We start from the raw sequence: 144,179 nt of genomic DNA, 5'->3' as shown, positions 1-144,179 counted from the left end.
GGTTGGTTTTGTGTTCACTATTCAGCTTTGTCTCTCAGTAAATGGAACTACTGATAAACCAATTTCCCTGGTCCCTTGAGGTTCTGTTTAAAGAGAGTCCACTGTATTAAGATTATTAACGAGAGTCCACTGTACTTGCTATCAAATCTGAGCAACATAGCAGTGTGCAAAATTATTCACACTATGCATGTAAGTGTACAACTTATTAAACTTTACAATTTTTTTTCTTTGGCACAAAAATGCTTGAGCATCTATATCTGTTCATCCCAGTTATGAGGCAATGACATAAAAAAGATTTCAAGCAAATAAAAATGGCGACTAGACACATTTTGTGGAACCTATCTTGCACTCTTAAAAGAAATTCACATTTTTGAGGATCATTTCGCAGTGTATATAACATGCAAAATATGAGTTAGTAGTGGATTGCAAACTCTGCATTGTTAGCACAATTTTCTTCGTAAAGAAAGATACAAAATCTCTTGTTCAACTTAAAATGTGAATTGTGTTCATACTCGTTCTTCCCTCTCCCTTCTTTTTGAAGGCTAATGAAGGAAACAAAGAGCAAATATATGCCAAAGACAAATCGATGTAACATAATTTATTGTAAACGTGTGCATTTCCTATTTGTGTTAATAGTACCTCGCGACATTCTTGAAGTGGTCAACTTTGTCCTGCATTTCCCTTCGAACATCTTCAACATGGGCAGACCAAAGGCTGCGCAGCTTCTCGGATGTCACTCTGGCTTCTTCCCATGACCATCTGTAGCTTGGCAGTGCATGCTCAAGCGTGAAGGGACCATACTGTGTCAGCTCCATGTGTGTCACATGCGCACAGCTACCCAATGCTGTAAACAGCAGACAATAAGAAAAAACAAAAGTCCCATTTTCGCACGACAGGCGAAGCATTGATTGCAATAGCAAATTGACAGCTATACAAAGTAAGGTTAGTAGTTTTATCAGGAGCATAAACTGCTGAAAAAATTCGCTTACTAACTAAATTAACAAGCAAGCTGTCACGCACGCAGAGGCAAACCCGAAAACATCTCAATTGATGACGCGGGCACTCGCTGTCAGAACACTAGCGTGATGAAGAGCGTCAGCAGTGGCGAGCGAATTCCCTTTCATGCTGTCTCTCACTTCAATAAGAACTACGCGCGCAAGAACACAGTGCACACGAAGCCATCTCAGGCCACCTAGCCTTTGAACCCATCGCAGATTGCCTCCAAGACAGGGTGCGGGCAGCGGCGCATTCTGGACCAGGACGAATTTTTCTTGAACTATGAAGCTTTGTTTCTGAGAAACCCATGTGGGTTTCCTTTGTAGCTTCGTGCTACATACGAGTGGATGTCAATTTTTCCTTTAAACAGGAGATGTGCACTCACTCGCCCCCTAGTAGCGCGCGCATCAAGCCACCATTTTTCTTGGCTAAAGGCTGTTTCACATGGTGCGATTTTCACTCAGCGACACAACGATTTCCACCGCTCCGCGACTGCCACAATCGTTGTAGCTCTCCGCGATTGGGTTCTGCCAAGCTGGTCACACCGTCGCGGAGTTGCAGCAATTGGCCTGATTTTATCAAAATTGGGCTTTTCTGCTGATTTTTATTTTACGACATGTTGCGCCGGCATCTCCAAAGTTGAAAACTAAGCAATTGTAAATGTAGAACGCTATTAACAACAACAAAGTATACAGCTTATTTTATTTTTAAGTAAGTAACAACATTCAAACGTGTTTCCATATTATTTTATTGTAACAGTAGAGGCGTGAATAGATTGAGAGCTAAATTCAATTTTGGGCGTCGCTCTGACGTAAACCGTGCTGTCGCCGACGCTTGTGAAAGCTTGCAGCAAAAATCGCTCAGCGACGTGCACGGCAGCAACAAATTTTTTCACTCGTGTCGCTGCATGTGAAACAGCCCTCGCAAGTTTTCTCTCACACCTACAGCATACAGCGTGTGGCTGCGATGTTATCGCACTTGGACTTCATACGGAACCTCACAGCGACGCCAATGACGATGGCGAAAATTCGCCTGGTGCGTCCATGTAATTGCTAACGCAATAAAAAAAAGCATTAACCCTCTACATTCAGATTTAAACAGACATGGATGTTAAGATAAGCTGTATTAGTAAGCTTCATTTCTAGAATACAGAAAATCTCACTACATTATTGTGCGTGGAGGCTAGGCCAGAAAATACACAGAAAAGAAAGATGAGTGACAATGCCCCCTTCAAGTTCCTGCACCACCTTCTTGCAACGTCACATTTTTCATATCATCTACAATTTAGCTAAGTTTTTATAGGCACATACGGATTATATTGAAGTCTAAAGAAACCAGTGACTTAACCTATGATGTCTATAGAACTTTTTTATGTGCTAGAACAGCTCAAATACAAGAAAACGTATTGATGTATTCCTATAGGGCTTCAGAGAGGAATTACATTTTGTTCATTATATTCATTATTTATATTTAGTTATATTGTGTTTTATCACAAGGAGGCTCAACTGTATAAAGAGAATGCAGAGCACACACCTTTTCCCAAGTTGTGCACAAATACTCGAGGTGAAAAGCCCGGCCCACAGACTATTTCTGGAAAAGAGAGAGGGAGGAAGAGAGTAGTGAGATACATGAAAAAATTTACTTTTTCAAGCAATCACGTTTACGCACATATTTCAGCAATATGAATGCTACTACTGAAGTAGCTAAGAAATTGTTGGACACTTAAATGGTACGCTTGAAATAAGCATAGTTTGTAATCAGCAGGATTAACTGCCCTGCAACCTATTTCAGCCAAGATGTAAAAACATTCTTGAACATAAAACACAAGAGACAACAGGTGGTGGCTTTTAGCAACACACCATCAGCGGCAGAAGCTGTCAGTAAGTGCACGTACGTACAAATTAGTAGCTAAGTCACTTATCTAATTGGCAAGTTTATGGCTAAAATTCTAGTTGTGGAATTGAAGCCCCACCACTCAAGGCATGTTCATTTACTATGAATCTTGGTACTAGTGCCAGTTTCAAGATGTTTATTCATCAAAAACACACTAGCATCCTGCATTGCACCATGCTGAAGTAGAACATGAGGAAGACATTTGGGAAAAAAATTATGTGATATTATAACATATCACACTGCTCAATTTAGGGATGGGTATCTCCAGACTTGTGTTTAGTCTTACCAAGAAAAAAATGATGCCTTGAATATTGGCTGTCTTAAACTTTACAACTTCCAATTGGCGTAAAATTATTTATTAAAATGTTATTAAATAGGCAACATAATAATTAGTTATCAAATTAAGCCAAATTATGCTGGAATCTTGTGTTCACAATAGCAAATTTTCTGTTGCTTAAAAAAATTGGCTTTTTTATCAATTGTAGTTGGCCAAGATGACAAAGGACAGATCTAGTGGGAACGGGGGGGAGCAAGAAGAAGTAGAAAAAAGAGATTGTGCTTTGGTTCTGTGCACGCTTGTCATGGAATGTTAGATTGGCACAGCCTATGACAGAAGCCTCTATTATGTGATTAACGGTGAGTATAGCCAGAGACGCACACCGTCAGTCGTATTTTTCAACTTGTCAAGTGGATGAAGACATCAAGTATAATTTACCCGAAAGCATCACGACTCCCAAGCTTCGTGAGTTTGTCGCCCAAAAGGCTGGGAAGACGCTGCAGGAGACTGATGTTCAAGCATCAGTGAAGGTAAGAATGAACCATTCCGAATTTCAAGAACACATCATGATGCCTCTGGTGCAGCTGACGGCAAGAACTTCACCGAGCAAGACCGACTCTTCCATGGACTCATGCCTGCTAGAAATGCTTCGCCTGCAGCAGCAACACGCCGAGCGACAGCAGCAACTCATGGAAAATCTTCCGACTGTTATTCAAGCCCAACAACAACAAAACAAGCAGATGGTAAAGCCCGACATCTTTGATGGAGAGAGCTCAAGCCCAGAGGCTTGGATACAGTTCTACGAACAAGCGAGTGAGGAGAACTCCTGGGACAAACCCTGCGATCGCATCAGGAACATGCATCAGTTTCTTAGCGGACTTGCCAAGAAGTGGTATGACATCCATTACTCTGGACATATGACGGATATATGAAAACAGTGGAGAACGAGCTTTTTGGCAGTTTTTGACGAAAACACTGTTGAAATGAGGGACCGAGCTATTTTTATATCGCTCTGGAAAGCTCCAAGAATATTTTTACGAGAAAAGGCGGCTTCTTCACACGGCAAATGCATAACTACTGGAGTCTGCAGTAGTGCCACTGTTTTTTCGTGGCTTAACCAAGTAACTTCAGAGGCAGGTGCAAGTAAAGTCGCCTAAAACTATCAAGGAACTGTTGGGATGTTTCAGAAACATCTGCACCAATTTTGCACCACAAAATGTGCGTTGGACAGATCAGACTTTTGAAGGGCACCATACAGGTCTCGCAAGCTCGAAAATCCCCACGGCAGAAATCGAGTTGTCAACTTAATGTCTACTACCAGCAATGACACAGAACCTGTCGCCTCTCATTCAGAGAGGCGACTCTTGCTATCGCTATTACTCTTGCTATTGCAGTGCGGTGCCATTTATCGAGGTGTTTCACATCACAAGAAAGCAGCACGTGCAGCAGGTCTTAAAATGAGTTAGTGAGCTGGCCAAATGCCCAGATCGCGATGAACTGCATTTACCAGCCATGATTTATCTACAACAGTACTTAAAATGCAGCGAACATTAGTGCTTGAAGGAGAATGCCACTCTTTTGCAGCTTGGGCAATGCTCTAGCTACCCATGTGGCAGCAGTTAAAACATTTACAGTGCTGCGTTCGTGACTGAGTGTCACTTTACATTTTAATGCGATTGGCATTCTTTGGGAACTTCACCCAGTTTGTGGTATGTCTGTCTGTCTGTCTGTGTCTGTCCTCGGCTATACTTCTTTCACGCCAACTTGGGTCACCGGGTAGCCCTTGGTATAATGGGTAGAGCATCATGCTGCTGTGCTCGGGGAACCAAGTTCTAAACCAACTGTGGGATCCACCTGTGTCACTAGGCATGTGACACTGGGCATATGCCGCTCTTCAATGAACCTCTTTCACACCAACTTGGATCACTGGATGTGTTGCCCAGTCGGTATGTGCAGCTCTTCATATTAATCGGCACAACATATAAAACATACCACCAATTGCACACCCATCATAAGATAGGTTGATAATCACAGATAGGTTGCTAATCGCCAATCATTTCAAAGATAGATGCGCCCCCAATTTTTATGTATATCAACAGTTCAGCAGAAAGCTTTTAAAATCTTTGAAGTCTTTAAAGGAGAAAAGAAATGGCCAACACTTAAAGGTTCTTGAAACATCAATATACAAATAATTCAGGTATTTCTTGGTGAGGAAATGCTCAACTACTGATATGCACACAGTTTTCACACTAACACAGCTGGCAAAGTACCTTGAAGCCAGAGTATCAAACCAAAATTACCAAATTATGAAGTAATCATCATGAAGTAATCATCATGAAGTAACCAAATTATGAAGTAATCAACGAAGAGCTAGAATCATTTTTTTTTAAACATCAATTTCTACCGTCGTTCCACACCAGGCCTATTCATGATAACTGGGCCGTGTTCAGAGATATATTATGCGCATTGGTTGACCAGCACATTCCTCTAATCACCCAATAACAAAAGATAAAAACAAACCGTGGTTCACTAAGTCCCTTCACCTACTCAGAAACAAAAAGAAACGTTCATACAGAACTGCAAAACGAACTGGCACCACGTCAACTTGGGAAAGGTATCTATCTCAACAGTGTAAACTCCTACTGCTCCGCTTTAAGTTTAGCCAGAAATTCCCATTTTCCCATGACCTTCCTTCACTACTCCAGTCTAATCTTAGAAAGTTCTGGAAAATTCTATCTCCTGAACGCCATACTAATGACATTCAGTTACACAATGAAAACACCCCTATTCCTAACAGTGAGTGTGCACAAGTTTTCAATAACTTCTTTTCGTCCGTATTCACGAAAGAAAATATCACTATTTCGCCCATTGTTACAGACCTAGATTACCGATACATGGAATCTATTGACATTACTAGTGATGGTATTGCTCAGCTCATAAATAACTTGAAAGTTTCGTCCTCAGCAGGTATGGACAATATTAATTCTAAGTTACTAAAGAACACAGTCTCAGTATCTATTAAGTTTTTATTCCATATTTTCCATCAATCTTTAATGACCGGCCAGATTCCCGAAGATTAGAAAATCGCCAGTCATACCCATATTCGAAGACGATAACAAAAACTTGGCTGAAAACTTCCGACCGATATCGCTGACGTGCATATGTTGTAAAATGCTGGAACACATTATTGCATCTCCTGTTTACCATCACCTAGAATCAAACACCTTCTTTTTTCATAATCAGCATGGTTTCAGGAGAGGTTTGTCGTGCGAAACGCAATTGCTTGAATTTAAGACAGATCTACATTTTAACACGGACTCAAACCTTCAAACTGACTGCGTCTTTCTAGATTTTTCTAAAGCCTTTGACCATGTAACCCATTATCACCTGTTTTTGAAACTATCATCATTAAAACTTGACTCACTAACTTTATCCTGGCTTCGAAATTTTCTTTCAAACTGGCAGCAGTTCACTTTCACTAACAGCTTCTCCCTCGCCCCTTTCTGATGTTTCTTCCGGTGTACCACAAGGAAGCGTTCTTGGTCCCTTACTCTTCCTAATCTACATTAATGACATACCCAATGTCTTATCATCATGCATGCGCATATTTGCTGACGATTGCATTATCTATCGTGCCATTAACAGCTATGATGACCACCAAATCCTCCAAAATGATCTTAACCAAATCGCTAATTGGTGTGACACCTGGCTAATGACTCTAAATTCATCTAAATGTAATGTCCTTCAGCCGCAAATGATCAAACTCAGACTATTCTTACTGGATTAAAAATGTCAGATTATCTCGGGCCTCACCATTAAAATATCTAGGCCGTAAATCTGTCAGCAAACCTCTCCTGGGCTTCTCGCATTACCACCGTCTGCGCCAGTGCTTCTCGATCACTGGGTTACCTGTGCCGGAACCCCCCCCCCCCCCCCTTCTAAGCTCCCCTACACTTATCTGTAAACTGGCATTTCAAACTTTCATTCGTCCACGGCTTGAGTTCGCTCCTCCGGTCTGGTCTCCACATCAAAATTAGATTCCGGCAATTAACATGCTGGAATCAGTCCAAGATAGAGCCGCACGGTTCATTTCCCGGAATTATGACTACCATTCTAGTGTAACTGAAATAAAGCTTCATCTTTTACTTCAGCTGCTAAGAAATGCCGTGACATAGCCCCTGTTGTCATTATTTCATAAGCATGCCTACCACACTAACAAATGCTCCCTACGCCTGGAAACTTCATCTCACACGTCACACCGATTACACAATCATCTTAGCTTCACACACATCTACGGTAAAACTGAAGCATTCAACTCGTGTGCAATTCCATGCGCGATTCGTCTCTGGAACAGCCTCCCCAATAACATTGTTGAGGAAATTGACCGCGATAAATTCGAACACTCGCTCCACTCACTTATCCCTTATTAATCATACTCACTGTTTGGTCTTCTTTTCCTACTATTTTCGTTCATTGTCGTACAATTGTTTACAAACTTATCGAGCTGTTTCTATTGTTATAATACACAGCTGCATGTTAAAATTTTTCTTATTTTTAAGCTGTGCACCTGGCTGCAGTTGTTTTTCGACCTTGATGTTGTTGCGAGTTTGTCACTTCATGTGTCTGTGTACTAAGTTCTATGCCCCCCTTACTCAATGCCTCATGCCTTGTAAGGTATTTTACTAATAAATACAAATAAAATAAACAGAAAACTGAAGAAAAAAAAATAGTGAACTAGGACAGAACCAGAACATAATTTTTTTTTCTTCTCTGGAATGAGCAAAGCGCACTTGCACACTTTGCTCAGACTTTGCCAACTTAGAACACATGCTCTGGTGGTGCCCCGCTTTACGGGGTGACGAAGACGTTACGTCGTCTAAGTGGAAGGCTGCTCTATGCAGTCCGGATTTTGAAGCACAACTATGGGCAGTCCAACGGGCCTGCGACGTGGCGGAGAGGCTAGGCCTTTCTGTCCCGACATGGGAACGGCCCGCTACGGGCTAGTGCACCTTCCGAAGGACCTCAATAAAGTTTTTCCATTCTATTCCATTCCATTCTCTGGAATGAAACTTACAAAAAAAAAGTTTCGGTTCACTTCAACCACCTTCTCAAGAACTTTTCATCCGTGCACTAACTGCACGTGTCACTCAACTATGCTACATCATTTGTAAGTGCAAACCAACTTGCACCATTGAGTATACACAAAGAGAACCACAGATGTGTTGTATGAAATAAATTTATGCCACTTTCCTTTAATTACTCTTGGGTTATGCAAGCAAATATAAACATATTAAAACCAGTTCGGACCATTATTTCACCACTTTGGAGTTGAACCAAAACTAAACAGTTTTCACTGAACTGGAAGAAAAATATTTTGGTTAAACACTCTGCTTTAAACCTTTTTATTCCACAACAGTTATGTAATAATGGAATGCAATGTTGTAAAAGATACAAAGACATGATTCGCACAACATCTGATAACTTTCTTGATCAAACTTATTAATTTGACAAATAGCAAATCTAACATTCTGATAAATCCAATGCACTGAACATTGCACATTTGAAGTATTGCATTATAAAGTATGAATGCTTTTTGCATCTGTAATTTTACGTTTACAATAAATTGGTTTTATACGGTATAAGCCTCAAGCATTGTTTATCAAATGAGGTTATTTTTTCTTGTGTTGCTGCCTCAAATTAATGTACTTTTGCAGGGAGGACAAGGCTACCACATGGCAGGGGTACAATGGAGGAATTTTTTTTTTCCGATTTAAAAATGAAATTCTGGCATTTCACATGCAAGAAACACTCTGATTATGGGGCATGCTGTAGTGGGGGACTCTGGATTAATTTTGACCACCTAGAGTTATTTAATGTGCACCCTATGCAAAATAGTTCACAAGCATTCTTGCATTCTGTCCTTATCGGGATGCGGTCGCCGAGACAGGGACCAAACCTCATGTTCACTATAGCAACATCATAGCCTCTGAACACCGCAATGTGTGTTTTTTTTTTTTTTTGTACTGCAGCATACTTTACGGCACTAATGATAATGATACACTAATTATGTAAATAAGGCCATGTTTCACCTACATAAAGCATTGCATAATCTTAAAAGGCAGCAAGAAAACAGTGTTGCAACTCTGTTTTCTGTTCCTAACAAACTTGCAAGAATATTCTCGAAATGTGCAAGAACTAAAGTAACAGGTGATGTGACAAAACAATGCAGTCGTTTATGCAAGACTGATTAGCGTAAAAATTCTAATTTTATTCTCACATGGCATTTTATTCTACATCAGGCTAAGTAACATCACATAAATTTTGGCATATGGAACAGCTAAAGACAATGAATGCACTTGGAAGTAGCAATAAGAAAGCAACGTAGGAAATGGAAAAATTTAGAAATGAGAAAAACATGTCTAAGAGTGAGACCAATATATTTTTGCATCATAGATAAATTACCTTCTCGATTGCTGTTTAGAGCATTTTGACAATATGTTCCCCATGCATGTGTTATTGCAGTCACACACAAGCTGGCATCAAACTATTCAATCAATGTTGGCAATAGTAGTACATGTCTTCTGCATGCCTTTGTCACTGCAATATCACAAGTTTCTTCTATAAATATGTCAAATTAACCCAAACTTTAAGAATGACTCATGTTCAGTGTCAAAGTTTTAAGATTTCAAAAATTAACACAATTTCTCACTTTCTCTTGTTCGATGAATGTGTTTTTTAAATCAAAGCTTGTCATTTTTTTCCATGGACTATTTTCTCCAAATAAAAAAGTGTGAATTACTCGTGGCTATCATTTACTTCAGCGTCGAGTAATTTTCGTGGTATCTTTAGCTAGGTGATGTGTTATAGGCCCTGTTTGAATTCTTTTATTAGTGTAGTATTTCTGCTGTGCTTAAAAGGTCACGAAGATAAGGTTGAAGTACTGCGATCATGACAGATATGCAACTGTAAGAGTGCTGGCCATGCAACTTCGTGAAATCACTCATTTCTGTGCTGAATTTGTACTCCTCATGTATTAAACAACATTGAGCTTACAAGACTTCCCACTGTGATCATCTACAGTTAAACCTGGATATAACGAAATTGACAAATTCCCGAAAAACTTCGTTAAAAGAGGATTTCGTTATATGCAGGTTCGGCACGAAAATTCGAAAAATAAACGTTTACCGTATTTACTCGATTCTAACGCGCCCTCAATTGTAACGCGCACCCGTTTTCCGTTTTCGTCGAAGCACTCATCCTCGGAATGTCACCAGGTCCATGACGCGTTGTGGCCCTAAAATTGGTTTTGGCTCATAGATATTCCGTATATAAGGGTACGGCCACGCTAGCGGCGAAAAACGCGCGCGTCATGCAGCGAGCGGCAAGTTGCCGCGCGTCAGCGCCTTGCCGCAAGGCCACCGTGGCACGCGCGTCTCGCCGCGCGGCAGCGCGATAATATCTCCCGCGCTCTCCGAACGTGCGAGCAACACCGCGAGCGCTCGTTGTTTCATGCGTGAGACGACGATCGTCGATTGCAAACCCGGCGCGGACCGGCGGCGTTCCGGTTGTGATGGCTCCGTGACGTCACCCTCGTCGCTCTTGATTGGTTCTTCATCTCGCGGCACGCGGCATTTGCCGCAGAACCCATTTCGCGCGGCACGCCGCAAGACCCCCGATTCCTGCCGCTATTGCCGCGCGCGGCATGACGCGTTGCCGCGCGTTTCTGACGCGCGTTTTTGCTGCGTGTTTTTGCCGCTAGAGTGGCCAGCGTGGCCGTACCCTAATGTGCGAGTGAAAACGTGCGAGGGGAGCCGACGACCGCGTCTAAATCTCGCGCGCGCAAGAAAAGCAGGGAGGAAGCGCGCCTTCTTCCGTTGCGCTCGAGGCACCGGCGAGGGAGCGAGGGGGAGGGGGGAGGGATAGCGGGGCGGCGCGCGGTCGCGCAGGCCGTATCTTGAAAGCGATCTGCGTTGGGGCAGAGTCTAGCAGTGTAGGTGCGTCGGCGGCTCGTAGCTTTCTGCGTGCTGTGTGTTCTCAACGCTCAGTTTGCGTTGAAGCGATAGACAACAGCACGAAGGTCACTTCGCTCGCTTCTCCAGCGGCGCTTTCACACGCTGCCAGCGTTTGACAACGCGCGTCCGCGCTCATCGAGTCTGATGTGCCACAGCGTGTACCAGCGCGTCGGCAACATCAGCTGGAAAAGGAGAGAGTGCCGCTTGGCGGGGTAGGCCAGCTGCAGCAAGCGGCAGGATCAGGTTTGAATGAAGGGAGGGGAAAGGTCACGCCCGCGGCGGCAAGATCGCCGGGTCGAGGGATGCAGGCCCGCCTCGCACACACGCACACGTGCGCTCGCTTCGCATTCCATCGCGGCGGAGAAGGTGCTTCCGGTTGCTGCTCGCGAAAAAATGACAAAATTTGGGGCGAAATCTCTAGGTGGTCGGAGGGGGAAATTCGTTATATCGAGGGGGTCTCCCGCTGCCACTTCGTTACGTAGAGGTCTCAAATACATGTGCTTCTATGGAGTAACGGCGGGGAATTGAAAAACTTCGTTATATCCAGGAATTCGTTATATGGAGGTTCGTTATAAGCAGGTTTAACTGTACCTCTTTGTTCTTTCCTGTTCCAATTTGACTAGCAATACTGACATTACTTTCTGTTAAAGCTGAATTAAAAAAAAAAATAACGAGAAATCAGCACATTACTTACGTTGCTTTTAGGTTCTAGCTGAAAAGTTCTAGCTATAAAAATACTGAAGCCTAGTTTTATTAGTTTCAATTACGGATACACCTGCAATGATCCTTGCCAAATTAGGCCAGCATAAAGCCTTTCTTTAGTAGTTCTTGGCTTTAGGTGCTTTGTAAGTACTCCATTATAAAAGGATGGCAACAGCCTTCAAAAATTTTGCTCAGCCATGGGAATGTTACAACATCCCAAAAGTGTATGAGCTCACACATGAATCCACTCCGGTTTACATATCTTTTCAAGTGCTGTTTTCATATCCTCGCTTGACGCCATACCCTGCTTCCTGTTTACATTAATAATATGGTGCCGCAGCTCCATGCTTATTTGTTTCACATGCGCTGAGGAATGCATGAAAGAATTACCTAGTGAAAAGTGAGGCAGACTGAGTGCAGAACAGCTGATGCTATGACAAATGGCCAGATGTTCCATGATGGCAACATGGTTTCGTCCGGCCTCTTTTGCTGACTGAAGCAAAGGCCCATCATAAGGGCTGACTGCCTGTTTGATTTGGCCAAGGAACTGTGGGAACATCTGCATCAACCTTTCTTCTGTGATGTGATCTGTAACAGAGTTTTAGCAGCAACATTCAAATGTAACTCAAGAGGCACATTCCCATGACATTCACTGCAATACACATGTACGCAAAACACATCTACGCACATGTGCACAGGTGGCACAAAAGTGAACAGAGGGTGAATGTGTGGTATGCAAGCCAGGAACCGCAACCTGTTTGCATGCAACAGTAGAAGTGCCACCATTTCACATAAGCACATCCCACTTCCGTTCTGCTAGATAGCAAACAAATGCTGTTAGGCTATGTTTAATTTTCGTGCCATAGGTACAGCCTGTGCAAGTTTTCCCACCAATGCCCAGCACTTGCAATGAAAGCCAATGCTATCAATGTGCATTTGCTAGGGCTTTTGCTAGCAATTGCTTTTGCTAGGGCATTTGCTAGGGAATGACATAAAGCAGCTAAAATAGCTATAAAATGCCCATGGGCACAAGATTAAAAGAAGAAAGTGCCAAGGGTTTGAAAAGTTGAAGACACCTTCTCAAGCAAAACTGTGGGCACCCAACTGCACACACAGTAATATTTGGCTCAGAATAAGAGGAAGCTTTAGCTCGGGGCCAACTTCAATCCACCTACTGAAATAGATGTAAAATGCAGAAATGCATTTTTGAAGCAACCCGTGGACTGGTTTGAATGAAATTTGCTACATTGAGAGAGAAAGTTAAATTCTAGTGACTGCAGGAAACAGAATTTTGATTTAGGCCTTAACATTTTGCACAATAATTTCCAAAGATCAGTAAGTAAAAAAAAAATAGAAGCACCAAGTTTACAAATCCGTAACTCTACACCAAGAACAGATATTGCAGTTCTGTAAACTGCATTCATTAGAGTATCTAAAGCAAGCAAAATAAACATGAATTCTGTAAAAGTCCTACTCGCATATTAGTGGGCATATTTGAGAGCAGTTTATAGTATATTAATATTGTCCAGTTTAGATGTATTATTAGGTGCAGTTTACAGAATTGTGATATAATTTTGCAGCGCAGATCTTAGGCGCCCGTTCCTGCGGCGAGCATCGGGGGCGTAATCGAGTGAATGAGCACAGTGAAAGATGAAAGCGAACGCGGATAGCAGCGTCGGGGAATGAAAGACGCGAGGAAGAAAGCGAAGAGGAGGGTGCAGCAGAACCATGAGGCGGAAAGTGAAGGAGGCTATGGCGAAAGCGCGAGAAGAAATGCGCAGTGCGGCAATGATGGCTATAAGATGGCACCAGCTAGAGTAGCGTGCATCGCCTAGTAGATTTGTCAGCGGCGGCTGCTGTGAATCGTGCCCACGCATCACCCTCATGCTGGCTCTCGCGATTTCCAGATTAGCGAGGCAGTCGCGCCACACTTCGCTCCGTTTGCAACGTGCCGCACAAGACAGATTCTCTGCACCAGCCAATATATCGCGAAACGAAAACACGTATACAGCTACGCTCAAATTTTGCATTAGGGAGCATCGCAATCGTTGGTGAATTTTTACAGCGAAGCTGTTTATGGCTAGGTTCAGTGCATTTTTCTTCTGTGTCAACAAATACTCAGGTCCCGTGCGAACGCGCACGTGCCACTGCTCACGCGTTCGTCGTCTTCCACAGCTGGCTCGTCGGCGTCTCTCAGATATGCATTTTGTGTAAATTAGTTATCAATAGGCACTCTTTTCAAGATCAGTAGACTCCCAGATAGATAATAAAGGTTTCTCAAAGATTTTCCACTGTGCAACTCACGTCAGCCATGTCTAGATTTGCACCGCCCTCTCTTTGTCGGCGTTCCAAGCGCTTGTGTATCTAGTATCCTTTTCTTCCACTCTCCCATGATGGCGGTGCTGTCGAAACGTCACGCGTGTCTAGTTTCCTCCGGCTCCTCGAGGCGGCGGTCCCGTCGCCCACGCGAATGTATACATTAAAAAAAAAACAGAAAAGTTGACATTCTCCATTTTGAATTTCACTTCTCTTCTGTTGTCGTAATGGGGTGGCCACTTATAGTCGGGACTCCCAAAGAGCAACGTGCCTACGTACTAAACAGCTTCGCTGGTCATCCACCTTCACAGAGTGGAATAGCTCATGATTTTTTTTCATTAATGAATGACAGAGTTGTAAACATGTTAATTATGTTTTATGAAATTTAGCAATTTTCAACAACTTTTATAAGAACATCAATGGCCTAAATAAGAAGTCTGCTCCCTACAGTCACTATACTTTAACTTTTTCTTCCAAATCTAACAAACATCATGAAATCCAGTGCAGTGGTTGCTGAGAAAATATTTCTTCGTTTCTTTGAGTTGAGATAGGAGCCTCCAAGCTAAAGCTTCCTCTTAATGTATTGACTAGTGACGAAAGAAATTTTTTTACCATGTTCAGAAAGTGTTGCAAGGCCCCTTACGAAAGCTAGGTAACCTTCTATTTGTAGGAATAAATTAGTTGCAACATGTAACAGCAATGCTATACCGCTAGAAAAGCAGACATCCAAGCCGCAAAGAATCAACTTCCTGAAAAGGAAACTGCGTTTTCTTTTCAGACCATGCGTATATGCTTTTGGACATTGGCTTTTATCCTTCTGATGTTAGACTAAGAGCAACAAGCAAAAACATTCTGCCTTAAATTTATGTGAGGTACTTGCAGCACCACATTATTAACAGTTAGGTCATATTGATGCCACCAGTTTTCAAGAAAATGATTCTACAACACCAGTGAAGTGCAGTGCAAATGCCACATGATTATGATGCAATGCAGGTTGGAAAATCAACAAAACAAACTGCCACATGATGTTAAACCTTTAACTGTGTGTTTAAGTAAACAAAGAAGGTTTTTACATTAACAAATCTGATAGTCACTACGTACACATACACGGACATGCTGCTCTGTACATGTACCTGCGCCGTTCGATGAAACATTTTAGGTTTCTAACAGATCTGCTGAGCATAAGAACTGACCATAACAATATTGTATCATCGGGTTTCAGGGGGTCTGAGGAGGATATACCATCTCTGTAGAGATAGAAAGCCCAAAGTGTAAGGGTCATCAGCTTGGTTGTTGAAAATGTTTCAGTATTGTGTCCCATTTCATACACATTATATTCATCATGACAATTTGTTCTACATGAGAAACAACACCAAACAATTTCTTACCATATGGAGCTGTCCCAACAACATCTCCCAGAGAATTATAAGTGCTCGTTTCAATACCAAAGCATCCCTTCATGACAAACTTCTGAAAATTGAAACAATGAACATAAGCCAAAAGTTGAATTTGGCCACAATGATATACACTATACAGTATGCCACTAACTTCAAGACAGGCATCAAAGTCTTGTGCCTAGACAAGTTTCTTTCTTGACATGTTCTCTGCCTTCTAGGTCAGTGATTCACGTCAGTATTACTGCTGGCTGGCAGGAAGTATGCTAGTACCTCGTGTAGTGCACAAGTGATATCTTTGCAAACAACCAACACAGATGAACATTTCTTGTTGCATATGACTGTACATAACATGAGCCAGAGAATGTGGGAAGCAGTGTTATTACAAGCTGAAGGGTGCTGACGGACTAGCACACAAAATTTAAATAATATGCCCCTGACACACGGGTGAACGAAAGTCCTTTGAAGTAAACCCCTTCCCATTTAAACAGTGGTTAAAGTGAAAGCCATTGAATATCGAGCATTCTATAATAATTCTAGTGCCGCCTTGTGATCGTCTCGGTCTCCTTTCTTGGTCCTCGTGTTCTCTGGTGCCGTTTGCTGCTGAGGGACATGTTGTATAGGAGAAAAAAAGTGGGACTTATGTGTTTTACTATATTTTCCTCAAGTGGGACAAGTTTTTCATTGTTGCCCACTTCTAGCTCATCATGGCAGCGTGTAAAATTATTAGAAGCAGCCTGCGTACACTAGTCAGGGGCAGATCAAGGGTAGCCTGAAGAGGGTGGGGGCACCTCTGGATCTGCCAGTGACAGTAGTACATTATAGAAGCAATAAATGCATTGTCAAATGCTTCTATTTAGTTTATTAAGCACCCTATGTACCAACATTGTCATTCAGAGCTGCTCATTATCATAAAAGTTATCAAAAAAAAAAAAAGAACACGTCACAGCACTGTGATGTGTGGGTGAGGCTAATAAATGGTTAATCTGCTATCGCTAGGAACGGTTATGGCAAATTGCGATGACTAAGGCCACAAAAAATTAAGAAAGTACACAGCTGTCATGAATGTCCAAGTATTTTAAATGAACAGATATAGGAGAAGATAGGCTTCAACTTTGCTTTTACCATTACTCCAGTGCAAGAAATAAATTTTGCTCAAGAAAGACTTCACTTATTTTTGTCGTGACTTGAAATAACAAAACACCATGGAAAAGGAACAAAACAGTCTATGCAAGTGCTCTGCCTTTTAGGTGAATATAAAATTTAACAAAAAAAGAGTACAGAAACGTAGCCACAGTCATAGTCATTATATTTCATTGCTACAGCACAGTGAACTTGCTCTGAAAGATGGGACCAATATGTCCCACCGTCCATCAAAGAGCTAAACAATTCCAGGAGAAAATAAATATATTTCAAGATACTATTTAAGATCAATGCCGTTATGAGCATGGCGTTCCATTTTTGTGTTCTAGGGAATAAGCAACAACACATGAAGTACCAGCGTTATAGGGACAATTAATCAACTGGTCAAAAACTTCAAATGAAAAATGCTATCTCTATGTGAAACAGATGGCAGTCTACTTCTCCCGATGTTTGGCAATATGAGTCATCGCTGTGTATATGGATACAGACAGCGCTGACTTTCAAATGATTTTATTTACAGAAAGAACATTTATGCAGGACTACAATGAAAATGACATTTTTTTTTTTTTTTTTACAGAATAAACCAGGCAAAAAATATCAATGTAATTTCTTCTTTAGTGTTATCCGGCCAAATGCATGATATTGAATGAGATCTCAGTTTAGCTTAAAATTTCTTCTACCTACCGCATGTCTTAGACCAAGCCACCATTCCCTCTTTCCAGTGTCACACTCTTTTTAAAGACCAAATGCAATAAAATTCTAGACTACATAAAAGGTCTCATTTCAGATAGTGTAGACATAAACTAGCCTCCATGTTTGAAATATGAATGGATGAGTCACGAAATGTTTCCAAAAACGTTTGACACTGAAAATGTGAAAAATGCCGCCATTACCCCCAAACCAAAAATAAATCACAATCTAAAATGTTGAGAACCACTACAGCTCCTCTGCATAATGTCCATGATTATGCGGCACCTGCGGCAAGCTGGAAATCTCGAAACCAATGTGCTGGGTTTTGTCTCATCCCTTAACCATCAGATGCACCATCTGCTTAGTGCTAGTTAAAGTTTCTTAATAAGAAAATTAAACTATTACCAGCCCTACAGCTCTGACAAGATTGCTTCAATAGTATATACTACTCATTTACGACCAATTTAGCAAAACTGAAATTCTGTTGTAGTTGGGCCTTTAAGCTTTGCAACGCAAGGACGCGAAACTGTTACAACATGTATCCTCCAAACAGAAGCAAATACCAATTACATAATGTATTACAAATGAGAGCATGACCACAGAATAAAGCATATTATGGCATATGATGAGCAAAAAAAGAAAAAAATTGACAACTGTGCAATTATTTATAGAATGCAAAGATGACAATTCGCTTACAATTTACATTCACTACTGAGCACGATACACTCACCCTGTTGGAAAGTCGCAGCCACCGTAATACAGTTTTGCTTGATCCCACAGAGTAACCTAGAATCAGACGTACCCAACTTTATTTTGCTTCATAAAATTTTAACAGTCTGTGTGACATGATGTCAGGCTAGGTGGTGAGCTTTATTACCAAGTGCAGACTGACCTACACAAACATGCACAGATAAAAGAGCACTTAGTTGTGTCTGTTATCCATCATGCTGATTCAACTGCGCTCAACATTCTCCATAATGAAGTTTTCAACCTTTCATGGAGAATACTGTTATCGTATTATTGTGTACCACATACAGACACAAAAATCGCAACGGGCACTACAAAACTCTCCAGGGGCATGAATGTGCGTATCATAATGATAAATGGTGTTTATGGCGTGCCAAAGACTATGACGGCCATAGAGCACAAAAGCAATACGTAGGTCACCAGCAAAATGTGATCTGAGTGCCTATCAGCAAAAGCAGATGATGTACAGTGATGAAAAATGTGCAGCACTTCAATGCAATGGTACCGAGTAAAAAAAGAATTTGTAACTGATCATGACACAAGGCACTGAAAACCAGAGGTTTCTGCGAGTGAGTGGCCCTATTCATATTTGGACAGGATTACTGCGGTTACACGTGTATCAAAGACACTCACCAATCACACCTCTTGCAGAAGCCTCCAAATGCCCAATCGGAGCAACGTTAATGCCATAGGTCTGAAGTCGAATGTCCAACTCTAAAAAGAAATGGAACGTGTGCTTGAGCTCCTAACACATGATCATTAACAAGATACTGCCTTAAACACCAAACATGACTGCAGGTACTTCAACTAAGGTTGGCAGTCGCTGCAATAACATGTACATTTGATTAATCCTACACGACATAAACTAATAAACTACATAAATTAGTATCCTGCCAGTTTTCTGCCATCATTGTGCTCAAGCATGCGCCCAGCACCTCCTACAGTAAGCTTACACCATCTTTTCAGCAAGTGCACCAAGTACCAAGAACTACTAAAAGGGCAATAAAGTGCTATAGAGATGCAGATGAGTAACACGAGAACAAGGTGAGAGCAGGAGCCAACGTTTCGACAAGTGGACTTGTCTTCTTCAAGGCGACATATGCAGAGATGCAGGCAACACAGGAGACAAACATAGCTCCACAAATTGATGCTTTGTGCACCAGCCAGTGTACAACCTGCCTTCTTATTCTAAGATCACATTTAGCAGACAAGATTGCACTTGCAACTGCTTTATTCTAGGTCAAATTTTAGAAAAAAAATTAAAATTCTTGGGCTGCATCGTTAAAGCACTTGGGACTATTGTTTGCCTAGTTTCTCCGGATTGTTAATTACTTACAGGCAGCAAAACCAGTCCACTTCTCTCCAATAGCTTGCTCCTCTGAATGCGAGGTGTGCATACAAAGGTGGAATTTAAAAAAAAATTTTATGAAAAAAAAGTTTTTTCAGGGCAGACTGAGTAAGCAAAAATGTAGTGTTTCATTGAACTATACGAATTTAAAAATATGATCTTACTGTAAAATTTGACCAAAATCAAGACCACCAGCAAGTGAACCTTTTTTTTTTCCTTTTTAACATATTCCTCATTAATTACGGAAACAGCTCAAGCGTTCCTTACAACCGTGAAATTTTGAGCTCAAATACCCACCGCCCTTAATCTGATTTATGCCTGCATGAGGGCAACTAACATATGCAGTAATTACAGAAACACTAAATTCTATACCTTTGCAAGAGGCACAAAAGTAGCAGCACATTAATAAAAGGTCAACAGTCACATGGTAAAGGCAAGCAAAGGGTAACAGTCTTTCGCAGAGGAGGAGTGTTCTTGAGATCTTTAATCTTCACAAAACAGAGGTGCAAGTATGCTGGGTTCTAACTGTTAGCTTCTTTTGGATTATTTTAGTTACTTTCATATGCTTCATTACTGAAACTAAAAATTCATATTTTCTCAGCACTTTCGTTTTAATAACAGCAACTTTGATTTATTCAATAACTAGCTACTCATTAACCACCATTCAGTAGAACTACCACGCACCAACTTTTGCGGTAGTTTGCCGCCGTGGCTGTTCACACAAGTTTTCAACTACGCAGTTCCTCACACAACTGATTTATGTTCAGTACCATGGTTGAACACCAGCTGCAGCTTCTCAGTAATGTCCTTTAAATCTTCACCCTTCTCCTTCAGCACAGGGAATACCGCACGCAAAATCTTTCTAGTGTCTTTCGCTATCAGACGTTTACTAACAAGAGACGTCGCGCTCATTTTAAAACTACCTAGGCAACCGGAGGGGGACGACACAAAACACACAGTGTACTGCAGTAGAGCATTAACCAGCTGGCATAGAATCTCTGGCTCTGGCATAGAATCGCATCCATATCCATATTTCATGATGATGATGTTACCGCTGCCCGTTGAAGGGAGCGATCGCACGATAAGAAAGAAAAAAGTCAGAAAAGTCGAAGTTCTCCGAAAAAACGGTCGCACACTGTCTAAATCACTGTCCCTTCTGCCAATATGAGTTTGTCCCGCTACCATTGCTCCAGACGTCCAGACGTCGCTTCGTTGTTTCAGCCGCCCCGACTGCTCTTTGCGTCTTTGTCAGCCCCAGTGCCATCGCCAACAGCTCAACTAGAATGTCGGCGCGGTGGTCTCAAAAAGGTGTTAAAAAAACTTTTTTTTAAACAAACTTTTTTTTAAACCTCCTTGGGTGGGCTGACTCCGTCTGAGGTGCGCTCGCGCTTTCTTTATGCTTAGGTTAGGCCGATGTGGGCACAGTGGAGCACAACGTTGTTCTGACAACGTGCTGCAGAATATCTTCTTCACTGCCACACCTAGGGCAGCTGGAGTCCAACTCTGGCGAGTACTTCGCTCTAAAAAACCCTGGTGCGGAGCACGCTACTTTCACTGCTGTTGTTGTAGAGAGCTCCCTTGGAGGGTGTCTTGGAGCGGTGCGGCACCAGCAATGACTTGCATTCCGCATCTTTCCGCCACCTATCAACCTTTCTCACCTGTATCCATACTCGACACCAGGCAACGTGTGCTAAATTGGCTTAACAAAATGCCATCAGCAGCTGCGTACTACGCAAATGGCTCAACTTCACAACAAAGCTGACATCCTCCAGCGATGTCCTCGTGCGCCCCTGAAGGCCGTGCTTTTGTCGAACTGCGGTCTCAAAAACAATCGTCCATGGCCAAAAGTGGCCAAAAGGACCAGTGGCATCATGACCGCCATTTTGTAGCGATGCCTTTAGCTGGATTCTGTGCCCACTGATCTGTACTATAGTTTACTATAATTACTATAGTGTACTATAGTAATTATAGTGGAGATCAGTGTCTGTGCCACTCTTATCATCCACCAGGAGCGTAGCCAGGGGGGGGGACCCCACTTACACAACCTTTGTTTTCGTCGCTTCGCGCTGACATAATTCAGGAAACCGGTGCTACTACCACAATTTCATTCCTGGGCGCTTTCGTTTGGGTTGGTAATTTACAGCGAATCATGTCTGCATGTGGAAAAAACTGTCACGGTGTTTGTCAAGGCTTTGACACTCTGTGAAGTTTTGGGCTAAAATGTGACGGCCGCATTCTGAAGCAACAAATGCGCAACAAATGCGGCAGCCGCATTTTAGATGATTTTTTCGCCATGGCAAAGCGGAAACGCTGCGGAAAGTCGTTCTGCTTCACTGGAAGCTACACTAGCATGCAAACAACCAACCGGTCGTAAAATTGAACATGGCACCAAAAGTGTAGGCTGTAATGCTGATCGACGCGATCAAGAACCAGCCCTTGCTCTACGACAAGAGTGGTACTAAAACGTACTGTCAGCAATACTCGCGATTGTATTCAACGTCGCGCGACCGGTGGGGCGGCAACGAAGCCTTGGCGTGACCCAACTTCTCGCGCTTTTGCAAAGCCAGGCGAACCCATCACCGCCGTTTCCGAGGTGTCCGCGTCTTCCGTTTATTCATTGACCATTTCTAGAAAACAAGTAGGTAGAAGTATAAAAGCCATTTCTTCTTCCACTTCCATGGCAGACAATAGTTAGGCAGATTCTTCGTTGGCGCTCCATAATTCTCCTCGCACGTGTACGGTATGTTGCAGAAGTCGCGGCGTGCTTTTCTCGTCGCGACGATAGATTGGGAGCGTACTGCGTAGGTCTCACGTAGGACGCGCATGCTTTGGCGAGCCCCAACACAAGGGCCAGCCCGGGTTTTAGCTGTGGTGTTCCCGTTGCCCCTTTGGTGTCCTGGAGGCGGCGCCGACAATACGAAATGATGAAATGTTATTACAACTTGTAAATAAAAGCTATTAAAGAAATATTATCACGCCTAGGCACCAACCTGTGACTCAGCGCTACCGCGCCCGTGTGCGGAGAATTACGGAACGCCAACGAGGAATTTACCGAAGGTCGCAGATGACACGCGAAGTTGCGTAAAATTATCACTTTTGATGACGGTACTTGGGTCAAAGAATGAACATACCGCTCGAAATAATGCGATAATGAGCGCCCCCACGCCGACAAACGTACGCAGACGAGATGGATCTGGACGAAAACGTTTGGCAGCGGCGGCCGCGACGGTAGCAAAACAAATGTGAACAACTTGGACAGGCGCGGAAAGAAATTTCCGGCCGCTTTGGCCTTTCCGCCCGCTTGCCGCTTCCCAAGTGTGAACGTAGGCTTAGTCTGCGCGAGAAACGTCTCTTGTTTGCGATTGCGCCCCTACGGAAGGCTGGTAATTACTGTTGTGTTGTTGAATCCCAAACCAGCAATTACGGAAGGCTGGTAGTTGCTGTTTTGTTGTGGAATCCCAAACCAGCAATGTACACACGAAGGGGTTGATGACAGCAGTGAAATTCCACCGACTCGCCACAGAATGCACGAAACAGACATCTGACAAGCATGAATTACTGCTGTGCGCAGTACAGCGTAAGTAAACTCTTGTTGCAGGCGCTGACAGTTCTCGTCGGAGTTCACGCGTCCTGATAAATTGATTATGTGCACTATGCACTGAACAATACCGGAGTTCATTCCTGCATCACTAGTACAGCAATCAGTCGAGATTCTGTGAGGTACAAGGCCGCTTCCTGTTTGCACCGGCGTAAGTGAAGCAGAAATGAGTTGCACGCACTACTTAAAATGCGTACACATGCCATATCTATGCTGTGCGGTGAAATATTCTGTACAATTCTGAATCTGTTGACGTAAAGGCAAATGACGGCTGCACGCTTGCACACAGCGGAAGACACAGCGGCCCATGCACTTGCCGCAAGAAATGCAACCCTCTCGTATGAGGGAGCAGGGCGATGAAAGCTTCGAAAAAAAAAAAAAAAATCCTTACGCGTTTTTGCGCGTATTTAAGTTTTCTAGCGCAAAGACGCAGCGAACAAGCTATTGCTATGGGAGTAGGTATAGCCTGGTCACATGTGCATTTTCACGCGTATAGCCGTCCTTGACTTGTGAAACGCACTTCGCCCCGACGAGGACGACGCCATCTATGCTTAACGGAAATTTACAATTAATGATGTCTTCTCCGATCGCACGGGTCGTCTCAATGATGCGTTTTCGAAGACTGGTCCATTCAGTGGCGCGATGAGAGACCGTTGCTCCAAACGCCCACTCTACCTGTCGTACTTACTGTATTTACTGAGCTTACTTTACTTTTTACTTAATTTCTTCACAAGCACACGCACACGCGAGGGGGGGGGGGGGGGGGGCGGTCCTATATAGTCTGCTTAAACTACCGATATTTATTATCGATCACGTGACCTAGAGAAAAGCGGAAGCTTGCCCCCCCCCCCCCCCCCCCCCCCCCCGAAAAAAAAAAGTTTGTCGCAGTTTCACCTAAAAGGCGAAGCATCAATTGCGATAGCAAATTTGTAGAGAGCTATACGGAGTAATGATATTAGCTTTATCAGCTGTTTAAACTTGGACATGCAGCAGCACTGGCAACACGCAGAACTGTTGTCGACGCCGTCGGCGTTTTGCCCGCGTTCGCTCAAAATGCGTGCGGCGTTGGTGACTGTTGCCGGAGCCTGTGATATAAATAGGCACTTGGTGCCGCAGCTAAACGTCGCCTCCCTTCCCTCCCCCTCCCCCACGGCCTCTCGCGCGTCGGAAGAAGGCGCGTTTGCTCTACATATATGGTGATTGTAAAGGAGGAAAGAGACGCCTACTTCTGCAGCCCTTAAGAGAGCACGGCGCAGAACGCGCGTTTGTTCTCCGCCGTGCGTTCACTCCCCGTGAAAGCGCGCGCCCCTCGCGCCCTTTCACTCGCACATACAGCGTTCGGCGGCGCGCGGCGACGATTTTATCTCCATTGACGTCATACGGAACCTCACGGCGACGGCGACGGCAGAAATCTGCTTTTGAGTGTCCATGTAATTGCTATCGCAATAAAATTTCTGGCTACGCCCCTGTCATCCACTGTCCACGGCCGGCTGATCCGGTTGATAACGCGGGCAGTACGTCGCTGAGGCATCGCTACAAAATCGCGGCCTTTTTCTTGACAGGCTGTTTGCAACCGCATTACAAAAGCCAAAAGTCTGTGTCCCTGCATGAAATTATTATTGCGATAGCAATTATATGGACACTTCAACCGGATTCCTGCCGTCGCCGTGAGGTTCCGTATAGATAAAATCTTCGCCGCGCGCCGTATGCCCGAGCGGAAGCGTGCGGGGACGGGGACGCGCGTTATCACGGAGAGCGAACGCACTCAATCTCCCACGCGCAAGCAAGGAAGCGGGAAGCCGGCGCCGGAGAGAGCGGGAGGGGGGGGGGGGGCGCAATTTTACTCTGCCAACAACCGCGCTCGTCGCTCGCCCGCACCGTTTCTTATCTCCACACGGCTCTGACCTTTATGCGCTGTGCATTCGCTCAGTTTCCGTTGAAGCGATAGACCGCACGTACCTTCGCCCGCTGCGGCGTATGCGCTTGCTGCCAGCGTTTTGACAGTCGTTAATTGTCTGCAGTCATTCAGTGTGATCTATTCGTGTTTGTTTGTGCGCGCTCACACCACGCTTGTTCATTCAGTTAGTAATAGTCGGGCCACATTTTCCAACGCACGCTACACATGCAATGCTGCCTGGATCGGCAGTGCAGCGCTACAGGTGTGTCCCTTCGCACGCGCTGCCCACGGGAAGCGCTTCTCATCAACACCACCGTTTCACACGCGCCTTCTCGTGGTCATTGAGTCTCTCTTCATGTCGGTCTACTTACACCGCAGCACACCTGCTTACTTAATCAGCTCATGTTTACTACAATTCGTATTGCTACCAAAGCCGCTCACCTTACTTTGTATGACATTGCTGTGTTGCTATCGCATTCATTGCTTCGCCCTTAGGGCGAAACTGTGACATTTTTGATGTCATACTGTAACATCCTTGATACGCCAACCGTAGAGAAATGCGCAGCGTTTACGCGTATCAACCTACCCCCTACACAACGCGACAAGTGACGCGTCGCATCGCATTTCTAGCGCACCTAGGAACGCTGGCGCGTTGCCCTGAGGACGAGAGATGGCTTCCGCCGTGTGCTCTAGCTAGGTGGTTTGAACTTTGAAGTGTGTAACAATTGAGGGGCCCTTTTTCTGCAACGATGTCACCTTTTGACATAATTTTGACAAACGTTGGGTGTTACTAGAATGGACACGAAAAGTTGCATCTATATATCCTATCTTGGTGCCTTCAACTTTTCGCAGGAAGCTCACATGCCATGATTTTGCCTGTTTGTTGTTGCCAAGGGCCGTATTCGAGGACGATCACTTTCAAAGATACTTTCATTTTCATTATATTTCGTGAAAGTATAGCACAGCATGTCAACGGGCAACAGCATACTGCGCCAAGAATGCTGTCGCTCATAGATTCTGACGAGTCTTGAGCTAGTCAAGTGAAATCTCTCAAAAGTGAAGGTATTATATCCTCAGTATTCCTGAACGTGACCATCCGACAATATGGCAGCTGTTTCTCTTTTCTACTGGCTATGGTGCCATTATTGCCACATTTGAAACCAAGGCTGGTATTTTGTAGCGATGCCTTTCCGATGCTAATGCCTTTTCGCGCTTGGTCAGTGGTCAAAGCGACAGTCCGCTCGCGTTATCAATGGAATCAGCCGGCCGTGAGCAGTGGATGATAAGACTAGTATAGAATAAAGCATAACGCATCGCTACAAAATACCGGCCCAAAAGTGAGTGACAGTGGCTGTTTTGAACAGTACAAACAAGTACCAACTTAACACTGAGAAAAGCAGTAGCGCACCCAGCATCTCTGCCAGGGGGGCGGGGGGGTTGACAGTTTGCCAATACCATCTAAACAGCACTAATTTCGATTTCTTCACGGAAAATTGTAAAAAAAAAAATGCGCTTTTTGCGAGTGTGCAGACGATTGCGCGTCTTACATCTTAGTTGCAGTACTCAAATGCGTAAGGAAAGAAAAGGGGTTAAACAAAAGGCGGGGTTAAGTCGGCCTCAGGGGGGGGTTACAACCCCCGAATCCCCCCCCGTCGGTGCGCCACTGGAGAAAAGACAGCATTAGTGCTCATTAAGTGGAGCGCCATGGCAAAAAGCACTACTGGGTACACTGGCGCGTCCATCATTTTCTTTTCTTTTTTTACTTTTCTCATGCTGCTGCTCACCACCACTGATGCAGATGCTCTGTTTGTCTGACAATCGATAATATTCTCGATAATATTCTCGATCGGGGAGCTCACTGCCCGATTGGACTCAGCAATGTGTGCCAGAAAGATAGTTTGTGGCCACCTGTCCCAAAAAGTTTGAAATAAGATAAAAGTTTGTAATCTCTGCAAAGATAACAAAGTTTACAAATCATCAGGAAAGCACTAAAAGTAGACAAGTAGTCAGTGCCAATGTAATACTATGGCATAATGCTTCTTCACAGTAGCACATTTTTCACACTTATACAACAATCTTAAAAGCCTAAAAGAAAAAAAAAGGTTGCATAATGCACACAAACTTATCCGGATTATTAGTGACATGTGCAGAGTTTAACCAGTCATCGGGGAATTGCCTCTGTGCGATAATTCAGTCACCACCAGTGTCTTGATGTCTTTTCCAAAGCTAACATAACACATACTTTGATATCAGTGGTGTGACAAATTATCTCTTTGTGCCAACCCAAAGGAGCTGAAGAAGCCCTGGAAGCCACTGGTGATGTGTCCTTTTGGATGTTTAATGCATCTGGGTACATGTGTTCGTACACACCTAAGAAAAGTATGTGAAGTATGCCAATTGAATTGGTCGTAATTCAGACGCACTAACAGAAATTGACAAGTGCACTTGAAAGTTTACAATGTCAAGTTAGGACTGCACTCCTCACTCCGGCTTTGTCATAGAATACTTAGGTAGTCTGTATACTTTTACTATTGGGAGTACATGCAGTTAGGTGCAACAGCGCTCAGCGTAACATAGGTCGAGTGTCTGCGACTACGAACAGACACTGCGATGTGGCGCCACATCCATGACATAAGTTTAAGAACTCTGTACATCTTCTGCATTTGTTGTCTTCTGTACTCAAGTGTCTCTCCAGCAGAGTGACTATGACAGTCATCAAATAGCACAACCAGGAAGCAAACAACCAGATGGCAGTTAAGTTTAATTGAACCAACAATTGAGCCAAATACAATGTATTTTTTGGCAAAGGACTCCTCCTCATCGTGGTTTTATTACACAATCGTTTGAGCATAATTTATGTGCGACAGCCTATATTGTAGGAATCTGTTTTAAAGGCACACTCTAATATTAAATAAAGAGGGGATGGAATCAGAAACTTCTGTAGCTAAAGCTGAATGCAGCTGAAACCGTGCGGTTTCTACCGATGTGTTAGACCACTAGGATCGACCAACGAAAACGGTTACACACGAAAAATTGTGGTTAGTTCCCAAAGAAAGCTAAACGTTTTAATATGCTAATCTCATTGTTAGTAGAGGATTAATATACCAAAAAAGACATGGAAACAAAAGGTGGATGCCAATACTACCTTGATAGACATTCCCTCATCACCACCCCGAAATGTTAGGGATCGTGATAGTGTCCGCATGGGGCTACAGTTTTTATCAACAGAGGAGTACTTTGGATTCATAAGTAAGGAAAGACATTAGACGTAACAATTTTCGAAAGCTTACCTTCACAAAAAGCATAAAATGCTACACGAAATTGCAGAAGTATGTCCTTGAAAATGCTGTAGAATTGGTGATGTCACATCGACATCACAGGCAAGAAATCAAAAATGAAAGTGTAGTTTCTAGCTTTTCCACTTGTAATATACTTGCAACCAAAGAAATACACAAAATTTCGAAACGGTAGTCTCAACTGATACAATGTTTATCTCAAGTGTCCCCTCAACAAATGTAAGTTCTTATGCTGATGCAGTGCATAGTTAATTTCACTGAGATTCATGCATTTCATGAACACGGCATTGCCATGGCTCACCAAGTCCCACGTTCCAAACCATGGTCAGTGTACTTTCAACATTTATTAACTGTGCATTGTAACACAAATATTTCGTATATTGTATCCTTGTCTCCGCAACAAAATCTATTGGTGCTGTGCCAAGGAAAAGCTGTTGCAGTGCAAGTTTGTCATACATCTTAATGTGCAGACGAGTAGTGGTGACTCAAGCTGCAACAGGGCTCCTGAAGCATCTTCTGCAGTTGGTGTGTTTATGCCTTGTCAAATCCTTGTTGCGACAATGGTCTTGATGGCAGCCTTGATGGAATGAGGTAGCATACGAGGGTTTATTGGCCGGTTGCCTGCACTTAAGCTCACATACTGCACGTCGCCTGCACTTGCCAAAGGTTGGTTGCAAGATGGAACAGCCTAAGCCTGGAAAAGCACAGGCTACCACTCCCAGGGCTAATCTTGTACACTTTTACAAACCCCAAGAAAGTGGAAGAGAGGATGACGCTGCGATAATTTAATTGGCAAAGTACCACACACGTAATGTGGGTTCAACTCACACCTGCAGCAAGTTATCCTTTCTTCACTTTTCCTTTACCTTATTATATTTTAATTTCAACCTTTCAGTTAAACAATTTTCAGTACGCTTTCTCTGGCTTCACGCCACTTTGCATGGTTGTCACTAGCAAAAAAAAATCAAGCCATTCAGATCTGCTTGTTCTCACTCAGAAGTGAAGTAGTAGTCTTATTCTTATCTTAAAAATGCTTAAAGCAGAAAAGCCTGCAGTAATTTCTCAGATGGAAAATAATATGCAATATGGCCAATAGACATTATGCAAACCTCCACCCACAGGCTTCTCTGCACAACTAAAATGCCACCTCTAAGATGGCAGGTTTTGTGAAGGCAGAAGACCAGACCTCATGAGATGAGAATAATGACAGGAGAGCACCCACCATGTGAGAATGAAAACTGTGAGGCCGAAATGACATAGAAAACATAGCTGTGGCTCTTGGCAGCCTCGTGTGGCTGATGCACAGTTGTGACAGCAAGACCTTTGCAGAATGGCAGCATGTTGCATCAATTTCTGTTTCCTTCGTTTCCTTTCAGTTTCCACTTCGCTTTTGAAAACAGAATCCACTCATGTCTCGTTGATTGCTTGCAGTTTCAAAATGACCAGTGCTTGGAACCGGGCGTCATTCCAAAAGCTACGACGACACATTTCAGTCCTAAGATGAACATTGTTAATGGATATTTGGAGCTAGGTGCGGGAAAGTGTCAGGAACAAAAATGAAGATACCGAAAATTCATTTTTGGACTGAAGTGGCGTCGACTTGTAACTGCCAACACTAGCTTTGGTGCTGTTGAATCTTGTGTGTTTTGTAGGTCAAGTCTACATACAGGGTGTCCCAGCTAACGTTAGCCAAGCTCTTAAAAATAAAATACAGGATATACGAGGACGCAACCAATGGTATTCCATCAGCAGTGACGTACACCACCAGGAGGATGTTTTTTTTTTCATAATTGAACTATCGATAATTAGATATAAATTAACAAACTTACTAATTACTAAACTTACCACTAATTACAAACTTACTAATTACACCCGATTCAGTTGTTTTCAGTGTGGTATGTCTTGCATAATTATTTTTTCCAGGTTATAAAGAAAACGCATGAATTGTAAAAATAGCCATATGACTATGCATCCGCGTGCCCCCACACCAGCGGTCCCCAGGCGTAACTTGGAAAAAATCACTCAGGTTTCACGTGGCCATGTGAAAGTCGCTAGGCATCGGTATCTGCTTTGGTCACTGTGAGCTGCGAGCTGCCTTTTCCGCGTGAAGCCCGAAGCCAATGCAGTGCACAACGGCATTGAGAAGGAGGACAAAGGCATTGAGCACAGTTAATTATTCTGAGCAATGCTTGGGACCGCTGGTGTCGTGGCGCGCAATAATGCGGCCATTTTCATATTTCGCACATTTTCTTTATTACACGGAAAAAATAATTACGCGAGACATAGCACACTGAAAACAACTAAACTAGGTGTTTTAAAACACAATTACCTTTCTATCGAAATTCGTGCCCCCGATTAAGTAATTAAAAAGTTTGGTAATTCATCTAATTATCGATAGTTCAACTATGAAAAAAATTCTCCTGATGCGGTAAATCACTACTGACAGAATATCACTGGTTGCGTCCTCATATATTATATATTTTATTTTTAAGAGCTCGGCTACCGTTAGCTGGGACACTCTGTATAACAAACAGCTGATATAACGATAACTTTTCTCAGAACTATTGGATTGTTTATAAACAGATTCTATATCTATATCACTATATTCTATATCACTCGTACGTCCTATGCTTGAATATGCCTTTATTGTTTGGTGTCCTTGTAAGCAATATGACAATTATGAAATTGAATCAGTGCAAAAAAATAAATAAGAAGGCAAGTCTATTTTACATGTAGCTGATATGATCGTCGTTCCTCGCAGTCCCCTGTATAACCATGCTAGGGTGGTGGCTTGGGCGAGATGGTGGTGCATCACGCTTGTAAAAGATCATGCACTATGTTATTTAAAGTTTAAACCTTGATAGGAAGCTTTAGTTCGGGGGCTCCCATCTAAATACATGGAAAAGAAGAAATAGTTTTTCTTGGCAACCGCTGCACCAAGTTTGATGAAGCTTGTTGCATTTAAAAGAAAAAGTCAAACTCTAGTGACTGTTGGTAGTGAATTCTTGATCTAGGCCATCAATTTTTCAACTAAACTTGTTGAAAACCGCAAATTTTCAGTAAACAACACTATGAGGTTTACAACTCTGTAACTCGGCAATGAAAAACTATACGACAATACTGTAAATTGCATCTAATAGTACATCTAAAGCAGACAAATCGGATGTGCAATACATGGCTCTCAAAGACACAACTAATATGCAAGTAGGACAAAGCAAAACTCTTGTAAACAATGTAACAAATTCATGTAAGATATAATTTGATATTTCAAGTTTGTCCACCTCGAATGTCCTAACACATGCAGTTTACAGAACTGCGATATCTGTTCTTGGTGCAGAGCTATGAATTTGTAAACTTTGTGCTTCTATTTTTTCAAACATACCAGTTTTTGAAAATTTCTTTTAAGAAATTCAGGCCTTAAATCAAAATTCAGGTTTCAACAGTCACAAGAACTTGGCTTTCTCTCTCAAATGCATCAAATTTAATTGAAATCAGCCCAGTGGTTATCTCAGAAAAACGTTTCTGCATTTTACATGCATTTGAATAGGCAGCATCAGAGTTGGGCCCAAGCTAAAGCTTCTTCTTAACTCAATCTCCTCTCATTGTGATGTCAAATCATTTGAGTTTCTGTATTTGATTTCAAACTCTTCTTATCGCTCATCTAATCCCTCCTATTTAACTTCTGCCAATCAAACTATGACTTGCCAATACTATGAATTGACCTAGTAGTACTTCAGTGAATAGCCTGTGCTGAAGCAGTTTCTTCATCTTCAATAAGCTACAAGTACGGTATGAATTTGTGTTTACCTTGGAAATCACGGGGCTTTATTAGACAAGTGAAGCATCACAATTCACTTTTGACATGTCAAACTTTATGGTTTGCCTAAAGATGACAATTCCCTTCACAGGTACCATGTCCTGCACTCTAGGGATTACCGACTACAGCATCTGCATGTAACCTGTGGTTTTTGTTAAGCTATAGTATTAACAACTACAAATTGTAGACATGGGTTATTTATTAACATATTGTTCACAAGGCTCTGGTCAACAGCAACCAAAGCGGAAGCAATGGGCTAAAAAAAAAAAAAAAACACAACAAAAAAGCACACAGGGACACATGGAAATAAAAGTGCTATTTTTAATATTACCATGCTCCTTTGAACATAAGTACAATAACGCCTGCGTACATAGTACAAGAGTCTAGTTGATGAGGAAGACGACATTATGATGGTGTCAGTGCAGGAAATGAAAGATTTTTTCAAGCATGCACCTGAAATAAGAGCACTGCAAAGTGATCATTTTGCATATATGAGATCCCAAATTCTATTTCCAAGACACTGTTTTTCGCTTGTAATGATTTCCTCAGCCAGTTCTCAACCATTACAAAGGCTGTTGTGGCCAGCTACAGCAACAATTCACCCACCAAATAGCTCACATGACTTGTCTAACGAATGCTGACATCCCCATCTCCAAGCTAAACCCAGATGTAGGCATAAGAGGCGCAAGCACACCATCAGGCAACAACATTACGCAGAAGCACTGTGCAAGATATACAAATAAATAGGCCCTTTTAAAAAGAGGGCAGTTTGTTCTGAAAATAAGAAGAAAAAAGAGCAAGGGGAGAGGGTTATAAGGGAAAGACAGATGAGTGCAACGTTTTTCGGGACGCTGGTGAAAGTGCCAAAAAAGGCTCCCTTCTGCATGCGAACGCCATTAAGAACAACACAGATCAAGACAATGATAAAAAAAAAATCTAATCAAAAACAGAGTGTAAAGATAGAAAATATAAACAGCAGGCTCTTAGTATATCGCAAAGTAAACTCCAAAATAAATACACAACTCCTTTAAAATGACACATTCATGAGAACAAAGCTACAGCGTCAAAATCTTGTGGCACACCATTGCATGTTGCTATAAACCCTTAGCCTGACGACACAGTTGCACTGATATGTCCCCTGTAATAAAACATTGTGCGGACAGGGCCAATCAATAAGACTGGAAGGCGAGAACCGAAAACTAAAACCGGGCTAGAAAGCAAGTAGCACCTAGAGATCCATTCTGTGTCCATCTCTTCACCCTGCCAGAATCTATGCTCAAACACCTTCCCAACACACTGGGCAGGAAGCAGAGAGTGCTTGTTCTGGCTGCCCTCCTGCCCAGCAAGGTGATGTGTCCTGCTCTACAGTGGCCAAACTAGCTACAACACGCACAATCTCGCAATGTGTACGTCACAAGTGTGTGAAGGCATTTGCAAAAAAATTGGGCTGTTTGTTATGGCTGCAGGAACTGCCCCAAACAATGGTCTGCTGATGTGCAGGGTTGCTGAATTCAAATTTCAAATAACATGGTCTGGAAAATGTGCACATATAGTAATCAATGGCCCCAGACCCAGACACACTGAAATCAATGGCAAAGACCAACTGTGTGATTTCATATGAAATACACAATGATGTGGACTACAAGTTGACTTTTTGTGCTAAAGTCAACAGTTTTTGACAAAAGAAAGTTTCACGTATGAAGGCGCTGAAGAGATAAAGACAAGGGCACCGCCATCTTGGGCTGTTACACAAACAATTTTGCAGTTTTGTGCACAGTGACGTCAAATTGACATGGTCACGGAACACCAAACCCATATGCACAAAACCATTTTTATGCATGCAAAGTGTTTGATTGTTACAGATAGAAAATGGCAACACTAGCAGCTCAAGATGGCAGTATTGTAATGCTTCTATGAGAGAGTCAATAATTTCTGCAAGTTCTCTGCACATTGTATCAGCCGTTCATGACCCCCGAATGTTAAAAGGCCCGTAAATGCTTTTGCCATGTGTTATCCAACCTCACAGTAGTTAGTGCCATAAAAATACTATGGCACTATGACTCTACATAATTGTGCTCACTGAAACACTTCTATACTGGGCAATTTAAGCCACTTGGCCAACGGTTGATGAGAAAGAAGATGGGTGCTATGGTAAGAAGCACACATGATACAGTGGAACCTTAATTATACTATAACTATAAAATTTAAGGTTCAATAAAGTTGAATCTTGCTGAAACATATACTCATTTAATACAATTAGCAACTCAGCCAAATAAAAAATAATTTAAATTTTTGCTACATTGATGACCAAAGATATTTTAGTGAAATTGAATAAATTAATTCTTAGTCGTAGTTTTCATTTAACAAAGTCTTTGAGCATTTTGCATTGCACATGAAAGAGGATCCGTGCTAAAAGCAATGAAGGGGAGGGTAACTGAGACAGACCTCATCGTTTACACGTACCTTTCCATGTACAAATGCTGTCTGCAGTTGTGGGAAAGCAGCTGTCAAGCGAAACATTGTACTGCTTCATCTGTTGTCCCGGTACAATGTCCACATAAAACACATTCTTTCCCATCCTACTATCAAGCCCATCAGCGACATGGGAATGGCAAAAGTAGGATCTATGTCGCGTAACAATGTTTAAGCCTAATCATCAAAAACAAAGAGACATAAAAACAAAAAAAAAGGACAAATAAAAACAAGTCGCTTTTTTTCTGGGCCACAAGCCCAGTGAGAAACAGCTTTGGATGGCTGCCAGTACAGTTATTAGATGTGACGGTGTGTGTACTGGGACAGGATACGGTGCGTAAGCGCATATATAATTAAGGAACACGGTACTATGTCAAGTCACAGTGACCCCTTTTTACTACTATAATGCTTCACTGCACAACACGCCTGCATGACGGCAAAGCTCACCTAAGGAAACAGGACATTATACAATGCATATTTGACCTTTGCCTCGCGCATACTGCTCAACACGTCTCAATCATAAGCCGAGTTAGGCCTACACTGCATAAACACAATTGGCTTGGATTTGAATCTACCTATCACATATTGGCAATTACGATGCGGCTGTGCTGCATGACAGGTTATGTACATGCACAAGGAGGAGGGCGCCTGGAGGTGGAGAGGAGGAGCGCGCGGCGGAGGGGAGGAGAGTAGGCAGATGGTGTGCTTGGTTTTCCTCTTATAGCAGTTGTTACGGAGTCTGCGCGCTATGGATGTACCGGTTCATCTGACGATCGAGAGGCTGAGCGAGAAGGACGGAGCAGCAACACAAGCGGCGCAAGGCCAAGCACGAGTCAACCGGCCCCAACCGAAGTCGTCGGCAAGCGCCGGGCACAAGCTGAACAAGACCGGCCAAAGGCGCGGGTTAGGCGTACCCAGGAGACTCCCGAAGAACGTGCTAGGCAGCTTGCGCCAATGCGGATGTGTCAGACAAGACAGCATAGCTTAGAAACTCCGGGACAGCACTCATAGCTTTGCGCATAACCTGTGTTCTCGAAGTGAAACGTCACTATTTTTTTTTCTTAAGTTTTTTTTTGTGGCGGGATTGGGGCAATTTTTTCGGGAGATTTGTGGCCTTCTCCATACGATCAGGAGTATCGGTTGGAATCCGAGAGTCTCTTGGACAAATCGGGAGAGTTGGCAGGTATACATTATGTGTATCGAACAATGTAAATAAGCCTTTCAAACGAACTCCACGCTCCTTCATAGTTTACTTTGCTTATATAGTGAATATTCTATATTCAAAGGTCATTTTTCTCAAATAGTCTCATTCAATTCAATTAGGAAATGCTGCTATTTGATTATGCCTAATAACCCTTTCAGTGTCAGGTTTTTTTGGAGGTGATGCACCCCCAATAATAGTTTTTTTTTCTCGGATATTATAAAATGAACACAACGGTTCAATTTTGGTTGTGCAGAAGTTAAAAAATGAAACGCATAATGGCAAATGTACTCTTGGTATGGTTCTCACATTCCTTTCTGACAAAAAGAATGTCAAAAGGAAACGTGGCGAGACAGAAACGCGGGAACACACCGGTACGTCAGTGACACTGAAAGGAATAATCACATATGGTGAATGTAAAATTTACCATATATACCATTTGAATCTAGCGACATGCACACTTGTAAATGTGGTGTCATTTATGCACTGCAAGTTTAGTAATAAAATGAACAAATTGTGAACGTAAAACACTTAAGGGGGGACATGGATTCCGGGGAAAATATTTGAGCGATAGCTTTACTACTCCAGGTACAAACCCAGAAAACACCTGGTTCTGTAAATCTGACCTTCAAGCTCAGCCAAGGTCAAACTGGGACTTAGCCTGCCACTACCAGCGGCTGCTGCGTAGCCGGTGCTCTTCATCTTCGACAGCTTTGCACCGAGTCAAACCGAACCAACTGTTTGTCGCAACTGCGGCCGCTATTGACGCGATTATGAACGGCGACTTTGCCGTGCTTAAGCCACGCGGCCGAAGCACGCACCGAGTCAGAACGAAACTACCGTTCGCTGCAACAACTGCAGACGAAATCGCGGTCGCTATCTATGCGATCATGGATGGCCACTATGCAGCATTTTAGGCACGTGGCTGACATGCGTATTGAGTCAAAACAAAACTTCTTTTTGCCGCAACCACTGTGGAAGAACCGCGCCAGCTATCGACGCGATCATTGATGGCGAATATGAAATCCCGCGGCCAACGCGTTCTTATGCGCGGCGGTAAACGCAATAAAAGCACAAATAGGCATGAAGCGTTCCGTCGTTGCTGTCATTCACGTACGATTTCCGCTGATGACTATGGCGATGCAGAATCTGCCGCTTCGTTTCAGTTGTACTCTAGCGCCATTTCTGCTCTTTTGCATCGCACATTTCCGGCTCTTTAATACAAAAATGTATAGACTTCGAGATTTATGGTTGATGTATGGCAGCCACGACGTGAAGCATAGCCTTCGAGATGTGTACCGGCCGTCCGTGGCTTCTGGCTGCCTATTCGGGCGCGCCGGATAATTCGAAAATATCGAATACCTGAATTCGAATCGAAGCGAATAACGAATATAGAATAATTCTATCGAATATTCGACAATACCGAATATTTGTCGATCCCTAGTTAAAAGATTTTTGATTGCGATTAAGGAGGTCGGTTGCAAAAAATGTACTGCAGCGAGAGGTAAAGTAAGCAGGTATGTTTCTGAATGTCCAAAGAGGGCAACTTGGCATTTTAATGTTTGTATCTATGTTTTAGACGAAGTTACGAAATTCTAAAGTTGCAACAGGTGGGAATTTTTATTGGCAATTTCTACAAGATTTAAAAATGTTGCCATACCCTAAAACACTATATCAGAGTGGTTCTGCACTCTAAGACTCTCGAAGCTTTCAAGGAGGCCAAAAAAAAAAAAAAAAAAATGAAAGAGGAGAAATAAATGAGTAGTAGAGCAACAGTGCTGCTCCCAAAATTTGTGACTTGGAAAAATAACTTTTCAAGAAAAATGCGATACCATTAAGAGTGCGAAATTGTCCATTTCAAGCTACAAAGCCTTGTAGCTTTCTTCTGAAGCAGCATTGAAGGATCGTTTTTGACAGAAAAGCAAGCTGGAAAGATGCTCTTTCAAACGAGACCAAGATGGCCTGGCTCTGATAAGTGGTTTTGGAATGGCAAATGGCACAAAATAGGCAATTTTCAGTGCTTTCATGGGCAAAACTGAGAATTTTGAGGTATAAATACAACGTTTTCTGACTCCACATGCTGTTTCAAGCTAGTTTTCTGCCAGCAGGTGCGCTATGATATGTCGAAAAAAGGATAACAAGTAAAAAATAGATATTTCATGATTTCATTGTTTCCTGCTCTAAAAAAAATCTAAGGCCGACATGCAACACAGCTGAACCACAAAGAAAAACAAAGAAGCTGCACCGATGTGCTTTCTCAATATCCTTGCCAAATTATAGAAAAATCCATGTACTACCCATGATTCCCATGTAGACTGCATGACTGCACTACTAGACTTCTCTAGTACGAAAATTTATGGGCCATGTGGGCCACACACAAGTGCAGCTACACAGTGCCCAAAATATGCATTGCACAAACAATATTCTGTACACAATCCACAACGAATACACTGAGTATGTTTCCCCATACAGAGGCGTGACATGTGTCTATGGCTGCTGAAACATGTGCCCATGTTGCTATCGTTTATAACTACTCAACAAAGCTGGTATCTAGATAGAAACAAGTTTCATGGATGTCAAGTTAACAGTGTGCGCACAAAAATGAAATAATGACACTCATGCTGCAGCAATGTTCTATTACTTGTTGCAACATTAGGCATTCCAGCATACGCCAGCCAAAGAGTACCTCACAAACAAATCTCCTTACACAAGGTGGAAGTCTTGAGGAAAAATGAGCTTTAAAATGGGCACACATCTCAGCATATCTTTCCACTGGGGCCCTGTCAGGTATGTGTCTATGCTCCACGATTGTCACACAACGCTGCTGAACACTCTCCTTTTGTTTGTCATTCTACTCGGAACACTGCCCTCAGGATGTTTGTGAAGAGCTGTGCAGCCCGACCCCTGTGCCTGCCAAGCAACTTTAGTTTTGCAGTAATTACCACAAGGCTTCATAGGAGGCATGTCACGTATGGCCTGGGTCAAGCAATATAGACCTTTGATGCATTGGTTGCTAATGGGCCCTAGCTGGTTCATATGAAATTAATGGGCCCTAGCTGGTTCATATGAAATGCAGGTCATCACATAAACAGGCGACACATAATCAGGGTTCCACTGTACTTCACATTCATTTATGCACTTCCTGCGATAGTAACATATTTGGCCAAGTTGATTATTACATACCCACTGCACTTATTCAAATTATCTTTAGAGGCCCTTAAAATAAGCATACAAACACAAACACGAAAGGAATGCAGTGTATCTGGGCCAGTGATAATCACTTGATTCTCTGTGCACCTTCAGAACAAGAGTGTTGCAATATCAACAACTGCTGCATAAATAAGGAATGATATTATTTTGCATATTTCTTAACGATCACCTGACCTCTCCATGTTAGATTAAAAAGTAATTATCCTTTTCTATACCAGTTTCAAATCCAGAACATTTCTCATGCAGCTGCAGCCCCAATTGGTATGTAGTTGCTGCAAGCCAAAACAAACAGCCTCAATACGTGCATGCTGGGCATAGTAGTAGCCACTGCTCAAGGAGGAGAAAAGCATGGAGGCCAGTTCAATAAAGCACAGGGCCAATCACGACTCACAACAGCATGTCTTGCAGCCGCTGGCGAAACGTCGAGAGCGTGCAGTGGCAAAGGAGCTTGGCTGGTGCCCCATATAAAGGTGGTGCCACCCACCAAAAGGTGACACACTGAGCAATTATCACAGTGGCCGACGACTTATATGCAGGTCCCTGGGTGGGACGAGGGCTTCCAGCAGTCCGATTTGCCATCCTCTTTGATGGTGTCGCTCTTGCAGAGGGTCCCCAGTGAGACCAAGGCACTGGCAATGGCCAGGCCTGACTGGCCTGTGGCTGTGTGCTCCTGACCCCCCGTTGGCATGCGCACAATTAGCGTCAGCACAGCTGCCTTGCCACTGGCACAGGGCTCGAGCGCCACAGGCGTTGGGTGTCCCTGCACACAGGAGAGATTAATCAATTCATCGAGTCCTGTAGGATGCAATGCTTTGCAGGACATATCCGAGATTGAGAAAAACAAACAAGAAAACTATTCTCAGACATGTGGGTCTCAGCAATGCTAATTACACAATTTGTCGACTTTGTGCCCCAGATAAATATGTCTCTCCATAATAAATTTCACAAATGTCCATTCGCAGCATTACGCAGATGTTAAGTCCCTGTGTTAGGTCCCCGCTTCGGAGCCTGAATGCATACCACATGCCTTCGGTGACACAGAAGCAGTCTTCAAACAATCTGTGGGTATATTTCGCACCATTATAATGATTGCAAATTAAAAAATCTGAAACACAACACGCTGGTTACAACGCTTGAGTTCTTGGAAGTTCATAAGAAAATCCTTTAATTGTCATACCTGCATTGGGAATTCTCGTTCGAAAGCACCGTGACTGAAAGTCACTCTCCTGGCTGCCGTCGTCTGCTCTTAGCTACTCATAGATGGCCCCCTAGCCAGCGAATTCATTAGTGTGGCCTCCGAAATGGCGCAGTCTCAGAGGCCATGTCGCCGACACAACCATAAAGCTTGCATAGTGAAATCTCAATCTGAGCACATAGAATGTGTTAGCAAAGCACAGTTTACGTCGAGCTCTCGCTCCTTCTTTCTGGGGTTTTACGTGCCAAAACCAGTTCTGATTATGAGGCATGCTGTAGTGGAGGGCTCCGGATTAATTTTGACCACCTGGGGTTCTTTAACGTACACTACAACGTAAGCACACTGGCATTTTTGCATTTCACCTCCATCAAAATACGGCAGCCACGGCTGAGATTCGATCCCGCGATCTCGTGCTCAGCAGCGCAAAGCCTTAGCTGACTGAGCCACCGCGGTGGGTTGAGCTCTTGCTCCCCTTAACCAGCTGTATTTTGTGGGGATGCGCGACTCTCACGCGTCCCCTGATGTTGTTTTCCCCTGCATAGCTTGCATCTCCTGTAGTCCGGCTTCTCCGCGTGACTAAGCGCCGGCGGAGGTAGTAGTGATTGCGGCGCATTGCGAGAGATGGCGCGAGTGTTGCGATGCTAACGCCACGGAACGGTGGGGTGACTTGGGAGAAAAAGGTCGAAGGCGCTTCCTCTTCGGCTTGGGATCGGCGACCAACACGCACGAACGATTCGCGCGTGCGCCGGCCTGCTTCGCGGGACCGTCTCGCGAGGCTAAGAGCAGAACACCGGTATGGACTAACACAGATCGTTCGAATGCGCCACCGTTCGTGTGACTGCACACGTGAACGACTAGGCATTGGTGTCATAGCATGGGGCGAACATACTCGCTCGCTATCCGGTCACGGTGAGTCGGACTTACCTTATTTGTTGCGCGCCCATGTGAATGTTCTATTGGTAGCAATTCGGCTAGTGTGTATTAGTGTATGAAAGGTGCAATAAATGCCCTTTTGATTGTTCACACTACTGTGTTGTCGTCCCTTTGTCCCAAGAGCCCGAGTGAGACCTCACAATTTAAGCTAGCTCACTGTCCGCGAAATTTAAGTGGAATTCCCACACGGACATAAGCAAAATCACAGTCGTGCCACATCGCTGTTCATGCAGAAAGCACCCACCGATATCCTCAAAACTCGTGAGACCGTCTAATAATTAAAGGCCCAACGTATGTCTAGGACAGAGCACGTGCACACCGTCTACTAATCCTGCACGTCAGAAAGCAAACGCTCGAACTTGGCAACAGAAGTGCTCAACATGTATGGCAACATCAATCGGCGAAGATCCAATTGTATACCACCCCACCTACTGGCGCAAAATAGCCAAATTCAATATGATATGCTTCCTCGCACACTCGTTTCACTCACCTGAAAAGCGAAATCTACCTTTTTACTACGCATGTAGCAATGAGCATGACAGATTTCCTGAAACACATCAAGAAAAGCAAGTATGTGCGCCTGATCGCTGTGCTTCTCTCATAAAAAACACGAAGACTAAAGCTGCAACAATTAGATACCACTTGTGAAAAACTCATATGATGGCACACAAAGCACCGATGTAACAGAAGCGATAGCTGAGTGCACAATATTTGCTGTCTGGAACGCGCAAAGTACGCAGAAGCACACGGCATCTTTCACAACATGGCGTCAAACGCCGCATGCGTCTTTTTAAGACAGCCGTTGTCTCTTAGCTGCTGGCACTTGTCCAAGCAAGAATCTGCTGACAGCTCCGAGAGTCCACGGACAGTCCGCGACTTCAGGTCCATGAAAAACGAATGCACAGCTTCCGAAGCTGTTTGAGATAGTCTAATGCAGGATAGCAGTCCCAAGCAGTCCGGGACTGTCAGGGACTGATAATTGAAGAGGCCCAATGACAGCCTGGAATGGCTGCATGTGATGGCCTACTGGCGCAAAATAGCCAAATTCAATATGATATGCTTCCTCGCACACTCGTTTCACTCACCTGAAAAGCGAAATCTACCTTTTTACTACGCATGTAGCAATGAGCATGACAGATTTCCTGAAACACATCAAGAAAAGCAAGTATGTGCGCCTGATCGCTGTGCTTCTCTCATAAAAAACACGAAGACTAAAGCCTCAGTGCTGTTTCAAAGTTACAGAAGCGCCTGCTTGCACAGCCAGTACTGGTAGCTGCCATGCAGCAACCATTTGAACGTTCTTCATAACAGAGAATTCTTTCACTTTCGTTTCTGCTGCGGCTGTCTGGGCGCTAAACATCGCTCTTGCTTTATGCAAAGCGGGTCGCTCCCTGCACAAACACCATCGCTGGCTGAACGTCGCGATCAAGAAACGCTATTCACTACCACTCTATCGCAGCACTAGCACAGCCATGCATGGCGCAAAATACAAAAATGACAGGTTGCATGCATGATAACTGAAAGAATGAATATCTTTGTTATAATGACTAAAATAAAAGAAAATGCTAATTCACTTTTGCTACAGTTTCCACAACATTTTTTTGTTTGTTTGTTTTTGCAAATGAAAGTGGTTTGTGTTGGGAGCGGCCCACTTCGCAGAAAGCGTGAGTGTTGTTTAGCGGCCAAAAATCTATTGCAGCAGCACCAGCGGTGCGAACAAGCGCTTCCATAATTTGGAAACAATGCTGAGCTCGGGCATCGGGAATCACCACTGTCGCGTCACTGCTTCGCCATCAGCACTATCTAGTGCCAACAATGGTGCTGATGGTGATGGTGGGCGCCAATTCTGGTGAATGGCACGTGCGTATGCGCCAAGCGAACAAACAAGCACGACAGCAAGTAAGTATGGACACGCATGCACACTGCACCACTCTCGACAGCAGGCACCACACCGCCAGATAGCACGCACGTGCAATTTGCCATGTGCTGCTCTCATGGTCTTGAAACTTATGAGCGCAACTATACATTAGTTAATATTCTGGTCATAGCCTAACTCCATGGTTATTTCTAATTCAGAATAAAGGTAGAATTCAACCAATGGCAGAAATGAGAACCTTGGAACAGTGTCCAAACAGCAAAACATTGTCTTCACAACATAAAAAGTAAATAGCTGCAGTGGAAACCTGCAATTGTGGAGGCTCACCTGCTTCATACCGTCTTGAAACTGCTTGCTCGACCCATCCGGCTCACCGTCCAACTCGAGCGTGACCCCAGCAAAAGGACGACTCGCCATTTGTTCCATTTCCACAAACAGTTGCTGCATGCAAGACGGCACAGCCTTGTCACACAGAATAAATTTGTATACATCTATTTTTCGTTCTCTCTCGCGAACATATTTTTAAACCACTTAGACTCCCACTATATCTGCAGAAATTGGATGGAACTTCATAAGTTCGTCTAGTTTTGTAGATATTTTCATGCAATATTTTAATGCATTGTATTTATACACATGGTTTATATTCAATGAAAATTTTAAAAAAGAAAACTTTGTTCCGAGAAAGAGATACCTAGCATATCAGTAAGCAGATGTGTGCGCAGGGGCGGATTCAGGGCAGCTTCTTGTAGGGGGCTCTCATCAAAGCATACAGAAAACTAAGGGGGGGGGGGGGGGGGGGTATTGAGCTCACGACATGCTCAATACTGTCAGCCAGCATGTCTCGGGGGGCCTGAGCCCGCAGGGCCCCCCTCTGGATTCGCCAGTGTGTGTGTGGCGCTTTAGCTCATAGATACGGTCTCCACTTCTTCAACATCCGTGCATAATGACTTTTATTGTCAACAGCAAGTTTTTTTGTTTGTTTTTTTCACTATGCCAGGCTACTAGATGTGCTAAACCTCATGAGCCCCCCTTTCTACATTATATTGCACATTACTTTCAATCCTTTTCGAAATTATTTTGGTAGAAATTACCTAAAATATTTATTCCTTATATAACGCAAGATGCCCGTGGAACTGCATGAAGGTGGCTTAATCATAGTCTTAGCATCAGCTTTCGAGAAAACTGACACTAATTCAATCTAGACTATTGTGTATTTAAAGACAATGAAAAGCAAGTGCAAGAATGCCATTTATATAAGATGAAAATTCAGGATGCAGCACAAATATACCAAATTACAACGCGGCACTACAACTTCATGTCTGTGTTCAGGCCAAGAAAAGCAGCTTTGGGATCTAACCGGTGAAAACAGATTTTCACGTTCATACCGTTCAGTAATAAGAACAGACTTGAAAAAATATTATGTGCCTCAGCTGCCTTCGGGTCTCTTGAGGATAAAGGCCAATTAAAAACCTCTTATTCTATACAGACACTGTGAAAGCAACCAGTGTCAGCCTTGCTCCGGTGGCAATGCTTTGTTTCCATGGTGTGCAAACTTCCACAGCCATATCCTGTGGCACACCATGCTGGGCGTCTTGTCTATGACATTTGTTTCACGAAGGGTTAACTTACATCAGTGATGGTAACATTTTTTAAAAAATTGTGAGATCGTGGCTCAAGACAGAGAGAAAAGCTTACACTGAAATAGAGAAAACCACAGGATCCTTCGGCGGGCCCCGGGCTTAAGTGGAGTCCTTAGTCCAGGGCCGTAATAATGTAAAGTTATTCCAATCTGTTTTTATTCCAAATACGCCATTAGCCTTCCGTGATAGGTCAAAATGGCTACAGCCTAGCCCATATGGGCTGGGCTCATACGGCTCATATGAGCCATTTTGACCTATCATGGGAGGCTAATGGCATATTTCGAATAAAAACAGATTGGAATAGTTTTACATTAACCCTGCGCAGGACTCTATGCGGCTTGAAACACTCCATTTTTAGCAAAATGTTTGTAAGAGCAGACGATCACTTGTTTGGAATTTTGTGCTTGTTATGTGTGCAATTGTTCTAGAAGGTCTTCCTTGTTATTTTTGAACTATAGCTTTAAATTAACTATAGCTTTAAATTACCTAGTGTGGTGGTGAGCAGTTGCAATGTAGAAAGGAAAAACAACCCCCAATTTTCTAAATCGGTATCAGATCTCAAGATTTTACTTTGCCTAGAAAAGCAAATTACATGCCCTTAGATGACTCACTAAGCTCTATGGTAAGTCTTTAGAAGCAGTGACAAATCAAGGTGCATATATTTCCCCTGGGATAAAATGGGGGCAAAGCATTCAACTTAGCCAAAGTCCCTTGAGGACTTTTACCAGGGCAATTTACTGGCTATTTACACTGCTAAAAAAATCACTTAAAAGTTGCTAACACTCCAAGAATAAAAAGTTGTTAAGTTGACAAAAAAAAAAAAAAAAAACTAGCTAAATTTACCGAATCTCTGGCTAAGTTACTACCACTACCACATACCCCTGTCACACACTCATTTGCAATCACTAATGAAACCAGAGACCCTTGAAATCCACAAGTCTTTTGTCATGGTTCCTTTGTGTGAGCTTGAGGACGGGAGCTAATGGTACTTTGAAAGCGCATGTGAGACAGCAGTAAAGCATTGTTTCTGCAGCGGGCCCTTTGATGTTTAAACAAATAAAAGAAGAACCACTGCGATCTGGAGACTAGAGTACCAGTGAAAGCACATGGCTGAAACCAAAGCCACACCAGCCACCTGCAGTGACTTTTTATATACAGTAAAAGCTCGATGATACGAATCTCACGGGGTCACGAAAAATATTCGTATTAGCCGAAATTCGTATCATCGAAACACAATTAAAACTACTGTCGAATCTCGATAATTTGAACTCGAAGGGGCCCGAAAATTTGTGCGAATTAAAAGGACGTATTTTTGAAGTATTCGTGCACCATAGCACGATGCACGAACGGTGCGAGTCGTGAAATATTGCGGCGCGCAAGTGCATAGCAAGCGCGGGCCACGAAACTGCCCACGCCGGCTAACGGTCGCTTCCCGATAACGACAGAAAACGAAGCTTCAGGGAGCGACGGGCGGCGCCGGCACACGGGTGCGCGCGGAGACCGTCGAAGGTGAGGGAGGAGGGCGGCAGGGAAGCGGATATGGCCGCGTCAAATCCGCCGCTTCGGTGGCTCCCCTCGCCCTCCCTCTCAACTCCCTCGTAGCTCTCTCACCTTCGACTCCGCGCGCACATCTCCGTGCGCGCCCGCCGCCGTGCTGGCGCTAGCTTATTTTAGCCGCCCCCTGAAGTTTCGTTTTCTGCCGTTATCGGGAAGCGAGCGTTTGCGGGCGTGGCAGTTTCATTGGCCCGACTGTGCCTCCGCCGCTGCTTCCCTCTGCGCTGCTGCCGCAGCGTGCAAGGTCAACATGTGACTTGAAAATAGAGGAGAAGGAATCACTGCCATTTTATCCGCGTGGCTGAGACGTCGGCACTAGTGTGTGCTAGAATACGGTTGTCTAGAACACTCTAGTCGGCATGTACGCGCTTGTTCCGGCGCGATGCAGAAACGGCGACCGTGCAATTTGAGAGGGGGAAATTTCCGCCGCAAGTTTTCTCCCCCCCCCCCCCCCCTTCGCGCGCGGCATTGAGGGGTCTCTCCTGAGCTTTTGCTCTGTGGCGGTGTCGGAGCAATGCCGGTCAGAGGCGCCGCCGCGTTATTTGGCGCGCTGCTAAGAGCATTGTCGGTACGCGGTATGTTCGAAGTAAGCGTGTTCGAATTAATGAGATGCGACTGTAGCTAAATTAAAGAGTCAGAGGTGAACTCACTCAGGCACATGTACGTAACAAGCATTTATTTCTTGAAGCGCCACCGCTTCAAACTCTTCGCGGCCCAGTCGCGGAGTCCGCGCTGTCGGGCGCCGCGCCTCCGCACCAAAAGAGAAGGAGAGAAAGCGCGTGACTGCGCGCTGTTCTCTTTCGCGGCCGTCGGTGGGGCGGCGTTTATTCGTATCACCCGACGCAGGCTGAAAATCGATTCGTAACAACCGTTCTCTAGCACGTTGCAAAGTAATGGGGCTCGGCCAGGACCACAGAAAAATTCGTATCATCCGGAAATTCGTATTAGCCGTGATCGTATCATCGAGCTTTTACTGTACTCGCTTCTTTATTTATGCATTTCCGAGGTGCACTTTTTTTTTTTTATCCTACAGTTGACAGACTTCATGTTATTGAATGCTATGTATTTTATTGTTTGAAATGCATGACGACCAGCAAATTCACTTGCTTCCTACTTTTGCATCACTGTCCATGGTGCTGAAAATGGGTTGTGTTTCGACAGGCTTCCTTGATGTTTGCATTATTTTTCCATTTACCGCAGCTCTGTCACTGGCAAGAGCATCTATCTGTTCTCCTTAAAAAATACTCTGCCAGCTTGGAATATCTTGATTTTTTGTTTATAGTCGTTTTTAACAACCAATGTAAAAACTGCTCAGTAGAAAGTGAATATTATTTCATAGCTAGATACTATAATATGCAATAAATGCAATGCTGCAAAAAAGTTTTCAAATTAAATAATAATTAGCAGGTGATCAAATTTATTTCCTTGTCCTATGGCTACCACAACAAAAGAAATTTATTAAAATAAAAATATACATGTGCAGAAATTTGAAATTCTGCTCTCAGCACTTTGTAATATGCAGATTAGGCTTTCTGCTAAGGAAAGAATTATTGCTCTAGCTGTTCTAGATCATGAGATATCACTCCGACAATCTGGTGAAGTCACCCAAAAACAAGTTTTGAGAAAAGTGAGAAAACATGCAAAACCTTTTTATTTGCAAATTTACAGCTGGAACAGCTCAGTAGGCACCAGACATGTAGTCCTGCTGACTTCCAGCCCCTGTGTGCCGCTTTTTCGGGGACTGGCGCAAGTTTTCTGTTGCTTTGCCCACGTTCAGTTCGGCGTAAAGTTCGCGAATCGACCGCGCGCAGTCGCTCGTCAGATTACGTGCCGCACGATCGGCCGCGGGTGTCAGCTTCGCCTTCACGTAGCTCTGCCACGGTTTCGTGTGAAGAGCCCGACGGCTGATGTCCATCAACGAGAAAATGTCATTGAACGCGGTCTGTCGGTTGCCCGTTGCCTGCATGGCACGCGTAGCCAAAACGTTCACAGCAAAGGGGTTCATTCGCTCGGCACTATCAACGCGCGGCGAGCTCCACACCGAGTCTCTCCACAGTTTGCTCACATAAAACGCAGCTTCACAGCGAGTTCGTATTCCCGCTCGTCTCGGACGATTTCGAAAGCACCACTGCAGTTTTTGCACGTCGCAAACGTTAATAAAGTGTTCACTGCACTCAAATCCACAATCGTAAACGTAGTCCCATCAGCCGGGCGAAGTGCATCGTCGGTACTGTCACCCACGAACTCGCGTTTCCTCTCCGTCGCTGGAGTGGAAGATAACGCCGATAGATTCGCTTTGGCTTTCGCCGCTTCCTCCTTCAGCTCGGAGGGTTGCCGGTAGATCGTATCTTGCCGCGAGTGAAGGTCGAAGGCTTGGCGGCAGACGGACTCTGAATCGCAGCAGCCGCTGTGGCCGTTAGGCCTACCGTTGCTGCATCGACGATTTGGGCATCAAACGCTGAGGTTGTGGCGTCCTGGTCGTTTTGCGGCGTCGAGCAGCGCACTTTGCAGTTTTCGATGAGCGTCCGTCGCACTTTTTTAGCACCAAACTTGTGCCGCGTGCGAAATTTGCGCACCGTTTTCGACAACGCGGCACGCTTTCTCGCTGACACTGGGGCAAGATGGCGCGTCTCAATGCGCGTCTCCAAGCGCGCAGCAGACGATGACCATGCCGTTCCGCCAATTGGGAGGCAAGCTCAAGTCACGTGCGCCAAGTGCCGAATAGGAGAGCGTTTTAGTACCTTTTTTTGGCGCGCAGTTTCTAAGTGGCCAATAGCTGAATGGGGCCCGTTCTGGCGGGAATTTGAAGGCAAAAGGCGGCTCTTTCAAATGAGACCAAGATGTCCGCGCTAGCACACGTGGAAGAGCAGGCGCGCGTTTCGGAAAATGTGCCGTTTCAGCGTCAGTTTAGCCTGAAATTCAGCTAGTATATGTCGTGTAAGGCATCATTGCGGCTAAAATATTGACATTATCGGTATGAAATTAACAATATAGGTGCAATAATAGTTTATAGTCGTTTTAACAACCAATGTCATGGCACAACCTGATAAACATAAATAAAAAGGTTGTTAATACCTGTCGCCTTCTGTAAAGGTCGTACTTCTGCTTGATCTTCCACAGGATGGCTGCTATAATTAGCAGCGAGAGAAAACAGCTGGGGAAGAAAGAGGCAAATATTGAGAAACTGTGAGCAACTGCTGCAATTCAGTTAATTGAATCACTTAAAACCTTTGAATGCCTCAAATATCTATTACTACTTAAATAATACACTAAAACCTCATTATAACAAAGTTGTACGAGGGAGCCAAGTTACTTCGTTATATCCATTATTTTGTTACATCCAATATTGCCCTTTACTTTAATATATGCCCAGTGGGGTGCACAACTTTAAGCATGCATAGAAGACGATGACATTGTGGCCCGCGAAACCGCTACATGGCCACGTATGAGGTTAAATTTTAATTAAAACAGCAAGAGAATCTTTGGCATGCACAACACACAACTTCTTAGCACCTGATGCGACTGCCTTTACGATAGCTGCCTTCTATTTCAATGTGATGGTCTTTTGTTTCCACTTTCCACATGTCTAGTCTCTCTTGCGATGAAACCAGTGAAACGGCCGCAGTGAGAGAAGTGGATGCACTGGTCTTTCTCTCCGCCACATGTAGGAGTGACTCTTGATTGCCATTGCGCTTCTTTCTCAATATGGCGCGACGTGCAGGCTGGTGCAGGTTGGGTGCAGCTAGGCGTGGCCTCTGAGATTGCACTAGTGCTATCGCGGAGGCCACACCTAGCTACACCAGCCTGTACAATGCCACAGTGAGAGAAACAAGTAAGAGGCAATAATGAACTGCTGCTTATGTGCAGCTGCACGCAGTGGTGAGAAAGACCACTGTTGATTGACGGCGTATTCAACGCAGGGTGCAGGAGTTTTGAACTTCTGCATCGAATGTGTGCTGAACCCCGCGGAAAGGGATAGATGTGCCGTGCAAGGTTTGGGTATTTCTTGATTTTGGAGACAAATCTATTTCATTATATACATTGGCAGGACAATTTTACTTGATTAAAACGAGGTTTTAGATACATAGATCTCTATGGGAACTTCAACGGGAAATTTCACTTACTTCGTTATATCCATTATTTCGTTATATCCTGTTTCATTATAATGAGGTCTGGCTGTACTTCAGCATCACTCTAGCATTGTAGCAAAACTATACTGAATGCAAAGTGCTTTATGTCTCACAGATTTCTCTGAAGCAAGGTATGGTGGTGTAATAGATATGTAATAAGAATTAATCAGTTTTGAAAGAAACAAGCTTATATTTAAGGCTTTATCTATCAATACATTGTACCCCCAAAATTTTGGCAAAGCTGAGACCTATAGCATAGTGAGCAAGTTCTCACATAACCATAACTTTTCAAAGCTGATTTAAAGCTTAGATCAGGAGAAGGAAGAAATGCATACAATACAAATGCATTATTTGCATAACAACGTTACATAGAAAAAATAGTTACAAAAATTGCATTAAGAATTTTCACTGCACAGATAGCAGTAGTTGCAGATTCACAGCTCACAAAAAGAAAACCAGTGAACACTGTCATATCATAAAAAGATGGCAAGTTAGGTGTAGGAAATGGCATTCTATACTACAGTTCTGCATTCTTCGTTAGAACCAAAAAGCATCAAACAAGTCAACTTTATTTGTTGAACTTGCATCGAGAAATTCAACTTTAACCGAAACAGGTCCAAATTCTAAGCAGTATGACACAGACGAAGAAAAAAAAAATTATGAAGACAGTTATGCTAATAGTTGCATAATTTGTACTTGCCCAGTGCCTTTTGTACTTTTCTAATAAATAAGAGCACCCCTTGCTGTGGTTAACTTGCCAATGTGTGACAATGTCTGCAGCTGTATTTTGCTGTGAACATCAGTTATGAGCTAGGTCATGGGCTGATCGTGCTTGTTCATCCCATTTTGGCTGAGGCATGACAAAATGTGATGTAAAAAAAGATGTGTGACCTGGGATTGAACCAATAACTTTGTTTTTTCAAGCCAAGCAGTCAGGCATCTACACCATGGCCACTTTGCAGAAAAGATAATGACTGTATTTCTTGCTTACAGGCACTTACAGCTGACTCATCTTGTGTACTGCACCACAGCACACAGCAGGGCACAGCCAGGTGCAATGCATTGATCAAGATATGGTGATTTGGTTTGATTTAAATTCCCTCTAGGAGCGGTGCAAGTAAAGGCCACCTCACAGAAGGCTCACTAGCCATGCATGTCTTGCTTGCAAATGGAAGCAAACTGCAAGCTTCAAATTGTGGGAGAGAGACTCAACAATTTTAAGAATTTTTTCTGGTGGCAGTGGACATCTCTCAATGTTTTCTAGGAACAGTGGGAGTTCTTCTCAAGATCACATGGAATTCTCTAAACATACAGATATTCAGAGTTCATAACTGCCTTTCACAGTTCAGTAGACTTTAGTTAATTTGACTTTGGGTAACTTGATTTTTGGTTAATTCAATCCCGACCGAAAATCCCAGCCGGTGCCCATGCATTTCTACGGGCCCAAACTTTCGTTATTACAATCCTAAAATTGTCCTTCACTGGCTAATTCGAACTTGACCAGTCAGCATGCATGCACCTGGACACTGTGGTGACCCCAATAGCGACCCCTATACTGGCAGTGTCTGCCTCAGCAGAGCTTAGGGGACAGAATGCGTTGAACACACATAATCTCTTGTCAAAAACACGTATTTTCAAACTGCCCCAAGAAGATTTTCAAGCTATAATGATAGCTCCCAATGTCCGATTACAGTAATTACCCAATTATAACACACACTTTTTTTCATTTTTTTTTCAAGGAAGATTGGTCCATAAACCGCATTTGCAACGTTTGTACGCTTTCCCGCATAACACGGCTTCATTGCGGCGAAGCTCCCTTTAAAAACTGTGCAGCAAGGCTGACTTCAATAAATCAACCGCCACTGTGCAACACATATTAGACCCTTGCCCATCTTTCTTGCTAAAAAATCAGGTGCGCATTAGGTTCCTACTTTGTTTAGGAGCTTTAATGTTATCTCTACATTTGTTTTTTATTTTCGACACATAGAAAGTGGATGCTCGTTTGATTCGGAGGCCCGTTAGAATCGGGCAAATCTGCCAAATGAATCAGCAGTGTGTTCTGAAGTTTTTTTTCTGTATCTCGTTTAATTTGACCCGCCAGATTAGTTTCGGATTAATTTCGTCGGTTACTTCAGGCTAAAATTACCAGAAGTTGACTGTAGTTAAGGAAACTAATGAGACACTAGAGGCTGGAAAAAAGTTGTTTATGTCTACTTGGTGCTTACATAATGTCAATGCATGGGATGATTGCACATATCTCACGACAGCAATGCCTCATCCCTGCTGTCACAATGTCATTTACACCTGCAGCAACAGACCTATCTTGTGGCCCCCGCCACTGCTGCAAAGAATCTCGGCAGTGGTGGTCTTTAGCGGACTGAACGGTCGCTAGGGCCTATTTCTTTAACCCTGACATACTTGCCTTATCCTGGTCAAGAATGGGCAATGTGACAATAAGAAGCTTGTAAAAGGGAAACAGGTTTTAGGAGATGTCCCTGCACCAAATTCCTTCTGCAACCCACACCTCGTAATAATTAGTTTGCCAAACCCACAATGCAGCTGGCTTTTGTGTTCCGCTCAAGATTGCCTAGAGCCTAAGTACAACTGAAATGCAGTGTGGTGTGGCGGCATGACAGTTCCAGGGCAGTTACATGTGTACTGCGAGCATGGTTAGATTGCTCTGTTGTTCACTAGCACAAGGAAGCAAACGGGAGATATAACATAGCTGTGAAACAGTGCTAACATATGTTGACCAAGCAAAAATACTGCAGAAGAAAGCTGAAAGAACTAAAACAAAACATACCAGCCACCAATCGGCTTTTAAAAGGGGCGCGAGATTTTCGATATGAATAGAAAAGTCTGATATTCGATTCATATATGATTTGAGAATTTCCTAATCAGTATTTTTTGATAGTATTTGATGTGGCCAAATAGTTGGTGCAGTACAATTACTATAGCCTGCACAACGCAAAGAAAGCACAAATGCATATACAGCTTACCACAAAAGCGACAGGTAAGTGTAATTTCTAATTAAATTAAATTCTGGGGTCTTGCGTACCAAAACCACGATTTATGAGGCACGCTGTAGTGGGAGACTCAAAATTAATTTCTACCTCCTGAAGTTCTTTAACAAGCACCCAATGCATGGTACACAGGCATTTTTGCATTTCACCCCCATCTAAATGCAACTGCTGTGGCCAAGATTTGATCCCATGACTTCGTGTTTAGCAGCGTAATGCCGAAGCCACTAAGCAACCACGAGTGCAATTTCAAATGTTGTAACTTTAAACCTACCACTCATTCACAAGCTGTGCAGTCGAGTTTATATTGACTTCCATTCGCTTGAAAACTTTAATCATACACTTAGCATATTACCACTTCATTTCTTTTTTTTGTGCCCCCATCTGTCATTATTTTCTTGTATTAAAAAATTTTCAATATATTAATTGAAGTCTTTTTTTTCTCTTAATGCGATAGTCCATTCACTTAACAAATTTTAGTATTGAATGCCTCTACTTTTGTGTTAACAGTTTGTAACAAAAGGCATTCATATGAATAATAGTCACAAGAAATGCAATAATTACTGGACAAGAAGAAAGTAGTACAGTAAGCTTTCAAGAAGCACTGGACACAACATACATAAGATTCCCTTTAACACTGAATTCCAATAGCAAATTCAGAGCACTTTCAAAGCAAACTTTTCTGCTCTTTTTCAAGCAGGTCTGTTGCAATGGCAAATCAAGATCATGGGCTGCATTTTTCAAGGACAGACCAAGAGTGGATCTTAAGCTGAGACTGCCGCATGAAGCAGTCAAGACTACTACGCTGTAATTGTCAGATTCGACTAGAAGTTTGCGTGATGTAGTAACCCAGTAGCCGTTGACCAGGATCGTCTGTGCTAGCGGATGACATCAAACAGCAGGTGTGTACTTTGTTCTATTGCAGTAATGATAACTAACGTCACACTACTGCGATACTTTTTCTTCCTGAGAAAGTCACAACTTGCAATGCAACCTCTCAGGTTCAAGCAGTGAGGAATTTGACTCAGATGATGAGAGAGAGCCTAAAGCAGAAACATGTGTTGACGATCTGTTTCATTCATCAAACTAAGAGGTACAAAGTAGCAGGCCTCTTGAAGACTTTAAATGCAACCTCTCAGGTTCATGCAGTGAGGAATTTGGCTCAGATGATGAGAGAGAAGATAATGCACAAACACGTGTTGACGATCCGTTTCATTCACCAAACCAAGAGGTCCAAAGTAGTAGGCTTCATATAAGGCCTTATAGAAGAAGTAGCAGTTAAGATAAAAAGGTATGAGAGATGCTGCTTCTTGATCAGATTAGAATTCCTCAGAGACTGAATATGAGTTTATACATGCACACAAATAATTGAACTTCTGCAAACAATTCATCATGCCACGAGAGCACAGCCAGGCACACATGTGACAGACCAGCTGATAAACAGGTTTACAGCAAATTTGAAACTGTTGTTGTTCCAAAAATCTGTCAAGCACTGCTTTGGAACTTAAAATTCTGAAACTCATATGCAGTTGTGAATATCTGCTTGCTCTCAGTGTGGTGGCAGTGCTTCAAATACAGATTTGAAGTGAGTACTTTCTAATGGAGGTCGGCGCTTTGTTACAGAGCTTGCGGACTGCTCTGGATCTTCCAATAGAATTCAGCTTAAAATTGATACAAAGGGACCTTGAAACTATGTTCATGTTACCGTGAGCTCAACATAACAGGGATACACCAAGCCTATAACAAAAACAAAAATCCCCACAGTGTTTAGTTTATCAGAGAAGAATGTGAAGAGAGTTCATCCAAGAGGACTATAAGGGAAAGAACAGAAACTTTATGCAAAAGGGTTCACTATTCTGCAAAACCACTCTAGGTATGCTTCTAGCTGTCAAGTATAAAGAAAAAAAAAGTACCTTGAAAACGTGATGAAGAACTGGAGCAGGTCGAGTGCCCGGTGCTGGGAGAAAGAGATTTGGAGCACGAATGGAGTAGTGAAGTTGAACACGTATACAAAAAAAGTGGTGTTTTGCGAGCCAAAGTTGTGCTTCTCATCGTAGAATGGTAGCTTGATGTTGTCACACTTGCGGCTATCCAACAGGGCAGGCTCTGCATCACCATCAGCACGTGATGGTGGCTGGCCTCCTGCACTCAGCGAGAAAAAGTCACCCACTGAGCACACTGAAATGCTTTTTCTTGACTGTGATTAAGAAAATTTAGTTTGCATGACAAGTGACACTGTCACTCTGCAACAAATACAGTTGAGACAAGTAAAGCTTTTACAAGTGCCCATAAATACTTTATTGGCATGAGTAAATGTAGTCAAAGTTTGTGTGTGCATGCATGCGTCAGAAAGCATCCAATGTTACACTTGGAACCATGCTTTGACTATAGTGCAAGATCCAACATCTAAATAGTGGTGCCATGGACTTAAGGGAACCACCCACTGGACCTGAATCTAATTTTCAATAAAAGTTTTATACTACTACTACTACTACTACTAACTTGTACTGGATGTAATTCAAGTCATTCACAAAGATTGGCGATCTGTACAAGGTACATCAGCAAGCTGTGATTTACATTTTTAATACATAGCAGAGTGGTTAACACCCACATACACTATTAGAAGGACACATTGGACAAGTTAAAGTTGGTTGGTTCAGTTTCTTTTATATCATGTTAATGTGCTGCACAACCATTGCCATCCACATGCTTCAACATCTATGCAAGATGCATTAACGCAAAATGGGTCAGAAGGTTTTGCACTATGGACCTTATGGTCCCAATATGTCACATGACCAATTTGATAAGACTGTTAAACAAAGCTTTAAAAACAAAATGACCAGCAGCCTCTCTAAGCAGTGTGAAACATGTCTGGATGCTCTAAGTATGTACTACAATGTTGTGCATAAAGGATACGGACACAAGAAAGAACGATGGGACAGACAAGGCGCAAACTTTGTTCGATGGGACACACAAGGCGCAAACTTATAACAACATTTGCGCCTTGTCTGTCCCATCGTTCTTTCTTGTGTCCGTTACGTGCAACATTGTACATACTTATGGCATATCAACAGGCCCAAGTTGCTACCTTAGTCTGGACGCTCATGGCAACTTCCTATAACAAAAGTGTCCTTTGAAACCATGTTTATGTTTACGCATGCCCTTCCTAGTGATGAGTCTTTTTGTTAATTTTAACAAAGCCCCATTTGTTTTCATATAACTACGCTTCATGCTTTAAAATTTGCTCTAATGTCAGTGCTTCCAAGCTACATTGGTTCTCGTAAGATAAAAGACCATGTAAAACACTGTAAAGGTTTAGCATGGCAAGCTCTTCACTATCTTAATCTCATACCTCAGAAAATTGAACTTATTGTGATATGAAATATGATACGCATGAAAGACACATCTCTCAATTGTGCAGGTGTTTGAATGTGAAATTTCCTAATCAATTCGAATACGAATATAGAGTCGAATCTCGTTAATTTGAACACGCTTAATTCGAACTTCCGGTTTGTTCGAACTGACGCTGTGGTCCCGTCATTATGTGTATTCCAATGGGTGAAAATGCCCGGAAATTCGAAGGCGAAAGCACTTGCGACGGTTAATTCGAACATACCGCGCACCGACAATGCTCTCAAGCAGCGCGCCAAATCACGCTGCAGAACCTCTGAACGGCATTGCTCCATCGCTATAGAGCAAAAGCCTAGGAGAGATCCCGCAACGCCGCGTGTGAAGAAAATTTTTAAAAAGGGGGGAAAGAAAGGGGGGAAAAAAACACAGCAAAAATTTCATCGTTTTCTCAAATGGCAAGGTCGCCGTTTCTGCGTGGCACCGGAACACGCGTGTACGTGCCGACGTCTCAGCCACTCGGAGAAAATGGCAGTGTACCCGTATCCTTTATGCTTCCTCTATTTTCTAGTCAAGTGTTGACCTTGAACGCTGCGGTGCAAAGGTAAGCAGTGGCGGAGGCCTAGTCTGGCCAACACTTACTTATCGATAACGGCAGAAAACGAAACTTCAGGGAGCGGGCTAAGCTGGCGGCGGCACAGTGGCGAGCACACACAGAGACAGTCGAAGGTGGGGGAGCTATGAGGGAGTTGAGAGGGAGAGCGAGGGAAGCCACCGAAGCTGCGGAGTTCCCAAACCAAATCCGCTTCCCTGCCACCCTCCTCCCTCACCTTCGATGGTCTCCGCACACGGCCGGTACCAGCTTAGCCCGCTCTCTGTGAAGTTTCGTTTTCTGCCGTTATCGGGAAGCGAGCATTGGCCGGCGTGGGCAGTGTCGTGGCTCTCGCTCGCTATGTGCTCGCGCGCCGCGATATTCCCCGACTCACACCGTTCGTGCATCATGCTATGGTGCACGAATACTGCAAGAACAAGTCCTTGTTTCAATTTGAACTTCTTTTAATTTGAACAAATTTTCGGGCCCCTTCGAGTTCGAATTAACGAGATTCGACTAAAATATTTTCTCATTTCTGAAGCAACATCAAATACAAAGCTTGCGTGGAGTCTGTTTGATAAAAGAAGGAATCAGGCTTATATACACTGACACACGCATGTAATACCGCTCACAATTCAATGTTCAGCCAACTGAAGAGCTTGTAAATGATGAACTGATTTAGATTATTGATTTAGATTATCTGGGGCACCATGGCAATGACAGCAACGAAGCAAAGGAACAGTAAATTAGTACATTACCCTATGCATGTACAGTGCTTTGTTCGCTGAAGGAGAGAAGTGGGATACTACAGCACCGTAGATTGTTTTAAGGGATCAAACATACTAAGATTGGCCAAATAATAAATCGGAACAAATTTTTATATAGGCTGCCTAAAAGCTAGCCATTCTTATTGAGTGACAGAAGTTATCTGCGCTGTGCGTTCGCTTAGAAACTGGTGCCACTGCACTACAACCGCTAATACCTTGCAGCAGAATCACTCGGAACAGCCCTCACATAAATCATTCTGTCTCCCTCAAAAGTGTAATAAGTGTTTTTATCCCTTATATATTAAAAGAAAAAAATTCAACAACTTCAAATAGTAAATTCTCAAATCGAAATACAAATAAAAAAGGGACTATTCGATCCACATCCGAAATTTCGAATATTCGCACACCCCTACTCAATTGTCAAGAGCACAACAGTTAATCGTCAAATATCTAGCAATAAAAAAGTACAACCCTTTACTGAGACAAAACATAATTAAAAGGTGTAAACTACTGCATGATCTCACATTTAATTTTGTTATCTTACTTTTTACAGATGCTCAGCATCATGTTCTAAAGGGCCCCTCACGAGGTTTTGGCATTACAAACTGACAAATGCCACGATGATTGCGTCAGCAAATTATTACACCAATGTACACCATGAAAACAGATGAAAATTCAAATAAAAGCCTGCATGCCATTCTTTTTAAAGGTACCCGCCAGCAATGAGGATATCACACACACCGCCTACAGTGCACGAACAGTCAGCAGCAACGCGAACTTGAGAATTCCTGTGAAGTGTAGTGCATGCAAAACTGTCACCAGAAATGGGCGGCACAGCAAGAAGGGAGAGAGAGAAAAGGAGGTGGGGATCATAATGTAAATTACACGTTGGCCCTTGGCTCCAATATGGGAGAAGGCAGGGTAAGAATGTTGTTAATGTGTGCCAGTCGAGGCAATGGGATAGAGCCTCTACTGCAGAGAGGGCAGCCTGCAGCCAAGCACCATCGCGTCCCATTTTTTTGTTTCTATGTGTGCTATTTACTAAAGCATCTCTTAAAAATTCTTGAGGCACTATCTTTCCTGGACAGCACTTTACAACTATAAGTGTAGCTTATATATCTGACAGATGCTCTGAGACTTCTTTGTTAGGAAGTGAAGAGTAGTAAGACTGATGCTTGAGCTCGTGAGGATTGATAAAACTAAGTTACTTTGAACATGCTACAAACTTATAAGTGTTTGTGTACCACGCTAACATAAACTACATAAGTAAAAATAAAGAGGGAAAGATTGTGGCAGCTGTTTTCTGTTTGTCACTTAATTATTAAAAAAAATTAAATTCTGGGGTTTTATGTGCCGAAACCATGATATGATTATGAGGCATACTGTAGTGGGAGGACTCCGAATGTAATTCTGACCACTTGGGTTTCATTAACCTGCACCCAATGCACGGTACAATGGGCAATTTTGCATTTTGGCCCTATCGAAATATGGCTGCCATGGCCGGGATTTGATCCTGTGCTCTTTGTCACTTAATTATCTTGAACTGATATATCCACAGAGAATATAATTCTTACCTGATCCAATGGAGATGTTGACATAAGCCTTTCCAGAGCAAGAGATGGTGAATTCTACATCGTTGCCGACCTTTATTGGCACATTCATAAAATTGATGTTGCGGTAGTAGTCCTCAGAGGACAAGTTGAATGTGTACTGAAAATCAATACTGAGATTATCTGAAATAAAACAAAGTGTAAGGTCAACAATACAGCCAATTAACGTACCTAAGTTGTACGTATGGCTACACTCATAACTGCAATCCCAACCAATGAATTTGACCAGTGTCATAACATAAACATAAGCTCTGCCTTGCTACAAGGCTTGTATGAATAAATCTGTACTGACCATACGGTGAATTTGCATACATGTAGCCATGCACATGATAGCAATAGACTGTAACTGCTGCAAGTGAAATAAATATTAACACATATAACCTAGTGAATTAACTACCTCATACATGAAAACAATTCAGTTCAATCTCCTGTGGGGACCCTTTGGTTCATGCGTGATATGGGCCATTAGCTCAGAGAAATCACTGGAGAAGCACCACTTCAGCCTAATATAGTGCCTGCACAATGCAGAGCCTGCTGCCTGCGCACGGGAGATCATGTTACAGTGTGTGCTACGTGTACGCTCAGTGCCCCATAAACGGGCCTCTCAAGATATCGCCTTGGCGTCTCTCTCCTGTGGCATCCAAGGTGCACAGGTGCTTTCGCTCGGCAGATCCAGATTTGGCGCTCTTGGCTATTGGATGTTGGGACTTATGTGGTACCATGCCGCCCTGAGCAAGGTGGTCCCCTCTTGCAGCGAACCTAGCTTGCCATAGCCACGGTGGCTGAGTGGACTTCCTAGGAGTTTACATCCACAGGCCATGACAGCCACCTCAGTGGCATCATTCGTGAACACGGAGCGCATGGCTGCCGGTGTTTTTTGCGCCACTGGTGGGCGCTGGGGACAGAGAGCTGATGCATTGTTATATGAAGAAAACAAGGGCCTTTGTGACACATTGTGACTGCATTTGGCACTCCAATGATCAACCAGTGCTCACCAGTGGCGCAAAAAGAGAGAGACGCCGCCACGCGGTCCGAGTATCGCATTTTAATTGCTGAGTACTATACTTTCACTGCTGGGGCTGTCTCTATGCCTTGCCAGTGAGTCAATGAACCTGCCATGGCGGGAACATTTTATGAGCGCTGCAAAGTGGCGACGAGCTTCGTGACTCACTTTGACTTTAGCTAGCCAATATCAGGCACAACCCAAAACCCAACAATCCTTAGCCCTTTCAGGCACTAACTGATTCTGTAGATTTAAAACTTACCTCAACTGCATTTCCTACATTTTCAGAATCATAAATAGCGTACAGTTGCAAAATAGATTAAGAATTTTCAATCCTTTAGTGTTTTTCGTCATGTTTAGAGAATGTGGACTCTATTCGAAAACTCATACAGGAACATCAGATATGAGAACATCAACTATTTCATGTCTAGCAGGCTTGAAAAGCATCTATCCAGCAACTTGAAAATTGTGCCTGGTGCAACGAACTGTGAAAAACAATGAAAGAAGTGAACCCACTGCACAGAACAACATACTCACACCAAGTAAAAATACTCAGCCGTCTACATTCCCACTCGTTTTACTAAAGCATCTTGCACATGTTATTCAAACTTGCAGCACAGTTCCAATCAGAAGTGTTTTAATATGTATGTGACACATTTTAAATGTCATTACTTTCATCAGTGCCTTTGCTGTTGATGCACATGTTGGCGTACACAATTGTGTACACAGCGCCTCAAAGGGTCAAACCTAAATACTGACTGAATCTAATAATTTGGTCTTGTACAAACCTTTTTAAATAAAATATGGCATATTTTCTGAGTTAATAAACCAGATGTCATATACATTTTCTAAGGTACAGTTGCGTGTGACACAGCATATGGCAATAGTTTGGAGATAACTTTCATAAGTCATAAAAGGTGTAGTAACATACACGCAGGGTGACATTTTCCCATTTAAGAGAAGATAGAAAACATTATATATTGCTGTAGATTTCACATTTTTCAATTATGGCTGCAATATACTTTATAGACATTCACAAAGACATACAAGTGGAGCCCTCAGATACTTTATAGACATTCACAAAGACATACAAGTGGAGTCCTGAGATTTTAGCTAATCTCACAAAGGAAGGCTCGGCCTACCCGTCCCCACGTGGGAGCGGCCCGCAGCTCTGCCCTAAGGCAGGGCTTCTCAGGACCTATTTAATAAAGTTCTTTGTCTGTCAGTCACAAAGGAACAACAGGGCAGATGCTCAATATTTTATCATGAGTATTGCAGGCTTCACTGAAAAATCATCTTAACATGCCAGTGTCCAGAGTAAGGATGTTAGGTGGACTTGGTGGCAAAACTTTCGTCAGTGGTAAATGCGAGCACGCTCCCTAAGCACTTCACTAGTTTTCAATTCAAACATCAGAGATACTGACGTAAGTAGTTCAGTGGAAAGTTATTAAATTGAAAATGAGACATCCACCCAATTACCTTTGGGTTTCCTTTGTAGCAATTGCTACAATTGGGTGGATGTGTCATTTTCAATTTAACCTGAGATTCTGAAGCTGATTAAATTGTTTAGACCCACTTCCATTTACATCTGAGATTAAAAATGCAACTTAAAACTAAAGACATTCACACATAAGCAAGCAAGGTTGCACTCACAAAAACAGGTGCCACCTTCCTCCTGGGGGCTGCCCACGTAATGATTTTGCTCATCGCATCTGGAGAAGAACAAGAAATAAGAAAAGGGGAAGACAGAATACATGATGAATGGGCCAAGCGCAACATGAACACAGTACAAAGACTATAACTTGCCTATCACAGTTCGGACCAATGATACCCTTGGTGGTGCAGTTGCATTTGCCCGTCTCCCTATGGCAAAAAGTGCCATGGTTGTTGCAGAAACATGGGGTGCAGTTACCACCATTGGCAGGATTGCCATGGTAGCCAGCAATGCAGTGCTCACAGTGCGGTCCTTCAGAGAAGAGAAAATACACAAGAGGAGTGTGAACAAGTTAATCCAAATGGCTTTCGAACACATGTGTGTGTAATGCATTCACACATGCATGTACACAAACAAAGAATGTATACTAAAAAATGTGGTGCTCAATGTCAAGGAGTCAGCTTACATTTTTTTCTTCAAAACTCAGAACACACTTTAAAAAAAAAAGACCTAAAGATAATGGAGATATTTATTTATTTATTTATTAATGACACCCTCAGGGGCAACAGACATTACAGAGGGAAGTGATATAAAAAAACAGAAAAACAACAAAATTTTAAATACAAGAAGCAGTACAATGTTTCTAATTATGCAATAACAGTAACGAAGAGGCAGAATACAACATGTTAAAAAAAATACTATAAATACTAGGGATAGGTGAATAGTGAATTTGAGGTTTGAAGCGAATAATGATTTCGTCGAATAATTTCGAATCGAATAGTTCGAATGGTATATATCACATATTACAGTAAAACCTAGTTAATTCAAATTTCACGGGACTGAAAAAAAAAAAAAAAAAAAATGTCCGAATTAACCGAATGCCGAATTATCAGGGTATCCAGAAAACAATGAGCAAATGCTTACTACATCAGCATGATTTTATTAGTGTAATGGATGAGCAAATCCTTTTGCTATTTTGCACAAAAGCAGTGCGGAAGCTGCAATTCTCATCATCTCATGACTGATTGGCTCTCGCAGCGGCGATCGAGGCCTCGCGACTTCCTTCGCAGCACGGCCGCGGTACGCGCCATCATTTGCGACACGTTTTGCACTACCGCGCGCATCCCGACTATTTTTTCGCCAGTAAGCTGACCACCAACAGATTGCACGTCCATCGCGATGTAGCCGGTGCTCTTCATCCTCGACAGCTTTGCACCGAGTCAAACCGAAACAACTGTTTGTCACAACTGCGGCCGCTATCGACGCGATTATGAACGGTGACTTTGCGGTACTTAAGGCACGCGGCCGACGCACACACCGAGTCGGAACGAAACTACTGTTCGCTGCAACAACTACAGATGAAATTGCGGTCGCTATCTATGCAATCATGGATGGCCACTACGCATCTTTTTAGGCACACGGCCGATGTGCGTATTGAGTCAAAACGAAACTACTTTTGCCGCAACCGCTGCGGGAGAAACCGTGGCAGCTATCGATGCGATCATGGATGGCGACTATGAAATCCCGCGGCCAACGCACTGTTATGTGCAGCGGTAAATGCAATAAAGGCACAAATAGGCACAAAGTGTTCTGTTGTTGCTGTCATTCACGTACGACATGGACGTACGATTTCCGCTGATGACTATGGCGATGCAGACTCCGCCACTTTGTTTCGGTTGTACGCTAGCGCCGTTTCTGCTCTTTTGTGTTGCACATTTCCGGCTCTTTAATGCAAAAACGTATAGCCTTTGAGATTTATGGTTGATGTATGGCAGCCATGACATGAAGCATAGCCTCCGAGATGTGTACCGGCCGTCCGTACCTTCTGGCTGTTTATTCGGGAGCGCCGAATAATTCGAAAATATCGAATCCTTGAATTCGAATTGAAGTGAATAACGAATATAGAATTATTCGATTGAATATTCGACAATACCGAATATTCGCCCATCCCTAATAAATACCAAGAAGCAGTACAATTAAATAAAGTAAATAGCGCAATTCTTATTCTCCCTATTCCTCAACACAATGCTTCCTCTCAACTGCGATGGTGCCAATAGCAATGCCCTCCTTATTGCTCCGTTATCACTTTTTTTTTTTTCCATACTATGGTGTCATAAACAAGACATAATAGACGGGCCCCGAAAGCCACAGGAGGGAGAGAGAGCAATTTTTCATGCTAGAATGTGGGCTCCCTGCAGCATGCAGTGGAATAATATTTGGCTTGCAAGGTTATGGCAGCATTGCATACTGATGGTGAACATTCACTCAAGTTGTTCAAAAGTTGTTGCAATGCCCCTTTAATCTCCTGCTAAGTTTTCATTTGCATGTATCTAAAGAAAATAATCTTGCTTTAGGGCTGTGCCTTTTATTTTGCAGAGAAGTTTCATTACCACCTCAAAGAACTTGTGGACATGTTTTTAAGCAAAAATGGCAGCATCAATCTTCTCTGTTGACAAATACTGTTGGCTATAACCAACTACACTTGAAACTTGTTATAACGAAATGGAATGTAACGAAGTAAATGCAATTTCTCTTGAAGTCCCCATAGAGAACCTCAGTTTAGCGAGGTAAGATTGTTCTGCCATTGGATATAACGAACTAGATTCGTCTTCAAAATACCGACTGTTGCGCACTCAGCATATCGTTTTCCACCGGACTCGGCACTTGTTCGACGCAGCAGTTCAAAATTCCTACATTGAATACTCCGTCAAGCAACAATGGTCTTTCTTACCACTACGTTAAAAAAAATTTTAATTATGGGGTTTTACGAGCCAAAACCACGATCTGATTATGAGGCACGCCGTAGTGGGGGACTCCGGTAATTTGGAACACCTGGGGTTCTTTAACGTGCACCTAAATCTACGTACACGGGTGCTTTCGCATTTCGCCCCCATAGAAATGCGGCCGCCGTGGCTGGGATTACCACCACTTGTAGCCATGCACTTAGTAACCGCACACAAGCAGCACATCACTCTTTTGTTATCACGCCTATCTCTCACTGCAGTGGGTAGCTGGCGAAGCTAGACACAGGCACGCCCTCCAAGATCGCAATCGCAGCCCTGCCTAGGTGCACTGTGCAATATATTGATGTTGATGCTTGCGCACGGCATACTAAATAAAACAGGCCTCCACTTCTCTCTCACTGTGGTGTGTCACGCTGACTGGCATAGCTAGGCGAGACCTCCGAGATTGCTTCGGTGCAATCTCAGAAGCCGCAAGCCGTCGCGCTCACACAATGGGCTGCAGCTGGGCTGCCGTTTTCTTGTGGCCCCATGGCTGCAATGGGCTGCAGGAACCACGGGGCCACGAGATAGCGGCAGATTAAATAGTCTCGCTTTCACGGGCCAAACACGTCCACATATCAGCTGACAATATTTCTGGGGCTGTGCTAAGCTCTGCCGGCCATATACTTTGACAGATTCGCAAAATCTCGCGAAAGTGAAACTATCTCCGAAAGTTATGAGGTCACCCAAGAATACCCTTCCAGCTGCGTAGTTGGCGGTGCGTGTTGTGTGCCACGTACTGCATGAACATGGTTCGCATCGCAGTGTGCTAGCTGTTCCCATCAACTGTGTCGCTGTTTCACCGGTTTCTCGACAATATGATTGAGCCAAGCAAAAGCAAAAGATCAACACACTGGAACAGAAGGAGGCTATCGTAAAGGCTGTGACATCAGGTGCTTAAAAGTCGCATGTTGCACACGCTGAATAGCCTTTTGCTGTTGTTTTATTGAAATTTCATCGCATACGCGGCGACGTAGTGGTTCGGCGGGCTTGGGAGCCGTAGTCTTATTTACATGTTTGAAGTTGCACACGCCAAAGGCATATAGTGCAGTAAAGGCAACAGTGGATATAAAGAAGTAATGGATACAACAAAGTAATTTCGGCTTCTTCTTCAACTTCATTAAAATGAGGTTCGAGTGCAGTTGATAAGCATGGACAACTGAACTGATTCTTACTGATGCAGGTAGGAACTTAAGATTTCATTTTTGTACACTCCTAGCAGAAGCTTGAAGTACAACAGCTACCCTGCATTTCAACCTTATGTACCATGCCCCAGCTAGAAATAACATTTCTTCAGTGAGAACTTACCTTCAGTGCGGTGCTGACAGGACTGAAGGCACTCAGATGATCCATTGCAAGTGCTGTGTCCATTGCATTGGCATTCTGCAAGGCAAGAATTAGTACAGAGAATGGTTATAACACTCAAGTCACTGTTACAAATTTCCAACATGTTTCTAAGAGACACCAGAATGACACTGAACAAACAGTGCAAAATGTGTGACAAGAGCGACAAAAAAGGGGAAAAAAAAAAAAAAAAAAAACAGAAAATCTTTTTAAGAATATGCAAGATCAGTGGTCCCAAACAGCCACAGGTGACATCCAAAACATGTCTAGACAAATGTTATGCCAAGTACAGACTTAATCGGCACGTTTAAGGGGTTTCTAATATATTGTGTATACATATTTGAACTTCTAGTGAGCAAAGGCCACAAGTGGCTGTTTAAATATTCTGCAAATACAAAAGTTTATGTTCTCAGGTACAATGAGCTCACTGCACTTCAACAGCTTAATGTTGTGTGAAATGAGAGGTGAGATTTGAGTGTTATTTTTACCACATAGAATGCAAATTTTGTGAAAAGCGACGTCAGTGAGATATTTAGCACACCAACATGAAATTAGTTAAAATAGCAGTATAGTGAAAACAGGTCAAAAGAAATATAGCTAGGGTGACCCAGAGAGCTTCGAGTGAATGACTGCAGAGCTCACTACCATGCAGAAGGATTTTACATGGTATAGCATTTTTTTCGGTGTTACTGCTCGTCAACTTTTATAATCCACACCTGCTTGGGCCAAACACGGCCTGTAGTATAAACAAACAAACAAACAAACAAACAAACAAACAAACAAAGAACTCACACAATTCATTAGCTTGGAAATCTGAGCACTACTGGAGCTTTTATATTTTGCCAGAAAGTTAAGCATACCTAATGGTGCGCACAAGGGTACCAAGAAATAGATGTCACAATGTGAGGACAGAAACAGTAAGAAGACTTTCGCTCCTCCCTTTGATTACAAATCAGTTTTTTTTAAATTGGGATGCAATATCCTGTAATAATGTCTTTCATAATGTTGTATTCTCACAATAATTAAATGAGTAACCCAAGGCATCTATTTCTAAAACGGGATTGGTGCTAAATTCACCTACATGCAGCACAGCCAAGAACAAGCTTCTGTTGCAGTGTGATACAGCTTAACGCTTTCGTTACTGCTAGAAATGTGCTCATTTTTTTGGTGCATTTATGTTTTAACATTTTATTTCAAGACGTAGTAGTCGCAACATATACTGCGATACATAAAATTATAGCCTGTTCACTGGTGTTTTGAATGGATTTATAGCAGTAATAATTGGTCAGAGAATTTTCAATAATTCTTATGTGAAACTTTAAAGGATCTCAACGAACAGAAGTGAAAGTAAAGGGAATATTTGGTGCACATTCAATGATTGCATTCTGCTGAGTTTTACACTGTTAAAAAATTACGAAGGGAACAAGGACACAGACGGACAAAGCGCAATGTTTGTCCAACATCCAAAGTGCAACGTAAGCTTCATCCATCTGCATCTTTTATCCTCTTTTTTATTTTTGTAATTTTTCTACCAGTGTAAAACTCAGCGCAACGTAATCATGAACAAATGCAAGTAATACATATTTTGACATTTTTAGTATAAGTACTGGGAGTAAAAAAAAAAAAATCGGAAATATACAAAGTATGCACATGGTTCTGAGTTCCCAACTTTTGTAAGTAAGATCACGCAAGAAAAATTATAATGAAGATTTGTTGACGTCAATACCAGCCATAGTGATGCCCATGATATGTGGGAAAGCAGTAGCTTTGCGAATGTGAAAACAGCCAAGTTCCTATGGTGCAGGGAACATTTGTTTTCACTCATCGCAGCAGGCACCTAATTTGTTTTTTACTGCATTGTTTAGGCCCGCGAAGCAATGGCTGTCGGGCCGGGAAAATGCAGAAGCCTCGTCATACTTGATTCTTGTGTTCGATCAGCTTTTCTGTGCAAGCAAGGTGGTCTAGTGGGCATTCAACTGGTGCTGGAGCCTCCACTTCAGCCCCGCGTAAGCTCGCTGGGCTCTGCCCCAGGATTTGTGCGACTAACAAGAAGAATCCTGGAGGATGCGGCAAAAAGCACGAGCCGCACTACGTAAAATGCGCGGTTGGCGTTGTGTACGAAATTCCGCTATCATGTGGAAAGACGTACGTAGGGCAAACTGGGCGGTGTGTCAACGTTCGTGCAAGGGAACATGAGCTGTCGATTAAAAATAATGAGAATGCGCATTTGCCTGCGCACGTCCGGCATTGCATGTGTGTACCAAATTTCCGAGGCATCAAAATTTTGGGCAAAAGCCGTGATACTACTGCCCGTGAACTGTTGGAAGCCTTTCATATTTCGTCAAAAGGAGATGGCTGTATAAGTGATACTTCAATTTCTTTAAAAGAAACTGAGATGATGTTCTTGCGCGGCACGTTGTAAGTGTGTCATGTGATCACTGTTGTTGTGCCTACGTCGTTCAGAGTATATATTGACAACGCAGGAAAAAATAAAGTCAGTTGAAAGTTTGCGCTCGTCCCCGTCTACTTCTGTGTCCGTGTTTTTTTGTTTTTGCGCATAACCATTTCCTTTGCAAGCCTCCACTTGCTTTGTTCAGTTCCTGTACTGTACAGTAATGTGGAGCATTGAACAATATTGTACAGTGATGAATAAAGGAACTTGCACAGGCGGTGTTCAGAATGTAAGTGATTAGACGGCTAGCCAAGCTTCGGTTGAAGGTCGGTCTGAAAAAGACTGTTCTTGTGTGAGCGAAAACCCTACACGACGGGAACGATTGTTTGTAATACAGTGGAACCTCGTTGATGATGGTGATGATGATGATGATATATGGATTTTATTGGCGCAAGGGCCAGGGATGGCCAAAGAGCGCCAAGAGAGATAGTATGAAGCAGTCTATGAAGTGGTAAATGGCAGATGGTGATTGCACATGGGCTGTATAGAGGCCTAAAACATACGCTGTAAATGGCGTAAAATATATAGACACTAAAATAATGAGAATGACAAGTGATATGGGCTATGATCATAAAGCATATTCTATGTCTGAATAATACAATTAAATGTGGCAACCCAATGGCACAGCTGCCTCACCAGAGCCCTTGAGTGCAAGGGCCCAGAGGCTTGTGCCTTACAGTACTATCGCAGCTGCACCCTCTTTAGAGAAGGCTTGCTACAAATCTCTTGGGCTAATAACGTGCAACACAACATCATTTAAAAAATTAAGCACCCCTTTAGACCCGAAGAATGGTTCTGCGCCAAGAAACAGTGCAGGATGGAGGGGGATACACTGCTGGTAAGCTTGAGGAAAATGCTTTTTTCGTTCAGGTTCTGCTTCCTGACACTCCACCAAGACGTGGAGGACGGTCAGCCTCTCGCCACATCTACCACAGCTGGGAAGTTCAGCACCAGTTAAAAGATAAGAATGGGTACCATAGGTGTGCCCTATTCTCAGTCGGCAAAAGAGCACATCACATCGTCGTGACTTTGATAGTGGTGACCAATTTCCTAACTGGGATTTGATTGTGTGCAGCTTGTTCAAGCTTTCGGCATCCCACAAGTGTTGCCAATAGCTCCTGAGCTTTTTACAAAGGAACGGCTTCAGGTCTGTGGCTGGGACTCCTATGGACAAATTGCTAACTTTCGTTACCATGGCTTTAGCCATTTCATCTACTAGCACATTTCCCTCAATGCCTCTGTGCCCAGGCACCCAGCATAATACAACATGTTGGTTAGACATATAGGTTGTGGATAGCAGCATGTGAAGGTAGTTTATTATAGGATTTTTGCGTTTCTGTAGTGATTTTAAAGCTTTCACTACACTTAGGGAGTCTGTGAATATAATCGCTTTTGGAAGGTGTGTTTTTCTAATATGTTTCACAGCCGCCATCACTGCATAGGCTTCTGCAGTGAAGATGCTGGTTTCGCGGTGCAGGACGTCGGATTCTGAAAATGATGGACCAGCAGCTGCATATGAGACGCCGGAGTGTGACTTCGATACGTCTGTGTAGAATTGTGGGCAAGAGTACTTGCACCTGATCTCAAGGAAGTGCATACGAATGTGTACTTCTGAAGCGTGTTTAGTGATTTCTTCGAATGACAAGTCACACACTATCTCCTGCCACAGCCATGGTGAAAGCGGCGTTGCTGGAGCCATTATTTCATGTGTAGGGAGCGGAATACCCATGTCCTCACTCAATTTCCTTCCACGCAGTGAAAAGGGCTGTCTCACCGAAGGTCGGCTACGAAAAAGTGTACTAGACGTTGTATCGTTTATCATAGAATAGCATGGATGTTCACAGTTCGAGATTACTTTCAGAAAGTATAAGAAACTAGAGTATGTCCTCTGCAGATCAAGAGATCACACATTTGATTCTACATAGAGACTCTGTATGGGACTTGTTCTGAAGGCACCGGTCGTGAGGCGGATACCTAAATGGTGCACAGGATCTAGCATCTTCAGGGCGCTGGGTGAAGCAGATTGATAGACTACAGCACCGTAGTAGCCAGCATATAAGGCTGTTGTGCAGAGTCATGAGGCACTTCCTGTCACTACCCCACGTTGTGTGCGACAGGATTTTAAGGATATTTAGTGTTCTTAGGCATTTACCTTTAATGTGCTTTATGTGAGAAATGAAGGTAAGCGGTGGAACCTCGTTGATACGATTCTGTGTAATACTTTTTTCGGGTGATACGTTTTCTTTTTTTTCCTGATAATACGCTTTATGTTTCGGTTCCCTTGAAGATCGTATCAACGAGATTCTACTGTAATTTGTACATACGCTGTCGAAGTGCTGATGAGTAAATGTAACCCATGGTGGGGAAAATAAAGTTGAATTTGATTAGTTTAGCACAATTAAAAATAAACAGCACACTCATGAGCATGAACCGTTGCTTGGGACATCGGTAAAACAGCCTATACGTCAGATTGGAAAATTGACGACATGAGAGAAGCTTCTGTCTTTTCACTGCAGATTTCGTTTAAAGATTATGTCACATAGTCGCACAAAGTGCGAATCTTCCGTTTCTTTATTGAAGAAGTGCTAGGTGCACTGGAGGCTAGTTTCAACGATACCTACAGTCCAAGGTTTATTTTTCAAGTTTTAATTTTCAGCCAAAAATTGTAAATTCTGACAAATAGTTAAGGGGATACGGACACAAAATCTGAAAATTTTATGAAAATGCTGAAAATGAATCTTTAGTGTGTGATTATACCGAAAAGAAGTAGTCACTTAGCTCATTTTTGAGCCGATGGCTTTATTATTGGCGTCTTTGTGAGCGCGCGCCTCGCCGCCCGACCCGCAGGAGTTGGAAGGCGTGACGTCACGACATTCTCGTCGGTTAGCCAGCCGGCCAGCCGCGGTCATTCGAAGCGCGCCGACGCCGCCATTGCGAGCATGGATTCGAGTTCTGGTGCGTCTACCAGCGATGAGTACACATCTGAAGACGAGGAATATTCCAACTTGGCAAAAAATATTACCGCTTACGGTTACGAGCCTTCCGCGTCAAGCGATGAAGAAGAGCAGGCGGCCTTGGAAGTGCCGGTCAGGTTTTCGCGTACCGTAGCGCGAAGATTTCGCTCTGCACCAGACACTTATGCAAGAATTACTGGTCATTTCCTGGCGTAAATTTTCGGCAGTGGCGTAATCATATTGCTGCCGAAGATTTACACCAGCAGCGAAGTAGAATAGACTTGGTTACTGCAATATTAGCTGTTTTTGTCTGTTTGAGCTCTGCGCCACCAGGTGGCAGCACCATACAGGCCACTCACGTTTACGGTTCCTCCCGAACGCCCCAACGCCTGCGTTTACCCGATTACCGGACAAGCTAAAGCTCTCTACTCTAATAGGCAGGTACCCAAAGTTTACGCACCTTCTCATCTCTGGGAAACGTGTGTGACGGCGTGTCACGACTGACGATGCTGTTATAACAGCAATGTCTGGGCATTTCCTTCCGCCGTGACGAATGCATCAATACCGAGCAACGACCACGGGAAGCCTCATGTAAGACGCACCACCTGCGTGGAGCGCCGACGGGGATAGTGTTTCAGACGGATCACGTCGTGCGAAGATCGCCGAACAAACGCTGCAAGGGACCGACACGCCTGGGAACACTGCAACAGCTGTGGCCGACCTTGGCCATGGGTGGGTGTTGTGACGTCAAATTTCAGCTTCTGCCGGCAGCTGCTTGGAGGCAAGGTGCAACAGAAAATCGAAAAAAAAAAAAAAACTGATCTTTCTCGTTCTTTTTTTCAAAGCAGCTTGTTGTATTCATCATTTTCAACAGTTCTACTTTTGTTCCGACGCAAAAAAAAAAACACCCTCCAACTTTTGTGTCCGTATCCCTTTCAGTCATCATTTCTAAAGTTTTGTCATCATTTAGACGGTGCATGATGTTGCTAGTAGAATAATTACAACGAAAATGTTTAACTGCGGATAGTGAAACTATCGATCAAATTGGTTGATTTCTATTTATAGACGCGGTAACGAAAGAGTTAAAATAGCTGGTTTTGAAATGTCTTCTGAACGATGAAACATTTCTGATTAATCCATTCTAACACACACCATCTTGCTCACCATCCGCCTCCCTAGCACACAGGTACATTCATACTGAGTGTTTCACATAACTTCAACCAAGCATAAAAAAAAAAAAAAGGGCTTAACCTTAGGGCTTAGGCAATTAAAATCAATGGCATATAGTTCATAGTCATCCTGAGTTACTTAGAAAACTTTTCAAAGTATGGTTACAGTTAACCGATTTTTCGGACATGCTTGATAATTCGGACACCTTCGCGGCACCACTATGTACCCCATGGAGCCATGAATAAGGACGTCCGAGATTTCGGACGCTGAAACCATTCAGACTGTGATTTTGCAGACTTTCTGCTGTGACCGCAGGTCTGAAATGGTATTAATCGAAGCCATCACTGCTGCCATTTTGATTATCTCGCAACCTTGAACTAGCGCTCTTGCACACCAATTCATGGGCAGCCATAACCAGCTGTAGCCACCGCAGTTGCCATAGCCATTTGTGTTTGGCAACATGGCACTTGGTGCATAGTCGTGTAGTTGTTCTGCGCTGTTGTGTGCTCTGCAGCACTAGGCCTAGCTGCTGCGCCGTTTGCTATCAAGCTTTGTGCTGTTCAGCTGTTTCCGTGCTTCGTGTTCATTCGAAGCACGGAAAACATGGCAAGGGTCTAAGAAACGTTGCATAATGCTGGTTTCAAAGAGTCAGCATTGCCGCAGTACAGTGGTGTCACGTGGTCAAGCATATGCAATGTAGGTATTGCAGTGAGGCATACCAGGAGTAAAAAGGGGCCACTGTCACGGGATATAGTATTTATGTGTTCCTTAATAACACACACGTGCACCCACCACCTCCAGTCATGGTACGAGCACCAAGGCCCCTAATAAGTGTACTAGTAGGCCTGAGAGCTATTTCAGATGTGGCTGTGGCGATTTGAGCCCTTGAGGGCAGTAAAAGGCATTTTCGCCCAATTTCTTGAACATTTTCGCAGTCTCTAGGAAGTCAGAAAAATTGAACGTTGACTTAGTTTGCTAATTAAGTTCAATCACATAATTTTTAAATATTTCTTTTGGGGCATAAGTGTGATCCAAAAGTTGTGGTGTGTGCTCAGTAATACCTAATGAAACTGTTTCTGTGACATCATCTTTAGTGCGCTTCTTTTTTCTGCGCTCCGAAGAAAGCCCACAAATTATGTTAAAGAGATTTGTCACTGTTGTGCGCTTGTGAGTCTCATCTACAGTTCTCTCAATCATGTTTCCAAAGAATGAAGGCCGCATGTTCCTTTGTACTAGCTGTCGCAACTAAATGTTGCCAAGAAGAAATAAATAATTAGGTTTTTATGCAAATGTAATAATGAGGCCTTTATGCACTGTGTGCTGATGTTCATGCTAGCCATGAGTATTTTTTATTTTCCAAAAATATTGATTTACTTAAGTTTGTTTAGCTTCCATTCTTGCCTAATCGATAAGGCATCAATGTAAAGGTTGTGGACGATGTTGAGGAATGATCAATACAGTGGAACCTCATTGATACGATCCCGTAATGTACGATTTCCCGGCACCAATGTTCGCGATTGAGAAAACAAAAGATGACAATACAGTTTCTTTTTTACAGGTTTATAAGTTCCCGAAAAACGCGATATTTCGGCACCAACATTCAGTACGTTGTATGATAGGTTTTCCTGCTAACGCTAGATCCCATGTAAACAAGAAAAGGCGTAAGGTGCGTGAAATGGAGAACAGTAGCTGCCTGACACAACGCCGGCTCCCGAGCGTACTGCATGCTTTTAATGGGCAATAACCCAAACACGTCGCCGTTCCCTGCTGCAGGCAGCGTGAAGTGAGCATCATGTTTCACTCCGGTGGCGTCGCAGGCATCGTATTCTGGACCACCAGCTCAATTTACTTTCGGTTTCCCGTCACCATCTTAAAACATTATGCAATAGGAAAACAACAATGTCTCGGGTCGCTCAGGCCCTACACCTGCTCAATGCACGTCAGCATCTCATACTGCAACGATTTGCACAAAGTAGGCACCTCAAAACTTCTCACCAAAATGCCCGGCTCAAAAAAGCTGCTGACCCAGGCCGAATTGAAGGAGTGCAAACGTAAGCCTGCCGAAGCCGCAAGAATGACCAAGTGCGTCCCAGCCTGCTTGGGCCCCACCAACTCGGCGTGCCTCGGCTTTTTGTGCTACAACAGTTTGTGCAATGCTTCACATGACGTAGATGTCAACTACATTTGAGTCTGTAAATTTTTTTTAGTGACTTTGGATTGTATGTTTTTTCGGTTAGTACACTTTTTCTCACATTATTTTTTCCACAACATACCGTATTTACTTGCATAATGAACGCACTCGCATAATGAATGCACCCCCCCCCCCCTTTTCCAATCAAGAAGTGCGTTTTTTCTTTTCCTCGCATAATGAACGCACCCTGAACTTGCTGCCATGAAGTAGGGGAGACACGGTACGATTCGCCATCTGTTATAGCGTCTGGAGAGTATGACTGTATCCTAATCGTACCGCGTCCATCACCATAGTGATGGACTCGCAGGCTGCCTGCCGGGCCTTCGCGCAAGGACTTGCGACTGCACATACACATTGAATCTTTTTCTCTGTCCTCCCTCCTGCGTTACGCAGGGTGTGTATCGTCTAGACTCCTGGACACGCCTCTCTCCATGGTAATGAACGCGCTAATGCGGTCGCCCGAGGTCTGACTGGCCGGGCACCATCGGAAGAGCTGTCCAACCCAGACAACGCACCGGCAGAGCCCCTACGCTATACCGCGATGCTCCAGTACTACCGACAGGGCCACCATAACTATCCCCCTCCTCATCCTTTGCTTAATAGGGCAGATGCCGCTGCCTCGTGGCATCTGCGAGTAAGTACGGTATGAACGAGGTTTTTCTGCAATTGCATCAAGTGCAGACTGCAGAAGTTGGAAGCACTGCATAAGCTTCATTTTAAGGCCACTGTGACGACACACCCAGTTCAATTTAACTGGAAGTGGACAACAGTCATGTCAGGCTATGCCCAAGGAGGTAGAACATAGTCAGGGCTGCATAGAATACGAGTTGAAGCGAAGCACTGAGTCTTGAGATGAGGGTAACTTTTAACGCCTTGCAGCTTTTATATACAGCACACTCATAAAATTTTGTAAGAAAGCAATTTTTGTGCTATCTGCAAGGGACACTCTCTATGATTCTCTTGGATACAACTACTGAAACTATTTCTGGAACAGACCAGTGTGGAATACTTACTGGGGCAGTCCGTGAAGTACCAATTTGGGGCCGGGCAGAGGCTGCTATTGAGTCGGTACACAGAACCCATAGGGGACAATGGTCCCGAGGCTGAACCCTCCAGGCACTGGCCCTTGCCCGTATTGCTGCCATCGTCACACCAGCCGCACCGCTCATGCTCCTGACAGGCACTACATGTCTGGAAGTCCTCACATGACAAGGCTGTGTGGCAAACAAACAATAGGCAAGGTGTTACCATGCAGCATCTCTACTGCAGGGATGTGTTGTAGTTTCACAATAGGCTCCCGTTAGAGTAGCCATGAATAAAACTTTCAATTAGTTCAGGCCATTTCATGGCACACTTATGCACAAGACATGGTCAATATTTTGCACTTTATGCCCACTAATGTGTAACCACAAAGCTTTGCATGCCATTGAATGGTGGTCTTGCAAATTTCATGTACAAACTAAAAAAAAGAAAGGTGCATTAAGCCATGACTAGTGGAAACTAAAACTCATAACTTAAAATACATACACTAAACCTGACTTAAGTAAGGCCGCTTTATTCATATGATCACTTTATTTAGGTTTCACTGTTGTCTCATTTGGGGAGTGCGTTTTAGACAGGACTATTCAAAGTGCAGTGGCAGTTGACTCTACTCGGACCATTTATTGCATGTTGCAATACACTGCAGTCCATCAACACAACACCACTCCATCCCACTCATTCAATGTGACAATTCTTAAAGGGACTGACAACCAATATTTATGGTACCCATTTTTTTTATATAGTGCAATGGAAAGCTTACCAGTCAGGGTGTTGAATCACGCAGCGGTAACACAAAAAATTCTGTAAACATTTTTTATATGAATTTTCACTGGAAGCATGCGGGAAACAGTGATGTTTGTGCGTGATAGTGATTATATGCCGGCATTGGTGGGAGGCAGACGAGAAGTGTGGTCACTGCTATAAGAAAGTAATATTTTGTTTATCAAGCCAATGTTCCTGCGATTCATGTTTTCCGAAGTGTTAAATTATTTTTACAATATTAGCTACGTGCTTTCGTGGTTTCCTGTCCAACAGGTTTTTGTCATTAACAAGTCGAGGGTGTTTTTTGGCCAAGCTAAGTTCTCTAAAGTGAAACGAAGCTTTCAAACGTGATACGCAGCAGCATGTTGCCGTAGCCACATGTGCGCTTTTGATTTCCGAACCATGTCGTCTCTTGAAGACCTGAGCGAGTTGGAATAAAGGATTCTAGCTCGTATGCGTGGTCAGAATTTCGCGCTCATACAATGGCAATCATGTGCGCCACCGTGCATTGAGAGACACGAGCGCCGCTCGTTAGCGTAGACTTTTTTTACTTCGTAATAAACATAGAATAAAGCACAAATGCTTAATAATCCATGAACTGCAATTTTAAGCAATAAGTGAGTGGTACAACAGCCGGCTTACGTACAGTAACCTCATACACATTTTAAGTACCAAGGCTTCATCGCCAGTTCGTGCCATTTACTGATTTTTGACTCTTTGCAAATTTAAAATTATAATTTCTACTTACATTGTGAACAGCATGCTGGATTCTATCACTATAAATCATGGTCATTTCATTTCCATCAACGTCTCACAACACATTCTGGCCAGTTGTCAGTCCCTTTATAACAGTACCCAAAATGTACACAGCAAAGCACTCCATGCCTTGGTTAAACATGCTGCCTTCAAAATGGTTAACTTTTACTTTTAATAATATGCCCTTTTCCCAAGCACAAAATCAAATATGGGGCTGATGAATGATGAAATGAAAAAGAAAGTGAAATGAAAATACCAGATATGTAGTAATGCAAAAGGAAGAAGAAAAAAGCTAAGCTGGCACTGTAAGTCAGTTACCACAGCAAAGCAGTTTAGGGTGCGGTGCCTCTTTAGTATTATATCATATTGCATGTCACCTGTAAATTATTTTCTTGAAACTAGCAGAAGAAAAAATGGCCATGGTGAAGGTATGCAATACACGTCCCATTTTGCAATAGGTTTATGCAACGCTTCCTTAGACTGCTGCATACGAAATGACTCTAGGAGACTGACCTGTGCACTTGGTGGTGGTCCACTCAGTGCACTGGGCCAGGGGGAAGGTGGCAGCATATGCATTGGTCTCAAGGCATCGCTGCTGGCTGATGCACCACATACAACTGCCCGACAGGCAGGCCTTGCATGTTGTACGTGAACTGCATGAGTTATCACACTTGACTCTATAGTTGTCCGACAGCACTGCCTTCTCCGTCTTGTTACCTGGGCACAAAAGGCATGCATACTCGACAGTCAGATGCTAGCAAAACAGGCATAAAAATATACGAGAAAGGGCAAGTGCTGCAGCAGCTGCCTCCTAAAGCTCATGCTGGAATGCGCAAAAAGGGTTGCTGCCTTAAGAATCAAATTGCAGGGTTTAACGTTCTGAAGCTGCACAGTGGGCTATAAGGTATGCCCAAGTGGAGGTGTCTTAATTTTGACCATCTGGGGTTCTTGAATGTGACACTAAAGCACAGTACACAAGCATGTTTGCATTTCATCCCCATCTTAATGCCCGCGGCCTTGCTAACAGCAACTATGATGGAAATAGCAATGCTGTTGGTTGTAATGGATGCCAACTGTGCATACCTGAAAACTGGCAGTTAACAATAGCAAGATCTGTGTGTCTGATCAAACACCTACCTTTTACATCTCGCCTGATGTTTTTTTTTTAGCGTTTTGTACCAGTTGACAAACATATTGCATTACCCAACCCAGTTGCTCACTTCATTAAATCAAAAGGATATTCACACAGTCTGCCCATGACGGAGGCCTTAAGAGGGCAAATAACTGCAATTTTCAGCCAAAAAACGAGTTTCCAGATTATAGAGTTTCAGGTGCCTTTACTACCTGAGAATGTGCCAAAAACTGTTATCCTCATCAGCGCAGTAGAAATGCTCAAAATGGTGTTTTTTCACAAGCTGGTGACTCCGTGCAAACGAGAATGGCCTGATTTCCTGCAGCTTCACAGCAGTTCACTCGTATGCAGCTGCAGGAGGCGACGAGGAATACCACATGCTGACTGATGCTCGCAGTGATAAGAATCACGCAAAATGTGAAAAGAATGCAGCGATGGTCCTTTTTCATTTTTTTTTTTATAGCTGCCACAACTTTTTCGCGCCACTTCGCCCAGGGCCCATTTCGCGCCATTGCATGTTGTGTAACAGTCTATTGCCAGACAATTTCCAAGATAAATATACCAAAAAGTTATTTCCAAAGTTAGTCACAGTATGTTTTATGACTTTTATGGCTAGACATGACACAGATTCAAGGTAAAAACTCAAGATTTTCTTCTTGATCTATTACGTTTGAAGATACTGTTCTATGTGCATCCTATACGATACACTGTGTGGCATAAGTGCTAAGGCAACATCTAGCCAAGACCAGATAATAATAATAATAATAATAATAATAATAATAATAATAATAATAATAATGTGTAATGCACAGCATAGACAACTTATAACATAAGTTGCTGAAGTCATGAATTTTCGCACTATAAGTGTTACCGCACTATAACCAAAACAACATTTTTCAAAGGCTGTGCATGTGCAAAGCATGTAGACCAAGCAGCCGCGTGTGTCCGGGAATTGAAACATACGACTGGAATGTGCACTCACTTTTGTTGGTGAGGTCACTTTCCAAAGCCGTACAGCTACTGTGAAGCTTTTCGTTAACTCTGCACCAAAGTGCAACTTTGGCTGCCTACTCCCAACGAGACGCCACTGGTTAGGCCTAGTCGGCGGAAGTGTTGGGTGTCATGCCGTCGCAGGAAGCTCACCTTGATATATGGTCATACCCATAGACGAATACAAGTTGATCTGGCACGAGATCACGGGCACAGGCTCAACTGACGGCAGGGCGCATGAAGCAGGGTTCGCGGGTGATCAGCCGGAAATTACCGCGAATGCGTATAGCAAAAGTTTTTATGCGCGTGTGCTGGTAGGAATGGCGATAGCTTGTGTGGACAACGTTCTGAACTGACAAACTGGCAGAACACAGTTTAAACTGACAGCCTCGCAGAGTCAAGGTTGCATGCGTGATATCTGCACTTCGCGATGAGGCTCATCGCAACCGGCGAACGCGAAACGCACTCACGGCCTCGACCAATTTTTTTTTCATGGTGCTAGAGTTGTAATGAAACAACAATTTGATTTTACTGTCGAAATTTGTTTTTCCGGCCTGCCTGATATTCAAACATTTTTGAGACCCCGTTCGTGTCTGAAAATATGAGTTGGTGACTGTATTTACTTTCCGCACACAAACTGAACAGCCAAACACTGACTGTCACTTCATTACCCCGCGCCGCTGATAAGCGGCCGGAGCAAAAAGCTTCGTCACCTAGGCAAACTCTGCGCACCCGCTGAGCCAGCGCGCTGCCACCGCATATTTTCCCCCCCTCCACTTCTTGTTTGTTCGCTCGCTCTCCATCTCCTCCTCCGCATCACCCTTGTCACTCTCCCCTTGGGTGGCGCACCTCATTGAGAAGTACACTCAGTGCCTCTCTATCTGTGGGATTTTCTGACAATCACATTATAACTGGTATTTTGTCTCGCGCGGGCTCCACTATAAGCGGTATGCGTATGCACCGAGTTGTTTGGGAAGATGAATGGGAGTCAGAAAAGACCGCATTATATCCGTTCCTGCACTATAAGTGGTTACGTTATAAGTGGTCTGAGCTGTAATGCCCTCGGGCCAGGAGTGCACTATCCTTGCCATCATCTTTTCCTTAATACAGCCTTCCTGTTTGCGAGTCTACCGGCTCAATAGTGCCACGAGCAGGAAGTAGGCCATCTTGTGTAGGAGAACCTAAAAGTGTGGAAATGCCTACTTCCAGTGCTTTGCATATTCCCTATAGGCATCGGGCGGCCGTCGTAAGGCGCCAGCGGCGCGCCGGCGATATGCTGGTGAACAGCGCCGCGAACGGCAGCTGTCGGAGCACTGGCATGTGAAGCAGACGACGGGACGACGGCGCTCGGTGCTTCCAGTGATTTGGCACTGCGGGTTTTAAGGGCCGACGCAACGGAAAAGGCATTTTCGTGTGTCTGCTTTTGAGAAAGGTCGTCACTTGTACGAGGCAGATCACATTCGTGGCATCAGGTAGTATATAAAGCAGAAAAAGAGCGCAAATTGCGATGCAAATGTACCACGCGAACGGAGCTCACCGCGGCAAGCTAAGACGTGGAACTCCAGCAGTTATATTCCACATGCTATTTTGCTTTGCGCTTTAACATTACCGCGTATTTAATCATGGAAATATGCAAATGACACAAAAATTATGGACAGAAAAAAAAAGGAGACATACGTCTTCCTTATTTTGTTTTTTAAGCTGCTTCGCCGATCGCACATGTGTCAGTAAGTTCCCGCTCTCTGTCCATTGTAGTTTTTATCTTTGCAATGCTTCCCCATTCTTAATTGCTTATAAACTAGCCCAATCTTCAGTCACGGCCCATTTTATATAGCTTAGCGCGACGGGAGCCGTTGGTGGCGGCGAGTGTGAACACGCCACTGCGTTGGTGTTCGCCGTCGATGCACAGCACAGTCGTGTGCCGGACGCAACCAGAGTTGGGAATTGCTAGGAAGGAAAATGTACATTAAAAGGAAGACTGATACAGTGATAAGATGGCAAAATGACGACAAATCTGAGTGTTCGCCTTCGGTAATTCCCAAGCTCCGGAGCCGTTACACTGCGGAGGCGAAGACAGGCAAGTGGGACACGAAGCTCTTGCGTATGAACGGCTCTTTTATTAACGTTAGAACAACTAGACTATACCAAATCAGCGTCGGAAATGTACAGTGCACAGCGATTGAAGCACGGGCAGCGCGCGGCTGCCACCGTTTTCCTTTTTTTTTTTTTTTCGAGCCACAGGTGCGCGCCTTGGGACCAAATGCAGTCATAATGCGTTAGGAAGGTTCTCGCTTTCACTCTACACCACAATGCATCAGTTTGGGGTCCCCAGCGCTTACAGTCAGTGCAAAAAGCGCTGGCGACCATGCGATTCGAGTATCGCGTTTCAACTGCTGAGCACTGAACGCGCTGCTGCCTATATACAGACCTGCACATATACAGACTTTCCGCCTGAAAAACGCGATGCCGCGATGAACAACGATTGAATTGAATGGCCTAACCAGCTTCAGTCCTGTTTCAGTAACGGTTGGTGCACCCGAAAACGCAACATGTTTGATCAGACGTGGTTTCACGGCAGCGCCAGCTGCGCGCGGCCTGGCCGCCACATGCCATTACTTTCGTGGCGCCACCGCATGAAGGCGCCACCGGCCCAAATTCATCCCGCGCCCGGTGCCTATTGGCAAAAATCTAGGAAACATTACTCGTATCAGTTTTCACTGTACCAGACTCCATGACAATATAGTAAAGAAAAGCAAGGCAACCATACCAGAGTCGCGAACAAATGTGTAGCAACGATGATCATTCTGCCAGCCACAGTGAAATTCTGTGTGGCAGGCATGGCAATTATGAAGCTTGTCGCAATTGCTGCTTTCCGACTGCTGGCATTGTTCAACATCAGTCTGGTTCTCTCTTGCATCGGCCAAGCCCTGAAAACAACATTTTTGTCGCTGAAAGGCCTTTCACATATTCAACATCACAATTATATTATTTAACAGCCATACAAACAGGTGAAGGAATAATGCAACAATTATGTTTCACAGCTAGTACTGATAATAAGCTTCATTGGAAATGTGTTCATTACACTAACATACGATCATAATAGCAAGGGAAGTTGCGATCATAGTAGCAAGGGAATAGAAGTCGCCACCAACCTTAGATCCTTTAGGACAGCGCTTGTGAGCGCATATAGTGCCACACCACACACAGCCATAGTTATTCTGCAGACAGCTCGGACATGAAGTCTGCTTTTCACAAAGCACAGTCAGGTTGGCCGCTGGGATAGAAAGGAAAAGAAAAAAATTTCCAAGTAGTTTTACCAAAGACCAAGGAGAGCAGAGTAAGCTACAAACGCTATATCAGCTGAAACAAAGAAACAATGGCTGCAACGAGAGGGATGTAAATCAACCTCGTCTACTCAGTTGCCTCACAAGCTGTAGAGCCTGCATCTCTGACTGTTCAGAGCACGCAGTTGTGTGATGCAAGCATGATGTAGCACAAGCATGGTGTGATAGGCAGCAACAAAGCCAGTTGCAGTTGAAAATACAAAACATCAAGATCATGAAAGACAGCAGCTGGACACAAATAAATACAGTGTTCATACAAAGCATAAAAAGAAGGTGGTTACGAAATATTTACAGACAATAATTTTTCGCTGAACAATATCGAAGGGGCACTAAAGAGGACATTAACTCCTGCTACAATGAGAAATTGACCAATTTTTCAGGCGTCTAAAAAATGTTTTTTGTCGCCATAGACGACGCTTTAGCATATACTAAATGCAGCACTGTAAATTGCAAAAAAAAAAAAAGATTGGTATTTTCAATACATAAGTTGTAAGAAATAAACCTTAAATAAATAATAACCAATAATTTTCAAAGCCGACATTTCTAAGGCCACTTGAGAAAGAAACTACAATAAGTCGATATAGTATCTCAAAAAATAAATTTTGAAACAAATTCTGCATATATATGTATCACAGATAAATGTTCCAAGAACACTTTCCTAAAAAACAAATTGGCACACAACTGTTGTTTGGATGCAAAACACAAAAAGATTAGTCTTTCTGGTGCCCATGACATGCAGCTAACAGTTCCTTGACTTTGTGAGGCAAAAGTAGACTGTGCATTTCTGGCAGCAAACTATTATTTTTTTTTTGTTAAGCTTTGCATTCCAAAAAGCTCAGCTTGCATTTTCTCCTTTTCTACATCTTCCTGGGTTGGCGGTGAAGTTGTTGTACCGATTTTCAAGTCGGAAGTTCATTGCAATCTTTACTGTCGTGCCCCAGCGGCTGCTGGACAAGCTCAATTCTGAACTGGCCAAAGTAGGCACTTTTCTGAAACTCCGACTGTTCCATACATCATGAAAATGCTCACTTTTGCATGATAAACATGCGGCCGATCTTGTGAAGTGCACGTGAGAGGAATTAAACCACTCGGAGCAAAAACCTAAAGTTACTGGCTGACAGCTGCTGACTTCCAATTATCACCATTCAGCACTGTAAGATCATAAGCATAACGATGTAATGTCATCGTCTTACCACTGGTGCTCTGATTACTAGAATCTGATATTGATGTGCTGTCATCATGAGTCGAATGCCCCCCTTTTTTTTTTCTGTTAGAAGCAGCACAGGGCAAAGCCCACATGAATTCCCTCCATAATGCGCATGCCTCAATTCACCAAATGTCAAAAATCTCAGCTTTGCCACAACAACAAAGCTGAAACTGATTCTGAAAGCCCTTTCCTGGGCTACGTACTGATTTTGGATAAACACACTCTTTTGCACAGGAACTTTGAAACAGGATGGAAATAGGGTTGCCAACTTTCAAATAGACGAATTCGAGACAGGAGAGGGGGGAGTCGGCTGGCGATGACCAATCCTGTCAGAGCTAGGAGCTGCCAGTCTGTACGTGCAACAATTACATTTTTTTAGCCCTACCATGTCGCAATTTACAAGAAAGGTGCAGCAGCTGCCTGGCTAACGCGGCTACCATTACAGATAGAGGTATAGTGTGAATGCGGTTAGGGCCAACAGCAGAACTAGAACCTCGACCAAAACGAAACCACAATTATGGTTATGACAATACAACAGAAGACAAAAGAGAAAAATGAGCAACCGAGCTGTCAGGCGTTATAACAAGGATAGCTGGTTTACTGATTGTTATTCAGTAGAAAAAAAAAAGTCACAGTTTTGCCCCAAAAAACGAAGCATTGATTGCGATAGCAAGCCACTGATCGAGTACAGCCCCAATTCCATGGCCACTGGCATCCGTGTGAAGTTCAGTAGCCGCAGATGGATCATGAGCCAGCAATGGGGGAGCCATTAGCAGGTACGAGGGCGGAGAAGGCTTTGGTTTGAGCAAGGCCCCATGTGAAAGTAACGTCCTTCTTAAATAAGTCCATGAGTGGGCAGGCGATTTCGGCAAAATTCTTGACGAAACAACGGAAATACGAGCACAGTCCTACAAAGCTTCTTACATCTGCAGTGAAAGACGGAACAGGAAAGTTCTGGACAGCGCGAATCTTGTCAGGGTCGGGTTGAACGATAGCGGCACTGATGCGATGGCCAAGAACGGTAATTTGACGAGACAATACGGGTGTTACAATGGCGAGCAACGTGACCGATATGCTGGCAGGCAAAACAAAACTCTTGGTTGCGCCGTAACAATATTATGTATATGCCTATACCACAGTACTGAATGCCAACAGGAGTGGGAGCCCTTTGTCAGGCCTTTGTAGCCTTTTGTTCCTACTGCCGTTTCTGTAATAGAAGCAAATAAACCTCAACCTGTATTGGCACTACTGCTTGGGTGTGCAAATCAGAAAGAAGCTCTGGTTGTTCACTTTCTGAGCTTGTAGCCAACCTTATTTTCTTCTTTTTTTTCTTTTGCCAAATAAATGCAAATGTGAGTCTTGCACAAATGCTCCACCAATCTAAATTGATTCAGTGTTGCTCTTAATTGTCCTTTTAAACATTTAAGCAGCCGTTGGCCCAATGTACAGCCCAACTTAAGCCATAAAGAATAGAAAGCAGGCTATGTAAAAAGGTCAGTAGTTAAGTTGGGCTGAGTTCATTAAAAAAATCTCTACCTGACTTTCGGGGACATGTGTGAATTCCCTTGGTTGCATTGAAGAGATGAAATGCCTGGCAGGCCTTTTTGTCTGGATTCCAAGCACACTTGATGCCAGTTGCAGATGTAATGCACTTTTCGGGGGTAGAGAAGCTTCGACATGACCCTGTGAGATTCAAATGACACTGGCTCTGAGGAGGTGCTCTTTAGCAGCAGACTAGTTTCAAGTTGTCACCATCATGCAAGAACATCACAGCAGCCCCAAGAAACATACCTGGTGTATATTTCACAATACTTGTCAGCATCTGGCCATTAAAACCACCGAAAATATACATCGACCTGCGTAGAAACAGTACAGGACAGTAATTAGCCTTTGCTGCAATTACGTCAATACAGCTTAAGAACTATGAGCACATCATCAATTGACATAAAATTTCTTGCCAAAGTGAACTTGTATTTAAAATATTACATAAACATTAAGCATAGTGGCATGCTTGTTTAACCCCTCAAGTGTATCATTACACTCAGAAATTTCTTGCTTAAAGTAAGCACTAAACTAGTGAGTTCCAATAACCTACTCACCATAACCATTTTGAGGGTGGTTTGGCAAGGGGAAACCAGGCCTATTTAAATTCAAGCTATTGCTAAAAATTTTCTCAATTTTGAAAAGCTAAAATAATGTTATGGCCATATAAAGCCCCTTCATCCAGTACCAAGATAAGAACTGAGAGAGATCCTAAAAGATTCCTAGCTGACATGTCCTGTTCTAAACAACAAACAAGTACACAGTCTCAAAACAAGATAATGTGCATGACACAAAACGAGTAAATATAAAGGCATTAAGGATTCAGGTCTTTCTTTTTCACAGGATAGAATGTGACTAATGTTTATGAAGTTTCAGAAATAGACAGCACGTCATGCGTGAGAGCGATAACCAGATAACTGTGACAGGGGTCATTTGCAATAGGCAAAACAATGCGTGGCAAGTGTGAGAGAAAGAAAATAGAGTGAGAAGGACAGGATGTTAACCAGAATAGTATCTTGTTGGCTACCCTACAACATAGACAATGCGTGGCAAGTGTGAGAGAAAGAAAATAGAGTGAGAAGGACAGGATGTTAACCAGAATAGTATCCTGTTGGCTACCCTACAACATAGACAATGTATGCATAGTATACAATGTACACATTAGACAGGAGGGAAAGTGATATTTGTGTATTGTGCAAGAGATGCTGACCATGTGGCGCAGGAAGGAAGACAAAGTAGAGGAGAAGATTGATTGATTATATAGTGGAATCTCGTTGATACGATTCTGCATAATATGTTTTTGGGATAATACGTTTCTTTTTCTTTTCCTGATAATACGATTTGGTTGGCTAATATGTTGGATGATACAATTTTCGGATGATACGCTTTATTTTCCGGTTCCTGTAAAGATGGTATCAATGAGATTCCACTGTGTCCCAATGCAACACCTGAGCAAGTAGACACATTATGGTGAAAGGCTCTGGATTAATTTTGACCACCTGAGGATATAAGCACACACCTAATGCTACATATGTTTGTTTCTATGCTTGTGGTTGCACTGGTTGGCAATCAAACCTATGATATCTCATTCTCAGCAGCAGAATGCCATTGCAACTGAGTCCCCATGGTGGGTGCAAGGATGAGAAAGGATGTAGTATAGGTTGTGGGGATGCGCGACTCTCACGCGTCCCCTGATGGTGTTTTCCCTCCATGGTTCCCGTCTCCTGTAATCCGGCTTCGCCGCGTGGCATCAGCGTATTAATAACGGCGGCCGCATATTACGAGAGATGGTGCTAGTGTTGCGCTGCTAACGCCACCTAGCGGCGGGTTTACTTGGGCACAAAATGAAGAAGGCTTGGCTTGGGGGTTGGCGAGCAGCACGCACGGATTGTTCGCGCGGGACCGTCCCGAGAAGGCTTAGGAGCAGGACACCAGTATGGACGAACACGGATCGTTTGAACTCGCCACCGTTCGCGTAACCGTACACGTGAACGACTAGGTGATGGTGTAATAGCATGTAGCGAACATATTCGCTTGCTATCCGGTCGCGGTGAGTCGGACTTCCTTGATTTGTCGCGTGCCCATGTGAATGTTCTATGGGTAGTAATTCGGCTAGCAGGCATTAATGTATGAAAGGTGCAATAAATGCCCTTTTGATTGTTTGCACTACTGTGTTGTTCCTTTGTCCCAAGAGCACGTGTGAGACGCCACAAGGTGTACATAGCTGGCACTGTGCAATGTGCACCCATAGTTGCTAAGGATGGACAGAGTGCATGGGATCAAATTATGAGAGGAAGAGGAGAAAACGCAGCCCCGCCACCTCCACAAAACTTTACTGCCATCTGCATGGAGCCAGAAGACCCATGTAGTCACACCAATAAGCATCCCAAGAGAACGAGCCATATATGAAACATGGTGGTGAGGCACTTAACAGGCAACATGCCACTGAAACACATGAATGTTTGGCACCACATTGCACTGTGTAGAGAAAGCAGTGTTTGTGGCCGGTGCTGAAGGGTGGCTAAAGCTCGGAAAAAAAAAAAAAAAACGCAAAGCAGGAGAAATACAGCAAAATTTAAATGTTTCCCATACTGCCACTTGCAATTCTGTCACACAATAGCGCAAGGAATCCCCACAGTTTCTTAACCCTTTCAGGGTCAATACCGTACATGTACGACCTCCGCGAACACCCTCAAATAGGTCAATGGCGTACATGTACGGTATCGCTTGTACGTTTAAAAAGCGCGCCTCTTTCGATCATTTCTTTCACTTGGCATGTGCTGCCACTCGACGGAAACACATGGAATTTTTTACTTGCGCCAATGCCTCTCCGTTTTTTTTTTGTTTTTTTTTTTGCAACGGCGCGTTGGCTATCGCTCGCATATCCGAGCGTACGCGCGCGCGCGCGCGGCGGCGAAGTGCACAATCTTTCGATTATTTTTTGCGCTTGGTATGTGCTGCCACTTGACGGGAACACGTGGAATTTTTACTTGCACCACTGTTTTTTGTTTTTGTTTTTTATGGCAACGGCGCGTCAGCTACCGCTCGCGCATCCCGGCGCGCGCGGCGGTGGCAAGTGCGCTCTTCTTTCGATCATTTCTTTCGCTTGGTATGTGCTGCTACTCGACGGGAAGACGTGGAATTTTTACTTGCGCCAATGGCTCTCCGTTTGTTTTTTCTTTTTTTTTATGGCACCGGCGCGTCAGCTCGCGCGCGCGCGGCACCGGCAGCAAGTTACGGTTTTCTCCTGCGGCGGATCCCGCTTGTTGCACTAAACTGATGGCTATCTGGTTTCAAATCTCTCAAAGGGTGACCGCTTGTTACTCGATCGTTTATCGCCCACCGCGGCGCGATTAATCCTGTTCCCAGGCAGCCGCGCATATACACAAACGATGCTGCCGTTTTTGCGGTTCCTTTTTTGGAGACCACAAAAGCTCTATAGCCCCTTGCTGGCGATAAGACGAAGGCTTCTCACTTGTTTCGGTTTCCGGACGTGCACACAACCATTTTTCAGTGCGCTTATCTTATTCACGAATAGAAATTGTGTATTTTACAACACAAACGATTTTTTCCTCACTTTACTGTCAGTTTAAAAAAATTACGAACATATTTTTTCGAAATAGATTCTTTCGAAGAATTTAAATCAGCAATAAAAAAATTCGACCCTCAAAGGGTTAACATAACTTGCAAGTAGGCATGGACTTGAAGTGAGCAAGGCTCACTTCAAGTCCATTTTCCAAGAGAAAAATCTGCAAGAGCAATTTTTGAGATTTCAGAAAAAGCTTGCCACTCACTCGTTGTAGACCACCGCAGAATGTCCAAAACGCTCTAGCTGGAGGTAGGATGACGAAGGCACAGACAGTGTATGCCATGAGTCACACTCTACATGGAAAAGGAGAGGAAAACCTAAATTTCACAACGAGTCAAGCAAGCAAACTAAGGCTGCTCAAAAATAAACAAAAGATAAAGAGTGGGGAAAAAATTAAATTATGTGGTTTAATGTCCTCAAGCAAAACTGGGGGCTATGAGAGACGCCATATTTCCGCATTAATTCTTGACCATCTGGGGTTCTTTAATGTGCCCTTAAATCTAAGCACACCAACATTTGTGAATTTCACCCCATGTGGCTGGGAATCGAACCCATGACCTCTTGCTCAGTAGCAGCACGCCACAGCCACCGAGTCACCACAGCGGGTAAAAAAGGGGAAAAATTGTGAACTGTGAGAAAACAACTACACAGATTCTGTGGAGGCGTTTGGCAGTGCCAGAGGTAAAACATTTTGAAATTTGAAACAGTGCCAAAAGATTGTGGCCAGCTCTCCACCGTGTACATAACACTTCCTCGCCCCAATTTCCAGGTACAGTATAGACCACTTATAATGTAACCGCTTATAGTGCAGGACCGGATATAGTGCGGTCTTTTCTGACTCCCGTTAATTTTCCCATAGCACTCCATGTATACACATATCGCTTATAGTGCAGTTGCGGGAAACGAAATAGCGGTTACAGTGCGGCTGCCTGGGAGTGCGGAAGTCAGCAGGAGACGGCGAACGCTCCCCTCAAACGGGCGCCCCAAGGAGTGCTCGAGGAAGAGAGACAAAGTGGAGGAGAAGGGCATGTGGTGCAAATGAACAGCCAGTGAGGCTGAAACCAGAATCTTGAGTGCGAGTCGTGAAATATCACGACGCGCATAGAGAGCGAGGGCCACGAAACTGCCAACGCCGGCCAACGCTCGTTTTGCGATAACGGCAGTAAACGAAACTTCAGGGAGCGGGCGGCGTCGGCGCGGCACCGCGAAGGGCGCACGCGGAGACCATGGAATGTGAGGGAGGAGGGCGGCAGGGAAGCAGATTTCGCCTCGGCAACTCCGCCGCTTCGGTGGCACCCCTCGCCCTCCCTCGTAGCTCCCTCACTTTCGACTGTCATCAGGCGCGCCCGCCGCCGCTCCAGCCGGCCCGGCGCCAGCTCCCCGAAGTTTCGTTTTCTGCCGTTATCGAGAAGCGGGCGCTATCAGGAAGCGGGCAGCTTCGTTGGCCGGCCTGGGACAGCGCCGCTGCTTCCGTCTGCGCCGTAGCCGCCGCGTGCAAGGTCAACACGTGACTAGAAAGTAGAGGAAGCATAAAGGAGAAAGAAGGTTTCACTGCCATTTTCTACGCGTGGCTACGGTAACGTGGCTGAGACGTAGGCATGTACACGTATGTTCCGGCGCGACATTGAGGGGTCTCTCCTATGCTTTTACTCTATGGCGGTGCCGGAGCAATGCCGGTCGGAGGCGCCGCTGCGTGATTTGGTTCGGATTAACGAGATTCGACTGTAAATTGAATGCAAACGTTCTAGCCGCATTCCTCGACTGTCGCATACGCATGGCAGCTTGGTGCACATGTTTTGCATATGTGCGGGCCTTGAAAACTGTTGCTGTGGTTATAGTGCGGATATTCGCGACTCCGGCGACTTACGTTATAAGCGGTCTACACTGTACTGTTTTACACTGTTTTATGCCACAAAAGCTGCACACGTGTGCCTTTCTTTTCACAATCACAGGCCTTGGCCCTGTTGTAGCTTTTCCGAGTGTGAAGTGCTATGACACAGACTTAACACTCTCGTGAAATGCTTAAAACAACTGAAGATCTATTTTAGCATTTCAGAACTGGCCCAGAAAAATAAGTTTACAGTATAGTCACACTACATTTCTATTAAAAGCACAAGTGAGTAGTGTTCCTTTTTTCCCAGGTAAAATCATGTATCTGAAGAACCTTTTTTGACAAAGTTACCAAGCTATTTTATGGGCCACTTTGATCCTTCTAAGCACTCACAGATGGCATATCAATCTGCATAGGCTCTAATGCGAGTGTGCAGGATTTGACTGGGTCAGCACCATGGACAAATAGTGCTGCAACTGACCTATGTCATAGGCAAGAAGGTCGGCGGAGAAGCACTTGTCACCCGTGCTAAAGGCTGTGTCATTGTGGGTGTTGCCACCAAATACGAGCATCATTCGATGCAGTAGTACTGCACTGTGCAGGTAGCGATGAGAGGCACTGGGTGCCAAGAGTGTCCTGAAATGAGAGCAGCACACAACAAAGAGTTAAAAAAAGATGTTCACTGTTCCGCTCAAACTAGATTACACAAAAAATGAATCCTTACGTACATCACAGATTGATGCTGTAAACAATAACCCCAAGTTAGTCATTAAATGTTAACCACTCCTGCTATTGTTACACCAACTCGTCCAACAACCACCAACTTGGCCAGCAAGAAGTTCTGCTAAATGCTAACAAGCATACTTCAAGTGCAATCAAAATGGTGCAACGATGGTGAATACAAATAAATGTGGCTTCTTTCTGCAGACTAATCAATCGGTCGACATTAATTTGGCCTTGTTGGGACATGCAAAGTAAGACTGAATTAATGGTAATGTATTTGCACGAAATGTCCTTTGCAATGCTATGCATTTATGGACAGAAGAAAGCAGTGACTAGGGTTTTACATGGTTAGGGTGTAAGCATGGGTACCCCAATATGGAAAGACGGTCTCTGGGATTAAAGATTATATGAGGCACCTTAGGCGTTCAGGAATTATGAGAGTAACTAGCCTCTCCAGGCAAGTAAGTACTGCGCAAGCATTCTTGTCTCAAAGAAATTTATTCAAAATATTAATTTAGTGGAGCTTTTGGCTGCCGAGTACAGCTTCCCTAAATCCAGGTTGATGTGGTTCAATAACAGCAGCGTATAAAGGTTTTTCAGCACACTAACTATAAATAAGCGTACTGTAAGTTCCAACTTGTATCTATGGCTGAAATATTGGCCTACAACCAAACAGCTGCCTAGTTAGCATGATACAAATCTACATCTATAATTTAAGCTGACACTCTCACCTTCAGACTGCACTTGAAATCATTCACTTAGATACATGGTTGCAGTGTGTTATTTGACGCTGTGTACTGCTTTTTTTATTTAAATATTTCTTAAGTTGCCAGTTTTTTAGTTCAAAAGGTATACGTATCATGATCATCATTACACCATCATCGCTACCATCCTCCCTTCAAATGAGAACCTTTCTTTTATTATAAAAGCATCTGACTATCTTATGCAGCCTCCCTTACGTTCAACACAAGTGGCCCAGCTCTCTGAAAGCATGTTGACACACACAAAAAAAAAAAAGGTATTTTATCCCTGAATGTAGGCACACATGCCACCTGCAGCCCCTTCTCGAGACACTTGGAAGGCTTGCCTCCTGGCAGAGGCTCTGCCTTGAGTGCTCCAGAGATATGAAAATCAAGAAGGGAAACATCTGGATGGTTGGAACCGTGGAACAAGCAGTACGGGTCAAGCATTATGTTGTTGCAACAGAGTACCTATTCTCAGCAGGTCAGGGAACTTTCACTCAGTTAATGTTCTTGAGAAAACATGCATACACAACAATACTGTTTGTGTCCCTCACTAGCCCATAATGACTGTTTATTTCACTTACTGTTACCCACAAATTTTTTCTTCATTACGACTGACTAATGCAACCATGTCAGGCATCTAGGCTGATAGAGGCAAGTCTCTTGCATAGGTAATGCCAGTCTGTAATTTCCTACTCTAGCTATCACAATTCCTGTATTCATTATTCAACTGAATTTTAGCAGGCTTGGCCCCTTCACTGGTCAAAAAATTTAAATTGAACCAGGAAGCTGTTCCCATCAGGTGCAAGATGCCATGAACCACCCCCTCTGCACAACTGCTGCGCCGTCATTTATCACTACAGCTTGCTGCTACCAGCTGTACAGTCAGCCACAAAAGTTTGCTTACAAGATATGAGCTCCACGACAAATGTGATTTTATTTGCTGTTACTGCATAGCACTTCGAATTATCTGGCAAAGGCCAATTTTAGGATCGCAATAACGAAAGTTTGGACCCATAAAAATGCATGGGCACTGGCCGGGACCTTCAGTCGGGATCGAATTACCGAAAAATCGAATTAACTGTAGGCAAGTTAACGTAAGTCTACTCTATACTGCTGCGAATTCAGGGGTCCTTTTTATCCTTTATTATGAATTAGTACTTATATGGTCGATCACAAACTGTTGCACTGGGACAAATTGCTAGCGATTCTCTTCAGGTTCACAGTGACATACCCCAGGGCTCTATACCGGTGTCTCTCTTCTTTAACTTGAACGTTAAATGATTTAGTTAATACCATTTCACACTGTCAAGTGTTCCAATATGCCAACAGCACTCTGCTTATATCTAGGCATTCTAATTATGAAGACGCTATGGTTAACCTACAATATGATTAATAAATTGATTTCACAATACCTTGATTAATGGAAACAGTAGTAAGACTAAGCTGGTATGTTTTTGTAACCATTTTAAACAGATCCATACCAATGTTTCATTTATTCTACACTGCCAAGTTGTAGCAATTGTGCCTGTCTATCTATTCTAACTGTATTTTTCCGTGAAGTACTTTTTTTTTTTTTGACGCTGACATGTCCTGGAGCACTCATATGAACATGTTGCTCTGAAATTTGAAGAATTGCCTGTATTTTGTGCTCCATCAAGTCACTCTGTCAGCTACAAATACAAAGGCCGATAGCCTACTCTTTAGCATAAAGTGTGCTGTGGTTTGCTCTCTCTCTTGCTTTTATTTTTCTTCCAATACTAGGCAAAATACGAGGTGTGTTCAAAAAGAAACCGAACTTTTGAAATAGTGCGCCAACCGGCAGAAGGAGTGCGCTGTGGCTACTGAGCGCATGTAGCGGCAGGTTTAGACAACAAAATGCCATTTGCTGCGTTTCGCTCTGACCGTTAGTTGGCGAGCTACAGCCACTGAAGTGAGCACATGAACAAGCTGTTCTTCGGATTGGTGCTAAAGTGACAATGAAGGAATTGGAAGAACAGCGTGTGTGTGTGAAGTTCTGCTACAAACTTGGGAAAACTGTTATGATGTTCTTAAGAAAGTTTTCATCGTCATTGGCAGCGGCGAGCAGTTCCTGGCTGATTACAACAAAGGTCTGCTTCTGTTCGTCAGTCAACAAAGGCAGCACGAATTTTGCACGGACATGACGCATCCGAAGTTTGTCACTCAAAATTTCATGACATGATCCTACGCTGATACCCACTTCGTCAGCGACTTCTCGAACAGCCAGACGACGATTTCCACGAATCACAATTCGAACTCTCTCGACGTGGTCCTCATCTGTGGATGTGAAAGATCGTCCAGGCTTGGGATCGTCACCGACCGACATTCTTCCGTTTTCAAAACGCTTGAACTAATCCTAGCATTGCTTGCAACTCGTACAGTCCTCCCCGTATGCTTGGCTAAGCAAATGAAATGTCTCTGCGAAAGTTTTCCCAAGTTTGTAGCAGAACTTCACACAAACACACGCTGTTCTTCTAATTCCTTCATTGTCACTTTGGCACCAATCCGAAGAACAGCTTGTTTATGTGCTCACTTCAGTGGCTGTAGCTCGCCAACTAACGGTCAGAGCGAAACGCGGCAAATGGCAGTTTGTTGTCTAAACCTGCTGCTACGTGCACTCAGTAGCCACAGCGCGCTCCCTCTGCCGGTTGGCGCGCTATTTCAAAAGTTCAGTTTCTTTTTGAACACACCTCGTAAGGTTGACTCTCTTCTAAAAAGTATGTTAAAATCTGTTATGCATGGTCTGCACAAGAACCATGAGCAGAAAATTTTCATAAAGATGTCCAATTTTGATTTATTGGTTAAAGAAACAATTGTATTACAGTACATCTGCACAAAAGAGTTTTGCCTTGCTTATAGGCCTGACTGAGAGCTCCGGCCACATCAGCTTTTTGTTGTTCTTTTGTGTGCAGCAGGCATGAGAAGCGTATTCGTGAACATTACATCTCACTCCTTTTTTTATAATTTGCCTGTAGAGATGTTCTCCATGAATGGCCGCCAAGCTGTGAAGAAATAACTTTTTGAAGTTTATTGCATTTAAACCTGTTATTTATCAATTTTTATTGACTGTGTTCTCATGTCTCCAGCTGCCAGGCACTGCCCCTCAAGCCCTCGTTTGGCTTTGGCAGGCCCACTTTTGCAGTATACTATTATTGTAGAGTCAAACCTTGTTAATACGTACCCACTTAATGTGTAATTGCGGTTTAAACGTAGTCGCAAAGATTTTCCCACCCAGCCCCCATTGAACCCCATGCATTGGCTGACTGCTTAAGCCGTAGTCGCTCATTGCCCACCAAACGGTTAGTGTGTACTATTTTTCTGTCTTGTTTACACGCACAGGCACAAAATCGGCAAAATCTCATGCGTGCAGACGTTTGATTCTCGAGTTGCAACGCCCAGACAACAGTCGCCAGCGATAGTGACCTTAATACATGGCCACCATGACACATTTCTTGCTCATACAGCTGTTGCCGTTTGCCGCGCACAAAAGTATGGCCTTTGAGATTAGCTCCCCGTAACGCGAAGAAGCCGCCTGCAGGGGGTGCAAATTTGCTGTCGCCGTCGAATCCAATTCAATTAGTAACCGTGCAGAAGCACATTTTATTGCGAACCACATTTCTGCCCTCACCGTGCACATCGCTTTGAGGTTCCTTTGAACATCGTCGCCGCGCGCTGTATGCTGTATGTGCGAGTGAAAGCTTGTGAGGGTCAGCCAACTCAATCTCGCACGTGCGAGGGAGGGAGAAAGGCAAGGCGCGCTTCTTCTGTCGCGCAAGGTGCAGTAGGTGAGGCGAGAAAGGGAGGGGTATACTTCGGCAGCGGCCGCCGTATCTTGAAAGAGATCTGCGACATGGAAAAAGTGTGCGCCTCGTGGGCCTCATCTTCAAAGCGTGGTCCTCATCTGCAGACAAAGTGCAACTAGTACCAGTAGCTTCATATGCGCTGTGCTTTTGACGTCTAGTTTGCGTTGCAGCGAGAGACTGCACGCTCGCTGCTGCTGCTGCCGTTCCTCCTCACTCCAGTGTTCTGACAGCGAATTTCCGCGGTCATCGAGCGAGGTGTGTTCACGTTTACCTGTGCAAGCATTACACCGTGCTTGCTAATTTGGTTAGTAAGCGGGGCCTTACAGACAAACTGGCTCACGGCCTTATTGAGTTCTAAGATGCCGTCCTCGCTGCAAGGCCACCACAGCAGCAAGGCCACCCCGGCTGCAAGTGAAGATCACTGATTTTTTGCTGCCTACCTGCAAATAAAACCTGTCCGAGTGCGTGTGTGTGAGAGCATCGTGACATAGCTCTTTTCTGGCTGGTAAGTAGCCGCTCAACTGGCATTGGCGGTTAATTCGTACATCGTTTAGTGCGTACCTAAACGTCGTTCCCGGCCGAGTATGCATTAACGAGGTTTGACTGTATTCAATAAACATCATCATCATTATTATTATTATGTGGCCAACTATACATTACTCCTGTGGCTATGACAAACAATGTTGCCAACTTACATGAAAATGGTTTAAAGTTCAACAGTGCAAGGACACCAGAGGGGACAAGAGAGAGAACAGAGCGCTAAAGCATTAAGCATTAAAGCATGCTTAAAGCATGTTTTACCCATAAGCCCAATCTTACACCCTTCTTACATGAAAATAGCCTGCTATTTGTGATTATTAATGCACGTTTAATGTTTTTGATTGAATGCACTCATTATACAGGGACAGAGCAGGAGTCAATGTAGTGCCTGCACTCACCAGGTACGGTCATGGGGCTGGTAGGAGTAGAGGTAATCCACAACAACACCTGTGGTTGTCTGTGAGTGGTAACCCCCAAACACCAAGATCTGGCGTCTGCCAGGATCATAAACACTTGAGTGACCATAGCCACCTTTTACAATGGCTCCCTTCACTTGCACAATCTCCCATTTGTTGGTACCTACACAAACAATGACATGGAAGTAAACAACATGCGAAATCACTCGAGGCTAAGGGTGCACCATGTTCGAGTTGCAGAAGTATTCTCTTCCAAGGACACAGACACGGCATGTCAAACTGCATGACAGCATGAGCCAATCATGACGATGATACTAATGAACTACAGCTACCGTATTTATTCGAATATAAGGTGAAGCTTTTTTCCAGTATCCTTACCATCGTAGTCACCCCTTTCCTTATATGTGAGGCTGATAGATTCAGCTATTGTTTCAATATGGTGGCAGCAGCGCCACATCTTCGGCGATCCATATTTTAGACGGCAGTGCAAATTGTAGGAACTAATAAAACTTGGCAGGTGAAGCAGTACGAAAATTTTGCACGTATAACCCACAATAAGAATGAGAAAAATTTAACAGTAAAGGTGGGGTGTGGGTTATATGCGAATTTCTGTTTGAGGTGAGACTTAATGGCAGCACAAATTTCGTATTATGGTGTGGTTTCATGGCAGTTCGGCGCACAGTGCCGTAAAGCCACACCTCAAAGAAATGTGTGTTCACCATTCCAGTTTGTGTACCACCTGAGGGGAGGGAGGGGGGGACTTCTGATTACTCGGTATTTCAGGCAATCCCTGCCGAGCCTGAATATTCCATCGACTACTCTATATCACTTTACATTAATGTGCATATTTAAGTTCTTTTTCTTGGGCCCCAAAACTGCACCCTCGTATTATAATCATGACCACCAGGGCTTATCATCTTGAATAAATACAATAAGACCTTTAGCTAAACCTTTTGCCATCAACCTTGTAAGACTTCAATGGTTACCTGCCTACCTATTCTTTTACAAACACAACTTAAACCACTTTGCCAGCTGTGCCAAATGTAATATGTGAGCACAGAGGTACCCATTCCTTTTAGTTATCTCTAAGTAAACCCAACTTCTTCTTCTTTGTCCTCTCTGTCCGCTTTCCCTAGTCTTTTTAAAGCGAAGCTTTCTTTGCAAATCCTTCCGGACTTTCCTGACTGTGGTTGCTGGGTGCTGCTGTCTTACTGAATAGCTCAAAAGTCGGACTATGTGCTCAATGTAGGGATTGAACCTTTGTCTCCTGGCACATCAGCCCGATGTTCTAGCCATTAGAGAGCTTTAAAATGGGGTAACCAAGCTGCAACCAAGCAGAGGGGCGCGCAAACTGCATTGTGGGCCCTTTGCATTCTTTTGTACATCCGGCGGTTTGTGTCCCCCAATGCTTGAGCACCCTAATCTAAAAATCTGTTATGCCAGAATCGCACGTATACTTCTAGCGTGCCAATACCAACTAGCTCTTTGAGATAATCATCACATGTCACAGTGTCACTTTGCATAGCATGGATGTGCGAGAGCGCATGCACACACGTCAGTTTTCTTTATGAAAAAGATGCAGGAATGAAAGGGGCAAACTTATAGCAGTTCATGAACCGCTTCCCGAAAGCTTCACTTCACAGATTCCAAAATGTGAATTTGGATCTGCATTTTTTTTAGCTGTCCATCATTATTCCATTCATCTTTAAGTGAAGAAAATAGCAGGCAAGCCTCATAGTCTAGCTTGCCAATTTTAATGTACAGGGACACAAGTTCAATGTTTGTTTCTTAAAAAAAAAAAAATGCAGACACCAGAAAGCAGCAAAAATTACATGGCATGTTGCACTCCATGCAAAATTGTTCCAGTAAAATTATCAGTCACTTTGTAAAAATATATTTAAGATATGCAATATCATACTTGGACAAAACTGTAGGGTGTATGAATGCTGGCGTCTATCTTCATGTGATTTACAATTCTTTTACTACAAATTTTTCTGTACAAAAGTTGGTGCATATCGTGTGAATGATTGGGCCATCACCTTATGAAATACTAACAGCAATTATAATCATCACCAGGTACACTTATTTGATATTATCTGAAATCACCAATACGTGACAGTCGGTGTTCTCGCCAGAAAATTTTGAGATGTGGACATTTGAGGACCAAGGGGGTGGGGGAAGTGAGGCACATACTGAATAATGACAACCCAACAGATGTTCAAACGCAATCACACAACACAACAATGCAGGAGACTTTATTTCTGCAAATGCAGCTTACGCGGGTGCTATTCTGGATACTTGTTGAAATCCGCCATATTGTTGAAAACTCGAAGGTCGACTCATTGGTTGATAGCAGGCTCTCAGGCTGCTCTCAGGCAACCAGATGAGTCGACCTTCGAGTTTTCAACAACATGGCGGATTTCAACAAGTATCCAGAACGCAGTGAAACCTCGTTACTATGAACGCCACATTAACTCTTTCCCTACCATGGGGAAAATAGGTGTTTTTTATATGTTATGTTACGGCAGATGTTTTTTTCTGAAGGAACTACTGCACTCAACATTTAATGTAATACATAAAAAGAAAGCAAAATGAATGCACTTTTCACGCATTAAAGTTTTATTAACGAGATGTATGTCATAAACAAGATATAAATTGTTAAAATCAAGATTCTGCGATAAAACTGAACAAAGTTATTAAGACACGCTTGGTATCTACCAAGAAAAAAAATGTTACGAAAATTATGAAATATACAAATATATTGCCGTCTATTAGGCACTATCTCCGAAAAAAATGAAAATTTTTCATTGAACACGTATTCTGCTACAAAAGTTTAACTGCAAGCACTATAGTTGGGCGTGTCGGGCTGCGGCCGCCAATGTTCCGGGCTGGTTTGCGTCGTCGCTTTCAGACTCAAAGCCCGACGAAAAGTCAGCGTCCTCTGACTCGCTGCTATTTGATGTATCGATAAGATCAGCTGCACAGGCAGCGGAATCGCGATATCTGCGATCTCCTAAAGCGCGCGCACCGTTTCCGGAGCCGGACATTTTTGCGTTCTGCTAAGACGATCGCGAAACTTCGGAGCATGTTTAAAAATCGCCGCCTGGTGGGAAAAAAGTGTACTGCTTATAAAACAAAAATATAGTTTCTCCTCTTTCACGTCCAATGGCACAGTGTGTCCGTGTGCGGCGCGGAAGGTCTCGAAAGCGGCATTTCAAACCATCAATAGCGGGCGGCCATTTTTTCGTTCTCCTTTGACGATCAGGAAACTTCGGAGCGCATTTAAAAATTACCGCTTTGTGGGGAAAGAAGGGAATTGCTTAGAAAACTAAAATATAGTTCTCCTCCTTCACGTCCGATAGTGCAGTATGTCAGTGAGCAGCGCGAAAGGTCTCGAAAGTGCCATTTCAAACCATCGATACAGTGCTAATGATGCCCAATAGGAGCGATACGCAAAGAGTTAAACTTTTCAGATTAACAAACTTATCCCCTGCTGACTGCTTATAGCGTCAATGTAAAGATATTTCAATACTACGATCAGAATACAGAACTTTTCAGAATCACGATCGCTATTCAATTTCGGTGTCATGTTAACAACACTTCAGTACTACGAATTAATATTCTGAAATCTGGATATTCTTAGATTTCTGTGTATTTGTTGCGACAGCCAGTACAGTAGGCTAGCAGACGACAGGGCACAGAAAGTAAATGCTGCGGCGCATGCATTCGGAAAACCCGAGACGGCGCAGGAAAAAAAAAAAAAAAAAAAAAGACGGCAGGTTTAAATTCTATTGCGGAGGTGACACCGCATCGCGTTTTGCGAGCGCATGCTCTGCCCAGACAAGTATCGTCTAGCAACGGAGGCGCGTCGCTTCCTTTTTTCGCCCTCCTATCTACGCACACTTTCTTTCGCGCTTCTTTCTGCGGCCGTACCCGCTATGCGCCCGGAGAAATGTAACCTCCGTGCTCTTGGGGATGCCACACAGTCGCACAGGTCTAGTAACGCGATCGTCCGCGTTTACCACCAGCTTCCCGGCCTGTGTTTCTGGCTCGTGAGCTTGTGTGGCTGCTTCCCGAAGGCGTCCGTCTTTGCGCGTAACAGCGTGCTTGTGGAAGCCGGCCCCTCATGCTCGTAGCTTCCAATGCATATGCACAGAAAGTTGCCCCCGTGTAAAGCAAACTTGAAGTCCGAGAGGAGGGTGGTGGTAGGCGGATGGTCATAGAGGTGGGCGGTAGGCCGGAGTGATGGGCGGCAAAACCACCGCCGCCCACTGTGGGGAGAACCCTGGTGACAGTCCTCGGCTCAAAACATAGGAGCACCTCTTAACAATTGCCCAGTCCATCTTACTGTGAAAGAAGTTGCAAAGCCATGCAACAGCCCATAAAGCCCTTTGAGTGCCTAAGTTCTGACTAGATCAGATTATGGGGTGTATCATCATCCCATGTGTCCTCGACCATGCTATCTGTCAAACACATAAAGTTAAATTGACTTCAACATGTCCTGGCTTTACTGCGGTGACTTCAGATACAGGCACATTATGAATAAGTTGAAGCTCAAACCCACCAAAGGTATACTCCTGCACAACATTGAGGTATCCATAGTCGGGGTTATGTCCAAAGATGACCACCATGGTGTTGTCCACAATGGCAGCGGTGTGGCCTGATGCTGTCAACGGTGGGCAGAGTTCATTCTGGCACTCAGGCTGGTGTGGTGAAAGCTGTGCCCATCGCAGTTCCTCAGGATCCCAGCGCCATAGGTCATTAGATGTGCGGCCATCACGCAATGTGCCACCAAACAGATATAATTTACCCTGCAAAGGAGACATTGCACAGGATGTCATAAGGAGGCAAAAGCACACTACAGTAGACTTCCGTTAATTCGACTCGGGTAATTTGATCCCGACTAGAGGTCCCAGCCAGCGCCCTTGCATTTCTATGGGCCCAAACGTTTTGTTATTTCAATCCTAAAATTGGCCTTTGCCGGATCCTAAATTGGCCTTTGCCAAGTCAGTATGCACGAACCTGACTCCTATATTGACCCTGATAGCAACTCCTTTAGTGGCAGCATCTGTCTCGGTGGAGCTTAGGGGACAGTGAATGCATTGAACGCACATCTCTCGTCGAAAATGTATATTTTCGGCCTGCCCAAAGAATATTTTCAAGTAATAACCGTAGCTCACAATGTTTGATTATGGTATTTATCTGATTCTAACGCACACATCTTTTGTTTTTGTTTTTTAAGAAAACTGGGCCAAATTGGCCACGGTGCAATCGGGCACAAAACCAAAACTGCCTTCGCAATGAACGTATGCTTTACTGCATAACATATATGTATTGCGGCGGAGCTGACTTTAAAAAAAAAAAAAGATTGAGTGGCAAAGTTGACTTTAGGAAACCGGCCGCCTTTGTGCAACAATTTTTCTTGCTAAAAAAACGGACGCGTGTTAGATTTCTACTTTGTTTAGGAGCTTCAATGCTATTCCTATGTTAGTTTTCTACTTTGGACACATAAAAACTGGGCGCACATTTGATTCAGGAGCTTGTTAGAATAGGGCAAATACGGCCGCCAAATGAATCGGCAATGTGGTCTGTCATTCTTACTGCACCTTGTTTAATTCGACCCGCCGGATAGTTAGATCAATTTCTCCGGTCTCGTCAGGGTCGAATTGACGGAAGTCGACTGTACCTGAAATATTCAGAAGACACTTGCAATGGGGCCGGTTTATGACTAGGATAAATGACATCATAGCAGTTAAATTTTGCCATTCTGGCTCATTTATACAAATAAAGTTTATTCCTCCTCCTAAGAGTACACTCCAGAAAATTATAACCTTAATCTTACAACCATCTGACTGTGCTTTTGAAGTTTGAAGTTGCTGTGTCCAGGTACACAGCAACTTGCATCACAAGCACTGTCTATCAGTTCATAGACATCAGCTGCCACATCAATTTCTACCTTAGTCCCAAGTTCCCATGTGCACTAATCAATATGACTCTGTTACAACTTGCCCACTATATAATCTTAAGCAGCTGACTACCATTTGGCAACCAGTGACTATAGGGTATGGTGGTCAAATGCCATACTTGCTGCAACAGACAATAACAGTAAATATTTTCACCGGTCATCTAGAAAGTTATTGCAGGAGCACCATTCCACTGGCATCCCCAAACAAATATTTTGCATGCCAGACACATTCCACATGTTTTCGTTAAGGGGCTACAGGGCCCCCTTTAAGCAGAAATTAGGAGATTAGCACCACTTTCAAGTAGAGGTGGGTGAATACAAACAGAAAGTTATCCTCGAGTAAAGCAAACTTGAATATAAACTTTTTGTATACAAATCGAAATATGAATAGCAAGTATCAAATATCAAATCAAATATCGAATAGTGAAATGCCGATGCATATACAGGGTGATCATTTTCAAGTTTTAGGAACTTTACAAAACCACCTGTTGCAGATAAAATCACTCTAGTCGTTGATCAGGATTATTCAGAGAGGCGGACAATACGTGCACGAGAAATCTAAACACATATTCAACTAATTAACAAAAATTCACGAATCATCTTCTTAATTACTTACTTAACAGCACATGGGAATATACTAATCGTAGCCAGTCAGTTTGCAAGGCGTATCCACTTGGAATGAATTTCCAGAATGACACCACTTTGGTGACATGCGCCATCAAACTCGCCATAAAAATGCATTGATGTTCCACTTTACCAAAGCGGTACATTGATTGCGTTCCAGTTACTTTTTATGCATTGAAGCACAAAAGTAACTGGAACGCCCCTGTGTTTTGCCCTACATTTTCAGAAATAATATCTCGAAACCGGTGTCATCCTGGAAATCAATTTCAAGGGGCTAATCGTCTTGCAAATCCACCAGCTTGTAACATACCCGGTAACATACCACCAGCTGGTAACATAACCGGACCCGGTAACATAATTTCTGGGTCACCATATGTCACCGCAGACCCAGAAAAGCGCAATCAACCCTGGGCTGGTTAACGTAAAACTATTCCAATCTGTTTTCATTGCGATAGCAAATATATGGACACTCCAGGCGCATTTTTGCCATCGTCGTCGCCGTCATGTTCCGTAATAAGTCCAGGGGCGACAACATCGTCACCGCGCGCCGTATCCTGTATGTGCGAGTGAAAGCATGCGGGGGTGAGCCGATGATGGCGGCTCAATCTCGCACGCGCAAGGGAGGAAAGCGCAGTGGAAGCGCGTCGTCTTTCGTCGTGACAGCTGTTTATGGCACGCCGTGCACGGCCACGCAGGCCCTATCTCGAAACCGATCTGCGATATGGATAGAGTGAGAGTGTTGATAGCTTCGTGTGCGATGTGTTTTTGCCGCTTAGTTCGCATTGAAGCGAGAGGCAGCATGACTGTCAATTAGCTCGTTGCAGCTGCCGCGCTTCTTCAGTCCAGCGTTTCAACAGAGTTTCCGTGGTCATCGAGTTAGATGTGTTCATGTTTGCTTATGTACTCGTGACACCATCTTTGTTAATTTACATATTAAGAGAATGTTTACAAGTTTATATGGTAGATAAAACTACTATCCTTACTTCACATAGCTGTCTACTAATTTGCTATCGCAATCGATGCTTTGCCTTTCGGGTGAAACTGCGACATTTCATTCCAAATCAGTCATTAGCCCTTCGTGATAGGTCAAAATGGCTCAGATGTCGCCCATATGGGCACAAAAACCGATTGGAATAGTTTACGTTATACCGACCCCGCTGAACCAGCAGCAGCGCACACCTCCCTAATGTCTAGTTTGCTCGCAATGCCCTCAGCCTACTTTTCGTTGTTTTGCACATCAGCTAGGGAGCGCCACGCTGCTCTGCCCACTCAACCGCATTCAAGTACGCTCTAGATACAGCTGCCCTAGTCGTTCCGACAGCAGCAACCACAGCCGGGAGCGGCCGCGCGTGTGCAGGCGAATTGCCGGAAGCGCCAAAAAGTCCAGTGTTATAAGCGCGAAAATTACAAGAAAATGTACGGGTGGCGCCGTCGTGCAATGTGCAGTATGTGAACGGCTGCCCTCTTTTTTGGAGAACCAATTCGCTCGTTGTTCGCGACCACTGCCGAAGCACACATACCGAAGCCGTTCTGGGGCAACATGGCGCAATTTTGGTCAAGTTTCTATGTTTCGCACACTTTGGAGCAGGAATTTGAGTTTGTATCAAAATGGCTCAATTGGCGCAGGAGTCCCACCCCTGAAAATTGAAAAAAGAAACGAAAGAAAGCTAGATTATGGTTCGCATGTTCTTCACATAAGACCATTGAGTTTCCTACAAAAATTACCAGAGAGAACTCCGGCACTGCAATCATTCAGCTATCATGGGAATGATGGGTAGAACATTTGTCTCACATTCCTGTTTGTGACACCAGACGTTCTTCTGGCATTGTTCATTATACTTTATTTTTGTAAATTTCTAAGCAATCATAGTTGTATAAACACAGCAGGGCAATTAGTCTCTGTGCACATGAGTAATCATTGTGAATGATTGCATTTGTGGTGCAATATTTTGGCAAAAACGATCAGTTTGCAAAGACACAAAGCCATTTGAAGCCACAAGGATAGAATTTAAGCAAATCCATGTACTGCCCCATCACTCCCATGCTTGCAGCTCTCGTAGACACCAGCGCCACAGTTCCCTCTAGTTTTTGTAGGGAATTTTATGGATAAGACCACACTTTCCTCTTCACACGTGTCAATATTGCTCCAAACTACAAGACACCTACAGATTTTCTCTAAAATTTATTTGAATGTGAGAAGTAATAGACAGCACATGGTTTAAGAGAGGCATGGAGAGGCTATTTCGTGCCAGGAACAAGTGTACAAAGCTTAGAGGCTCGCCAAAGGAATAAAGGACGCACCCTGTATGTTACTACTGAATGGCCATAGCGATTGGCTGGTGCGCTGGTGGTGGTTGGCTTCACTGTGTGCCACTTTCGCGTGAGGAAGTCGTACCTGCAATGACAGATCAGGCCATAAGCAACCCTTACTCCAACTGACCAAGGTGCAACCTGCAAATCAAGCAAGGTATTTAGTCTCTAACAACGGGCAGACAATAATGATTGATGGGGTTTTTCACCACAACGATGCACGTGGAATATGGAACTTACTACAGTGGAGGACTTCTGATTAATTTTGACGTCATGGTTTTCTCTAACATTCACCTAAATCTAAGCACATGAGTGTTTTTGAATTTCTTTTGATATTCATAGAAGCAAGTTCAGAGCTTGTCAGCATGGGTAAGTGCATGGTTTCGCAAACATTCACTGTATTAAGAAGCTTTATTTTGAGATAGATGGAAGTTTTTAGTTTGCCCCGTTTACACGATTTGCTCAAACTAGAAATAAACATATGGGAAAAAAAGAATAAATCTAGTTCGATTAGTTGTTTAGCACCATTACTGCCATAGTTGCACACAAGCAACATTGTTTACCTTCAATACCAACCAATCAATCTAATTTAAACAGCAAATGGTTATAATATTATTCCGTAATCCCAAGAAAAATGTAATCGAGAAAAAACATTTATGTTATGCTTCATTATATCTTTTTGATTTAAATAATTATGCATGGCTCTGCTACCGTAAACACCAGAGACCAGCAGAGCTGGGGAAAGCCTAGTAAAGTAGTGGCAACCCACACACTTAGTTACCTGCACTCAGGATTTTTTCACTTTGTTCTGTATAGTATCGCGATGAATTCAACCAGCCACGTTCACAAGCCTCCGCATCTTCATTTCTTTGCCTACACGAACTCTCAGCTTCCCTCAATCTAAACTCGGGATGTTCTCTTCTGGACACTTGGTTTCAGCTTCCCTAGCTCTCGCTTCAGTCTTTAGGAAGCAACTTGTGTCCAGTTCTCTGGTCGAAACCTGCCGAGCCGCCGCCAGAGGCATCGGCTGCAGTCACGAACACCAGGCGCATTCGGCACGAACGCGGGGAAACACGATCGGCGTCAGCAGCAGCTCTATCAACCCATTACCACATGCCTCACTCCTCCTCTCCACCTCGCATCCACTATGCTGCGCGATGCTATTTTTTTTACTCTGCTTTCACTCTCTCTCTTAGCTCGGCGAAGCTATCGCACAGCTGGTATGGGGTTGCTAGGCAACGCAGCTCTGCGAGGTTTTGCGGCTCGTGGCACAACTTACGGCCGGCTTAAACAGCTCCGTTGTTAAAAATAAAGGCCACACAACAGTGCAGTAAATGAGATGTAATGGCATGTTATGCATGTGATTCACATATGCTGGCATCAGCCCGGTGCAGCTTTCATGCAAGCCACTGCGTCTGTTCTTTGGCAAAATGAACAAGCACTGTTCCTGATCAGCTGGCCAAGTGGCATCCCAAGATGCACAAGACACACCTCCACATTTCACAGGCTTTTAAAGCGTTACAATGACAAATCCAGGACCTCATTAAATTGTGACATGAATAACAATTTGTTGCGGCATTTCTATGTACAAAATAAATTCGGCTCATGCCTTTACTGCTTTCATTCTGGACAAATGGTCACAAGTATGATTGCCAATGTCACAGCATACACTGCATGCTAATTCACATGTCAAGTCAGCAATGTAGGCTGGCTTGAAGCATCCATAATTTTCCTTATGAAAGTAAAAAGAAATGCTGTGTAATCAAGGGTTATCATGGCTTTCTTCATCTAATCCTTCATCCATGCTCCTTAACTTGAAAACCAAATCTACCCTTGGTCCCGACAACATACTTCTGCGTCAATACGCAGAAATGATGTCCCCATTTCTCGTTATCATTTTTCGTGCATCATTATCCATAGCAACCCTTCCCACTGACTGGCGAACTGCCCGTGTAGTGCCAATGACGAAGAAGGGTGACCTAACACTGATAAGCAACTATCGCCCAATATTGCTAATGTCATTGTGCTGTAAGATGATAGAACACATCATAGCTAACTTCATTACTAAATTCTTAAATGATAACTGTGTTCTTTCACCTATGCAGCACGATTTTTTAAAAGGTTTTTCCACTGTCACCTAATTAACATCGGTTATCCATTCTTTTGCGAATATACTAGACAAGTCCGGCCAGGTAGATGTAATATTTTTAGACTTCAGGAAAGCATTTGATCTTGTTGCGCACTCTGAATTGATTGAAATGCTTCGATTAATTAGTCTTCCTTGTTTCATTATTAATTGGGTTTCAGCGTACCTCACGAATCAAAAACAATTTGTAAGTATTGACACTTTTCATCCCCATGAACTCCCAGTTACCTCAGGTGTCCCTCAGGGTAGCGTTCTAGGGCCTTTATTGTTTTTAATATACAGGGTGTCCCAGCTATCACGCAGCACGATTTAAAAAAAGAGGAACGACGTTACGCGAAGCAAACCTAGTGCGTATAGTTTCCAGAGCAGTGGAGTAGCCGCCAGTAAAATTTTTGTTGCTGAGATTTAATTAGCTAATTGTAATTAATTATCTCACTCGAGAAGGACTGCCCTAATTATCGAAGTGTTAATGAGAAAATTGTAGAGCAACATGAAAAACTACCGATACAGCTTTCTGTTTCTCAGTACGTGCTACATAAAAGTGTTTTTTCCGAGCGTGAAAGAAGCCTGCGAATACACGCAAAGTGCCTCGAGTGACCAGTCGCACGGCAATTCTGCATGTATTCGCGGGCTCCTTTCACGCTTGGAAAAACACATTTATGTGGCACATATTGAGCAACAGAAAGCTGTATTGGTAGTTTTTCATGTTGCTCTAAAATTTTCTCATTGACACTTCCAATAATTAGGGCAGTACTTCTCAAGTTAGATAATTAATTACAATTCGCTAATTCAATCTCAGCAACGAAAAATTACTGGCGGCTACTCCCCTGTACTGGAAGCAATATGCACTAGGTTTGCTTCGCGTAACGCCGTTCCTCTTTTTTTAAATCGTGCTGCGTGATAGCTGGGACACCCTGTATTTTAATAACCTTACCAGCGTTATCACTGAACCCGTTCAAATAAAATTATTCGCTGACGACTGTGTGCTGTTTAGTGAAGTAACCCGCCGCGGTGATCAGATAACCCTGAACAATAACCTTCAAAATCTTTTTTTCTTGGTGCAGTCACTGGAATATGGAACTGAATGCTAACAAGGCAGTGTACATGAAAATAACAAAAAATTAAATAGTCTATCTTTTCCTTATGCCCTAAGATCTGAACCACTAACCGAGTTGAGGGAATACAAATATCTTGGCATCAATATAACAAATAGCCTAAACTGGAACACTCGCATTACTAACAAATGTGACACAGCCTTTCGTAAACTTTGTCGTCTACTTTCTAAACTAAAACAAGCTCCAATTGAAACTAAACTTTTAGCCTACACATCACTAATAAGACCAAACCTTGAGTAGGCATGCATTTTATCAGACCCTTACACTAAAACTAACATTGATGCACAAGAAAGAATTCAGTGTAAAGCAATCAGATTTATTTTCTCAAAGTACCGCATGATACATTCCCTGACAGCACTAATAAAACAGCATGGTATCCAAACACTAGAAATGAGAAGAAAAATCCAGCGGTTCAATTTTTTTTTCTTCTTAAAGATAACCTCCTTTCCCTCACTCCAGAGCTTTATGTAATGCCAATAATGGCACGACGAACACGGCATCGATACGCTGACTCTTTAACTCCTTATAATGCCAGAACTAACGTCTTTAAATATTCTTTTTTCCCATGCACCATTACAGATTGGAATAATTTACCTCAGTTGCTACTAACCAGTATTGATTCCATTGACTATCTGAATTATTGATATCATTGCTCTCTTGTGAATTGATTACCCAAGTTGATTTTTGCATTATTGTTGCTTTACTTCGCTTAAACTGTATTGATGATTCATTTCCACATATGTTCTTCACTTTATTTGTTTTGGGAATTCCTTCATTACACGAACAAGTGCTTCTTTTCTGTGCTTTGTACTTGCAGCTGATGGACTGGGTTGGTATTCTGTGCACTGTTAATTTACGTCTGCTAATGTTATTATCTTTTATTATTATTTGTATGCACCTCCTGCTTGAGCCACTTCAAGGCCTTCAGTATTGCATAAATAAATAAATAAATAATGTGATGGCCCTTTGAAGTTAAAGGTACCTCAGCACAGCATGAACATTGGAGGTATCACGCTTGTGTGTCGACAGCATTGCATCAGTTATGATTACTTGGCTCCATGGCCATCGAAATATTTCAACTGTGTAATTATCATCCCAATTTCAAGTGGAATCTTATTTAAATATGTTACATCCCATCATTTTGACCAACAGGACTCTCCACAGGAACCTGTAAAATTATTTGTGCAACTAAAATTCAAGAACAATGTATTGAATCTTATGAATTAGGTAAAGTTCAAATAAGCACATACAAATCTGCACATATTAAAGTGGCCTAGGCATGCAACCTCAAGTTCATAGCTGCACTTTGTAAGACCCTTAAGCAAGTGAAGAAAGCACCCCCAATTACTGAGTGGTATGCTTAGGCCATGAAGTATTTGAGCAAGAGAAGTCAGAGCCAACCGTTGAACAATGGGACTTTTATTCATGATTGCAACAGCAAATTTTCTTTGCCTATAAAGGTTACTCAAAAAATATGCAGCACTCAGTAGCTAAGTTATATACACAGGCTCAACTGACAGCAGGTGACAGCAGCTAATCGCAAGAAAATTTTTATTTATACTTCCTCCAAGGCCTTCTCTTGCTTCTGGGTGACATGTGATTACACAAACGAAAGCATGCTAGCTTGCTGGCACTCAAGGCATTGCCTATGCGATTATTAGAAAAATACTTTGCACTAAGCCACTAAGCTTCCTTCAATATTTGACAACTTCAAGTATGACTGCACCTCACCTAGTATTTCACAGCTTCATTTGAAGTTGTCATATATTAGGCGACAACAGCTACACTAAAAAAAAAATTCATTTTTATCTGTTTTTAAGTCTTGCTTCTGGGTGACATGCAGTCAAACAAATTAAAATCTGTAATCCCCTCCCAAGGTCAAGCTTTACTGGTAACACTGTGCCACAAAGAACACTGAACAAGTAGAAAAGTACACATGGCCTACTTGGCAATCTGCTGGTCCAGTTCCGTGAGGCTTTCACCACCAAGGACCCACATGGCATCGCCTAAGACAAGCGCCTGGTGCATAGCCCGGCCACGCACCCAACCAGTAGCAGGCTGAGCTTCATACACTGGAGCACCCTCAGCAATGCTGCAGTCTTCACCTGTGCAAGGTGAGAATTTGCTCCCCACTAAATATCCACATATACCAAATGTGCAGAACAAGCACGACAGCCTGTACGCCAGGCGTTTCATTGCAAACGCCAAAAGAAAAGTGCTGCTAACTAGGTATTCCATTGGAAACAACTTCACTAAGGAAGGAAAAAAAACTGCCGATTCGTCCTAAGATCTGTCGTTTCTCCTAACTCAATAATTTTGACTGCCACCACCAACTAGCAGCGTGTCAACTGAAATAGCCTCCCTCAGAGTGCTACAGCATGTGGTTCTGGACAAATGGTCACAAGTATGGCTGCCAGTGTAACACATAGTCTTCATATTTATTCATTTATTTATTTGTTTATTTATTTATTCAAATACTCTCAGGGCCACTAGGGTGTAACAGAGAGGAGTGGTTTAGCACTTGAACAATGTAGAAATGGCGGTCTTGAATGCAGACTCGTTGGGATTGCTGACGATGGCGATTCATAGAGGAGAACTTGTCCACTCTAAGCAATCAAGAAAGTAGTTTCGGTACTTGCATATAACTAACTTGCATTTAAAAAATAAATATGTCCCATTTATCCCCTTCTTAGGAAGTACACTCATAATGAAAAATTGGATTTAATTATTAATCCTACATGACAGGTTGATTATAAACAGGCTCAACAGTAATAAGTGTTTGTTCAATTCCTCAATGGCAGCACAAAACATCAACACATTGTCCTCTCAGCAGTAGTAGACATAATAGGAAAAGTTGGAACATCACTCAAGGACCACTGAGACTGCACATTTGAGACCAATACCAAAACATGGCAGAACATCAATAAGAGCCTTGATGCTTTCAATAATGTATATGAATCAAGCTTGAATGGATGTTTTCTGTAAAACAGTAACAAATGACAATGCACAACTTAGGTGACAATAATATGTAATTTCAATCATTGAATTCACACTGGCATCATGAAAACAGATATCTACATACACAAAAACGCAACAGAGGTTGGTCCATACCGACTAAGTACAACAAAAGTTGAAAACTCAATGTCCAGTGAATCACTGTCTGACAGACTTTCTAGTGAAGTAGGATCTCAACTGTGCAAGCAATGACAACACCACAATCAGTGGATACTTGCCAGTCAGGAAGTTGAAATGTCAACCAGTGGGGTCTACAGAAACAAGCTGCAGCAGTGCAAAATCAGGCAGGTAGTACACCTAACCTCATTGGAGCCTAAACAAATGGCCTTTGTTAAGTGTAGAGTAAGGCAGCATGGATTTCTCAAGGAAGCCAGGAAGTGGTCAGCATTGACACAAAGGAAGAGCAATATGACTGTTGGTAGAGTGAAATTGGACACGTAAAAAAAGACACAGAAGAGAGGAGCACCAAGAACAGAAACTTGGAAGAGAGGACATATACGAGGTCTATTTGAAAAGTATCCGACCTTTGGCCAAAGAAAAAAAATTGGCATAACTGGAGCGTAGGAAACCTAATCACCCTCAAAGTAGTCCTCCTTGGGACTCCACACTTCTCCCAGCGGTGCTGCCATTGTTGGAAGCATTCCGAGAAGGCCTTTTTTCATAATGGAGTTTAGCTCAGCTGTCGTTGCAGCCATAATGTCCTCTCTTGTCTAAATCGCGCTCCTTTCAATGGCCTCTTGATTTTGGGAAACAGCCAGAAGTCGCAGGGGGCCATATCAGGAGAGTAAGGAGCCTGTTGAACTACAGGAGTCTGTTTTTTTCGCCAAAAAAGTCTGAATTAAGTGCGAGAAATGTGCAGGAGCCTTGTCATGATGGATGCGCCAATTTCCTGTTGACCACAACTCTGGTCTCTTGCGCCGCACAGCATCACGTAGGCGACGGAGCACATCCCTGTAGTAAGTACTCTTTGGTGATTGTTTGACCCTGTGGTGCCTACTCATGGTGTACTGCAGCGCGGGAGTCAAAGAAAGCAGTCAGCATCACTTTGATGTTGCTGCGCACTTGGTGGGCCTTCTTTGGTCTTAGTGACGTGGAATGCTTCCAATGTGACGACTGGGATTTGGTTTCCGGCCATACCCGTACACCCAAGACTCGTCACCAGTGATTACGGTGTTCATGAAGTCGGGGTCACTGCTTGTGGAATCCAGCGTCTCCTGTGAGACTTCAACACGAAGTTGCTTTTGCTCCACCGTGAGCAGCTTCGGCACGAATTTCGCCGCAACTCTCTTCATGGCCAAATCTTCGGTCATAATGTAATGTGCAGAAAAAGTGCTAATGCCCACCTCTTCCGCAATTTCTCAGATAGTCACACGACGGTCCCGCATCACCACAGCGTTCACTTCAGCAATGACCTAGTCATTTCGGCATGTTGATGGCCGACCGGAGCGTGGCTCGCTCTCCACCGATGTACAGCCGTCTTTAAACCGGTTGTACCACTCCTTAATCTGTGCGTTGCTCATAGCATCGTCACCGAAAGCTATCTGAATCTTCCGAATGGCTTCCACTTGGCTGTCGCCCAGTTTCTGGCAAAATTTGATGCAGTAGCGCTCCTCCAGTCGCTCTGTAGTTTTCCTTGCAATAAAAAAAACGATGAGAGCACAGCGCACTACCTCACTTGAACGCTGCGTCCCAGCGACTGACGCTATCGGCAGGCGGGAAACAATTTGCGCATGCACACGAAGGTTCAAAGTCGGCTGATGCTAGCGCGCGTTTCATATCCATCAGGTGTTCGCAAAAAAAAAAATAATAATAAGGTCGGGTACTTTTCTAACAGACCTCATACATAATGACATTCTACAAACCAATTTCTCACCTTTAAAAAATGGGTCACAGATACAACGCCCCTCCTCCTTGTCACAGGAACCATTGTTACAATCTTGGGGACACACTTGGGTGCCACAGTCACTTCCTGTCCAGCCTTGCGAGCACTGGCACACACCATCCACACAATCACCATGGGAGGAACAGTTGTGTGAGCACCCATTGACGCTGCACAAGAAAAATGCACCATACGGACACACAATGTAGTCATAAATAAGCCTTCTCTATGTCCCGGCCATTAACATGTGTGTCAGTTTGCAGTTTTTGCAGTTGCAGCTGTATGCCATACCTGATGCTAACCCATCTCCTTTCTTGGGACAGGACATAAACTGGCTTGCACTATAAGCACAGTTACTCGCTTGCACCATGAATAGACCTCTGTGCTAAGTCATCTTTTTACAACAAACCAGTGTAGATAGACTTCCAAAAGAGTAATCTACCAGTCTAGCCCACTCTAGCATTTGCTTCCAGAGTTCCTTTCAGAACATACTACTAACCATACATTCACACAATAACTTGTCAATCACTCTTAACTCTAAATTTTACTACTAGTCAATTGTAAAGCTTTGAGAAAGTGTCAGTACATTAAAATACACTGGAGAAACAAAAAGCTAATAAAAAGATTTATAAAGCAGAGAAATTGTCCACATGCCAAAGAGTTCAGGAGCCATGTTATGGCAACATATCGATTGATTAGGGCACATGTCATGAAGCTATACCATAGGCTATGAAGTATGCCACAGTGGATGATGTTTTGACCACCTTGAATTTGTTAATGTGCACCTCAATTTAAGCACAAAGGCATTTCTACTTCCAATCATAATGTATCCACTGTAGCCAGTGATTGAGCTCACAATCTCATGCTCAGCAGCATTAGAACACCACAGCCACCACGGTGGGCATTAAGGCAACACAGAAATAGTGACAATTCACAGTAGTGTCAAGTTCTGCCAGCTGTCCGCACTCATGCTACACTTTTATTTGAATGTTATGCATCATACACACAACAAACTGGTAAAGTTGGGAACTCTGGAATCATTCTGCACTCAACACCTACTGATAATACAATGCAAACAAAATTCCACGACATACCTGTAGGTTAAGTTAAATCCGCTCATATTATATACAGCGTCACTGTAAAAATGAACAAAGGCACTCCCAGAATGAGTGACGATTTCTGGAAGCTTTGTAGAGCTTCCTTTTGACAAGAGGAGGCCACTGAAAACAAAAGAACAGAAAAATTGCAGGCCATTTGCTATCACAAAAATTCCAACTTCATATAGGATAAAAGATGTGAAATATGTGCTGTGTTACAAATGCATGTACATTCCAGTTGAGTCTTGTGAACATCTTCCCCACACACAAGAGCTTAAAGCAGTGATTTCGAGCACCAAGGCTACTAAAAAAGTTCACTTTTCCTAGAGCTTTTTCTAGAGTCTCTAAATGACAGTGCCATACTCATGGTTTAAAGCACTGAAAGTGGACCTAGTATTTTTCTTTCATCACCATTGTGCTCCCTCACACGATGACTCAAGAAAGCTAGAATCTTCCAAAGACAAGGATTGTTTCAGTCTTCCACTTCCAGAAGTCATGTTTGGCTGTCAGCAAAATGCAAGTAATTCACAGCAACATGAGCCTTTTCATTTACATAAATGTTTGGAGAAAACAACTGTCTCCAAAAGTGGAATTTGGAAAAGGTTCAATAGCGGGGCTGGTTGCCAGAAGCATCCTCGCAGGATCGGAACACACAATGTAACTGTAATATCCTGCTTGCTGTCTGTCTTGCTCTTGGCTTCAGCTATTCCAAAATTTCAAGTAGGCTTTTCTCTAGAATTCTTCATGCAGACAACCCTTTGCATCAACTACAATTAGTAGTGCGAGGCTGTCTGTCATCCACAAAGCACTTAAACCTAGTAACTGGACTCATATCCATCACTATGCTCAACACCAATGTCCGTGCTTCTTCTGAAAGGAAATTGCAATCTACAGGATCCATGTCTTTGTTACAATATCTGAAGAAAAGCAGGATTGTTTGGTGCCACAGTGTAGGCTCTAAGGTTCTTGCAGCATGCGCATGAAGTCAGCATGCCCAGGCTGCAAAGAAATTTTTTTTGCGGCACCACTGGTCTTTGTCAGGGTTGGTATTTGCCCGTAGTTGGCATGCGCGTAATGAATTATAGACAAGGTGTTGTTTCGACACAAAAAGTATAATAAAAAACAGGGACACGGACACAACATATATACAAAAACTGCGACATAAGTGCAAAGGGACCCAAAAGTAACTAAAACACATTAGTCTCATAGGTTGCGCCAGGGCAAAGGCCGGGAACTTGCTGTGCTGGTGGTTTCCTTTGGGGTACAGCTGTCACTGGCCTGGAAAAGAAATGTCTGACGAGGAAACGAGCAGAAGGATGGCGACAGGCTTGGAAGATGGCGACAGGCTTGGAAGACAGCAACAGGCTTGATAGAGGAGTAGGTGTGGTTCTGCTCTGACGTCATGCCGCTGGCAACAACCTGAGGCACTTACTGTCCTGTAGACGAGCACTCAGTCTAGAATAGGAAGGTCTATAGAACCTTGCGCATAGCTGCAGGTTCGGCTGTCCCTGTGGGCCTGGCCATGCCCACCCGGTTCAGAGCTGTTTGATCAAGCTGACTCGACTGCTGTTTGCTCGAGCTCTCACAAGCGACCTTGTTCTTTTTTTCTTGTGCTGCACAAATCTTTTCAACTTCAGCTTTGTAGTCATCTTGTGCTCAACTGCTTCACTGTCTGCTACCAGCTTTTCTTCACATTCTGCCATATACTTTATCACAGTCTACAAATTCTTGCTCCTGAGTGTGCATAAGTGGTTCATGGTAACATGCAAGGCCAAGCAATGTTTACGGTGTTTACCAGGCAGCTCATGACATCATGGCACTCTCGAGATCCTTCAAGATTAAAACCCAAGTTTAGGACCATAATTGTCATTTTAATTATTTGTTGCATGCTGTAAGAAACAAGGTTCTATGCCATGATTACTCGGTCAAAGGCTACCAATCACAGCAGAAAAAAATAAAATTTTGTGTTAGTACTCCTTCGAGGGGTTGAGAATCTTAGTTAGCAACCAAGCAGCAAATGTCCAGTGTTCCTGTAACACTGGACTGATGCTGCTATAGGTATTAACCACATTTTGAATCCTGTAGCCACCTGGTGCTTACAGCAACCACAAAGCACTGCAACAAAACAAGGTTTAAAATTGCAACTTAACTATGCTCAACACCCCCCCTCCCACCCTAAAGTGCCTTCCGACTAAACAAAACTCCACCCCTGTACAAGCATAAAGGTTGCAAAACATCATATAGAGACTTTAAGATTCCTATGCGTTTAAGTATGTCACAAAGACAAAACATTTCATGCCCACAAGCATCAGTGTCCTGTAAGACAGGACGATGATGCTTGTGGGCATGAAATGACAAAATGACAAACGACAGGACAGAAGCTGTCCAGAGCATCATAGAGCCACCATCAAGGCGGTGAAGGAAGCATTCAAAGTGACGATTATAACAAGCTTGAATAAAGGAAATTATGCTTTAAATTGAGCCTGCATGTTTTACAAGTTGGTAAAACTTACCGAACGCCAGACAATAGGCAAAAGTACTTCCTCTGATTACACTTTGTTAATGTACTTTCCGTGAATAAATTCCCTAAAAATATTTTCAATTGCATTCACATGGGGGCACCTGTTTTCTGAATTAGGCAAAATGCATGACCTGGGAACCAATAAAAAGTGTACAAGTTCCAATAGTTCTGCAGCCTTCAAAGGCTACAAAAACAGCTGAAAATGCAAGGCAGTATGACTGATTTTGTACAGCAGTCATACCACAGCAATTAATGTCCAAACTGAGCAGAAATTGAGTCACTTCGTTCTGTTTTGATTTTTTCCATGACAAACCCGTGTATAATGAATAATTACCAAAAGTTATTAAATGCAAATTTAACTATATTGAACTACTAGATAGGTCTATCAAATATTTACACATGGTGTAGTTCCTTAAATGCAGGTTCGACAGTGTGTTAAATGTAAGAAAAACAATTATGGGGCTTTACATGTCAAAACCAAGAAATGATTATGTGGCATGCCACAGTGGGGGACTCCAGATTAATTTTCCCCACTTAGAGTTCTTTAACGTGCACTCAATTTAAATGTATAAGGCAAGCTATGAATGATGACGTGAATGATGCTCACCATAAAAAAACATCAGACACAGCAAGAAATAATGAACACCATAGTGGATAAAAGACATTTCAAAGATCATTCCAGGTTGTTCACATATCATTTCAACCCACAATAGATGAACAGAAAGGAGCAGGTAAAAAGGTTTCACCAAACACTTAATATGGCTGAACTAATATAAACAAAATGAATAATAAATAAATAAATAAATAAATAAATAAATAATAAATAAATAAAAAAGATTAATAGTTACATCTGACCATGTTTCAAACACACAACTAACCAAGACAGAAGCTCACACAAAGATGAAGGCTTACAGTGATTAACAGCGGTGAAAAAAGGAATGTTGCAGAAGCGAACATTTTAATGACAGGACTTGTCTTCGTCAGGGCAACGGCTTGCCCTGATGAACCAGGAGCACTAGTGAACAACTAAACCAGAAGTACTAGTGAACAACACAACAAAGTCAATTTTCTCGCATAACTTATGATACCCACCTTGTGATACCCATACAGACTAATTTCCCCACACGTTGCTATGGGCCATTTTGGCATTGTGACCATGCATGCAAGCAAAAGTAAATCCCAATAAAAACTATCTGTAGTTAATATTACACTGCTATTTAGTAAGACTGTGTCATGTGTAGCTCTCTGTGTGCAGCCAGCCAGCCAGCCAGCCAGCCAGCCAGCCAGCCAGCCTCTGTGCACATTTTTAATTTTCCATCTGCTTGCATATTGATGATGACTATCTATGGAAGTTCACTGCTAACTATGCAAGTACCAAATCTAAGTGATTCTTACCGTCAGTGCTGCAGATCCAACTCTGGCTTAGCTCCAGAGAGCCCCCAACACAGGAAACGTGGCTAGCAAGTGACATCTGGTCAGCCAGAGTACCCTAGCACACTACATTCTCATGGCAATACTGCCATAATCCAGTCCATGGCTACCCCAATCTCAGAATATTAAAGAAACTGCTACAACGGTTGGTTTCCAAACAAATTAAACTTTACATTTTAGCAAAGTCATTCATGCACATTAGTCATCTAGAAATCAAGTAGGCATCATTCCCCTCCCTTATTTTATGAATTGAAAGTGCAACGTATCTAAAATGATACAGCAAATACATTTTAAAAAATACAGCCAGGAATGGCCACTGAATGGTACACATTGTGTAAATGACTACCACTGGCATTCTGTGTCCATAAACATACTGTCTAATTATTAATCTACCCACATAGAAATGACAATCCATTTACATGCACCACATAAGTAGTCCTGCACTAAAACACACATCACCAAAGTTTGAGATAAATTAACGCAGTGTCTTTTTCTTTTATTGTACGCTTCTTTTTCATGTACTTTCTCACGACTGAACAAGGGTGGCTGTAACTACAGCCCTACTGATTAAGGAATCACTCAGTGCAAGGAAAGTAAGTGGGTTTTTGATGAACAGGGAGACGGCACTTCACTGCAAGAACTTGATGCTTCATACAGAAGATGCACCAGGTTTTAAAATGGAACAGGTGATGATTGCTGCTTGCCTGTATGCTGCCACCATGGGAGCAAACATGGAGTCGCCGTCATACACATACAGATGGTCCCAGCCACACTCAGTCTCAAAATGTGTAAACTCAAACCTAATAGTGGCATTATGGATGCCGCTTTCAATGAGCCATGTACACTTCATATCCTTGCTGTAGTTTCCTATCCCATTGGTAATTACACCATTTGGCTCTGTCAATCTGAAAGACAAAGAAAGAATTATTTTGATCTGATGCTCCTTCAGCAGTCAAAACAACACAGAAAAGCATGATTGAATCTTAACTTCTGAAGACAGATTACAGTAACACTAAGTCATTAGATCTTGATCTGTACAATGCACACCTATGATTTAGAAAATAACCACTCCTAAAAGACACAAATAAATTAATAGGATACACTACATGTGCAAAACAAAAGGTGAAACTGTGGCTCCTGCAACAGCAGGACATTTTGAGAACCTTGCTCCACAACGAAGCAACAGCCACCTCTAACATAATTTCATTGTGTTTCTGTTGCTGTGTCACCCCATGTGAGTTCCCGCTATCAACTTGCTTGAGGATTTTTTTTAAAGACACACCAGTATCTGCCCTCCACTGCCTATTTCCTGTATAGGTTTGTTGAGAATCCTATAATTTTGTTTCGCATTTCTCTCCTGCTACCCCTCTGTCATTTTACTTTTGCCAGCTAATTTTCTTGCCAATTCCTAGCAAGATATTCCTTCTGATTTCCTGCTTTTGTGGATATCCTTGGCTTGGCACATGTAGCCAACACAAAAGTCAAGAATTTACAAACATTTTTATAATTATTCTACTTTATCTGCTTCGCATGATTTCTTACACTCTCCCATGGAGCACATTGCTGTTTGCAAAATAAGCCGTCACTTTGAGAGTACTTGTTTTGTCTTTTTATCATGCTGTTGTTACATCAGCCCTCTCTTCAAGAGATGTCTTCACATGTGCCCCTGGAACTAGAAGCGGGTTTCCCAAGCATTATAGGCATCAAATTTCTCCAGGAGCGGCAAATATTGCAAAAGTAAGATTATTTAAAGCTGGATGTGTGCGCAATGTAAAAGATGCTGTATCTCACATTGGAAGCAATGTGACTGCACTATGTTTCCCCCTCATCATGCACAAATGCTTCATCCAACACCATCAAGCTGACATAAGAACTTATTATAATCAGCACATCTACACCAATTAATTTTGTTTATTGTGTTCAAGCCATCTTAATGCACTGCTAGTGCAACTAGTGACTTCCAATCAGGCAATGCCATTAAATGCAAACATGAAACAGTGGTAGCTGTACACCAGCAGCTGCAGTCTGATAGCGGGTCTAAGACAAGCCAATCAATGGCACAATGGTTGTGTGTGACAATGGGGGAAAAAAAGGAGTACCCAAGTTGTTAAAAAAAAGAGGCAATCACAAAGCAATTTGTTAAATTTGTTGATGCATGGTTTGTACTATTTACTCTCAATAATAGCATCTTGCTTTTGACTACTCGAATATGTTGTGTCCAGACCAGTGTAAATGTCCACCTAGTGGACATGATCATTTCGTCAGCTGCTGAAGTTTTGATTGGCTGGGGTACGTGTGAGAAGGATACAGGTGCCCCCAGCCAATCAGCACTTTAGCAGCAGACGAAATGGATATGTCCACTAGGTGGACACTTACAGAATACCCCCAGGTCTCTTGAAGCAGTAGTAACAAGCATACAACGATGTTTGCAACATGAAAGCATAAAAGAACACAAAAATGCCACTCCTGCATAGCAGCTGCTCGCTGCATTGGAATGGACTTCCCACTCAATGACAGACAGGCACACCTCTGCTAGAGATGCTTTTGCCAGTGCAGGAATTGAAGTGCAGGGTGCCTATAACAACCTCCCTTACCATCTTTACAAAATAAAAAGCACTGGAGGCAGCAATAACAATGCAGCACAGTAAATGCAGCCAAAAGCTGTTCAAATTATTCTTGCACATTAAAGTGACAGCATTCTCTTGCAGCATATAATTTTTACCAAGAAAATTACAACAGGCCCCAACACTGGTTTCTTCACTCCTGCCTTAAAAACTAAATGTGGTGCCTCTTTCCGAAAAATTCAGTAATGATCCAAGGATAAAACTCTGCAAATGCATGGGAGTGCGTGCTACAGGATCCGCTGCCGCATTCCATCCGACACGCTTGGGGCGATGACAGCCAGAAAAAAAAAAAAGAAAAAAAAAAACACACTGATGCAGCTGTACACACTGCGGCTACATAATGGCAAAAACAGGTGAACCACCACAACTGCACCACATAAAAGAACAACATAAAAATTTTAATTCTTGTACATGCAGTGAAAAATGTTACACCATTATAAAGAAGGCTAATAATGATGGTTAACAAGTGTTTACAAACATCCCAGAATTGTTAGTTACACCACAGAGCTTCCAAAGGCATTGCACCACTTAACCGAGGAAGTGTTGTGCTGTGTCTGGTTTAGATTCCTGTGGCTGATAATGAGGCTTCAGTTAGCTAGAGTTTACCAGCACAGAAGCAATGCAATTAAGCTCGATAGAAACAACCATAGAAGCCAACATATTTCGCTCAGCAATAAACGTGCAAGACGGCTCACAATTGGCAAGAAACGTACTGAGCTAATTTGCAAATGAAAACAGTGCCTACAAAGGAAGGGATCGGGTCGCGCCCGTTCGCTGCAGGCCTACGACCACAGAAACAAAAACGTCATCTGTTCTCACTTCAGTAAATGCGGGTTCTGTTTATCGCATTACTGCTCCAGAGATTGTGATTTCAATTGTAAACATTTTGTTTGGAGAGCTCAACATTTAGCATGACGGATGCTCACAAGAGCAGATCCGTTTTAGCATCACTCGCAGCATCCGACCGCCACCTGTTACTCGGCTCCACTGCAGTATCGGGGCTGCCAGTGGACACAAAGCTCCGACCTGCACGTGAGCCACTCAGTGCAGATCGCAGATTTGGGATTGCAATCAGCAGTATGTCGCGGGCGAAACTGTGCGCTGCCAGAAGACACATCAGAAACGGCTGTACTAGGTTAAGTTCTAGCTGTCTCACCAGCTCTCCACACCCCGTTTTGGCTAAGAGGGCGCTCTTGTTTAACACTTAACTCGAAACTTGCACTGGCTTTGTCAACGCCACGCGTGCGAGCATTAAAATGCAATGCTTGGGATGCGACGTGAAAACACCAGAAAAGAGGGCATCGACCAAGACCACCGCGAAGGCATGGCGCACGGACGACGCTTCGCACAGCACCCGGCGGTTTCCTCGTGACGGATCACCGCTTGACAGCAGCACTGCGCAAATGAACGAGTAGAAATATCGTTTTACCTCACTCGACCACCACACCGTTGACACCCAGGACCCTGCCAGCCAGGGTAACATAAACAACGTCCGTCCCCCGTGCAGTTCCCGTGCCAGCACTCAGTATCACCGCATAACGTCCTTTGGGCGTCGGAAAGCTGCCATGCGCACAGTAAAAGCACGAAGAGTATCATCAGCCAGCATCGTGGATCGAACAGATGTAGCCGTTTTCTTCTAGACTTCTTTCTAACCATACAAAAGCAGATAACAAATTCCATCATCGGAGTGCCATGTCCTCGGATATTTGGGCGGACGTCGGAAAGCACCGCCAGGGTCGCCGTTGTCGTCTGCATCAGTAGGCGTAGGGGGCGTAGTTTCGGGAGCTCAAAAATTATGATTTTGCTAATTTCCCTGTGAGTTATTTGACATTGAACGGTTAAAACTTATACGGAACTGAATATGTGCGCTGATAGCTGCTTGATACAAAATGCAATGACATAATTTCTAGGGTGGCGCCATTTTTAAAGGGAGCAGCAGCTGATGGTGCAAGTGTGCTACAAAGCGTTAACGTTTTCGGGAGCAAATATCTTTAAGAGAATTCTCATTGCAGTTAGCATCAGCACAATATTCATAATGCTAATAACTGCAGAGGCACTGCAAGGGCAAATATCTCATGATTCATGGCGCAGAAAAAGGTCGATTCTATTTTTTCTTTTCTTTCTTTTTTTTTTTTTTTTAATAAGTAATTACTGATGTACAGCATAGATTATCGGTGCAGGCCGAGGAGATGTGCATAGAAGTACTCCAAAATGGTAGGAGGGAGGTGATTGAAGGGTGGGGGGCATGAGAAAATGTTGGAGGCCGGCGGGCCACCGCTTGTATGCACTGTATACATAGAAGACGGCCAGCACAGCAGTTTGACATAATGAGAAAATAAGCTACAAAATAGTTCAGTATCTCTAGATTTTATTTTAAAAGGCTGCTCTTTCCTTTCATGTAAAGGAAAATAAAAGAAGACTTTAAGTAGCGTTGTTAGGTAAAATTAATTTTTAAATCACATATTTGTTAGCATTATTCCACGCCAAGTGATTTATTAAATGAACGTTCTTTCGAGTATCATCGATTACAGCAACAAACTTGTTCGTGTGGTTGGGTGCAAAAGTGTGTCCCCTCCTGCCCCTTCCACTACCTAGCTCACGCACTCTACCAGCTCCGTAGCTCAAGCGTACATGATATCTTGCGTAATTATTTTAAACTGACGTCACAGAAATAACGAATATTTACTTGCTACACAATTCCTGGGCACCTTATAAAGGCGTGTCCACGCTAACGTAGCCAAAGTTTAAACATATGCCGAAGCAATGTGGGAGTACTCGCGACCTATTCTTGCTATTTTTTTTATGCTTGTATTCATGCTTGTTTCATGTATTCTGCTTAATAGCTTAATTAGTTCAGATTAATTAACCAAATGCGCAAGTGTTAACATTAGGGCAACACTTCCAATGAGAGAGGTGTAGAGTGATCTAGGAAACATCTCATTCAGCACTTTCTAACTTCCCACTTGTTGCGTAATTATTTTTTCTGCGTCGTAAAAAAGTCCCCAAGATATGAAGAGAAAAAAAAATACACGTGACATGTCAGTGCTCTTAAATGTTCCGCGTATGAACAAAATTCGCCGACGATTACGATACTCCCTAATTTGAAATTTCAGCGCGTTTTCATTACGTGTTTTCATTTCGCGATATGTTGGCTGGCGCGGACAATGTCTCCTGCGGCACGTTGCAAACGGAGCGTAGTGTGGCGTGACTGCCTCATAACTGCCTCGCTAATCTGCAGATAGCGAGAGCCAGCGCGTGGGTGACGCGTGGGCGCGATTCACAGCAGCCGCCGCCGACAAACCTCCCAGACGACGCGCGCTACTCTGGCGCCATCTCGTATCCATAATCGTCGCACTACGCTTTTCTTCTCACCCTTTCGCCATACCTTCCTTCTCCGCGTTCCGCCTCGCGTCTTTCATCCCCCGCTGCGCTCCGTGTTCGCTTTCATCTTTCGCTGTGCTCGTTCGCTCGGTTACGCCGACGCTCGCCGCAGGAACGGGCGCCGACTGCGCTCTAAAGAGCTCATTTCGCTTGGTACGTGTGCTGCCGCTTAAAAAGTGACAGGGCAGTCTGCTCATCGCGCTTTCTTCATGATGTGCTTTCAGAAAGCACATCACTAGCGTAAATCGCGAGGCCAACACCTGCGTTTGGGGCAGACTGGACTGCACTGGCAGGTGCAGTGGAAGCTGGATTTCCCCGTGTTATGACGACGCCGACATGGCTCAATTTACCGTGTGCATCGGTGCTTCATGATCGTCTGTCTAGTGCACGCTTTCGGACGCAATCGCTAAGGCAATCGCCGTGTTTCCCAATTTCAAATAAATAATTTTCTGCAGATTTCAAACTCATCCTTTTTTTTTTTTGACTATGACATTATTCGGACTGAGTTTGCATGCCCCGAAGAGTTGTAATTAACGGAAGTCGACTGTGCTAGTTTTCTATAGTTCCAGTGCCGCGTGCTTATTTGACGAGATTTGCGGCACCAAACGACGCGCGTTAAGTTTGGCCCTTGCTGTCGAGTTGGCAATCATCATTCTATAGGCGCGCATTTTCGACGGTGCTGATTTGACATCAAGCAGGCGCCTCGGGGTAACAGGAAAAGTCGTTAAACGAACTGTCGTAGCGCAGATTCTGCGAAGGTGTGGTTTGGGGAAGAACTCCGTATTATTTCTACACTTCAATTAAACATCGGAATTACCTTCCCCTATTTTTTATCTGCCTTCATTATTTGCTACTTCGTATGATACTGACAAAAAGAATGTCGCAGTTTCACCCGAAAGGCGAAGCACCAATTGCGATAGCAAATTAATAGAGAGCTATACGGCGTAAGGATAGTAGTTTTATCAGCTGTATAAACTTGGACATGCAGCAGCACCAGCAACGCGCAGAACTGTTGTCGACGCCGTCGGCGTTTTGCCCGCGTTCGCACCAAACGCGCGCGGCGTTTTTATATATAAATACGTATTTGGTGCCGCAGCTAAACGTCGCCTCCCCTCCCTCCCGTCCCCCCACATGCCTTTCGCGCGACGGAAAAAGTTGTGTTTGCTCCTATATATGGAAAGGAGGAAAGAGACGTTTAATTCTGCAGCCCTTCAGGGAGCACGGCGCAGAACGCGCGTTTGCTCTCCGACGTGCGTTCGCTCCCCGTGAAAGCGCGCGTCCCTCGCGCCCTTTCACTCGCACATACAGCGTCCGGAGCGCGGCGATGATTTCATCGCCGTTGACGTCATACGGAACCTCACGGCGACGGCAGAAATCTGCTTTGGAGTGTCATATAATTGCTCTCGCAATAAAAAGGATCACCGAGCTCCTCGGACACCCCTATTATAGCGATAGCAATTATATGGACACTCCAGGCGCATTTCTGTCGTCTACGCGTCGTCGTGAGGTTCCGTGTAAAGCCCAAGGGCGATAAAATCATCGCCACGTGCCGTATGCTGTATGTGAGAGTGAAAGCGGGCAAGGGTGAGCCGGCGATGGCGGCTCAATCTCCCGCACGCAAGGGAGGCAAGTGGGGAGGCAGCGCACCGTCTTCCGCCTCGCGCAAGGCTCCGAGGGGCGGGGAGGAAACAAATATGGGAATTTACGTGCGAAAACCACCTTCTGATTATGAGGCACGCCATAGTAGGGGACTCCGGATTAATTTGGACCGCCTGGGGTTCTTTAACGTGCACCTAAATCTAAGTACACGGGTGCTTTCTGCCTTTCGACCCCATAGAAATGCGGCCGCCGTGGCCGGGATTCAATCCCGCGACCTCGTGCTCAGCAGCCCAACACCACAACCACTGAGCAACCACGGCTGGTCAGGGGAGGGAGGGGGGCGCGTTCTACTCCGGCGGCTGATGCGTGCGCGGCTTTCGCGCGACCGCCCGGGCGTCGCTATTTTGAAAGCCATCTGCGACGGGGAAAGAGTCCGCCGTGCTCTTCTTCTTCTTTCTGGGGTTTTACGTGCCAAAACTAGTTTTGATTATGAGGCACGCCGTAGTGGAGGGCTCCGAATTAAATTTGACCACCTGGGTTCTTTAACGTGCACTACAACGCAAGCACACGGGTGTTTTTGCATTTCGCCTCCATTGAAATGCTACCGCCGCGGCCGGGATTCGATCACGCGACCTCGTGCTCAGCAGCGCAACGCTTAGCCACTGAGCCACCGCGGCGGGTCCTGTGTTCTCGCGGTTTAGTTCGCGCTGATGCGTGAGGCAGCACGAAAGGCAGCCCTCGCTGATGCTGTCGCGTTTCCTCACTCCGGCGCTCTGACAGCGAGTTTCCACGGTCATCAAGTGAGATGTGTTCATGTTCGCTTGTGCGCGCGTAACATCATGCTTGTTGGTTTAGTTAGTATGCCTATGTTTACAAGTTTATACGGCCGATAAAACTACTAGCCTTACTCCGTATAGCTGTCTAGCTGTCGTATAGCTGTCTACGCTTTTGCTATCGCAATCGATGCTTCGCCTTTCGGGCGAAACTGCGACTTTTTCTTCTCGCTCGTAACTGCGTGCAGTGCAGCAAAGACTTGGGCTCACCTCGGCCAATCAATAACGATCGCCGGCTGCGTGTTACAAACAAGGGGCTCACCCATTGTGCACCGCTAATCCTTCCGTGAAGCTTTCGTCGCGCGGAAGGCGATTAGAGGCGAAAGAGTGCAGGATCCCTTCTGGTTCTCTGTTAGGTTAGCTGACGCGACCCAAGTTCCTTCACAAAAGCTTGACACGAAATTGTTGGGAAACCTAGCCATAAAACGTAAGATTGTAAGAAAATGAATAAAGACATAAGTAAATAAATAAATAATAACGATTATGATGAAAACCAAAGGCTAGAAATATGATCACCGAGCTGGCAAATTGGAACCAAGTCTCTGCCCGAATAACGTAACGATTCTTTCGCTCTTCGTCAGTGGTTCCGCCCACGTTGTCGCTGGGATCGGCCGGCCGTGAATGGTGAATAACAAGAAAGGAATAGAATCGAGTGAAATGAATCCTTACATTATTACCGACCCCTATTTATGAACTTAGGCGAGCAACGTTAGCGTTAAGGAAACACATACAATGTCTACGCCTGCGGATTTTCTTCAACATCGCCGCCGAACCAGTCTTGGTTTCATTAGAGCTCAAAATGGACATAGTTCTAGGGCGCATTGGCAACGTGATAAGTGAGGAATGGGGGATCGAAGAGGATGGTTCGTGGCCATCTTTCCTACAGCTAACATACAAGAAAAAGGGTGCGAGTCTGGGGATGAATCGGCAAAACTGCGTGCGTCGAACCAGCCTACTGTGAGGATTCCTTCAAGGAGCGGCACGCCACCGAGAGGCTGCTAACAGAATTATATCCGGAAACGGTCCGGTAGGCCGAATCAGACCGTGCGCTCCCCCCGCGTATGCTGCGCAGGAGAGGCCAGGGGGACGCTCAGCCAACGATCAGCAAGCGACACACATATACAAAAGCATCACGGCATTCTCGTCGGAGGCAACCGCGCCTTTCCGTTTCCTCCTGCACGAAAATACAACTTGGCCTAGGGTAAAAAAAAAAAATAATAATGCTAATAAAGAGGGCGCGAACGAAAGGCAAACCGGGTCCCTTGTTGTGGCGCGCGGCACCGGGAAGAGCAATGGAAGAGCCCGGTTGGCGTGGAAAACGGAGTAGCGCGTTGCCGTCACCAGAGCGTGCGGTAGGTGGCGGCTTTTCCGGAAAGCCTACACGGAACGGCCTGGCGTCGGCCCGTCATCGCCCCAAGCGCGTCGGGCGGAATGCGGCGGCGGATCTTGTAGCACGCACTCCCACGCATGACGTCCAACGCGGGGCTTCTGCTCAGAAGCGACATCCCGCTATCCTGCTTTGCAAGATTCGATGGCTTCGCGTATTTGTTCCGACAACACACCTTGGGGTTACGTTCTGTAACATGCAGCTGCAGTAATGCTGTCGAGAGCGCCAGTTGGGGTTATTAGCAAATCGACTCTGTGTGGGGGAAGGGACAGGATACCTTGTGAAATATCCACTCGGAGAGTCCAAAGCCACCACATTTCTTAACGAGAAAGCGAAGAAAGCAAACTTGGAGGGCTACAAGAAGTATTCAAACTACCTACCTAAACTAGTTTAGGTATAGGTTAGAAGAAAGAGTTAACACGGAATAATTCAGTAACAAGCGGCGTGTAGATGACCTAGTCTTGTTCTACAACTCTGGATGTCACTTACAACTAATTGATGACCTGAATCGGCGGAGTCAGAGGGAATATTAATCTACAAAAAACTGATGTCCTGCAACCTGGAGAGGGAACATGAGTTCGTGATTTGTAATAGGCCGATTGAAGTAGTGAAAAACATCCTTGAAAAACGAAGCATATAATCACTGTTCTACCGTGTGCCTAGCTAGCTTAAGCTTGTGTCACAGAAAAAATGCGTTTCTGGTTAACATCCCTACATTCTCTTTCTCTCCTCCTCCTCCTCCTCCTCCTCCGTGTCACAGAAGCACTTTCGATCGCAATCGAGCCCGATCAGGATCGAATTTCTCCACCGCGTTTGGCTCTTTTCCGCAGCTTGTGCAAAGGAGCCAATCAGAATCGATAAATTTCATCCGGATTGGGCTGGATCGCGATAGGAAGTGCCCATGTGACACGGGCATAAGACATCTGGAGCTGGAGGTCAACCCACAGAAGCAGACGACGTAGTCAAGAGTTCGACGAAAATTCGTCAAAATTCGCTCAGGTAGCATGATGATGAAGAAAGTACGGTCACTGACCGGGTCAAAATAAAAAAAAAGAAAAAAAGAGAAAAAAATTCGGTTTCATTCCTGCCTGGCGTAAAGGGAACTGGCGCGTGCGCACCGCTTTCGCGCACCCATGCTACGCAGCGTGACAACTCTTATATTGCCTTGTATTTATTCTTATTTATTATAAATGTATCGCCCGCTTCTTTGCCAGTTGTTGATATGTGCCATAGTATGGAGATCATCATGAAAACGCAACGATCATCTCAGAGGTAGGTGGCGTTGACACGATAGAAGTATACGTGCGATTGTGGCCTAATGATTGGGAAAATAGGCATAGAAAGGTTTGCTTTATTAAAGGAATGGGGCTCTTGGTGACGTATATTTTAGCAACGACGACATTTAGGTATCATTCGTTTTATCACGGAGTAATTCCGTCGAAAATAAGGCCAGCAGCCTGGACCCTTGTAAGGGTAGTAAAGATGGCAATGCTGTCCTGCCTGCGAGCTATTCGGCAAGACACCAGCAGCAGACTCTCAACAAGCTATCGTCTTTTGTTGAAATAATCGTTTACAGCGAAGCTGTTAAGCGCTAGGTTCTCCAGCATCGTGTCCGCGTGTAGAAAAAAACCATCATCATCAGCATTGGCTTAAGCGTCATCGTCTTCTTCCGCAGCCAGCTCATTGGCGCCCCTCGGTTTGCGCTCGTGCCGTTAGATGCCGTGCTGAGCGCGTGCTCGGCACGCGCAGATCGCGACCACATAACCGACCGGCGTGTACAACAATTTCGGCTCCATGAGCGTGGCGGTTTGGCTCCATGTGCGTGGCGGTTTCCCGCCAGTTGTGCCTTAGAACAGGTGTCAAAACGGATGACTAACATGACTGATAGGTCATGACATCAAGAACATCACATGCTCGTCAGTTACGTCCCAATTAACGATAATAAAATCACGTGTGGTGTATGCCCACATTGGATATGCGGGTTTGAGCCAGGGATATGCGGGTATGAGCCAGGGACAAGAAAGAAGGAAGGAAGGAAGGAAGGAAGGAAGGAAGGAAGGAAGGAAGGAAGGAAGGAAGGAAGGAAGGAAGGAAGGAAGGAAGGAAGGAAGGAAGGAAGGAAGGAAATAAATAAATAAAGAAAAAGAGAAAGGAAGACGGAAAGAAAGAAAGAATTAAGGAAGGTAAGAAAGAAATCACGTGTGGCTCATGCCCGCGTTGATATGGTTATGAGCCGCCGAGAGCAGGAGCGGGAGAGATCTCACAGGATTCTGACGCTGCCGTGCAGTGTGCGGCTATGAACGCTGTGGCTCATACGCTAGTCTACGACGATGGGGCGGACTTGGCGCAGCAAACGCACTACTTGGCCATTGCGCCAGGCGAAAACAAGACGCCGGTGTCCTTTCTCTCTGACGAACATGCCGAAGACGCTCAATATAATCAACTTTGATAATATAAAATTCACTATAGCAATATTCACTACAGCACACCCACCATAGTCACAGCTTCGCTGGCTTCCATCTTCACAGTATAGTGGAAGGGCTCTGAATTTTTTCTAAACACATTCTGTATCATGAAACTCCGGGAGAGTTCGCCAAGAAAGCTTCCTTTAAAATATTATAATTACAGGAAAAGTGTCAATGAGAAAATTGTCGAGCAACATCAGAAACTCCGTATACAGCTTTCTGTTGCTCAATACGTGCTACATAAAAGTGTTTTTCCGAGTGTGAAAGAAGCCCGCGAATACACGCAAAATTACCGCGCGGCTCGCCGCTCGAGACTCTTTGCGTGTATTCGCCGGCTACTTTCACGCTCGGAAAAACACTTTTATGTAGCACGTATTAACGCAATAGTGTCAAGGACCCCGTGTCACAGAAAATCCGACGTCGGCAACCGGCGTGCGATGTCGGCGGGTGGCGGAGAAAATCATCCCCAACTATGCAGGCCCTCCAAATATATTTAGGTATATGCATATGCCACGCCTTCATATATGGCGTGCGGTATATGCCGGTTATTTTGCCACACCATTCTATCACTAATGTTGCTCATACCTTGTCTCACATTCTTGACAAAGCTATTCCTCAGAATTTTGAGAATGATAATCTACAAACAAATTTCATGAAACAAAACACCCACAGCGCATGCCTTTTATGTTAAATCTTCTCAGACTGAAATATTAAAAGTGCGAAACAAACACGGGAAGCTGAAAAAAAAATGATGTAATTTCTTTGGCGCGGTTGTGCACTATTTCCGGGATCGGCCCACGCAAGAGGCTGCGTTTCTACCAGAAAGCTCGCCTATGTGCATAGCGTTGACCGCCAGTGGTTGCCAGTAACCATTATGGTTGCATAAGCTGCAGTCGTCGGGAACCGTGAGAAGCAGTCAGGGATCTTTGAATGCTATCGCGTTCCACTTTTAAAAGCGAAGCTTAAGCGTCCTCCCAATTTTTTGAGCAACAGAAAGCTGTAACGGGAGTTTCTGATGTTGCTCTATAATTTTCTCATTGACACTTTTCATGTAATTATAATATTTGAGAACTTGAATAATTAATTAAGACTAATTGTACGATTAGGCGCAATGCAAAAAATAATCTGAGTATGTCCAAGCGACGGCCAACAACATTATCTTGGTTCTGTCCAGCTACGTAGCATTTGCATATGTTTAAATTTTGGCCCACGTTAAGTGAAACACCCTGTATATACGTATATCTTTGCGAAAGTGTGGTGTAGTAACTCTTAATTTTCTTTGTTATTCCACACGCCTTGAGGTGTGATGTCCACACCTCAAGAGAGCAACGGCTCCCACACAAAGTAATGAAAATAGGCATTATTCGAATGACAGGAAAATGTATTTAGGTGCGGCACTGTCATCGCATCGTTTCTTAATGCCAAGAAGCGATATATGCTGGCTGCCTGTTTTTATTTTAACCCGATCGAATATATATCAGCTTCGTTAATCAGCACATTGAGTAATTCAAGATGGAACTCAGCGAAACAAACAATTAACTTGCCGCGTTGAGGGCGGAAAATCACGAGGTTAAAAGCGAGAACAGCCGCCTCCCTGAATAAATGAAAGAAATAAAAAAAAAAGGAGCTAACTCCTCTGGAACAATACAGTTGACAGAATAATTTAAAAATAAAGGGAATGCAACAGATAACCGCCTAGCCTGAAAGTTGATGTCAAATAGTGAGATATTGACGTCGCGCACCGAGTCCCTTCAAGGAACGTGTCAGCACCTAATATCGCCATTAGGTTTTTTTCTCCGAGCTATAAGATATAATGCTATGAAGTCTGCTTGAAAGAAAAACTGAACACGATAGTCTTATTTTCAGGCTGATGCAACCCCGGTTTACAAAAAGGATCATCTGCGTGCGGTAAGTAAGATGTTGCTTTGAAGGCAATGCGGGAAAAGAACTGTAAATACACTTGGGTACCTATAGTAACAATAGTTTGGTGCGGAAGGCGGATAATTCACGTACGTTTCACGTCACGTGTGCTGAAGATCATCCTAAAGTTGTTTAGGATTCTTTTACCTGTCATTCTCTGTTTTCTTATTCATAATGGGATTGTTTTTTTTTTCTTTTTTTTTTTCTTTACTGAGATGAGGCTTGGCCTTCCCGTCCCGAAGTGGGAGCGGCCCGCCGTCCTCCCTCCATGAAAACGGGGGGTGACTACTTCAAAGAGAGAGACTTCAGGACCTCAATAAAGTTTATATATAAAGTTATATATATATAACTAAAGAAGGATTGCGAGTGGTTCAATGTGCGTGCGCCAACTGGAGTGGTTATAATATATTATGCGCAGATATTGCACCGAGTTCACCTGAGGTATATCCTCAAAGCGGTAGGCAAGTGTTGTATTCACTGGATCATTTAAAGGAAAAACTATAACTCAACACTTTCCGAATCTGTAACCAATTTTCTATGACGCACAGCATGGTTGCAAGCGATTATAGAGAATGGATGCCAGTATCTTGCGAAAAACACAATGTCATCTGCGTATAATGTGTATACGTCATTATGACAGGGAATAGAGCTTGATAATATTTAACAAGAAAGGTGAAGTGGCAGATCCTTTCAGAGAACCATAAAATCATCTCAGTTAAAAATTCACGAAACAACTCCATAATATATTTTGGGAACTAAATCCGTTTTATTCGATAAAAAAAATTGTATTCAACACTATCATAGGTTTTGGATATATATCTAAAGTTACCAGAGCTGAGTATTGTCTCTGGCGCCGTGCTATAGTTTTATGCGGCATTCCAGATCCACGTGAACGTGGCAAATAGAGCATCCAGATCTAAATTCAATTTGGCAAGGGCTGAGTACTTGTTTGACCTCTAAAAACTTCATAAGACGAGCATACAGAATCCTTTCAACTAATTTAACAAAATTGGAAGTTAGCGTAATTGGTCTAATTTAGTCAAGCGTAGTCCCTATTCGTAATGGGCCCGTTGTGATCAAAGGCGCCGGACGCAGATTGCCATCCCTCTGCCTTGCCGTCCGAGTCTCTTCACGCCATTTCTGGACCCTATAACATGTCGAACGCGGATAGCCGAGCAAGCGTGAACTTTCTGCAAAAAATCGCACACTTGTAGGCTTTGTAACTCCTGATGAGAACCGGTTTGACTTTGATGGATTATACTAATTAACTATGCTTCAGTCATGAGCTCTCTCAAACGCGACCACTCCTGCTCGGATCGATAAACGTGCTGCCAAGCTATGCCTCTTTTAATGTCAAGCCGGAGGCTAAATTTGACTCCGATTGCATCATGCGTGACGCGACAATGGCGTCATCAGTGCACGCGACACATGCATGATCGAGTAATGGCTTCTTCCTTCTAAACAACGATACCAAAGACGCGTTGGTTGTACGATTGCAAATATATAAGCGATAATAGTATAACATGTTTTCGTTGCATACATGCGGGTTTACAAGCGACGTTTCACGCCAATATGTGGCGCTGTTGTTGCGACGTCGCTGCTGGCATTCACGCCGTCGATGCTTTCGGCTTTGTTTTCCGCCAACCATCTGATTTTGGTGCATCCACTATTGTGGGTATGTGTCATGCTTGAGGCTGATCATCATCATTGTCACGTATGCCTCTTTTTTGCCGCCAACGCGGTTTACACGGGAAAAAACATAATTCAGTTCCGTGGTTTTACGTGTAAAAATCACGATATTATTGTCACGTTGTAATGACGGTGAATAACACAATAGCAATACTGCGAACCACGAAACTAACTCTTTATTGGGCGAACCTAAAAAAAAATTACAGGGTTTTACGTGCCAAAGCCACCATATAATCACGCCGTAGTGGGGACTCCGGATTAATTTGTACCACCTGGGGTTCTTTAACGTGCACCTAAATCTAAATACACGGGTGTTTTCTGCAATTCGCCTCCATGGAAATGCGGCCGCCGTGGCCGGGATTCGATCCCGCGACCTCGTGCTTAGGAGCCCAGCCACTAAGCAATTGGGCTGTGCCTACAAAAGCAAGGGCCACTCTAAAGCACAACGATACCGGCGAGCGCAGTCGGCTACCGTCGAAATCTGATCTGCAGGTCAAGGGCGTCGCTTTTATACATGACACGTGGAAGGTTCCAGCCCAATCGCTCGCGCTCGCATACCTTCCACAAAGTACAGCACTATTCGCGTCGCGCATACAATCTGATTATACAAGGTTCGGCGAGAATATAGAGAACAGATAGAATCAACGATAACATTCGAGTAAGTTCCACATCATGCAAGCGCGTCTTGCGCTTAGCGATAACTTGAAGTTGTTAGAGGGGGAAATGGAGGTCCCCGGAAAGAAGACAAACAAGTAGACGTGTCAATCTGATTATGAGGCATGCCGTAGAGGGGTACTCCGGGACGAATTTTGACCACCTTGTGTTCTTTAATGCGCACCCAATGTACGGTACCCGAGCGTTCTTGCATTTCGCCCCCACCTAAGTTAATGCGGCCGCCGGGAATCCCACCCGCGACCTCGTGCTTTGTTAGCAGCACAATGCCAGAGCCACTAAGCGGCCGCCACGCCAGATGCTACGCTGTCTGCACGTACATGGCGACGAACAATGGCGCGCCAACTCAGCTATATCTTCTTAAGAACAACTTCTGTGCGATGCACCAATGGGCCTCTTCGATTATCCGTCTCTGACAGTCCCGGACTGTCCGAAAAACTGCATACGCAACGCTCATTGGCTGAAAGCACTGTCTCGGGCAGTCCGGGACTGTCAGGAACGGATAATCGAAGAGGCCCAATATCATCCTCGACTACTATAGAGCGCAATGCTTGTTGGGCTTCCGAAATATGCATGTACAGACGCCACCGCTCTGAATCTGTGGGGAGAGCGCAAAACCTTGCAGTAATTGAACAGCGCCTCATTGTTTTAACATTTTTTATAGGCTTCAGATATGTCATTTTATTTTGGGGTGTGCTTCAACTAACTCTTCAAAAAGATTTTTTTTTAATTCTCATTCCGTGCAATACCTGGTGCCAACTAGTTGTGACGATGTATCCTTTGACATGTTTCTATACTCATTGGAATGCCTATAGCCTGTGGAAAACACGCACGTTGGATCGCAATGCCGAACCTATAATTTTATTGCAACTTATTTGATTCAAATTATTGTCCAGCTGAAAGACATATACAAACAAATCAAATTTCGTCACGACTGGCATCCTGTATTGTTTTTATAACCCTTTCAGTGTTTCTTGTGAAGATCAACCCTGACCTTATTAGCACATATCAAGAATGAAAAGGAACGCTATAGTTCCCTCTGTATGTGTCTTTGTCACGGTGCAACTGGAAGATACTTCTTAGCGCGTTTATCTGTTTGTTTCCCCGCAGGAGTCATGCGTGCCTGAAATAGATACCAGGCAAGAAAGAAAAAAAAAGCAATTGATCAGCGCAATGGTTAGCGCGCTCAGTTCCAAAATGCACATTGCTGCAGTGAGATAGGTTTGAACCCCGGTAATGGTGGTTGTGGACACATGTTGTCTTTTTCTTTGCCCGAAGGCAATGGTAAAGCTGGAGCGACGAAGGTGACTTGACGAGGACAAAATAACGTCGGTGATGACAACGGTCCTCGTCAGCGTAACGGAATGGAGGGACGAGACGGACAGACGGGACAAACAGAGACTTGCAAGGCAGAGCAACTTTCGAGCACTTAACTGCCTGTCACAGTAAATAAATAATAAAAAAAAAACACGGCGATAGGTCTGATCAATATGAGGCTTGTGGTTAGAGCGGGATACGCCTCACTAGGGATTTTCCCTATAGCTTAACGCAGAACTTTATGATAACTTTCTACTCGGAATTCCATCACGTCATTCGTGATGGAATTCCGAGTAGAATTCAATATTTCCGAATTCGAAATTGTGAATAGAAACCTAATGCGCCAACATGCCGCACAGTGAGCTGCTAAACACAGCTCTGCCGCCTAGTGAGTTTACACAGGAAGCCCTTCCAAGTCTACTTTGAACACACATAAAGCGACTCAATGATACCCATTTCTTTAGTTTGAATACCAAACAAAAATAAATAAACAGTTAGTACTGGAACTTTTCTGACAACGCGTGCAATCAACGCTTTTTAGCACTTGAGGAAGCTATAGTGTGTTATATACAGACTGCATTCCGCACACTGAAAAGCAATGTTCCACATCAAATAGAGCAAACGTGAGTACCATTTGGTTATTCTCGTTAAGTATAGCGTTCACTGGCTGTGGCGTTCTGCCACTGAGCACGATGTAGCAGGTTCGCATACCGGCCGATGCGGTTACATTACGATCGTGATGACTAGCAATAACTCCTGCGTAAGTAGATTTAGGCGCACAAAACCATACGTAGCCAAAACTAATTTGGGGCCCTACATTACAACGTCTCTCATAGGTCCGGTATTCCTCTGGGACGTCAACATCTTTCAGTAAAGGAAAAATAAATAGAGAAAAAGGAAACATTTCACTAATCTCTTATGAAATAGCACATCTGTGAACTAAGCGGAAATATACCCATCTATCCGCCAGTATCTACAAAAAATAGTTGTACTTATGGCTGAAAAATAGTGAAAGAAGACAGAAAAGCACATCATACCCAATGGAAAGCATGCAAACATGCAGTGAAAACTATTACGTCGCAAAGTTGAAGAACATGCTCAGCCTTCCGGGAACCTTTTCCCGGAAGTCACTGATAACGCATAATAGCGTAGTCAGCTTTTGGTGCGGGTTACTGAAACGTGGCGTAAGTAAGCCGATAAGCGAGGTTGCTGAAAGCTATCTTATCTTGGCAGAAGGCTATATGTTGTGTTAGCCGTCTACTTGTCGTTTCTCTTCCATGCGCATGCATGATAAAAACCACAGCGTATGTCGAGCGTGGCAATGCATCGATAGATATTGCGAAGCAGTGCATTGCATTGTTAAGCTTTGCAGCTGAAATGAATAACAGCCCCTGCTTCAGCGACCGACATTTCCCGCCGAGATGAGAACACTTGAGCCGTTTCACAGCAGCCATTCACAGCTTTCGCAGTGTATGACGCATAGTTTACACATGGAGTAAAACTTATAGACACTAAAGAAACAAGCGTCTTCTCCTCCTCTCTTCAATTGATATTCATTTTTTATTCAGAAAGCGATCGCTCAAGGTCCCCTGTTTAGCCAGCGCACTTATATCTATTTTTGGAATTTCTAAAAAATCCCGAATACCTACCGTCGGCCTCATACATTTAACACTTGAATATATGTCGACAGAATATGGCGTCTCGGTGAAAGTGTATACAGTTGGATCGGTTTCGTCGTATGCGTCTGGTGCGGCTTTCGTCGTGCCTGGGCATCAGTCATTCGACGGTTTCGTCTGTGTAACAAGACGACTACAACATCTGCGGAACTAGTGGCAATCAGAGAAGCAGTTCAATACTCGTATATTTCGCGACAGCCTCCTCAAGTATGGACAGTCTTCAGTGACGCAAAATCGGCTCTGCAACTGCTTAGAGTGGTATTGAAAGAAAGCGCTTACAGAGTGCTGGCTCTTCAGACTGCCGAGCTATGCACTTTAGCGCAATAAAACGGCCACCACAACACATTTCTGTGGATTCCCAGTCACTGTGGTATACACGGAAACGAACTGGCTGATACCGAAGCGAAGAAAGCACTCGAATAAGAACCAGAGTCACTGCATGCAATTCCTTTTTCAAGAGCGGACGCCACCTGCCTTGTCTCCATGGAGTATCATCCAAAAATCGACAGAAAAGCACTGGGGACAATTCGGATAATCGACACAGACTGCAGAGATTGGAACCTACTATAAATTTAGGCTACCACCGAAAATTCAACGCAGTTGTGCCAGTATTTTGTACAGACTAAGGCTGCAGGTAGCGTTTACGCGCGGATACGTGCACCTCATGCGACGCAGTCTCCAGACTGTGAGTTGTGCAATTTGAATGCAGGTCATGTCCTTTATGACTGCTCTAAGTACGTAGAAAAGCGTCAAAAGTTGAGCAATGACCTTATGCGTCTCGACATCCCACCGTTGTCGGAGGACGTTATTTTAGGCCCTTGGCCAGACACTAAATCGAGTTTTAAGGCCGTCCAGGCGTCACTGGACTTTTTAATTTAAAAAGTGCGGGCCTGGACTGTAGGCTTTGAGCATGCCAAATTGCTTGCCATATGTTTTACATCCTCCTTCTCTCATCGCCACCTATCATCGCCACCCATCATGCGCCTCTTTCTTCCCTCTTTCTTTCCCTCTTCCCCTTCCCCCAACGCCAAGTAGCGGGCTAGAGGAATATACCTCAGGCCGACCTCTCTTCATTTCGTATCATTAAACTTCTCTCTCTCTCTCTCTCTTGTACTTCGAAACATGCAGAGAAATCTGGTCTCTGCAATCATAGCGTGCTCGCCAGCAATAATGTCTCATATTACTTTCAGCCCTGAAAAGGCCGGGTTTTCGTCGAAGACTCATACCGAAGTTACATTGACAAATAATTTCAACAACCGGTACGGTGTGGATGGCAGTAAATATTAATTAATTAATTAATTAATTAATTTATTTTACCAAGCTACATATTTATCCGTTTTCTGAAAATTCGTTTTCTTACTAATGTCTGCAAGAAATATGAAGTGAATGCGATGCTACGCTGTCACCTTTGAATGCCCCTCCGACACGCGGAAGTGTGAGCCCTTTTCTCTGAGATGCTCTAGGCTGGCATGGTGTAAGGATTGCCTTATATATCATCGCTCACGACCAGCCGATCAGTGATACCGTGGTATGAGTTCCGCTCGGACCCTTCACGAAGCGCGAAAAAAAAAAAAAAAAAAAAAAAACTCACAGGACGGTTACGAGTGTGTAACGCGAATGCTTAAGCGTTATAGCCATGCTGTGGGCGAGGTGTTCTCGCCTCCGATCTCGAGCGCGCCGAATCACTTTGGGGTCTGAAGGTCCCACTTCTTTTATGACGTTTCAGTGTAAAGGATGTTTTATAGCGTTCTCGTTTAACTACTATGCTCCTCTTCGGTATCCCAGCACTCTCCGGTTTTCTAAGCATACACTGGTGCAGCCGAAGTCACTATGACGACAACGGCATGATGACAATGGGATGACGATTCTGAAATGATGAAGACAGTATAATGACGACGATTGTATGACGGCGATATCGTTACGAAGACGGCGTATCGTTACCCATGGGAACTGTATATTGCACTACCTCTGGGATAGGTCTACCCCTACGGTGGTGACACCGGCACAAAGCTGAGCAACGAGCTAAGAAAAGCGGACGCTTTAAAAGACTATCAATGTAATAGAATCGTTACAGTATCCCGGCTTCTAAACTGTTCACACGGCCTTCAGACCAGCAAAGCGCCTGCTACAGCATTCGACAACATTTAAAGTGAAGATTTCTTTGGGAATCCTCCCGGACTTTTCCTGATCGTGCCTATCATGTTGGATGCTGCTGTCGTTCCAAATATCTCATACTTAAAATTAATTGAATTGCGTGACCAGTGGTGGGATCGAACCTCGATCTGTCTTATGTTTTTATTTCATGTTGTTTATTGCAGCACGCATGACTCCTGCGGGAAACAAACAGATAAACGAGCTAAGTCTCTTTTTAACTCGTCTCTTCTTACACAGAGCGCCATAGAGTTCCTCTTCATTCTTGAAACGCGCTGCTCAGGTTGCGGTCAATCTTCACAAGAAACACTAAAATGGTGGTAAGGATAAGCACCTTATCAATACAGAATAGCAATCAGGACGAAACTCGATTTGTTCGTATAGATCTTTCGGTTGGACGATCATTTGAATGAAATGAGTTGCTGATGATATTATAGCTTCGGCATTTCGATACGACATGCGTGTTTTCCACAGGCTATGCATTCCAATAAGTAGAAACATGGCAAAAGGTACATCGTCAGAACTAGTTGGCACCAGATATCGCACGGAATGAGGATTTAAATCAAAGTCTTCATGAAGAGTTCGTTGAAGCACATCCCAAAATAAAATGGCATCCCTGCCGCCTATAAAACATGTTCAATTGTTTCAGGTATATCACACAAGCGACAATTAATGGGCGTCACGAAAATGTCTCTTGAACGTAGCCAAGTCCTGACAGTCAGGATTTCAGAATTTAATGAAAAAAAAAACCATTTTGTTAGGCAGAGGCATTTTACGCACACGATCTAGTACATCCTGTTCTGGCAGGTCGTAGTAGCTTGCACGGTACAGTGGTGGCGACAACATATATATTGAATCTCTGTAAAGGTTTTTTTGTGATACACAGTATAAATATCCATTTGAAAACCCCACTCTTAGAAAATGAACCGACAAATACACTTCACGCATAAACCTCCAAAGACATGTTCGCATAGAAAAATTTGATGAAGCCACTAGGTTAGGTAAACATCCCTCTGGTTGACCTGCAAGAAAGCTCGAATTATAGGGTGAGAACTGTCACGAAAAAAGAAGTAGCGAGACATCAATTGCCACACATACGGATGTACTAAGCCCAGCCCACCTGCCACTAGCCGGCCTGAAAAGATTATCTCGTCTCATTGCTTCATAACCTGAAGACCATATGAAAGTCGTAATTACGCGGCATAGTGGAGATCGTAATTACGCGGCATAGCGTAATTACGATCTGGCATAGTGGCCGGAGTACTTGTGATACATAGAAAAATTTTGTTGCCAAGAACGTGTTGCATGCCTCAGCTTTACTGAAAATTGAAAGGTTGTCCGGTGCAAAGGGTTCAATATAACGTTCAAGGGCTGGAACTCTCTCTTTCCAATAGTGTACACTGTATGCGTTTAATGCAACACTGAGGTATTTTGGGGGCACCACAGACCACTCTATTCCAGAGACCGGAGTGTGTAGTCCACCATGACCCAATTCACAAGCCTGTACTTTTTGAATGGTTCATCTGTGCGCTGAAACAATACCAAATCGCTCCACGGTACCTAAAATTTGTTCATTTCTTAGCTCGTCTTTTCAGAAAAAAAAAAGCAATATCGTCTGCATGCGCTAGCAGTTTAACCTCCTGTCCTAGCACACTGTAACCATGAATGCTATCAGATTGAAGAACGCTCAAGCATAGCGGGTCTAAGTAAAGAGAAAATAGCAGAGGCGACATAGGACATGACTTGCTTGACAGAGCGTTGAATAGAAATAGGCTCCGAGAGATGACCATTCACAATCAAGCAGGTAGAACAATTTTAAGAGCGGAGCTGTTTAGGCTCTTGGTTAGGCCGCGTGGTGCGAACAAAAAAAAAAAAAAAAAACGCCTGGCGATGACATCACCGCGCGTTGCCTAGCAACACCTCGCACAGCTGGTGTGAGGCATTGCTAGGCGACGCCTAGTGAGGTCATCGCTCGGCGAGGTTACCACCCTCTCTCAGGTTACCTTCGCCACAGCGCGAGGCGCGGCCGACGTATCCGGTTTTCGTCGGCGAGCCCCGGTTGCAGCCGGCGTCGAGAGGCGACATGCTGCATTTCGCGTCTTCATTGCAAGACCGTGTACGCAAATGAGACGTTCAGTACACAGTACATGTTTAGGCCACGCAACACAAAGACTTTGTATTGATCGACGCTCTTGAATGGCCACTATGGGATAGGAGCTCTCACTGAGCTCTTAGCTAGCGTGAGCGAATTGGCTTTCGAATATCGTGCGGAAACTTAATAAATCTTGCTCTGTACAATCGGTAGTGATACTATCGGACTGCAAGACAGCATTCCAGGTACTCCAGCGAGGATTTCCACAGGACATTTGCCTACAGCGATCCTTACGCAGCATCAAGCAGCTACGCGGTTAAAGATTTCACCTGGACTTTCAGTGTCTTCATTCACACATCGGCATGTCCGAAAATGGAGATGCTGACGGTTTTGCGTGTACAGCACTAAGGTACAGATCGACGGTGAAAGCACAAAAAAAATGTGGGTATCATAGACGGTCATTGTGAATCGCTTCCACTCCTTGGGGTCCCCACCATTTCAGTCCTGCGTGACCAAGGGGGCTTAGCCGATCGGAAGCCTCCTTACTACACCGTGTTCACACCCTGCAGCGAGAACGCCAGCCGTGGTGACACAAGAGAGGTCTG

At 43.8% G+C, this 144,179-nt stretch overlaps 2 protein-coding genes across 2 annotated transcripts; both read right to left on the bottom strand.

Annotated features, from left to right (window-relative positions):
• Positions 1–580: 580 nt before the first annotated feature.
• Positions 581–20,524, bottom strand: LOC119457759 (pseudouridylate synthase TRUB1-like). The gene is made up of 7 exons (XM_037719448.2): positions 20,289–20,524; positions 18,804–18,884; positions 18,154–18,209; positions 15,585–15,666; positions 12,271–12,468; positions 2,530–2,586; positions 581–844 (listed from the first exon to the last, which is right to left on the bottom strand). The coding sequence occupies exons 1-7, from the start codon at positions 20,428–20,430 to the stop codon at positions 630–632; spliced, it is 831 nt and encodes a 276-aa protein (XP_037575376.1). The 5' UTR covers positions 20,431–20,524; the 3' UTR covers positions 581–629.
• A 16,418-nt stretch (positions 20,525–36,942) lies between these two features.
• LOC119457758 (attractin-like protein 1) lies at positions 36,943–124,100 on the bottom strand. Its single transcript, XM_037719433.2, has 24 exons — positions 123,822–124,100; positions 120,473–120,673; positions 115,814–115,939; positions 114,714–114,889; positions 111,771–111,930; positions 106,556–106,649; positions 102,230–102,476; positions 97,648–97,828; positions 91,901–92,055; positions 89,794–89,881; positions 86,249–86,313; positions 85,994–86,140; positions 83,059–83,180; positions 82,674–82,833; positions 78,298–78,501; positions 76,239–76,439; positions 66,423–66,497; positions 62,484–62,643; positions 62,331–62,389; positions 59,639–59,797; positions 55,271–55,499; positions 49,283–49,361; positions 43,341–43,454; positions 36,943–39,769 (listed from the first exon to the last, which is right to left on the bottom strand). The coding sequence occupies exons 1-24, from the start codon at positions 124,073–124,075 to the stop codon at positions 39,536–39,538; spliced, it is 3,690 nt and encodes a 1,229-aa protein (XP_037575361.1). The 5' UTR covers positions 124,076–124,100; the 3' UTR covers positions 36,943–39,535.
• Positions 124,101–144,179: the final 20,079 nt, after the last annotated feature.

This window comes from Dermacentor silvarum, chromosome 1 (genome assembly GCF_013339745.2).
Source record: "Dermacentor silvarum isolate Dsil-2018 chromosome 1, BIME_Dsil_1.4, whole genome shotgun sequence".
In the NCBI taxonomy this organism is placed as follows: domain Eukaryota; kingdom Metazoa; phylum Arthropoda; class Arachnida; order Ixodida; family Ixodidae; genus Dermacentor; species Dermacentor silvarum.
Note: the sequence above shows the minus strand (reverse complement) of the source record. Positions and strands in the feature narration are given on the sequence as shown.

Bases quoted from the DNA above. Each gene is read 5' to 3' on its own strand.
- LOC119457758 (XM_037719433.2), bottom strand. From the start codon at position 124,075: ATGATGGAATTTGTTATCTGCTTTTGTATGGTTAGAAAGAAGTCTAGA. The intron at 102,477-106,555 runs GTGCGTCCTTTA...TCTCCTTTGCAG, and splicing joins ATTCAGTAGTAACATACAGG to GGTAAATTATATCTGTTTGG. The intron at 55,500-59,638 runs GTAAGAATTATA...CGCTGAGTGCAG, and splicing joins CAACATCTCCATTGGATCAG to GAGGCCAGCCACCATCACGT.
- LOC119457759 (XM_037719448.2), bottom strand. From the start codon at position 20,430: ATGAGCGCGACGTCTCTTGTTAGTAAACGTCTGATAGCGAAAGACACT. The intron at 18,210-18,803 runs GTGAGTGTCTTT...GTCTGATTCTAG, and splicing joins TTCTGCAAGAGGTGTGATTG to GTTACTCTGTGGGATCAAGC. The intron at 12,469-15,584 runs GTAAGAAATTGT...ACTCTGTTACAG, and splicing joins TGTTGGGACAGCTCCATATG to ATCACATCACAGAAGAAAGG.